Here is a 101679-nt window from a genome sequence, read left to right as displayed (position 1 = left end):
GGCAATGATAAAAACTATGGTGACATTAGTAATACCTATTGTTTTGTTGATTATTTTGAAAGTGTCATAGAAATGACAATAATGGGTTTTAAAGTTTTAGAGGATAATGAGTCAAGGCAAGTTTCTAATAAAATATATATTTTTTTCATTAAATAAACACCTAAAGGAATAGACTAATTTTATTGACATGCTCATAAATTGTAAGTCTTTTGTTGTCAAACCTTTATTTTATTTGTTGCATATTTTAACTAATAACAAACTTGCACCTCATTAACTTAAGATTAAATAGTCAAGGTGTACTTTCAATTGTGCTTGCTTAGTCTTAATGTCTTGTACTTTAATATGTTAAAATAATTTTAGATTATATTTGTTTATAACACATAATATTATAACATTTCTCAGTTTTAGGGTAACATGATTTTCCTAACGGGGTTCAAAGCTATGTGATTAATAGATGTAATTTCATAACCAAATGTCAAGGTTAAATGTCCATAAAGCTCAAATCATCTAATATTTCGAATCGAACACACTGAAGTACCATTCTTAGCAGAACAGAGAGTGAGCCAGTGAATTTCTTGCATTTTACTTCTTATTTTTTGAATATTGAAGAAGATTCAGGTCTTATAAGATAAAGAGTTCAAAAAGTTTAGAGGTTGTGCATTTGCCAGGCATGTTCTGATCCTCTCGCATCTTCCGCAACTGCGTATATAAGGACCGCAATTCGATTCAAAAACCTTCGATCACGGCGATTCAAACTCGTCGATACATTCGGTGGTTGCGTCGATCGTTGCCTGGCTGAAAATCGCGGGAGCACGGATCTTTGCAGTTTTTCAAACGATGCCTCGCCTCGGATTCAATGAGAAGGAGAAATGAGCTTCAGAGGGCTTTGCAACATAGGGTGTCGATCTTCTAGGGTTTTTACGCCGCTCGAGGTTTTTCTGTTTGGAAGCGATAAGACTCTCGTTTGACTTGATTGTGAAGTTTGCGGGAAATAAGAGTCTGGTGGTTTGCAATTCAGATTAGGTCTGCAGGTAGTTTCGATTGGGAGATGGTTTTGAGGCGAATCGTTTGATTGCGACCGAATTACGTAGGTGTCCTTTTTTTTCTTTTTTTTCTTTTTTTTTCTTTTTTTATATATATATATGGTGCCGATCGCCTGCTTTCATGGACGCTCGTGTTAGCTCGACACAGTCGCAGGTAGAGGCCTCGACGCCCGGGCTTGCGTGGAAATGGATTTTGCAGAAGCTTGCGGACGTTCCGGAGTTTGGAGTGGCGTTTCTCAACGGTTCGTGTTTCTGGAGTTGAACGGATCTTGTTGAATCCGGGGGTTTTCTTTCTGTTGCGGAGTAGTTTTGGATTGATTTTTTTATCACTGTTGTTCAATTGAGGTTTTGAATTTCAACTGATAGTACTGATTAGGTATGAGGAGAGTCGGAAATCACCTACAAGCGAGTCGCAAAATTGTTGTTGCGAGTCGCAAAATTGTCTTCATCTAAGTCGGCTATCTGTTTCTTCGTATGGATTATTTTAGCGGGACCACTGTGTTTGACGATGTTTTCATTTGCGATCGTAGTCAAAGCACGTGGACAATATTTTCTACTTCTTTCACAGAGCAGTAGTGATTCAATCGAATTGTGGACTCGTAGGTGTTTCATTTTTTTTCTCGTTGTTGTGGTCATTTACTTGAATTCTTGTGAATTCAGAGCTGATTACCACTCATGTGAAAGACACAGAGGAGGCGCATTGTTGGCCTTTTCTGGAGAGAGTAGCTTTACGGAACCTTGAGGAGCTGGTTGTTTCGAATCAAATCGACTCCGATGTTATTCCTCTCCTCAAGGCACTCATTGGGCAAGACATCAGTTCAGTTACAAAAGGTTCCTCTGTCAAGCAACGGTTCAACAAAGAATTGGTTCTTCGTGTTCAAACCGAGGTGAACAACTTCTCTTGTACCTAGATGTTTAAAGGATCTTCTAGACTGTGGCCTTGTGAGAAAAGTGTGGTAGCGGGGGTATTGTGAGAGAAACTGTCACATGTTTCAAATAATCATGTGAAGCGTACATGCTGGCTATGTTACTTTAGTTACAAGACTGACGATTAGCGTATTACCGTGGTTGATGCGTTAAATATTGTCCAGGTAGTTCTTTCTGTATTAAGAGAAGATGTGAACAAGGGGGAGAGAGATTGGTCATCTTTCGCATCGGAACTGGAAAGAGTTTTTACAGAAGAAGCAGACAATGGTGTCTTAGATCGTAAAAGAGAGCTTAGTGCACTACTTAAGGTGGGTGGTAAGATTTCTGTACACGAACTGTTCCTCTTGTTTCTTCTAAATATTATGGTTTCAGTATGGTCAAAGATCTCTTTCTTTGCTTTAAAGTTTGGCTGGAGTGCTTGTATGAGTATCCTATCTTGTGATGTTCACGTTATCTAACTCTCTGGGATGGGTTTCAGCCAAAGAACCAAACGGAAGCTGTTGTTGCAGCTTATTTCAACAAGTATTGTCTCAAAAAATTAAAGGATGACTTGTACACGTTCATTGATGAGAAGAAAAAATCATTCAAGCCAATGTTCTTAGACCAGGTAGGATATCTTACTGCTTTTATGTGGAAGATCCTCTGATTTGATGCTGATTTGTTTTAATTCTTTGGGTTGAATCTTTTCTCAGTCTCTCTTTTGATCTCTCCTTTATGATTTATTTATTTATTTATTTATTTATTGATCATTTTCCTGATGGAAATCTCATGTACTGACGTGTTTCATTTTTTGTGCCTCTTGTGCTAATCGTCTTTTGAGTGTATTATAGATCGTTTGTTTCCTTGAGTGTTTCGTCAAAAATACCCGTATCGTGTGTTCCCATTTTGACCTTACAGAGTATCACTTCGTTATTAGTTTACAAAGGAACTAAAAGTCTTGATGCTACATTGTTTGTGTATTCGCAGTTGTTGCGTGACTTTCTTAGTTCCAACGGGACTCCATTTCCTGAGGAGCTCGGTGACGTGAAGAAGTTTAGAAAGGTGGACACACATGCTAATCAAGCGCATGTGGACACCGTCAACCTCGAGAGCTTACCAATATTGACGGGCGCACTCACAAATGCGAATATGAACCCTCAAAATGTGGAACATGAAGCTGGAAATGGGCTTGAATTTGATAAAACTGGAGATGAAAATATTGTGCATGGTCGCCGTGGTAGGAAAAGGCTGAGGCGGAAGGTGCTATCTGCTAATCATGATATTGGTGACGATGAACCCGAAGAAATGCAAGAGCACAATCCACGGATTAAAAAACCAAGAAGAATGATATCAACGTCCCCTGTTCATTCCGAGACTGTTCTCCATCAGGATGTTTCTGAATTGGCGTTATCAAAATCTATTTCTCTGAAAGATAACTCCCCTGCAAAGCATAGAGCCGAATCGTTAGAGCAGCGTTCATCATTGAAAAGAGGCAAGGAGGGTATGAGTGCATCTGGGAATTTTGGATTAAAATCAATGAGATGCTGCACACCACATGTAAGTGCTAGCATGGAAAAGTCAGAAGCGTATGTAGGGGAGCCAGGCCGTACAAATAAATGTCTTTCAGTCGCAGATGTCGAATCTGATGCTGAGACACAGGTACCTTCTACCTCTCTGGTTGGTATATTGTCGTACTCCCCACTGTGATCATGTAATTCATCCTCATTTTATTTCAGTTAATTTGCCAACCTGTATACACGGATAGGTCGTTTCGCAGCATTATAAACGCAAAGGGAAAATGTGAAGTTAGGATACTGCGTCTTAGCTGTTCTTGCTTTCAATGCCTGGAGTTGTCAAGACCTAAAAGAGCTACCTTTGTTTCCACACTGCCAGGTAATGAAGGGGTTAAGCACCGATGGTGAGGAAGGAAACCTCATTAAAAGAAGTAACGGTGACGATCACCTCAAGGAAATGGCTGAGTCTTCATCTCATTCAGAGGTGCTTTACTAATCCTATGATAACCTTGAGAATGTCACCATCTTGCTATTTTTCTTTTAATCTGTACATCTCTTTTCGCTTGAATTGTGATGTAACGAGCTGTGTAAACTTTCAGAGTGGATCAGACCAGGGAGATTCTCAAAAGATTGTGGCAACTGGGGTCGTAAAGAAGAAAACCTTAGGTTCACCAAGTCAAAGGAGTATATCGGTGGATAGAAGAAAAAAAGCCCCGGTTTTACCATCTGAAGATAAAATAGCTCAACAGAGGGATATTGAAAAGTTCTTGATAAAGAATGAATTCATACCTTTGGATGCTCAAGACATCTACAAGTTCGAATTTCTCGACGTTGGTGATGATGGTCATGAAGACGTATGCCACATGTGTGGCTTGCATGGGAAACTAGTTTGTTGTGATAGATGCCCCATCTCTATGCACTTTACGTGTACTGAGGTTCTTGATCTAAGATTGCCCAAGGACGAGGAGGAGTGGTATTGTCCTATTTGCGTTTTCACTAAGGCAGCTCAAGTGGCAGCAGAGGCCAATAAGGTGAGTATGCTCTCCTGCTATAACCATCTTTTTGAACAATGTATTCTGCTCTTATCAGATTTTACCTTGCTAGTATACTGCACACGTGGTTATGTGATGACCATAGTCTGATTTCATCGTCATATGTTTGATTATGTGGGAAAGGACACGTATTTGTGAATCTATTTTGCGTATGGTACCTTTTTTTTACTTTTTTTTCTTTCATTTCTTTACTTGGTTTTAAATGACCAGTGTTGAATATATTTTCTCTGAGATTAGATAACTGGGAAATTGGGGTTTGTGTAATTAATGTTGGGTGCTGCCTAGATTTGTGTTAATAAGTAATGTTTATAAGGAGACTGATGCATTAAAACTGTACAGGTAGCAGCTGCAGCCAAGGAGAAGCTGAAAACCTTCATGAAAGAAAGCATAAAGAAACAAAGTTCTTCTGAAGGCGATGCATTGCATCAGCTTAGGCAGAAGAAGACACAAAGTGAAAATATCGAGCAGGAGAGGACAGGAAATGAAAATATCAGGCAGAAGAAGTCAAAATCGTTGAGGAAGAACGGAGCTGGAAGTGTCTGGGAGTCGTCTGTAAAATGTCTGCTTTTTAACGAAGACGCGAAGAAAACTGAGAGGGCACCGAATACCCCTGATCAAAATATTTCAAGGAGACGGCTGCTTGCGGAGAGCACAAGTGGACAGAAAACGAAGGAGAAGGAAATTTCCGCACGCCCCTCGAAGAGTAGCGGACCTAAAGATGACAGTGGCGAGGAGCGTGTGGTACAGGAAGCTGGAGTCCAGGAATTAGGAAGTGGAGCTGGTGACTCCAGAAAGGTTGGAGGTGATAAACATGATGGAGACCTGGATGAAGACGGGGGTGAGAAGTTACAAAATTTGGATTGGGACAGATTCCTCAGGTACAGATGCGAAGTTGTCTCTGATATTTAGTTGTTCTAACGATAATATGAAGCAAGGTTCTGCAGCTTGATGGATCCGAGGTGTGGCAAATTTGCCGCATTTTTTATAGTTCTCTGCTCAAATGCCTTATTACGTTTCTCTCACCATTTTTCCATTACGCCAGTTTAAGAGTGTAAGAGCAATGATGTCCGTGAGAGTACCTTCATGAACATGGTGAAATCATGTTGGGTATGCAAAGCTTGTAGGATCCAACTAATTGCAAACGCGTCTTTGCAGTGGTCGTCGGAAATTACCAGGTTTCCGCAGGAGGCCCTTACCTTGGACGAGAGAGGAAGAGGACGCCCTCATGGTAGGTAATTGTTTCCTGTTCTTAATGGTGAGCCAAGATGTATTTAGGTAGATGCACTTGCAACTGTCAAGTATCCAATTTTGACAGGATCAGCTTTGTGTGCCTTTTGCTATGGTCTAGAAGGTTTTACGTGAACACTACTTTTCTAATTAGAATTGTTGTGATACCAAACTAACTGTGGAACTGGATTCTGTAGGAGGGTGTACGACGAATTTCAAATAATGGAGAGTGGGGTTTCCATTGGAAACGAATTCTGCAGTTTGGGAAGGGTAGGTTTGATCCTAGCCGTACTTATGGTGACCTGAAGGACAAATGGCGAAATCTTAGTAAAGGTGTTTCATAACTGTAATCTTCTGTATCATACTCAGCCAGTTTCTATTCCTGTTACATTTCCAGACATTCAACATTTGTATGTAGAGTATTGTGAGAACTTATACTCAGCACAATGCAATATCAGAATACATCCTTCTATAAGGATGGATGCTGTAACTGGTTTCTGTTTACTTTAGTTCGAGTACTTGTACTATAGTTTTTTTCTAACTCGCTGTTGTAAAACATTTTCAATTCTTTCTTTAGTTGCGTTCATTCAGGCTACTGTTGTGCATATAATGGTGTGTCTGTGGTGCGATCTGCTAGTGAAATTACTCAAGATCTTGCAATTCATTGTGATTTAGACATTGTTTGGACATGTAAAGATTAGGAAATTGACTGTTAGAGTGATCATAAGTGCACTATAAGTACTAAAGTAGACAGACGCGGAAGATGTCACAAATTTGCGAGGTAGAAATAATTGACAATAAAGTATTTATATTCAATATTCAAATATTTAACATGTGAACATTGTTTTGTCAACTCAGCAACAAAGACTTAGAGGTCGTGTATTCCTGTTAATTATCTACACTTTTGACATAGATATAAACAAATCCGTTTCCCTTTCTAGAGATTTTTGCAATCCCAACTTTCCCTCATCTCACCTTTAATACGTCGAGGGCTCTAAAGATGAGAGCCAAGGTACACCTTTCCTAACCTGTAGAAGTTAAACAAAGGAATAACATAAATTCACATGTTACATCATGGATGAAAGAGCAAGACGTAGTGAAGGTTCCACTACAGTAGAAGGGCAGGGTAAACTGAAGCTTGGACGCAGTGACCTGTTGGGCATTGTGAGATTGAACTCGATGCCCTTGGCTTTCCTTTTTCTGGTGCTCAGGGAATTGGTGCTGTCCTCAGAATTGTCACTGATGAATGGTTTCAAGGATGGAGGGACCCGATAATTAGGGGTTTCATCGAGAGTGTGCTCAAAAGATTCTTGCTCACCGTTCTCTCTGAATTGTGGGGTTTTCTCGTTTATGCCTGACATAGTAACGTAGTCCAGCTGCATTCTTCCTCCAGATTTCTCCCCCATATGCCCCTGGAAACCGTGATTACCAAGGGTTCCCCTCAACAACTCCGAATTGCGTCCTGTCTTTAGTTGGATGAGCGCTGCAGCTGGTTCTAACTCCAAATTTCGTGATAACTCTTCAAGCTTTGATGCGGAATGTGTGGGATCCTGGCCAATTGCGAGACGATCCTGCTTCTCACCACTGTTAACTAGCCATCGTCCTCCTTGCCATGATTTAAAATCTGCAAAAATAAAAATATAGTAGGAACTTCAACATCTGCGTCAAACACCACATCTAATTACCCGTGGTCTTAAATAATTCCAAATAATACAAGTGCTATCTCCACGAAAAATGATCACAATCAGATCATTAAAACTCACCAGATTTTGGCATCCCATCTGTATTGATCCTCCCACTTCGATACATCTACAATAACAAGCAGAAGGAATCAGAATCGGGATACACAGCTTTTCCTTGTGAAAAGCATACTAATACTTGAATAGATAATGCTCCATCAGCACAAACGGTTCCTTGGCATGACATTGCGCACAGACCTGAAGATGACTTTTGATGTGTGCGATGGTAATCCCTTCCTTATTCATGTGTTGTTGTATCTTCTTCGGCGTGGCTTCTGTATCACAAGTATGACACAGGCTCCAGGTAAATACCTGCCGAAGAGAGGATAATTACAATGCAAGTTCTGGTGCTAGCGAATCATTGTTGTAGACGAGTGCTCTTACAACAAGCATGCTATCAAAATGAATTGTGCCCCCGCACTTTCTCCACTCCTAACCAAGCGCAGAATTACTTACTATCTTGACCGCCCAGTTGAAAGACAGCACACATAAAACATTCGTGAAGCTCCTGCGTCCATTTCAACTTCTGTGCGCTTGACCGCACGTATGGCCTGACATTGGACCTGTCGCGTCTGAACTCGGTAGAAAAGCTCTCAATCGTAGAACTCTCATTGCCCATCCTCGATGCAAAAGGATGAGGACTTAAGGTGTGGCTCTTCCCTCTCCTGATTTCGTTCCAACCTTGACTTGAATTCAGGTGCAAAGCCATGAGTACATGTACAAGAGTATAACCTATTCCACGGAAAATGAAAGTCGATCTTGAGATCTGTTAAGAGCACTAGACTGTCACTGTATTTGAGAGAATTTTCCGTTCTCGAGTTGCCGATGAGCTTCAGCTCTCAGTCGAAAACCTCCGCAGACCTGAAATAATTCCAACAATTTTGGTTAGAATAATAACGGTCGCTATGTTCGCAACATATTGCGAAGCTTACAGATAGTGCAGGCACCGACATGCTATTGACCATGGATTAAGAGCAATCACAATGAAGCATGCTAGGCAGCTTGTTTACTTGCCAATTTAACAACCTGGCTAAACACCGACTAGTGTGTGTGTGCATACTTACTTCCAAATGTGTATCGGTGTCTGCCAACAATAGCCACAATCATGCAACATCAGGGTCCATACAAGCCCCATCAAGTAGGTTTCGAGGAGGAACAAAGAATACAAGAACAGCCTCGCTCGACACAACAATTGCTGAGACCCTGCGCAATTGAGAGTTAAGGTTCCTCGTTAAAGGTCAATAAACCGTAGCAGAAACATCGCGTGCAGAAGAGTATGATCAATGTCCTTCGTTTAGAGGAGAATCTCAGTTGTAAGAAACTTGACGACTTGCATACGTTTGCTTCTTCTCTGTCTCATGCCATGATCTCTCACAACCCTGCCATATTCAATAACTAGTCTGAACACAGTAAACTATGCATACAAGGATTGACTGATTTGATTCCAATAAAGGAAATGCTTGAAATTGGAATTCACACATGCATGATTTCAAAAAAAAAAACACCTTTAAATCTGGATTCTAGGCACAGGTACAATATTAATCTGACATTAAATTGCCTTCTTCACTTTGAAGGTGGAAGTATGAAATTTGAATTTGCTACCACGTATGATGTGGTATTACAAGAGCTATTTTGCGAAGTATTGATAGCAATTTCCGACTTGGAGGCAAGCGGCGCCGTGATGGACACGAAAATCTTAAGGCTGTGTGGCTTCCCCAGAAAGAGAGTGGAGGATGCGCAATGGACAGAAAAACACCAATCTAAAAGAGAAGGTTCCAATTTTTAGAAGATTGGAATATAAATTAGAGTCCTAATCTATATTGTAAACTTCTTCAAATTTTTCAGTTCGCCGGTTGAGGTATAGTTGGCCACAAGCATACCATTAAATAAATGCGCTAGCTGTTGTTCTAATTGAACTTTCAATTTCCGAAATGTCTGTGTCTCTAATCTGCATTTTGCTTACCGTAGAGGCTGTCGAAAGAGGATTCGATGCTCGCAGAGCAAAAGCAGCTTAGTGAAGATAGAAAATCATGCATCTTAGTGGCAGGAGATGATAGACTTGAGTTGAATGCTTATTGCAATCCAGCACCTTCCATGCAGAAAACCTCCGAAAAAGCCTTCCAAATCTCGAAGAAACCGACTACGAAGCTTCTCAGCGAATTCGAGACAAAGTCAGCCCAATTCGAATCATTACTTCAGCAGTCGTACACATGCGGCAACACGTTCAGGGGCTCAATGCTTCCAAAGCATTTGTGCTCTGAAATCAAACGCTAGTACTAGTTACGCTCGACGACGAGATCGTCATTACACAGGTCTGCTCTGTCGACATTTACTCCTTTCCAAGAACTTCTGCAACAAGATCTGTGCCTTTCTAACCGAACAGCGTCACGCTCCCGAGTATTGCTTCCCTCAAACTTGGATCAAACCTCAAGAGTGTGCAGCAAGCTCCAAGAGCTTGAACGATGGCTGATTCCAATCAAAATCATCACTGCTTATATAGGTCGCAGCACGCAAAAACTACGAAGTTGCGCAACAATATTGTAACAAACAGCAAAGTTGACAATGACCGTCTCCAGACTGAGTCCACGAGTGCACGTACTTCTCGAATCTCTTTTTCATGATCCTCCTACATCGTACGACAGTGCGTGCTCGGATTACATCCTACATCTCAGCAGTCTGTACCAACCAAAACAATTAGTAAAAAAACATCCGGGAATGTCACACAATAGATATGGCGTCAGGGCTTTCCTGCGGCAACTTACGGCACAAGGTACGGACAGCATCAAATGCTTTCGTGCCAGCTCGATGCTAGACGAGGCATTCACGGCCTCCAACGCGGCTCTTTAGGAAACAGACAGCACGAATGGTGAATGCCGCCGCAAGTGGAGTTTCAGCCAGCGATTGTGGTTAGATATTTGGAATAGTTTATCCAGCAAAGCCATTTACAAAAACCAATGCAATAATGAGGAGGACAAGTCCTCGACGAATGAAAGGTGTTATGTTGCGGCATGGCTGCTGCAAGCCTTCGCAACTAAATATATTTTGTCTGCCGTGCGAAATTCATTCCACCCTTGCAGGCCACTCCACTCCAACATCGATGGGAGGACGACGCATCTCGAGGCCATCCATGGATTAAGGATGCGATGCGTCCTCTTCTTCTTCTGTGTCCGCCAAAATGCATCGTTCCGGCAGCGCAGCCAATTTTCCCACCACAATTCAAGCCCAGCTTTCCACGTCCCGCCGAATCCCGTCGGGCTCCGTTCACACCCCCCTCCCCCCACGGCGCCGCGGAGCCTATCTCTTCACACCTGCACAGAATTCTTACACTCAACTCTTGTTCACAACAGAAAAAATAAAATAAAGTAAAGTAAAGTAAAGTAAGTTGCTATTTTCCAATCTTATTTATATATATATTTTAAAAAATCGATGGCTTGTCCAGATTTTTTTTCTTTAAAATTCGATGCTGACAAGCATGAATGTATCTACGTTAAAACAAATATTTGCTTTTTGTGTGTTTTTTATAAATTGTTGTGTCGATTGTAACTACAATCTTTGTCATCTGTGTTGATTTCTTTTCTTTTCTTTTCTTTTCTTTTTTCTCTCTCAATTTCACTTTTTTTGCCATGTAGGAGGATAGACCTTCGTGCTATTGCAATTTTTTTGGAGGATAAGTAGTTGAGATGTATTTTGGTCGTTTTCTTTTCAAGATTTCAGAATAAAATAAGAAACACTGACTTTGGAGGGAGGAATTTTATTCCACCTAATGAAATTGTAAAATTTCAACTGTGCAGAGTTTTGTATTTCTTATCTTAACTTTATGAAATGTTTTAAGGTATTTAAGAGTCTTTAAAGGTTTATCTTGAGTTTTTTTAAGATTTTTAAGCCAAATACTTTTGTCATACTCTATTAAATAATTTCATATGGTTTTTCTTAGTCTCAAATGTGGTTGTGTTTTATATTAAAAAATTAGGACTTTATATGATTTCCATTTCATCTGAAAGACTTTTTTTTTGCAATCAAAGGCCATAATATTTTTATTATTAATAATTTAGATTGTATCTTTTCATAATATCAATTGTTGAAGGCTAAGTGCTAGTCAAAAAGTATATATGAAGGAAGAGAATATGATGGATTGGGGTCCTTGCCGTTGTGTAATTCTGCATTAAAAAAAAAAAAAAAAAAAAAAAAAAAAGGGAAGAAGGGCAAAAAAAGAAGAGCAATTAAAATGGAAAGTATCTTTACTAGAAATTTCTTAGGAATTTTGTATCTTTTACTTTGTCTTCTTTTTTTATCTATAAAAATATATTTGCATGTATAGAAATAAAATAGAATACTTTGAAAAATTTGTTCCAAACCATAGTAAAGTAGATAATAGATAATGATGTAATTCTCAATAAGTATTACTTTTATAAGATTTATGCATGTAGAGTATTAATATTTCAATTTTTTTTGGATATTCATAATAAGAATTTTGTTTTTTAAGATTTTGATATCAACTCTAAAGAAAGTGAAAAGGATCTTTATAATATCTCCATAAATAACCCATTTTTAGGAGTATTTAGAGGTCTATAGAAGCTTGATGGCTTTGGCACGGCATATGATATTAAAAAGTTTCTGATTTATTTTAAATCTTCTAACACATAAAAAGCTAGAAATTGCAGCTAAATTAGTAACAATTTTGGATTTATTGCCTTCAAGGAATATAGAAAAAATTTAAAACTGTAATTAAAAATCTCTCTAATAATGAGGTAGAGGTAGGATAGTGGAGACAACCTGCTCTCACTTTCTTTTATATAGATTTTTTTATCAATGTAGAGCTATTAATATTAATTATGGCTTTTTAAAATAAGAAAAAGGTTGGTCATATGCATAAATTAGTTTCCAAAATAATAAATCTCTGCAAATAATTACATAGCATACAAACATGAGTAAATAGATATAATATTAATAATGTAAAATCAAATAGATACATGAAGATGTGTGATTTTTAACTTATTATGCTAAATGATTATTATTTTATAAATTTATGTTTATTAAATAAAAATAGAAATAAAATATTTATTAAATAAATTTAATATAATTACATAAAATAATATATGACTAAATATGTCTAAAATTATAAGTTAGTTTGTCTAAGTCTATATGTAGGACTATGTTCAATAAAATGAGATTCAGATAGTGCAATCACTTTATATGACCTAATTCAATATAGTGGAATCACCACCCAAAATGTATCTATGGTAGTTTAGTATTTTTTAATAACGATACTAATTTTATTTTAAAAAATAGCAATAGCTAAAAACAATTGTAGTTATCAATTAATATTTATTGTGCTAGAATTTACTTTTATGAAAGCATAATAATATTCTGGCTCACAAGTTTAAAGAAGTAAATTGTAGTAAGGCCTTGTTACTTACTGCATATTATAAATTTAATTGTAATGATAATAGCAACTTATAAAAATATAAGAGTATAGTATTACATCTTCAATTTTTTTTATAAATTTAATTTTTAACTCCTTATATTATTTTAATAAAGCTTTGAGATGTTCTAATTAATGCAAACTCAAAGATTTAAATTATTATTTATTTTTGTTTTTACGTCTTTTAAAATTCATATTACTATGATAAATTTTTATTACATTAATAATACAAGTAATGCCAAATTCTTTAATATGGCAATAATTTTATGAAATAATTTTTAATATAATAAAAATCTAAATTTTAATTTGATTATACTAAAATATATAAGAATTTATTTTATTCTTAACAAGTAATACTATTTACAAAGTATGCAACCTTATCTTGATTTTCTTCTAGTTATAAAATACATATATATATATATATATATATATATATATATATATATATATATATATATATATATATATATATATATGAACTAAAATAAAAATTAAAAATTCCTTATTGAAATTTTAATTCTAAAACTTATTTTCTACTAACAAAATAAAAAAATTTAAGAGTTGTTCTAAAATCTAATAGATCTTTTAATATCACATTTATATTTTTTTAAATATATACTTAGTTGAATATAACAAATAATTTCATGGTTGAATATGTTCATAAAAGAAATTAAATTTTAATATCAACAAAATCAATTGATATTACGTATTTTTGCTTAGGGCCTAATCTATATAATTAATATTAGTCCTTGGCATTAGTTTGCAAAATTTGCAACCAAAAGGTATAATTATTAATTATAAAAAATAAGGTTAAAATTTGATTTATTTTAAGCACGCTTAGCTTTAAAATATCCTAGATCTTGATTAAATTATAGTTTAAGTTACAAGTAAAAAAAACCTCTTTTTTAGTAATGATGACAAAGTTGGATTTTGATATATTATTGAATTTTTTAATTTGAGGTCCTTGGCTATTTAAATATAAAAATAAGTCTTATTTTATGATTATATGAAAATAATATTTAAATTGGAATATATTGAACTTTTTAAAGATATATATTTATAATACTAAAACATCAGTTAAATGGTAAGATAAAAAATTCAAAGCAAGTCTAATAAGTCTTTTTTTTATTTCAAAAAACCTACAACTAAGAAATTTTGAGATGTAATCTAATTAATTCATAAATCATAGTCTCTTATATATGGCCTTTGCAAGTAAATATTGCTAAGTACTAAAAATCTATAAATTTAATTCTAAGATAAATGAAATAAAGATTATTGCAATTTTTTTTTTTTTTAATGCACATAAGAGTTTCAAATCAACTTGCAGCTAAAATATGTATCATAGCATACATTTTATCAAAAATTTAACACTGTGTGTGTTCATATGTACTATAAATAGATGAAAAGGAACTTATAGTTGATAATATTTGATCTTTGAATGATTTTAAAAACTATATATATATATATATATATATATATATATGTTTTTTTCTCTTTGACAACTAAAGGGTTTAATACTTTTAAAATACTAATAATTATTGAATTGTTTTTGTTATATTGATTATAATTTTATTTTTTATTACTAAATTCTGACTTCTTATTTTTTGAAATTATATATAATATTATAATTTTTCATTTTAGTTGTATACAATTTTTAAGTTTATGCATTTACTATTTTATTTAATATTTCTAAATTTTAAGTTATTTTTTGTAGTTTTGAATTATAATAATTTTAGGTTTTAAATTTCTTTTTATAATTTTTAAGTGTGCAAGAGTTATACAAGCAATAAGATATTAATTAAAGATTTGCATTCGAATTCTAGTTTCATTGTTTTTGTTGTCAAGGTGGTAGCTGAATATATTCTAATTAAAATGTTTTATTTGTACATATTATATTTAGTTTTGATTGATATTTTCACAAAGACATTAAAAAAATGGTTCTAAGTTGTATTTATATGCCCAGTTATTAATCGACCTTTGTATAAACTTTTTAATTGAAAAATATATGTTTGAAAATATCATTGGAGGACTTAACTTAATTCAACATTATCATTTCTAATCATATATGATAATTCTACCGCTTGGTGATGAAAAATCTTCGCGGTTTTAGACCATAAATGCATTTTTTGTTGCTAACTACTGAGATCAGTCAAAAATTATCATAAATTATCATTCGTTGGCAAATTATCATCATCCTGAGCAGAGGGCGGATGTTTCGGTGCCAAAAAAAAATAACGAGAGTATCTCCTCTAATGTGATATAACAATAGAACATATATTATATTTAACTACCCTCAACATGGATTCCTGGAATTAGCCTCAGCACAAATTGTGGGTAGCTTAAAATGATCAAAAACTTGAGAAACTTGATCTGCTTCCATTGTTCAATAATACGAGGGCCAAGGTTAGTCCTTTGGTGGGTTTCCTAATGGAGCAGTATAAAATGGGGACAACAGAAAAACTGGACCTGTGGTATTCTTGACGTCAACAATTACATTTAGCTGTCAAAGACTAGCTCGACGCGTAGTGCCACAAGCTACAAGCTGTAACCACCTGACAAAACTATAAGAAGGGATTAACGAGTACCATTATTATCTGTGAGGGACAAAATCTAGCAAAACTTAAGTGTAAACACGTCACTAGTGCGGCATTCTTTATTTAATTTCCCGCATATGATGCTCTACACTTACAAAGTATTCACACTAGCTCTCACCTGCACCACGCCAATAGCCTGACCCAGTTAACCCGCTGTCGGCCAAAAATTTCTCGTACATTGGCTCAAGCTTTGTGTAAGACCTTTTTATCTCCTCGTAGTCATACTTTTGTCTCAGCTTCCTTTCTTCCTCGGTTTCTTTTCCTGGTGGAATTTGATACCTTCCATTGGTCTGCATGAGATCATTCACAATTTTCATCATGATACGAAATCTTGAACCTCGCGTTGTTAATCAGAGTCTGAACATATATGAGGTACGAAACCAGAGAGAACTAGGGACCACCACTAAGTCAGATGAGAATCTTCAAAATACAGGCTGAAATAAAAGACTGACCTCACTATCATCCCTTGAAGTAGTTGGTTGGTAGCTATTGGATGTCCAGGGATCACTCTGCAGTACAGACGGGCCATTTCAGAAAACCATATCCAAAACAAAAAGAGATATGGAGAACCGAAGAAGCATCCTAAAAACTCAAAAGCGGTACGATTTATCCTGAGATATATCGAAAGAGTAACTAGGTTGGACATGCTTTTGGGAAGATAATGAAGATAAATGTATAACATGCACGTCATTGCAGCTGTTCCATTCGCATGTGTACTTGGAAGAAAATCTTGAACTAATATAAAATTGCATATATTTATGCTCAAGAGCCACAAAGTATATCAGGAAAATATGAGGATAAGACGGGCCAACTTGCTTGATATTGATAATTTGATATTGTTGTAGTCAGAAGCTCTAACTCGTTTTCATCGCGATCTTCGTCCAGAATGGTCTGCCACCGTTTTACTCGAGGCCGTTGAAGAGCTTGCCATGACTCCATCTCTGCAAACCGTTTGCCCACCTCGTTCTCAATCTGGGTATGGATGTAGTCAACCACGCAGCGTGCAATGAATCCTATGACTGGCGCTATCAACAACAGGGGGAACGCTATGTGTGCCTGTGCAAACAAGAACCCTCCTGAAAACCCATTCGCCCTGACCTGTTCTGAAACGCCATACTTATAACAAATAGGGAATTACTTATGTCCTCTGCGTTGTAATACCAAAACTGAACATGAAATAGGATAGTCCAGCTACTCAGCCTCAAGCAAAGCACTACATTTGTAGGGTATCCCACCAGACATTAACAATAAGCAGTGAATTCCGAGAGGATTCCGTTGTGCACTGTTGCTTACTATATTTGTGAGTGTGGAAGGCACTCCTGAGCGCACATTTTCAATGGGCTTCTGTTGAGAGAGCCTTAACTTTGTACGTGCGTAGTCGTCTCCGTCATAGCTTGTCCTGGAGTATCTCAATATCCCTTCCTGGAAGAACGGTGGCATTTCAGCTTATTCTATACCATCACTGCTCTGCATTCTACTTCAGTTTCTCATTGCATTGAAGCTAAGAAGGGGATACTTCATTCAGAAATTATTCTGTAGGACATAATGTAAGCACAATAATGAAAAAAACATAAACGAAACAACACTGTCCACGTAATGAATGGAATGAATACTCAACCGAAATCTAAATATTTCACACCATACACATGCACAATCAGTGGCACCATTGACAGAACATTTACCCCTCCTGTCTGTCCGGGGGCTGTGAACCTGTCCCTCGGCTGCAAGGTTTCCTTAGATACAAAGTCGTCTTCCATTGCCAGCCTGCTAACATCCCTGCGAATAATTGTGTTTCCCCTGTGAACCAAATACGGAGAGAACTACATTAAACCACCGTTTTTGCCTCATCATGGTGTCAAACGTCCTCCCCTCCATCGTACTCATAGAACAGACCTTCTCCCCAGCTCACATGTTGTGGAATAAAGGTAACTAAGGTTTAAAGTACTTCAAGCTGGGTCAGCACCAACACATTCCCGGTGTTGCTTGCGTTGGGAAAGAGCGATGGATCATTTGACTTCAAAAGTTTCCACTTATGAAGCAAGGCCATGAACTTCAAGAATCCCGATCCGAATTCGGAACAATCGTACGCGGTCCAACTCTCAATGCTAAATCCTGCGAGATACCATCAGACCTCTCATGTGGACAATAATCGAGGAATTACTCACCTGTTTCCGCTTGAATGTGCAGTCTCCGGGGCGGAATTGTAGCCATCCTGCACGCTGTATCCTCTCGCTTCAAATATCTTTCTAGAACCTCTACTGCTACCACCTCTTCGTCGTCTGCCCACCAGCGAAACCCTGTTCGCGAATAAGTTACAACCGTTGTGGTGGTCGTGTGCAGAATAAACTGGGGGCTCGTCGCGCACAGGACGAGGATCCCTAACTAGGTGGGCTCCTCTAAGTGCTAGCAACTCCATACCCACATCTGCTTGGCCTCAACCCTCACCTCCCCACACTCAATCTTCCACTAAAGCCTAAATTTCTTAAACCCTTCCCAATTGACATCCCATGATCAACAGCAATTTCGCATTCATACCCACTTGAAGGCGTACCAGCCTACACGTTCTCTGCCCCCAGAAGGAAGAAAAATCGCATCACCGACTACTCAATTCAACCCCCAATCCGCCGCAAACCAAACAATGCACACTCAAAATCCACTCATCGCCCTCCCCAATGCCCTAACAACCCACCACACACACAGAGAGAGAGGGAGGAAGAGAGAGCTAACAAACCTAATGAGAAGGAGTAGTAGAGCAATGGAGGAAAACGTGGAGGAGGAAATGGGACGTGGAGGGAGGAGAAAGCCGAATCGTGAGGCCATGGCTGTGAAGCTCCGGCACCACAGAAGTTACTGTGTGTGTATGTAGCTCACACTGCCCCCGCAGCTCAGCACGGTCCCCTTTTGCTCCTTACCAGGCGGAGATCCCAAGACCCAAGTTTAAACCCCATTTCAAATCCCACCTCCTCCCCTCCCAAAAAAAAACATTGTTATATAGAGGAATGTTAAATAGACCCGTGCTTTTACTTTGAAGAATATGGTAATGACGATGAATGTGATTGGTTTTTATTGGTCGCAGATTCAATAGTAGAGAAATGAATCTAGACATCACTTATTTTTTTTACGATGGTTTGGATGGGTGGGTCAATTTAGTAAAAACTTGAGTCTATTTAACAGTCCCCTTTATATATACATAGAGAGAAATCCTTACATGGATATATGAATGAGTAAATGTGTGATACATATCAATACTTTGCAATGACCTTCCTCTAGAATAGAAGCAAGGAGAGGTGAGAATTAGCATGGACAGTTGAGAATTTAGTGATGTGGGTGAGAGTGTGAGAATCCCAGTTTCCTTGTTTCTCATATTTTTTTCATCAACTAAGTTATGTGTTAAAAAGTGAAAATTTTATTTCAATTATATTTCAAGAAGTATTGTTAAATAAAAACACACTAATCTTAGTCTTCATTTATGTTTTTTAAAAAATAAGCTTTAGGATAATGTATTGATTTTTAATTTTATACATTATTCTGAACTTGTTATAAATTAAATTTTAGAATAATGTATTGATTTAAGTTTAGAATAATGTATTGATTTGTAACAGCATATAATATTTGAAGTTAAAAAATCATTAAAAAAATATTTTTATTAGTTATTAGAGAAATAATATCATTATTTATTACAAAAAATTATTGCAAAAAATATATTCAACTACAGATCATGCAAGCAGTAAAGAGATTTTATAATGATAGTAATAATATTTTAAGCATGTAGTTATAATTATATTTAAATTTTAAATAATATTTAAAATATTTATTCCTTGACATAAAAAAATAAAATTAAAAACATTGTTAGTAGCTAGTTATATAAAACAAAGTCAAATAATAGATATTATAGAATCATTAAAATCTATGTTTGGATTTTTTTCATAATATCAAACTTAATACATATATGATCTTATTCTATTAACATGTATTCTGTATAGTTTATAAAAATAATAGATTAACTAAATAATCTAATCATGCCTTCATATCTTACTTTGATTTAATAAAGTAGATATTTAATTTTCTAAATATAGACGTTATAAAATTATTAAGATACAATATAAAAAAACTTCAAATATCACTAATTAAATATTGGAATTTAAAACTAAACTTGTTATAAATTAAAAACTATGTCAAATTCTTTGACACTTTTTAAACTAAAATAACACACTAAATTTTCTATAATTTTGTAATTGAGAAATTTAAGCATATATTGTTATTGATATATTCTAACTTAAATATTTTTATAAAACTAAAAAAATTTAAGTGTATTTCTGTATTTAATGTTACAAGTGACTCAAGTATGTAAATTAATAATTTCAGTTCTTTATATTTTATTCAAAGAGTCAAAACTTTTAAAATTATAACTATGTTTTATATATAGTTTATTTTAAAAAATTAAAGATTAATTTTTTTAGATTAAAAGTATTTGATAATACATATATATATATATATATATATATATATATGTTTTATTCAAAAAAATTAGTAAACTATAATAAAAAATAAATGTTAATATCATTTCAAGTAAAATTTAAGAATAATAAATCAAATAAAATAAATATATGAGATTAGAATAAATAATAAATTATATTGAACTAATGCAATTAAATATCAAAAGATCATTAGAAATAATAATTTTATTTTTAAAATTATAATAACCATATTACAAACTACAAATATAATCATTTTTTAGAACATTTCAAAACTTTCAACAATAATTCAAATATTTTCATTACTTTTGAAAATCATAAGAAATTATTGACATCTTCTAGAATCTTCAAAAAGATTAGGTAGTTTTCTATTATTGTTAAGAAGTTTTTAAGAACCTTTAATAGTCTTCTATAATCTTCTTAAATTTATTGACACTTCTAGAAGTTTCTATAAGTGATTATTTATATTCTCAAGGCATTTTATTGTTGTCAACATCTCTTCTAAAACCTTCTACAAAACCTAGATTTTAAATTAAAAATAAGAAGATAAGACAAAAAAGCACTTTAGTGTAAAAGTGTAAGTTTTAGAAAAATCTAAATATTATCTTATTCTTCTATCTTTTCTTTTGATTCTTATTTTGTATCTAATTGTTCTTGTATTAATGTTTTGTCTAAATTTTATAGTTTTTTGGTAAAATAGTTAAAAATAATTAGATTTTATTTACATATTTAAAAAATATTTAAATAATTTAATGTAAAAACAAAAATTAAAAAAATCTAAATACTTATTAAATTTATTTTTATATAAATATAATATAATAAGTATTATTTATAATTAATCAATATTAAGTATTTAAAAAAATAAAAAAAACAAAAAATATTATATATATTTTAAATCTATAAATTAAGAAGTATTTATATTATTAATAAATATTTATATTATAAGAATATTAAATATAGAAATATATTTATAAATATAAAATTTATTCTTTAATTAAGAGTTACTTTTAATTTGTGGTGTAAAGTAAAGAAAGAAAATAATGAGATAAAAAGAAGAACAAACATAAAACAATTGAACTAAATATAGTCAAGTAATAATACACTTTAGAACTTAGTCATAGTTTGTTCATTAAGTTATTTTCTAATAAAAAAATAAAAGTAAAAAAATAAATTATATTTTTTTAGAGATATATTATTTTATTATCTTTTCAATGATGTAAGAAGCATCTAAATCCAAATTACCATGAAAAAGTTATGAAGGTTCAAAGATTGCAAGTAAATATTTGAAAAGAAAAGTGAAAATATTTTATCTCAAGAATAAGTTGTTTATAGATCAAAGGTTTGAGCCTCATCAAGATTTACATCCATTATATATATATATATATATATATATATGTAGTATCTAAAAGAAGCCACGAGGCCTTAGTCTTACCCTTATAACTATAATCAAGGTGCTACAACCCATATGAGACTTGTGCACCTTCCGTCCTATAAGGACTAGACTAGCTGCTAGTCCTCCTATATTTTACTAGTATAACTACTTTTAAAATGTTTTTGACTTTGCTATTGTATTAAAAAATATCCAATTAGCTTGTAAATCTTACATGGTCTTTAAATCTTGCTCCATTTCTTTATTATAGCCCCCGAGGTAGTAAAACTCAATTTTATTAAAGTCTTAAATTTTCTCTAAATATTCCTAAATAATTTTTAAAAATTTAAATAATATTTTTACAATATTAATATCAATTTAAAACATATTAACAAAGTTAACTTTGTGATTTTTTATAATAATAAAATAAATTTAAATGAGAAGAAATATTTTTATTATAAATAATTAAAAAAATATGAAGTTCTTTTTCATGCTTCTTTTATCCATTAAATAAAATTTATGATTATTTTTATAAATAATAAATATAAATAGAAGGCAAATGTAAATATTTCTTTCAATAACTAATCATAAATACTGAGAAATAAGTAAAAATACTAAACCAACTAAGATAATTACCTCCAAGACTTACTAAAATTTTATTTTTATAATTTTTTTCTAATAATATTCTTATATCTTATAAATATTCTAATCCTAATAAATATTGAAATGATCAAAAAGACTCCCTAATTTCAATATTTTTATATTTAAATAATTTAAAAGTATATTTTTAATAGTTTTTTCAATTAAGATCTGTTATTAGGACTCACAATTTCTTACACCAATAAAATATCTCTTAAACCTAGAATCTTAAGTCCTAAATATGTCTTCTTGTATCAAAATTTGTATTTAGATTTTTTGGCCTTTAAGTCACTTTCTAAAATTGCATTAATTATAGTATTACATGAAGTTGCATCAATTATAGAATACACATTTGTCATTTTTGTAAATCATCTAATTGAAAAAAAAAAAAAAAAAAAAATGGTTGATAGAAAGTGAATACAAAAACAAGAAAGAACAACAAATTTTTCAACATTTATTGATGGTTTTTATCTAAATAATATCCACAAGCACAAAACAAAGAAATACCTTTTGAAGTTCAAACAGTACAATAATGTTCAATAGCATAAAAATAAAAATAAATAAAAATAAATATATATTTTCAACATTCTTTTTCATAGAATGTAGTAGATGTTTATTTTAAACAACATATTGATGCTAGTTGAAAGCATTGATTAACAATCTTGAAATCATTCATTAAAGTAATTGTTTAAATTATACTATTTTTCAACTAAAAAGTGATTATTGAAGATATTGTAATGAGAACATTTGTTCTTGTTTGCAAAGAGCAAATTAATATTATCCAAACCATGATTTTGTACAAGATAAGTGTTTAGAATACAATTCATCTTAACTATGTTGCTTGCCTTCTAATATGTGACTTATCATTTCATCAAAGTTCTTATGTAATTAGCGTGTATTGTGTTTATCTTGGTACTATTGCCAAAATAAGATGTTGTTACTAAAAGAAGCTTCAAATACATGTCATATTATTTATGCAATATCATTCTAACTCATCTTTGACATAATAAATGTAGGTTGGACATTTTTAATTGTCGCCAATATTTCTACCAATGATTTTAGAAATTCCTATGAAAACACTCACATTTCTTATCTACTTAAAACAAATGACAATAAAGTATTGTTGTTCCACTTATTGGCCATTCTTTTCTTTAATGGCTTATATAATGACATATCATTGTCTAATAACATGATAAATATATTTTATATAATATGCTTTAATTAGAAGGATTAAGAAATGAGTTCATCAAGCAATAGAACACCAAATATATTTGAATCTATTCAAGGATTTTTAACAAAAACGGAAGTCTTGGCAACATCTAATATGTTTTGATGAAAAAAAATATGCTATATCTACATTTGTTGATGATTTAAGCAATTGCACTTTATTTTGATGTTGTGTTGAAAATTTTCATTACACTTTAAGCTCACACTGATATTGTGAAACAATAATACCAATGCTTTTAAAAATTCATAGATAATATGAAAATTTATATCAATACTAACTAAAACCTTAAATTTAACTTTTTTTCTTGTACTATGTACATTATAAAAGACTATGTTTTATTTGTGAATTTTTTTGCCAATGGAAGTGGTTTATCCTTTATAAGTTGTGGCATCTATGGAATAATTAATAAGCTAGAAGCATCTCTTTATGATGAAGAAAAGAAAAAAAAAAAAAAAAAAAAAAAAAAAAAAACTCATGTAGCAATGTTGTTGTATATCTTGTTAGTTTAAATAATATTGTAGTGATATTATGTGGTCGTGAAAAAAACTCTTAAGATGCATCCTAAATTTTTCTATGTCTTCTCATGAGCTTTCTATAGACATCAATTACTAATTTTGTAGATTTGGTCCAATCTCATTAGATTCAATTAAAAACACCATATAATAATGTATTTATTCAACAATTCACAAACAAGCAAAAATTATTGATTAAAGCAATAACAATTGAATTTATATTATAATTTTCATTGAAAAATAATTCAAACAAGTCATTTTTATCAAACATGGATTCTGCTTAGTTCTTGTCTTTCTCATCATAGCCTATTTTTTGGCATTATTAGTTGTATTTTTTCTACCACATCTTGCATTAATGGCAACTTTTCCTTGATGAATTACTACTAAGATGAAAAATAATCAAGTCTAATATATTTCTCAATAAAAGAGATATTCCTTTACCAAAAAATATTATTTTCTTCAAAAAACTATTGCACATCTTTATTAAAGAAAAAATAAACCTTATTTTTTTCTAATTTGATTTATTAGACTTAAATTCATTTTTATCATATATTATGCTTAATATTCTTTATTAGACAAAACTTATGTCATATATTATTTAGCATATCACAACTATATCAATTTCTTACATTATTAAAAATAATATATCAACATAATTGATTATAATATTTAAATATATATATATATATATATATAAGAATACTTGAATTAAAAATAAAAATATTAACGAATTTTTTTATATATAACATATTTTATTTTCATAGTCATAATTTATTCATAATGAAAATCATTTATAATAATTTTTTTTAAAAATCCTATCTACTTCAAAATATTTTTAATATATTAGCCAATACTATTACTTAAAAGATGATAGAGTTTACATTAAAATACTGATAATTTTACTAATATTTTTTTATAAGATGTAGAATGAATATACATCTCTCTCTCTCTCTCTCTCTCTCTCTCTCTCTTTATATATATATATATATATATATTATTTAATCTTCAAAATATATTTATCCTCATTTTATTATTCTTAATATAAGTACTATTAAATAATTTATAATATTCGAAAAAAATTATAGTGTTATAAAATTAGATTATAATAAAATTATAATAGATATTAATTATTTAAGATGCTTGGTTAAATTTATTGTATTTATTTATTTGCACCAAATTCTAAATATTATATTTGATAACATTCACTAGTGTATTTTATTATTACTTTAATTCAATAGGTATTTTAAAAAATTCATTAAAAAATCATTGTTTAAATTAAAATTTAAATATAAATCTATCTAATTTTTCAATATAAAATTATCTTTAGATTTCTTCATTTATTCAATTCATCAAAATTATTTGTGTACTTAATTTTTATTATTGATTTTTTTTGAGTATGGATAGCATATGATTATTCTTATAAAATACCTATTACAGGTACTATATAGTCTTTTAATTTTTCTAATTACAACATTTAAGATCTAACATAGAAGAAATAAATTTTACATACTGTTTTATTTTGAAATCTCAATAAAGGATTACAATAGATTGTTATCGATGGATTACTGTATTTTTCCCTGCCTTGAAACAAAAATGTATAGAAGAATTAACCACTTATATATATAGAGAGAGATACGACTAGATATAAATATATAAATAAATATATATGACTGTATATGACATCTATATATATATATATATATATATATGTATATATCACAATCTATGACTTTGCCAAAAATCCTTGTTTAGCACAACCACAAACGTGTATATTGCTACTTTTCTTTTCTTTTGTCCACTCTTTCTAAAGTATATATTTAACAACCTCCATGTAAATTTCATGCATATTTGTTATAAGTCCATTGAGTTCTGGGAGCATGGCTTTTCATTTTTGTAACATTTAAAAACTATTATATATATGTCTATCTGTCATTCGTTCATGTGTCCGTTGAAATTGACACATGTCTTGTGAGTAACTCTTACAACACATTTTTTAATTAAGCTTCAACAAAAAAATCATAACAAGATTTCAAAGATGTAACAAAACGTAATGATATTAGATCAGTTTTGTATTTTGAAAATCTACAACTAAGAGGAACAATTTTTTTTACATCTTAAATGATTTAATTTTATAAGTAGCTAACATGACAACAAATCTAAATTAGTCATGTAAAATAAAAATACCAACAGTATACATTGATTTTCTTAAAGCATGCTCTGGGATCATTTTGTATCGATACAAGATATCATTTAAGCAACTTCAAAATAAGAACCAGATAATTTTGGATGATTATGTATATATATACATATAGATATATACATACATATTGAACCAATCTTGAAGCTAATTGTCTTAAAGTTGAAGCCAATTTAATGCGAACTTGCCCAATCCTTCACTCTTCATTCACAAGATGCATGAATGTCTCTCATTTGTTTGTCATTTGATAAACTACACAAGTGGCATAATATTTATGTTTGTTCACTGTGTCATTCAGTATGGACATGACAAAAAGCTCCACTCAATGCAATGAATTAGTGTTGGAATATTGCCGATTCCCAACAAAATCAAGTTCAAACCAGCTTATCCACTTGACATTAACTATAAAATTAAAATTAAATAGAAATATCACAATAGTTGCATGATACACAGTCACATCGAGAAGAAAATCAACGATATCAATAGTCATGATTGTAGTGATGTTCACTTCCTTTTACTATCACTGAAAATTTCACCAGTTAAAGAAATAATAACAACATATCATCAAACTCCTCACCATCCGGCTCAGACGACCATCGATCACGTCGCACTGCAAAAAAAAAACGTGATGAGATGAAAATTCTGTTGTAACATGCGGTGAATCTGATTCACAACGTCAATATTTCATCGTGTTTCTGTGTTTGCATCAGAAAATGTGGAACGATCAGTTTACAAGCAGTCGATATTGTGGTGAAGCCTGTCGAATGAGCTGCTTCAGGATCGCCGATCCATCTGCGGAGCTTTACAGCACCACCATCACCATCAAGCTGCGAGTGTTCAGATCCACACTAGACTGATGTTGGACGACACACAGGGTATGTATTTAACATCGATTGAGCGTGTGTCGAGCACAACTTCTTCATTAATATTCATGTGTCGTGTGCCACTCACTGATGCCTCGTTCAGCCAACTGCACGGATGGGCTCCCCCGTGTCGTCTGTTTCGTACTGACGACTTTGTGAGATAAAGGCGTCCCGTGTACAAATCTAGTAGTCTTCGCCAACGCATTAAAAGTACATTTGAACAAAACCCACGGACAGGCCCTCGTAAACACGGTTGTAGCGCCGGGTAATGATTCGTCGCCCATGAACGAAACGCCAAAAAACTGGTCCAAGTTATGCGATCTGGGATTTATATTTTAACTGAAGAATGATCTTAGCATTGCACCCTGGACGATGTGGTTGATGGGGTATCAAAACGGTGGCGGTTCGGTTGCAAAAAGTGCTAGCAAAATGCGACACTGCCATTGAGAAAGTGCTCATGCCATCAGAGGAGCCTTGAGAATAGAGACAGGTGTTAAATCTCAAAAAAGGAGGGATCTGGAACATTTATTCCTTTGGGAAAAAAAAAAAATATTGGTTGAGCTTCAGGGTACTAAAAAACCGAGAGCACTTTTGGGGTGCACCGTCCACAGGGTCTCTACAGTTTCTTCTCGGGTTTGGATCACGCTTGCGCTATGGCGTGACGAAAGTGCAACTGAATCTTCCATCGTTTCCCAGCACACTTCCATTCTTGACAGACTGAAAGAGAGTGGCCCTGCACGGTCGTACTAACACTCAATTTAACATGACACACTATTTGTCTACACAACAAATATCCCCCAACTTATAAATAAAGATGTGTCTAGTCAAAACACAACTCATCACCTGCGACATGCAGCGTCCATACGCCACCCCCTCTTTCATCAAAAATCGAGCTAGTTGCGACCTTGAGTGTGACCTCAGAATCTGCCTACATGGCAGGACGTCGAATCCACACCTGGAATTGTTGGTAGGGATGCTGTGTCAAGGATAGCCGATAAGCTCCAGAGATTCCAAGCAAGCAAGCGAGCTTTGAAACGGAAGAATTGCGAGGCAACTGCGAGAAAGAGGAAATGGGTACCCGAGAGGGAAGGGGATGGGAAGGGAGCAGCGACGATTGGAAGGAAGAGCATGCGACATAGAGCAGACAAGCCCGATCCTCAACGCAGCGACGCACGCAAGCGCCGTGAAGCCCACGTGGTGAGTTCCACTGTGCAACGTGGCCCGTCATGTAGCAGCATGTCGCAGTGGAGAGAGTAGAGGAATAGCAAAAAGAATAGCGGAGAATGGGGCATCGGAGCTGGGTCAGAATATTTCTCGGCGCATCACTCACTTACTCACTCACTCACTCAGATGCTTGCTTCCTCTCCCTACAACGCCCTCGCTCTCTCTCCCTCTCCATCCTCCCTTGCCCACCTCACCTCACTTCACTCCCTTGTCAGTCCGATCTCTCTCTCTCTCTCTCTCTCTCTCTCTCTCTTGCTGCTGCTGCTGCTGCTTCGCCGAGCATCCACGCCGGCTTCTTCCTCGCCGTCTTCGTTGCGCTCCTCGAAGGGTCGCCGCCGCATCTGCACCCGCCATTGCCCCGTGCGCTTTCTCCCACCCGGAGCTGCATTCGGAGTGCATCCATTCATCCACCATTGTGGATGAATGTTTGAATGACTATCGTTGTATAGATGATTATTTATTTAATTGAAATTTGCGTGAGAAAAATCATTCAGGAATACGCGTTAAACTTTATTTTAATATATATTTTTGGAAATTTTGGAATTTGTGTTTGCATGTGTTGTACAAATTTTCAAGTTGGTTACTTATCTATTCTTTTCAGCTGGAACTTGATTAGTTGACTATTCGAATATTGAATTGAAGGCTAAACTGGTATTTAAACAACGAATTTATTTCAGTGAGAAAATACATCGAAAAAAAATTGGGATAAAAAATACTAATACAGATCAAAAATACTGATCAAAAATAAATATACAATAACTCTTAAATTGTGTCTTAGGAGAAATCAAACATCAGTATTTTCAAATAGTAACACTTAGAATAATAATACCTCTTGATTCCTAAAGAAATTGCAACTGTTGGGTTGTGTTGAATATGTTGAATATAGTTGCTGTATTTTCAAAGAACCAAGTCATAAATATACAGTTTTTTTCTTTTTTTAGTTTTTTATTTCTAATGTTGCAAACAAAAAAAACAGCTGAAATTCCACCACATGGGAAATCAAAACAGAACAGTATTGACTAAAAAACCAAAAGAATGCTTATACAGTAATTCAAGGAATAATTCCATGACATACATTTTACAAGTTAGTCTTCAGTTTCTAAAAAGATAGTGATTCAATAATAAATATCTTAGACAACAGTTACTTGCTTAGGATTCCAATTATATCCTCAAGTTGATCAAAAGCAGCAACATTGATACAATAATTTCATAAACAGTCACCCAATTTTATTTTTTCTATTTGTATCAAAATGCTTCTTTTTATTATTGCAATGTGTGTGAAAACAGAAGCACACTAATACAGCATTCCTTCTCCTCTTCCAAGGTGCTATGAAGGAGGTCATTCCAGAGGCCAGTGAGGCTCATTGTTCTTCTGTGAGACATTGAAAGGAACTGGAAGTTTTGAAGTATTCAAAAAAGGGGGGAGGGGGTATTCTTCTTCATCTTCTGCTTCTTTGTTTCTGTCTTCATCTACTGCCTGCATCTTCTATGTCCATGTGCCTAAGTGCTGTACAGGGGGAGTATGTGTCCAGGGTGCAGGGCTTTTCTTTTGAGTGTGCCAGACACAAGCCCATTTTTAATCTTTTAATGGAGAAAAGGCATCAGGGATCTGAACACATGTCTCTGTGCAGCAGCACTGAGGGATCTGGTGCAATTGTGCAGCAACCCATCCACGTCTATGAAGAGTTCCATTTGGCATTGGTCAACAACAGCAACAACCACAAGAGGTCCATATCATCCAATTTTACCCCCTCCAAATTTGCATGTTCTCACCCATTCACATCCCCACATTCGAGTTTAAGTCTGTCAATGAATAATTCAATTGAGAAAGTCCAGAGGGTAGGGTTGTGGGTCAACCAAGTGGAAAGCTGCAAGTTTTAGGGTGGAATGAGAAACTGTGAGAGGAATTACTCAAACCCACAGCATTGAATACATTTTTATATGAATAGATAAACAAACAATGCAAGAGATTTTTTTATTTTCTTTTCTAATCTGGCTTTGTTACAAAACATCCATAACCAAATCTTTCAAATGAATGTCATCTAAAATACAGTGTGCAATGCAAGCGACCCTAAATCCTGAGGTGTAGTAGGTGAGTTCTATGGATAAACTCTATCATCTTTTTTTAAAAATCTTCTCCAGGCCCAACACCTATGCATAGCACCCCAGCCTTTGATACTGTAGCCAGTACTCTCTATTGTACTACACACAATAATTTTAAACTACATTATATTCACCTCTCCCCACCCCCTCCTTGTCCTATACCTACATGTCCATGCACTCATTCATCTATATATATATATATATGTATATATTCACACACACTCGCACTCACATATCTGTATATATTATATTCAACACACACACACACAAACATGTAAATAAATAAACAATACTGTACCCCATTCATGTATTCAGTATTAGTCAACTCCAATCCCTAATGCACTGTGCAGATTGCCCCTTCCAAGACAGAGGAGAAGGGATGCTGCACATATCCAAGTGAAGTAAAACAGTGTAAATCCTAGGGAAGAAAGCAAAGCAGTGCACATTCAAGAGGACTCATCTATTCCCTGCTGCAGAAATGCAATTGCACGGAGCATTCTACAAAAAAAAAAAAAAAAAAAAAAAAAAAACGAAAACACTGAGTCTCATCTACAAGACATGGACAGGACACACACACTACCATTCATCCATCTGTTTTTGAAGAAGAAGAATTATCGAAGAGGGCTTGACCTCAAAGGTTATTATTATTATTATTATTGTTGTTATTGTCCTTGGTACTGATGGGCATGCATGCAAGCTGCATAAAGGGAGAACCTTCTGAGCGGCTTCAACCGCAGGGGAATATTCCAAAGTCACAGAGGGAAACTAAATGTACTGCCAGTACATTAAAAAAAAGAAAGATGGGGAAAATTATGAAGAGGGCAGGGCTCATGGAAGAGAAGAGAAGAGAAGGGGGGCCCCACCGCGGTAATGGGCAGATGGGTGGCCATCCCACGGTGGAAGACCGAGGGGACCCATGCCCAGAGTCAGAGCGAGAGAGAGCTTCGTTCCGCTGCCCGGCCTTCAGCGCGAGGGGCTTCGTCAAAGCGGGGGTTGCGCTGCAGCAGCGCTTGCATCCAGCTCCGGGCTGAGCGAGGCGGGATCATATTACACCGGAAACGGAGTGAGAGAGTGAGAGCGAGCGAGAGAGAGATTATCGAGGAATCTCTTACCAGCAAAGGTTCGCTCTCTCCCATTGTGAGATCGCGGGAATTGTCTGCCGGTTTTGAGACGAGCACAGGAAGGGGACAAAAAAGATGCGCATAGAACGGTTGCGGTGTTGCGGACATCGGTGCTGGATTGAGAGGATTTTTCCCACGATTAATTTAGGGTTTTGGGGCCATTGTGCGATGCTGGTTTTCTCAGAGCGGTGTCGTGCTGGTTGTCTCGGACAGTGGTCTCGTAGAGGAACAGCTCGCAAGTGAGTTAGATGCGTAGCGTGGGACAACTATTCGGGTGTTTCTTTGTGTTATTTGATAATGTTAATATGTTTAATGTATATATATATATATATATTTATCTTGGGAGGATTGTGGGAGGTTGAGTTTGACTGCGGCAGAAGAGGATAGTGGGAGCATGGATGGTGGAGGAGTGAGGAATCCGCTAGCAATGGTGCAGTGATCTCTTTAGCGCGTTTTGGGGTTGGTCTTTGTGTGGTGTGGCCATGCTGCTGTGTTGGATAGAGTATGTCGTTTCAATGGGGATTGAGGAAGGAATCCTGGTTGTGGGTATAGAGAGTGTGCGGTTCACAATGGGAATTTGTAACATGGAGGAGTGTGTTATTGTCTCTCAAAGGGTTTTCTAATGAGTGACGTTGTCAGCGGTTGTTTGCGGCTCAATCATGCTTAGGCAATTGATTGTACGATTGAGATGGTCGTGGAACGATTTAGTTTTGCCCACTCACGGCTTCTTGATTGAAGCCATTAGTCCCTGGGATCTGCTCCTGCTGATTCATTACCCTGTTTTGATCTTGGTTGGGAGAGATCTGTTAATAGGTTTTGACGGCAGTCGTAGTAAATGCTGCGAAATCTTGAGTAGCAGGCTTAGATCATGTGAATTAGGAGGGCGTTGATTGGGAATCGTGCATTCCGAATGCTCCATAGCGGCAGCACTTCAGCTACGAGAGCAGCTAACTATTATTGAGATGCCGTATAGTGCGTTTAGATTTCAGAAGTTTAGTATTTCATTAAGCCATTTTTATATTGTTAATGAGTTGTGGTTTCTAATTAAGAACGTACTGGGTTTCCGTCTGTTCTCGTTGGCCGTTTCAGTCTACTCGATGTGATTTTTCTTCGTGATCCCTCCTTTTCATAGCAGGCAATGCAGTTGGACTTGAGAATGTGCTAGCTAATGCTAGAAAAGAAAAAAAAAGAAAAAAGAAAAAAAAGTAAGAAACAAACAAACAAACAGAGGGAAACTTAGTGTGTCCGGTTCGTTAGCGGAATCTTGTAGGAGTTGCAGGCGGAGAGGTATCAGCTGCGGCTTATTCGTGATTTTTTTCTAGGCTGCAGGAAATATTAGTTGATAAGCTACCTGATGAATCCTCGACCCACGTGGATTTTAAGTTACTTATGTTTGCCAGTCTACTATCCCTGCATTATCTAACATTATTTTTTCCATATTTGTTGTTGTTTGCAGTTCTCAGCAAAGCAAACATTGTTTTTTTTTTTTTTTTTTTTTTTTTTTTCCCCTTCTTCTTCGTTACAGGTCGTGGTTGAATGTGTAAGACAATTTGGTGTACACAGATATGACGCTACCACTGGCGCCTCCTCAGTCATTGGAGTGATGAAGTTGTACAAGCTAAGTCATGGGACTTCATATTCGTGTGAAGCAATGCATTCGTTTGTAAAGAGAGGCGCAGAGGTAGATATAGACAATCAAACTAGGATTGGAGTGAATTTTTAATAAGCATCAGAGCTAGGGGGAGGTTCAAAGCTCAAGATGATGGGTTCGTTGCCAACCATGACTTCAGATTCTGAGCCCCTTGTGCACCCAAGAAACTGGGATGAAAATGGCGCCAAAACCACTGGGCGACACTTTTATGAGGATGAAGACGAAAGGACGTATGAAAAATCAGAGCTAGTACACGTTGCTTTTGGTGAAGAACCGGATGTTGATGAAGAAGGAGCGGATCGAGATTTTCTTCCCAGATTTTCATGGAAAAAACTCTGGATGTTTGCTGGTCCTGGATTTCTGATGAGCATCGCATACCTTGATCCAGGCAACATTGAAAGTGATCTACAGTCGGGAGCAACAGCAGGATACGCCCTCTTGTGGTTACTGATGTGGGCCACAGTCATGGGACTTTTTACCCAAAAACTTGCCGCGAGGCTTGGAGTTGCAACAGGTAGTCATTTGGCAGAGCTGTGCAGGGAGGAGTATCCTGTATGGGCTCGCATGGTACTGTGGATCATGACAGAGATTGCTATTATTGGTGCCGATGTTCAACAAGTTATTGGGAGTGCCATCGCCTTCAGGATTCTTTCAAATGGTTGGATACCCCTTTGGGCTGGTGTGCTAATAACCGGGGTCGATGGGTACGCACATGCTCTTTATCTTACACCAAATTACATCAGAAGTATCTTTTGTCTTGTCTTAGGTCAAAATCGGTTAGCTTCGAGCTTGGTAACAACTCTCGTTAATACGATCAAGACTCCACTCTTCCATGTGTTGCTGGACAAAGTTGTGGATTCAAGGAAGTAACTTCTTATTCTTCTCTCCCTTTTTTTTTTTTTTTTTTTTTTGATGTTGGCAGTGAATTATTTATTTATTTACTTATCGACAGCCGATGGAAATGAATGTATTGATACAAGCACGTAGCCTGGCTTTCGTTAAAGCCTGGTAGTTAGATTGCTCGACCTCATTTATGTGTTTTGTAACTGTGGGTTGTTTATTGTTGGTTTTATCCAGGTTCTTGTTCCTCTTTTTGGAAAATTTTGGCGTTAGGAAATTGGAGCTTTTGTTTTGTATATTTATTGGAATTATGGCACTTTCGTTTGCTTGGATGTTTGGTGAGACCAATCCAGATGTCAAAGCCGTTGCTTCTGGTGCGCTGAATTTTCTCAACTATTCTAGTTTCTGAAAGACGTTGACGCACTCTTCATTGTTTACTTTTATGATTGATATTGCATGAATGCCACCTGTGCTTTGTGTGCTCAAAATCTGCTGGCCACTTTTCAGGTCTCATCTTTCCGTCAGTGCCTAGAACCGCAGTGGATAAGGCTGTGGGGATCGTGGGGGCTGTCATCATGCCACATAATATATTTCTGCATTCCGCCCTTGTCCAATCACGGGACATAGACATCTCTAAGAAGAGTCGCGTGCGTGAAGCTCTGCGTTATTATAATATCGAGTCATCAGTCGCCCTTTTTATCACTTTCTTGATCAACCTTTGTATCATGGCTATTTTCGCCAAGGCCTTTCATGGGAAGGAAGAAGCAGGAGTTATAGGGCTTGCAAATGCTGGAGAGTATCTCCAGAAGAGATACGGTGGTGGTTTCTTTCCAATTTTATACATATGGGCAATTGGGTTGCTAGCTGCTGGTCAGAGCAGCACAATGACTGGCACATATACTGGTACGTCAATGATTTGATTTGATTTCCACAATCTTAATCATAAAGGTTATGGTTATTAAAATTGACCCATGACGAAGATCTTTTAGCTATCAATACTTTCTTGACATAGGAAAGTATGAGCAGAGGTGTAAATCAAGCTTTGTATATTAGGTCAGATCTTTTAGCTCGTCTATCCTTTTTGATGTTGTAAATTAAGCTAGCAACCAGAGGGTTACGCACAGGTTTGATACGGAACAGATTTCGTTGGTCTAGATGCTTTTAACAGCTTAGCTTAGAGCTTCCCTAGCCTAGAAAGAATCTCATTATCGTGTGTTATGTGGCAGGTCAATTTGTAATGACTGGTTTTCTTAACTTGCGTGTCAAGAAGTGGATTCGAGTGCTGGTTACGCGAGCTGTTGCAATTGTTCCGACAATCATAGTGGCTCTTATATTTGACAGCTCAGCTAACGAGCTGGATAATCTGAGCGAATGGCTAAACGTTCTGCAATCTATTCAACTGCCATTTGCTCTTATCCCGCTACTCTGCTTAGTCTCCAACGCACGAGTCATGGGTGTTTTTGTTATCACCAAAGTTACGAAGGTACTGAAAGTCCTGATTCTAAGAGTTTACATCACTGTTGCAAATCACATTTGGTGCATTTCCACGTTGGGTATATTATTAAGTTAACGATGCGTTTTAATGATTTTTTTGTATTCTAAATATGTGCATCAAATAATTACGATTAGATTCCATATTATCTTCATCTTGCGCAATCTGTGGTTTTACATAATGGAAATTCAAATGAATTGAATGTAATATCTTTGCAAATTGTTTATGTGGTTGCAGGTGATAGCTTGGACCATTGCAGTGTTGGTAATTAGTATCAATATGTACCTGTTGTTAGTAACAGTATTAAGCCGCCTCGCGAACTCTACACCGATTATAGTGATCTTAACTGTAATCATTCTTTTTTATGTGTGCTTCGTAATTTACTTGGTACTAGATCCTGCACAAGAGGACGGGAACTGGGTGTACTTCAAGCGGACATTTCTTTCATCTAGGTCAGCCATTTTTCTTACGTACTACGATTCGTACATGAATTTTCACTCCTTCAATGAATATTCTCTGGATAAGTCAACTCCCCTAATTTCAATTCTAAAAAGTGTGTTTGCATTAATCTTGTACTCCTGCAATGTTGGACTCTGTTCCGACCATCTTCTTTTTGTCAACTGGTTCTTAGAACTTAGCTGGTGTCTTTTACGTTAGTTTTTAACTACAACCAAGCCAAAGATTCATAAATTTTCGTTGTTTTTCAGGTTTGAAAACAGTAGAGTAATGCAAATGGGAGAGCAAGAGCTTGTGAGCCCTGATTATGGAGACCGGTGAGAATAATATAACATTTTTTCAAGCAATTTAAATTTGTTGAGCAGAACGTCCAGCTATCTTAGGCTGTGGCAGAGCATCCCGTGGCACAGGCTTGCGTTCTTGGCAACTTTTAATAATAGTAAGAATAGGGTCCTATCTTCATTGAGTACTCTGCAGTAAGTTATCTAATGCGCTTTATCTGAACAGACTGATTAAACTTCGATTATGGGAATGCAGGGAAGTCATCACTTTGAATTCCGCGAAGGACAGCGACGTTGCAACTCTAGTGTCAAGTGCTAGGACATCGTAGACAAGGAAACTTGATTTGAAGGCTGAATGATTGTACTAACAATACTTTGTTTTCCTTTGAAGGTAAACAATCTGTGCAATAGTTATTTACATCCACGGTACAGGAGTTCTCTTAGTTGACATGAGTTGCTCAGAGTTTGTACGCTCGCTTTCTGGAGAACCCCTTTCCAAGTACGCCCTGCCATTTGGACAGCGGTGTTACTTCGAGGATTCTTTGGCAATAGTTCTGATTCTATAACCAAATCCCTTCTTTTCTTATGGAGATAGAATAGAGATCTATATCTTGATTTTTCTAGTGACTTTTTTGAGTAAAAATTGTGCACAATCACCGATGCTTGCCTTCGCATGGAAGGTTTGTGAGAATTCTAGAGTTTATCATTACAAACCATTGGGTTCCTCATGTAGTACTTATCAGTGTGTGCAAATGGCATTAAATTCAACATGGAAATTACTGTGTAGGATTCTTAAGCAGACTGTATTCTCCATGAGTAAGAATTACATTTATCCCTTGATAAGTATTACACCCGTAAGTCTTAGTTTTGGTTACGCTTTGAAAGAGCATTTGAATATCAACGATCTTAGGTGAATACTTCTCTCAAATCCGATTATTACTTGAGATTTCTTCCCCATAGTTCTCAACCAAGTTAGATGTGATTGAAGACGTAGATTAAACATTTCTTTATTTACTCTCATGCCACAAAATGAGGATTTTATAAAAATTATAGTATTAACAACTTTAAAGAAGTAAATGAAACAAATTCATGTTAAAACAAAAGAACCGACTTGATTTATAAATAATTTAATTTAATAACTTAAAAATTCTAAATACATTTAAAGGTTTTAAAAGTAAAAGTAAAAATAATAAATGATAAAACTTATAACCACTATAGGATGCAATGATTCAAAAAGACTACGAATCAAAATTGTAAAGAACTTTCTGTAAATGGTAGCCTTTAATGTTAGATAAGAAAAAACATGTAAAAACTACAACTATTAATAATTTTTCATTTTTAACCAATTTAAGAAATTTAAAAGATATATAGTTAAATAACTAGAAAATATGAAAAACGTGTCATTTAAAACTTACATGTAAGGCCATTTTTTATATATGTTCAAAGAGTGTATGTAATTGATTGTAGTACCAAAATAGTATAAATAAATTAAAATGCAAGTATTCTTCTTTAAATTTAAACTATTAATTCTAAAAGAATATAAAGATTAATTGTGCTTCAAGAAGATAAAAAATTTCTATAGAAGATAATGTATTTAAAATAGAAGTTAGGAAAATTGAAAGCCACCAATTTCTGAAATATTTTAAAAAAAGATTAAGTAGTTTAATTTCAACAAGTTTAAAACATCCTTTAACTTTTATAAGACACCTAATTTTTTTATATAATATAATATGATATTTATAATACAATATAATATTTATTACATGATACAATATAACATTTTAAATATATATAAATTAATGTATAAAATTTATTTAAACAAATTAAGTTTTTGTAAACTTTAATTAATATTTGTGGTTAATCAATATTTTCTTGCTGTTTTATAATATATTTTGAATCTATCACTTTTAGATGTCAAATAAGGCACACTATTATTTTGGAAACTTGGTACTAAATCAAAGTTATTGAAGATTTTTTTTAATAATTAAATATTGGTTTAAAATTGAAATATTTTATAAATTAATAATGCATTCTTATATTTTAATATTTTTTGTTAATTTTATATTAATAAAGCATATACACCTAAGAAATTTTTGATAGATGTAACTATTTCTTATTAATATTAGTACTTGTACACACAAATAGGACACAGATAATATAAAACTATCTTAAAGTATTATTAATATTAACTTAATTGAAGTTTTATTATTTTTAGTTGATACTTACTTTTAATCTTAGATATTGATGTAAATTATGTTCAATAAATTTGATTATAAAATAGGTTAAATTTTAAGTATTTAAAAAATTTCTATCAGTAATTAGAGAGTATAGGCAAAAAAACATTATGTTAGTTGGACTTCTTGTGGTAAATCTAACTACAAATTCTATAAAAATTTCATCCATGCTTCTTTTGTGTTGTTAATTATCTCTCTCTCTCTCTCTCTCTCTCTCTCTCTATATATATATATATATATATGTATATACATCATCAACCTCATAGGTATTATCAATTATATAAATTAATAAACTTTATATATGAATAAATTGGTGATTCTTATTATGTTAAACGTTACTCTATGGCGATTAAAATAATTGTGGTAAAACTAACTTTATCATATTTAATCTTATCCTTAATTGTATACAATTTAATCTTTGATATCAATAAACCTCAGATTGAATTTCTTTAAACTTGTTTATTTTATCTAATACTTAAAATTTTATTTATTAAATAATTACTATTTATTTTGAGTAAAATCAAAATTAAAATACTTTATAAAACTTTGATTTAAGTATATTATACATTATTATATTAATACCAACTTTTTGTAGTAAATAGGATAATTAAAAAAATGATTAATTATAAATTAATAAAACTTGATTTTAAATAATTTTTATTTTTTTAAAAAATAGTATTTAATTAATTTATTTCCAATAACTACTAATTAATTGCATCAATTAGAATAAAAAACTTTATATATCAAAATATTGTATCAAAGGTTTTTTTTTTATACAAAACATTAGCCACTCTTGCAAGACTTAAGTCTTGAGAAAAACTTAAGTCTTGTTGATTATGGTAAACTTAAAAAAAGATAAATTAACATTCATTCAATAAAAAATATAAAAAAAGAATAAAAAAATATAAATAAATAAATATATATATATATATATATATATATATATATATTCAAATTTTGTATAAAAAATATTTTTTATAATAAATAATTAAAAAGTTAACAAAAATAAGTTGTTGTGTAAACAAAGATATTACATACAACACATTGAGTGCCATAAATCAATCACAAAATATGCAATTTAAATCAAATACAGATATACAACCAATATACTTTCAAAGAAAGATGATAAATCTACACACAAATAAGTTAAGTTATCTTTCGTGCCACAAAGGGGTAATCCAAGAGTACAAGTGTGAGTAGAAAAAATTCTAAAGCTTTACTAAAATAATTAAATCACCATAGCCAAGTCAAGTGAAGGGAGTTTTTCTTCCTGAGTCTTCAAACTCAAATCGGCATTAACAAAGTCAACTAACAAAAAAAACTAAATGGATGGAAAACCACTAAATCAAACTAAATCATGTACATTTGACGGGATTTAGCATCCAATGCAACATCACGTGATAGTTGTCATTTAAACAAAGTTTGTTACATACAACATATTGAATGCCATGAATCAATTATAAAATATGTAATTTAATCCAAATATAAAGGTACAAACAACACACCTACAAGTATCTTCTCTAGCTAATTAGTAGTCTCTCTACTCAACTAAGACAACATAAAAATAATTAGAGACAAATGGTTTAGTAATGTTGTTGCAAAATTGTATACAACCAAGCTAATGTTATAATAGCCAAACCAAAAAAAACATGTAGCAAATACAAAAGAAAGAATCTTCAATCTTTGTCAATAAATGAAGCATTGCTAGAAGACTTCTAATAATGAGGAGAAATCCAATCTTCTGAAGGAGGAGTTGAAAGAGGTGATGTTAAGTATGTCATATACTATGCATGTTGGTATTAATTACAAAGTAGTATTATAACTGCCGATTTCTTTTTATCACATACAAAACATGGACAACCAATTGATATAAATGTTACTTTAAGATGTACAAAATCATCAATAGGTTGATGACAAGGATTATAATTTCTTTCAATTATTGATCAACTTATAAAAAATGAAAGGATGGCATTCAATTCTTATATATCACTAAAAAAGAACTTGTTGAAGAATCTTAAGCCAAAATTATAAGTATGGATTATAATTTCATGTAAGAAGTTGGCTAATATATATTAAAAAAAATTATAATGAATGAATAATGTGTACAAAAATGCATCTAATGATATTTCAAAATTTTATTTTTATTAATAAAGATTACTTTTACTTTCTTCAAGAAAAATATTACTTTCACATATTTAAATTTTTACAATTTTTTTATAAAAAACATAGATAAAAGATAGGAACATAATAAAAAAAAAATTAGTGCTAATGCTATATTTTATATAAAGGGCTTCTACTCTCTTTGTAGGACCATAAACAAGACAAAAAAAAGTGGATTAGAAAAAATATTATCATAAACAAATTTAGGTAGAAATTAATAGTATCTTCTAATAAAAATTACTTAAAAAAACTTGCTTTTGATACTAAAAGAGAACCAATTGTGAACTTGGATCAAAATCAGACCTTGAATCACAGAACCACATATCTATGGCAATTTCAAGGTTCTTTTGTTGATTAGAGAGCTAGATTATTGAGTAAACTTGATGAGGATTGTTTGAGCATTGATTTGAAGTGATTTAGATTGATATTTTTTTTAAAAGAGCTAGAGTTGGGATTTTAGATGATTTGGGATTTTAAAAGATAAAAAATAGTTTATAGTTTTAAGAATTTTGTAAACATTTGAACAGATTTATAAGTAAAAATTTGTGGTATTTTAAATCTACTTGTTTTAAATGTATTTTGTAAGTTTGAGTTTAATTAAAAAATTAAATCAAATTTTAATAAAATTTAATTGGATTAAGATTATAGAATTTGGATTTGAAGGATAAGTGAGGGTTTTATTTTTTATTTTTATCTTAAGCAATCTATAGGTAAAATTGATTTTTTAAAATTTTAGCCGATAATAAATTTAATTTAAAATTTTTTTAAATTTTTTTAAGAAAAATAAACAATTAAATAAAGAACTACTATTGCTAATAGATTTACATCAATATTGAAGAAAGGAGATATCTAATACCTAAGCAAATCACAATCTTTTTATTCTATGAGTAAATTTTATTTTTTAAAATTTTTTGTATCCTTGATGCTAACTTATAGATTGAAATGTGTGCATGTTTTTAAGCAAGATCAATAATTTAATTAATAGCTATTGAGGTTTTAAGATTGCTAGAAGAATTAGTTAAGGTTGGTCAAGATTTTATTATAATTTGATTAAGTTTTGTTAGAGTTCATTTTAGATTTGATTAATTATTTTAATATTTATTTAAAATTTATTTAGATCTATTTATAATCTAAAAAAATATGATTAGGATTTATTTAAGATTTATTTAAGATATTTTTTAGGATTTCATTAGGATTTTAAGATTTACTTATAGACTCTTTAGTATTAATTTTTTATGGTATTTTTTAAAAGGTTTTATTATGATATTTTTAGAAAATTTTCAAAAAAATTCTTTATAATTTCTTTATTACATCTTTAAGATTTCTATTGGATTTTTTTAGGATTTAAATAAGATTTGATTATGATTCTTAAGATTTAATTGGGATTTTTTTAGGATTTTATAAAGATTTTTAAGTTATTTGTTTGTTGCAAAATATAAGTTTACTTTCCACAACGAAGAGCTTGATAAATTCTCAAGCAAGACAATACATAATACAACATTGTGCCATCCTATTGGATGATCGTCTCAATAAGGGATTATAAGAAGAGACTAGTAAAACTTAGGTTGTAATTGCTTCTCTTTTCTATTCAAATTAGAGCAAACTTTTAATCTTAGTTGATTTTGTACCTATTTCTCCTTACAAAATGATAGCTTATTTTTGCCTTAGATTTGATTCATGGTCACCTCTTGTAAGGCATTCTAATAATTAAAAATTGCTTAAAGATACTATTTGTTGCAAGAAGTCAATTCACTTATGCTTGACTATTTTAGAATCTACTTTTATATTCTACTATAGAATTAATTTTAGATTTTTAATTTTGATCAAATTTTTATTTTTTATTTTTATGGCTTTTATTGTTTTTATAAGATACCTACTTTTTTTATTGTTTCATTTCTTTTACATATTCAATTCTTCTAATCTTGCTTATTTTAGCCTAATTTATTAAAATTATTCTATAAATTTAAATTTTATTATTATCTTTTATATTCTTAATCTTTCATCCTAACCATGTAAAGTAAATAAATAAGATTTAGATGGAAATCTTAATAGGAGCTATTACTAAAATATGGGCCTTAAATTATGCCACATTATTCTTTGATTTCATATTACAAGCAAAAACCAATACAAATAAGAATAGTTAATTATCCTTTTTGTCTTTTCTCTATCACTTATACCAAATTAAGAGATATCTCACTATTGCAACGAATAAAGACTAAATATAAAAGAAAATAATATAAAAATTCTAAAAAATTAACCTATAAGATGACAAAGAATAAGTTATTGAATTGAAAGAGAAAGAAATTACTAAGGTGAAATTAATGTAGAGGGCTTTACCACCTCTAAAATAAGTGAGGGTAAAGATCATCTTGTTGTTCAAATTATAGAGATAGTCAAAACGATCATAATTTTTTATCACAATGAATAAACTATTTAATATGACTCAGGCAACTTTGGATTAAATAGAAAAGAAATATCTAGGATTGTTATAAATAATGACTAAGGTAGCTTCTATAGTTGATATAGTTGGTTAGCTTGGAAATTTAATCTACATTTTGAAGTTAGAGGCATAGCCAACTAAATTTTTTAAGCAGAAAATTGCATTAAAGAAAGTGATTAAAGAACCAATAGAAGAACTCTAACAATCCAAAAAAGAGATACAACATGATAACTACTAAGTTAATATGTAGATTATCGTAGCCAATGATGAAGCACCTAGAGCCAAAAAATCATTAAGTTTTGTACCATGGATTCAAAGATAGTAATCAAAGGCTAATTTTATAATTAGATGTTTAGCCAATAGAAGCACATTTTAATAAGTAGGAATATTAAAATTTTTGCAAACTTTATAAGTAGAATAGCAAATGTACAAGAAATTGTACAAAAAATATTGAAAGAAGTGGTGAAAACCATCTCTTTGGCTATTTATTGCATCCATATAAAAATAAAAAAATCCACATAGCCTTTTAATAGTACTATTATCTAATAATAATGATAGTCTCAACTTAAAGGTAAGCAAAGAAATAATGGTAGAGGTAGAAGTTGAAAAGAGATTTGTATCTCTATTTAGATTTCAAATGAAAACTTGACGTTGTTAGTAATGGTGTTGGCTTAAGAAAGTTGGTTTAGTAAGATCTTGAGTATAAAGAATCTCACCCTCTATCAAAATTGTAAGTCTTAACTTGATTAAGAAAAAGACTAACTAAACCTCAAAACAAAACATTGTCAAATTAATGCATATTTTGGAAGGGAAGAATCTTCAAAACAATAAAGACACCACATAAGATATATAGATGTAGATCTGCACTTTGGATAAAATAATGTTAGGCATCTTTCTTTTCTTATTAATCAAAGTCAAATTTTATTTTATACTTGATGGAGCTTTGAAGTAATATATGTGTCTTAAAAGATAAAAGAAGTAATATAATATTCACTTCATTAAAGCAACGATGTGAAGTTTTTAAAATTTAAAATTGATCTACTTTTATATTTTTAAGGCTTTTGATCTTAATGGTAGATTTAATATTTTTAGAAAATCTGTTATTTATAAGATATAAGATTTTTAAAATTAAAAAATTATCTTTCATATAATATGTAAAAAGAATAAGAATTTAAGAGTTTAATTTTAAGTTTAAGATGTAGGGATTTAGGCATTTAAGGTTTGGGATTACATGGGTGTGCTCAATATTTTGATCCGCTTATTTTGGATTTTGACTTGACCTACCTCCTACCATTCCTCTCTTCTTCTTTTCTTCTCTTCCTCCCTCCTAACTTCCTCTTCCCTTATTTTATTTTAATCTATAATTCCAATGATATAATGACTTACTCTATAAGTTATTAGTTTGCAAGATATAATAAGTTTGACTTAGAATTTAGGATTTTGACTCTAGTTACAAAATAGTCTTTTTAGAGTTTTAAAAATACCATTGGATCTATTTGATAGTTTTCTATTGTAAATATTCCATTTAATTATTTTAAATCTATATAAATTTGTAGATATTAAGAATTTGTTCATTTTAAATTTTGAATTGACTTTGTTAATAAATAGGATTTTGGAAGTTTTGATTTGACTTACCTTCTATTTGAAGATCTACAAATCCAAGGGTTTACTTAGAATGCTTTATAAGTTTTTAAAATTTTATGTATAGAACCTTTAATTGGATCTTTTTTCTATTAAATTTATGTACTTTGTCTTTTTAATATTTTAAGTTGGTATATCTCTTTATTTGTGAAGCTTTTGATTATAATAATATGTTTAAAAACTTCAATAAGTCTATAGTTTACAAGATATGGTATTTTAAAAATTACAGAATTATCTTTCATATATTACATTAATAAAAAAAAATTAAAAATTAAAATAAATAAAATGGATTTTTTAACACTATGACAATGAAATAAGTAGCTTACATAAGCATATATATATATATATATATATATATATATATCTTGTGGTTATAAAATATTATATTTAAACTACTTTTTAAATATATTATATATATAAATGACTTAAAATCATATAATTTATATTCTAAACCTATATAATGGATTGCACATGATCACACTAAATTACACCATATTCTTTAATGAAATGACAAGCTCTTCTAATGCAATCTTCACATACTCATTTTTTCTTCTAATATCCACTACTATTAATCCTCTTCAACATTAATCCATCTACACTTCTATCTACCATCCTATTGTAAAGAAACCAATGTGTATTGTGAAGAAATTCAAAGATAAGGTGATAATTACTTATATCATCTTCCTCTTAACTATCACAGAGAAATTAGCCTTGTTGACTAGCTTTAGCACTTCTCCAATCATTTACTTATTGGTGTTGATACTCCATATGCTTGTTGCTCCACCTTATTACGTATTTAGCAAAAGTTAATGCACTTTTCATACAAATAGAAGATGCATATAAATCTCTTCTATAAATACTATTAGCCATCTTTTCTAATGTAACTTGATATGTTTTAGAAAATCTTTCTATAAATCTTTCTTGACAATCAAAAAGAAACTTTAATGCACTTTGAATGCATTAATATAAAAAATGATTAGGATTACAAAAATAATTATACACATCCACAAATTTTTTTGTATAAATAGTGATTTCTAGTCTAATGCCTAAAAACTGATCTATACATGTATCTTATAATATTCCTTCTTATATTGACAACATATATTAAATTTGATTGAAACTTATGCACATTGTGCAAGTTGTTATAGGCACATCTTATAGTAACATGATTTTAATTTAAGATTTTGATGATCTATTTTTTTGATTTATGTAATTTATGTGTTTTAAAATTTTAAATCTACCTTAGTAATGATATTAATATATACTTTAATTTTGTATGTGAGATATAAAATTATTACAATATTTTAAAATATTATTTTTTGATCCATTCTAATGTGATTATTAATATATAATGACTTGTGTAATGTCTTTAGAACTCAAAGGATACTAGGGGCAATATGTTATAACAAATCTATTTTAAACTTTTATTGATAGAATGTTACTAATAAAACATTTTCCATAAACTCTTGTATGTGAACAAAAAATAAATGCAAAAAATAAAATAAAATATCTTAATACAATTAACAATCTTGATATAATTAACAAGTTAGAGTCAAATCCTGATGACAATAGAGTCAATTTATTTATCATGTTTAAATATTATAACGGTATCCCTTCACTTGGACTATCCTCATCACCATTTCGGCCTTCGGACTATTGTCATCGTGCTTGAGCCGCCTCGATATACTAACACACCAAAAACAATCTTTACCCACCAAAGGTTTACCACAACGATTTACACATAGATTATAATGTTGGTCTTGATCATGGTGGCGGGCTCACAGAGATATAATGACAGATAGCCTATGTCTATTCAAAGTCACAGATCCTAACATTGCCTTCCTAAGGTCTGTCGGTCTTATTGATCAGTCTCTAGGGTAGAAGAAGCTTTCATGGGCAGAGTCTGTGGTTCCGATCTGCATTCAAAGAGAGTGGTTTGAGTGTACGTGTTGCTCGGAGGGCAGAGAGAAATATCCTTAATACCATGTGTAGTATGGCGGGATGCACATTCTTTGCCTGACTTGGATAAATTTCACGACTTATGAGAATATCGAGTAGCAACTGCCCTATTCGTAAGGTAACTTCTGTGACTCCGCTAGTAAGTTGGGTACATACAATTTTGTGAGATTTTTGAACATGTACAAAACAATATTTCGGGGTGTTGAACATCAGCTTAGGCTCGCATTATACTTCACACCATGACAAGACTTGAATAAGTAATACGTTTTACAAGAGGGAAAAGAGTAACATTAAAAATATACACGAATAGAATAACTACCAAATCACTCTGCATAAGTTTTCGATACAGTATAGTACAACCCTCCACCAATGCTGGTGATTGAATTCTAAATAGGCTACAAAAACGGTACTCACTCGGAGCTAGTATACAAAAGTTCCAGAGAATAGTTGCCCGAACAGCTTAGCGAGGTGCAGGGCCGGGGCTAGACGCTGCTCTTTGAAGTAGGTCGGTGAAGTTACTGATAGATCTCAGCGGAGAGTCCTTGGCTCTAATGTCGGTACGCCTCCTCCTCTCCCCTGAATATTTCATCTGTACACGAGAGAAGTGAGAGGATTCGCAGAGTGATCAAATCGTAGCGAGCACCATCAAAACTCTGCAACTGATGAAGAACATTTCGTACCAGAGTGATTTGCAGTGAAGTGCACAATACAACTCTTCACCATCAAGGGTGCATACCTTATATTTAGAGTCCGACAGCTCTCGTTCTGCGGTTCGGAGGCGATTTGCAAGCAACTGAAGGGCGTCCATGGCTGTCGACAGATTCGCTTTTTCCGCACTTGACAAGCCAGCTGCCTGTTGACCCAAAAAGATTCCCAAATCAAGAGAAAGCCATTCAAACAAACACTGGAGGTAGTGCTATGTAGAAGTCAATAATGGACCTTAATCTTGTCACTTCATAGAATCTCATTGTTAAAGTACAGAAATTTAGGATTGAAAAGCGCATCAGCACTTCCTGAACCTCCACCCAGTGCCAAATATGAGGCTAAATAAGGCCGTTTCAGAAAAATTCAACTAGCTTTTAGGTCAGAAACAACGGACATCCGTTCAGTCCGGATGGTATACCTGCAATATGGCAGAACTCAGAACTGAGAGTTTCCGTGATGCTTGAGCCCGGCTATCTTCTGCCTCCTGAACCGCTCACCCATTCCAGAGTTGTAGTTAAGTAGGGTTTTAAATCACTAAAGCTCTAAGACGTACTCTGGAAGACGCAGATGCGGGGCTCAAGACAAAAACTATTCAATTCAACAATAAACTTGAACTCAAACTGCTAAACTGTGGAAAATACAGTAGACAGTCTTACAGACCAAAGGTCCTTGAAATAAACAAGGGCGAGCGAATAATGGATACCCGAAGTAAATGGCGAAGACGTTGCTCTTCATCAAATGTAGATGATGCATTCTTGCTCTCAGCAGTCCTGTGTCTAACCACTTCCTCATTCATCCCTGCATTCAGGAGCTCAAGGCGTCGCAGATTCTTGCTCAACTCCTCATTGGCGAATTTCAGAGCCTGGTTTTCTTCCTGTAATAATGAATGATAGAGAATAAGAGCAGAAACTCAGGAAAGAATTCGGACAAACCTAGTAAAAGACACTAGAGTGAACTAAGAACATACTATTGCTGGTGACACCAAACACTTGCTTATTAGACATTGAGCAAAGGACGCTAACCGATTCAATGAATATTGATGCTGCCATACAAAGCCAATCTCTGTCAGCTACACTTCATATCACACAATTCGCTTGCTATTGTCGGGACAATTCACACACCACATATTATATTCTACAATACGTGGAAGATGGCTTTTAATAAGTACCTGAATTTTAGCGTGATGGGTGATCTGTTGATGAAAAGTCTGGTGGCCAGACGGTAGTCTTCTGATCTCCGTTTCAAGCTCCCTAATCTTTTCCTGATGATTGATGTTTGAGATCTGCGAGAAAGAAAACATTGCGAAGGTATACTAAGGAACAGTGTTATGATATGTCTTTGTAATAGGGAGAGCCAAAACATTGAATCACTAAGAACTACCGAAGTATGATCATCAAGAGGATGATCCAGTTCATCTATCTTAGCATGGGCATGTAAAATGAATTTTCGAGCTTGTTACGAGGCCAAGAGTGTGTTTCTTAAGATCACATCTACTACCAGAGACGGTCATTAGACAAACCGGGATAGGGCTTACCCTGAACTTTTCAATCTCATCTGTTAGCAATTGCTCTCTCTGTCGCAATTTCTCGGCAATCTCACGAGCGGCACTTATCTCACACTGCCTTTGATTTACTTCCTCTAGCAAACTGCGCACAAAAGAAGTCATACGGATAGCGCAACTTTTAGAAAGTCTTGCCTTGAAAAATGAACAGTTGATTATTAAGTACAGATCAAGACGAGAAAGGAGAGATAAGTCAGAATCTTCACCTTTTTCTTTCCTCGATGTGGTCATTGATTTGTGACCTCAAGCACGAAAGCTCCGCTTCCTGCACGCAGAGACTATATGAGAAGTGCCAACTAAAATTACGTAAATTAAATCAAAAACTTGACTCATTTTGAAGCGCGTGAAAACTCCACCGAGGGGAAGTGTGACTAACGATGCTTGATCTCCATAACACATGGGTACAAATCCGTTAAGAAGTGAACCATATAACAAACTGTCTCTACCACTTCAGCAAGTACGTTGGCATGCAAGAGACATCCCACAGGATGCCTCACTTATGCACTGTTAGATACGGACATGTCAGATTACACAGCTAAATTTTCATGCACAGTATCGACAGTCTTGGATTACGTAAATCGTTAAGAGACGTACCATTTCCTCAGCATCTACATTTTTGCGCCGCGCGATCTCCGCCAGCTGCTGGATTTTTTGATGCCCCAGCATTGACTGCAAAACCCACAGCTTTGTTATCAACTACAAATGCGCAATTACAATATATATAACGTCCATGTACCGTTATCAATTTCCCAAGCGCAGTAAAGAACGCACCGCAATGTTATTCATGTCCGTTCTGACACCGAGCAGATCTCGGAGCACATCATGAGTCATGCTCTCAGCCTCGGCTAGTCTTGTATTAAGCATTGACATCTACATGTAAAACACGTTTAGATAAGTATCAGCCAGGGAGCAATTCCTAGGCAAAAGCACCAAACTGTAGACGAATCAACTATGCACTGGATATTAGCAGACTGTGATGAAGACCTCGTCAACAAGGGAGGTTTTGTAGAAATCGACTTCGTAAAAATCATTACGATAACATGACTTGGCGAATATCATCAGAACTTGATCCACATCACGGTCACAATAACTCGAACACACAGATAAGCAGTCAGCCATGACGGCCTCCACGTACCTCATTCTGACGAGATGCAGCAAGCTCTTCGAGCTCCTTAATACGTGATTGGCACGTGATATGCGCTGGATCACTTCCTAAGGAAAAACTCTGAGCTGAGGATTCAAAAGAAGATGAAACATCTCCGGCCACTCCATTTGAGTTTCGGGCAGTGTAATAAGTTTGAACATCCCAGTTGGTTGATTTTGATTCCGCTAACAAATTCTCCATCTGGATCAGATATTGATGAAAATCCAAATTAAATTAAATTAAAACGTACAGCATTAACTTCTAAAGAAACGATTGTCAAAACTCATTCTAATCAACTCAATGTGTTATGACGCACTATAATGATAGAATAAGAAGAATTTACCTTTTGTTGAAAATCAGCTTTCTGTTCCTCAGCAGCATGCAGAAGGTCAGATATCTGCGCCATGGCATCATCCAACTGCATACAACCACGTACTAGGCATTGATTAGTGAAGGAATACCTGGATACAATTCATGATAAGAGTCCAGCATTCGGGTCAGCTTGTACATCACAAGCTTCGAGGCTCAGGTAGAATAATCAGCTAACGTCATAGATATGCTGATGTGAAACAGTTTGTGCTAGGATGTGCAGACTACATTCTCTTAATACTACCCCAGTTTCAGAATGAATTTCAAACCTGAAACTCTGTATCCTTAGATGAATTATCGAGATTTTTCAGCTTTCTTCGCAAGTGCATGATTTCCGAATCTTTCTCCTCCACTTTCCTGAAATAGGACATATCACGTGAGCCAAGCTGAAAAGCAGGTGCAGTGACTGATTCATAAATGATTTCTAGTTGCTATCAATATCAGGAGGAAAGAGTTTTTCGAGAACCTCTCTGTTTCTTGAAGAGCAGAAAGTGCATCCTTCAACTGCTCGTTACTGCGTGTACTAGCTTCTTCATGAGCAGATTGTGTCACAAAAACATGATTGTTCAGCTTCTGCAGCTCCATTTCTATATCTTCCCTTAGCAGCCTTTGCCGCTCAGCTTCTCTATTCAGTAGACCCAACTGTAGAGAAACATGAATGTATTTAATGTTTAGTTCAGTCCCTCTAACTTCAATAGAATATGCGGAGACATGAGAGAAAACAAAAGCAAAGGAGCAGGCCTACACTCACTTGGCCCTCCAGAGCATAGACGGTGCTCTCTAACTCTTCCACAGATCTTGAGAGGAGCACGGCTTCGTCTTCTTTCACCTTGGCATGAGCTTTACTTAATTCCGCAGTCTGCACAACATTGAAATGCATTGAAGGAAAGGTTGACGTTTGGCCCAATTCTGATGACGCCGGGATAATCTACATTTCTGAAGTCAAGAAAAGTCTTATGGAATCTAAACGTTAACTCACCGTAGGTTCAAAATGCTATACACAACATGTACAAGTTCCATATATTTACCTTGTGCAATTCAGAGGCAATAGCTTCACGCTCCAGTACAGTCGCGTGCGTCGTTTCTAGTTGCTTTGTTAGGTCAATTGTTTCTTTCTGGAGCCGATCCCTTTCGTTTTCAACCTCCTTCAAATCCATGGTGACCTCTTCTAGAGCGTTCGCCATAAGTCGTTCTGACATTCGCAACTCATCTTCTAGGTTTTCAATGATCTGCCTCTTCCTGTCTAGCTCAGTTTCCAAATTATTAGACTTCTCCTCCCAGACTGCTGCCTGGCTTTTGACCTGGACGATCTCTTCAGCAACTTGACCAATCTGTTTCTCCAGATCGGCACGCCCCTCTTTTTCGAAGTTAAGTTCTTTTTGCAAGGTACTTGTTGTGATGCGCATCGATTCGACCTCTTGATTAAGATAGAGCTCCTGGAGTGCGGACTCCTGAAGAAGATTTAGGTCAGATTCAAGGCTTTGAAGAAGGTCATCTTTCTGCTTAAGATCCCTCTCAAGTGCCTCCATTTCCAGTCTCGTCTCGACATGCATGTTTTCCACTGCTGCGACCCTCTGTTGCTTGGCAGCAACTTCAGCAATGTATTGATTAACCAGAGATTGCAATTCTCTTTTCTCATGCTCGAGCGAGTCAAATATTTCTTGCTGGATACAGTGTTGCGTGAAGTGGTGTGTCATGTCATCTTCCCTTGTTTGTATCTTCTGTTGAAGTTGGGCTACTCTGGCAGACTCTTCTTCAAGGTCGTTGATCAAGTCTCGTTTTTCACATTCCAACTCTGCTATACGAAGATGACATCCCCGTAGTTGTTCCGACGTCGAAACTACTGACTCCTTGTATTCTTCCTGATTTGAAAGAAGTTCTCCTCGGAGACTATCTAATGCAAATTCTCTCTCACTGAGTTGAGCTTCCGTCTCTTCACATCGTAGTTTCGAATTGCACAAATCTACTTGCATCACTGCCAATTGGGACTCCATCTTTTCAAATTTATCTGAGAAGACACGTACATCCTCTTCTTTCTGTTCTTTCAATTCTGCAAAGGATACCCTGATTTCATTCAAAGAGTTCTCGGAAGCTTGTCCTTGTTGTCTAAGGATAGATATTTCTTGGGATTGAGATTGGATCTCAGCATTCAGTGTCAGTTTGCTCTTCTCGAGTTCTCTATTTTTCTGGAAGCAGGCGTCAAGTTGTGATTGAAAGAGCGAAAAGTGGTTCACAACCTCCTGAGAAGATTGAAGCATCTCTGAGTTCTGGAGTTGGCTTTGACTCAGAAGGTTCTCGAGTTCATTTGCAAGAGCATCCTTCTCTTTTGAATCTTTAACTGCACACTCGAGCATTGCTGTTAGGATTTCGATCTCTATTTCTTGCTTCCAATGTTCATCCGAGGCTTCCTGCAGGTCGGTTCGCAGCTTCAAAATCACCATCTCCAAATCGCCGCATCTTCGTGCCTGCATCTCAGTTTCCTCCGCAAACAATTCTTTTCTCGTTTCTAATTGGTTTACAGTTAGAAGAAGCGAATCCTTCTCACATTTAGACCCTTCCAAGGAGGTGAGGAGTTGGAAGGATTGGACACTGCTCTGCTGTAATTCCTCTCGAAGTGCAGATATCATGTGATCTTTCTCCGACAATTGGCTTGAGATACTTTCAATGATGGTCCTCAGACTCTCAAGCTCTGACTCATGTGCAACAGATGCAGCAGTGGCTTCCTGCGATTGCTTACAAAGCTGCAGACTTAGAATCTCCAATCTCCTCAACAAGTCCTTCTTATCATCATTCAACGCTTCCCAATTAGCATACCTTTGCTCAAGCTGTTCTTGAAGTAAAGATGCAATGTGATCCTTCTCCAGCAACTCGCTAGAGGCACTTTCAATGATGGTTCTTAGTATTTCGAGCTGTAATTCGTGCCCAGTAGATATAGCATCAGCCTCCTCTGAATACTTACAGACCTGCAGACTTAAAAGCTCAAGCCTCTCCAACAGATCCTTTTTCTCATCATTCAAGGCTCGCGAGCAAGCAGAGCTTTCACTAAGTTTTCCGTGAAGCGTAGATATGATATGGTCCTTATCGAGCAGTTCGCTTGTAGTACTTTCGATGATGGTTCTTAAGATATCGACCTGTAACTCGTGTGCAGTAGATACATCACTCTCTCCTTGCGAATGCTTGCAAATCTGCAGACTTGCAATCTCCAACTTTTCCAGCAGGTGCTTGTTTTCCTCATCCAAAATGCTTGCTTTTTGGAGGAGCAACTCATTCTCTTGCCTCAGATTGGAAACAGTTGACTGTAAAGAGTCCACCATATTTAAATATTCGGTCTGGTTTCTTCCCAGCAAATTACTAAGATTAGCTATCGTAACCTCTTTATCGTACACTTCATCAGCAGTTCTTTCAAGGACGGTTGCAAATATATCCAAAGCAGCATCGGATTCAGCCTGAACCATTCCTAGCTGGTTCGAGGTACTGGACACCACATGACCCTGTATTTCAGCGTGTTCTAGAAGATGATCCTGCTTCTCGACTAGTTCGGCTGCATGTCGTGGCAGAGAATCCAGATCGATTACTGAATTGTCCACACTTATTTGAGAATCCACCGTCTCATTCCAGTAATTATCAAAATCTGCACCGAATGTTTGAAAGGATAACTCTGGTCCCGAGTCCTCAACGACTGCCGATTCCAGCGCATCATGAGAGGTACGGATCACTACGTCGGGCCAATGAATTTCATTCTTGAAAGAATCCTTGTGCTGTCGCAGACTAATGATTTCCAATTCCATCTCTTGCTTAGAGTTACCTTCATCTACTATAGACAGCTCGAGCTCCTGAATACGATTGATTAAAGCGATATTGTTCACCTGCTGCATGTCCACTCGCTCAACCAAATTAGGTTTCTCCATATCAAGCTTTTTCAGTTCTGCAACAGTGTTGACCAGCTTTCTAGAATTCGTTGCATACAAGCTCTCGAGCTCAAAAATTCTAGCAGAGAGGTCATCAGGCTGAGAAGCAAAGTTCGAAGGGCAGGTACCCTTCTCAGACAATGAAACGAGAGCTCCAGTACTCTGCGTAATATGCAGGTTCTCGTTGCAGATGGTAGTTTTATGCAATCTCGACTTTGCGTCTATCTCCGCACTAATTTTCGCGAGCTTCATGCGAGTTCCCTCTGTGGCTCTTTCAATTTCAGAAATCTGAGTCCTGGTGAACTCATCCAATTCAAGCTTGAATTCAACTGCCATCTTTGAGTGACAATTCTTCCATAGAGACTTCATTCCATGAATCTCCGAACCCAGGACTTCCATGCATTTCTCCACATGATCCATGGTCACAGATATTTCTTCTTGAATGACGCTAAGCATCTCAATGCTCTGAAGAGACGCTTCCTCTTCCCTTAACTTCCATTCGTATACATCGCGCTTAGAGATTTCATTAGCTCGAACTAAAGCATTAACAAGGATTTCTGCTTCCTGCAAAGTAGCCTGTCCTTCCTCAAATTGTCTCCTCAGCATGGTCACTTCGCTTCCCTTTTCGGTTGCACAAAGTTTTGCAGCTTCCCTCTCAGTCTTCACTTTCTCTATCTGCTTGCGCCACTCACGTGCCGATTCATCCGTTTTCTCTTCGGTCTCCACCAGTAATGCCATCACCTTGTGCAGCTCAGTGTCGAATTGATCCACTTGCAACTCTCTGCTTCGAACTTCATCTTTGGCATTTGTGAGAGCTCTGCCAATGCTCTCAAGCTCCAGTTTGAGAACATTTCTTTCATCAAAACAGGATTTCAATTCGATTTCAACCTGCCTACTATTTTCGATTGTAGCATCTAGATCCATGCGCAATGATACGATAGTGTTGTCCTTGTCGAACATTTGCGCCCGTAGATTTTCATTTTCATGTTTCATGTTATCAAACTCCCTCTTTACCACTTCGAAACAGTCTTTTAAAGACCTTGACTCTGAGGTTGGAGTAGCATTGTGGTGTGTCGTGCTTGACACAGAGGAATTAGTTTGGTGACATTTCTTTGCATCCAGCACCCATTGAGAAAGTTCTACCCGCAGTGCCTCCTGCTCTGCAAGTAGCAGTTCGTAGTTAACATTTAAAGCCTTTGTTTCGTCAAGAAGTTGTTGAATTTTGGTGTCTGCAGCAGACAATAAGGCCCGCGTGGTTGCAAGCTCCAGCTGCGATTTTTCCCAGGAGCTCTTCACTTCTGCAAGGTCGAGGGAGACTCTGGATAGGTGATTTGATGCCTCTTCTCTCTCAATGTTCCACTGGCTTTCAAGTTCGCATATTCTCACTTCGTGCACCTGCTCCTTGACCTTGATTCTCTCCTCCATCTCTTTCACAGAATTGAAATATTTTTGCTTCAGTTCTTCGCTCTCCACGAGCTCCCGGTTAACTGTTGCAAAACGATCTTTCGACTGTTCCCTCTCAGTCTTCCACTGCTTTTCCAAGACCTTTATCTCCTCTTTTAAGTCGCGAAGAGACAAATTTGTCAAGTTCTCCTTTTCTTGAGCTTCCTTGAGGCTTTTCTCAAGTCGCTCTTTGTGACTTTGCAGGGATGAAAAATCCATCTCTCGACAAGCCATGCAGCTCTTCAGCCTCTTGTTCTCAGCTGCCAGGGCTTCTTTCTGAAGCTTCCATTGCTCTTCTGACCGAGCAAGTTCTTTCATCAACATGGTTGAAGCACGCAGTTTCTCTTGGGTTTGAAGAGACTTGCTTTCTGACTGAATCCGGTTTTCCTGGACAATAGCCATCTCGTCCTCCTTCTGCTTAAGTAGAATCCTCGATCCCTCCAAAGCATCCTCTAATTCCTTGACGCGTGCAGACAAAACCATCTCTTTACACTGCAATGCGCCAACCTCCCCGAGAAGCTTATTCTCACGTTCACCTGCCAAAACCGAAGTTAGAGCTGTGTCCTCGTGGGCTTTAACAAGACCTTGTTCGATCATTGAGCAATGATGCAAGATCTTATGCTCGATGTCTTCAACCTCGGCTTCCAGCTTTTGTTTCGTGAGGGTAAGAGCGTCCAAATCCACAACTATCGCATTCATCTGGCGGTGTACATCCTCCACCATGTCAGAAGAAATTTGAAGCTTCTGTTCAAAAGAAAGCTCATGCCGGGATATTTCTTCGCTCTGTTGACTCATGATGAAAATCAACTCCTCCGTTTTCGATTGTAATGCCTTGTTCTCGTTCTGAATATTCAGCTTGGACTGTATCACCTCTTCTAGGTTTTGAGTAAGCTGGGTCTCGCGAGTACATGCATCATGTAGTTGAGACTGCAACGCAGCAAGTCTCGTTTCCCTCTCGATTAAAGTAGTTTCCTGTAGTTTGGCCAGTTCTAGTTCTGCTTCAAATTTAAGTGCCGCATTGAGAGCAAGCTCCAACTCCTGCTCCAGTAGTGTACACCTACTTTCTGCTTCTGCTACGCTTCGTACCAATCTTCCAGTTTCGAGCTCCCACTCTTCCTGTACAATGAACATGCCAGCTTGAACAGTGGCTAGTTCCACCACCTTAGTGTCGGCCTCCTCCATTTTCCTCTGCACCTTCGAAATTAATGCCTCTAGAGCTATGGAGATTTCCACGCTATCACTGAGCTGAATCTGGAGCTGTTCTTTCTCAGACACCAGATGCGCACCGCGAGCCTCGCTTGCTGATACTACATCTTGCAGTCTCAGAATACTAGTCTGCATGACACCAAACATAAAATCTTTGTCTCCAAGTTCTTTCCTTGTATCATCGCTTTCCTGCACGTGTTTTAAATTCTGCTTCACAAGGATTTCCATTTTCTCCTCTTGCTCTATCAGTAACAAAGTTTTTTTGGTGATCTCCTCTTGCAAGCTTGCAATTCTTCTGTCTTGTTCAAAACATTCAAGAGCAATATCATCATGATCAAGCTTCTGAATTCCTTTGACAGCTACCTGGTTTTGGAGCCACCATAGCATGATTGCGGCTACCATGCACGATCTCCCTAAGGCCTCTTTGTCATGGGCATACTCTCCTGCAAGCTGCATATTTCCCAAACCAAATTTCCCTTTATTCCTTTCGCAACCTATCAAATCTCCTTCAAATTTAGAACACACCTGTTTCTGCACCAACTTAAGCCCAGTTTCTTCGGTACACTTCACAAAAGTAGTGTTTTGAGGGCGGTGCTTCTCAATGCCTTGAAGTCGTTTAGGCCGCGTATCCACTACAGCCTGAGGTTCTAATGCCTGAGGGCGGGTTTGCCCTTTGAAAAGCTCATCTTGGGGCTCAGATATCAATGTGCAATTACCGAACATATTGGCTACACCGCACTCAATCTTCGCTTGCAGGCTTGAAATCAAGAGGTCTTTTTTCTGTAAATTCTCCTGACTATGCTCATTCTGCCTCTGCAGAATATCCTTAGCATTGCATTCGTTCGTCAGAGCATCTGAAAACCATCGCAACATGATAGTCAAACTGGCAAAAGTTTTCTCAATTTCAGTGGACTTCACCTTATCACCCAATCGTATGGCCTTACTCATATCTTTCCTGTCGACCACAGGGCTCTTCGCCGCATCCGAATAGTACCCTTTCATGCGTTCAAGTTCTCGATCTCTGTCAGTGGCGGTCGGTTGATTTAAGGAGTCGTCAAGTATTCCTTCCATCTCACGGACAGCCTCCGTAAGAGCAAGGTCGCCCTCGTTGATATAATCCAGGAGCCTAGAATTAGCTGCTTCCCACTCTTTGCGTGCCCGAGTTGCCAAATCTTTCTCTTTTAATAAAGCCTCGTTCTTTAAGGCCCAATTCCTCCTCTCCTCCTGGACGGCTTGAATCACAAGTGTCAAATCTTGGAGCTCCTTCCCAAACTCTGTTACGTTCCATTTAGCGAGTGCTTTCTGCTCGACAACGGCATCTGGCTTCAATTTCATGATCTCTTCACGCAAAGAACTTATGGAACGTAGTATTTCCAGCTCTGCAGGGTCCGCACTGGTTGATTCAATGTCTAGAGGGATTCGATCTCCCAGAAGCCTTGCAGTTGACATATGCGCAACCTCTTGTTCGCCCTTCGATGTTGGATGATCACCCTGAACCACATGAAAGGAGTGGAGTGGAGTGGCGAAGTTAAGTTTTAAGATGCAACTATCTCGAGGTTGATCTCCATCTTCCTGAGAACGTGGCATTTCAGTGCAAAGCTTGATGACGTTATGTAGCTCCTCTCTTGAAGATCTGTTAAGAGGAGTGCATACATTTCGAGATGAAAGATCAAGGAACTGTAATTCTTGCTCCAGTTGAATGATGCTATAAGATCTCTCATTACAAAGAATTTCTCGCGCATGCACATCATCTGCAAGAGAGACAGCAATACGACTTATCTCCTCCTTTTTGGAAGATAGCTCTTTTATTAAAGAATTTGCTTCTTCCAACTGCTTCATTATTTCAGATTCCTGCAACCAAAACCATTACTAATTTAATAATATCCTCTAAAAATGCACAGCAAGAATATTGTAGGCAAGATGCTCATCTCCCCCACATTGCAATCTATGCCAATTTTGCTTTAGAATTTAAATGTTTTTAGCGACCAGGTGGCCTTTATCTCCTCACACACCATGCTCTATATAAATGATTCGGTGACCAGTTCTTTCATGAATAGATGAACCAATTGATCACATCAAAAGGTTTTTGAAATATAACAAGGGCAAGATCACCTTCATGTGTGCTGCAACAGCTGCGTCGTCAATATGCTTCAAAAGCACCTGCTGTTCCACAGCCATTTCCTTCGTTTCTGAGCGAACTTTCGTAACTGTATCTCTTACTAGTGCAGCCATCTCCTGCGTGATGATTCGGAGTTCATAAGCTTTGATACTAAAATCGGATATCCGAATCTGGCCCACACTCTGAACCTTCAATCTGTTGTTATGTACGTTTGCAACCAATCCAACAATCACATGAGTCTCACCTGAGCAACTGAAAGACTTGACTCAGTAGACAAAAACTGACTTAGAAATGTTTCCGTCGCATCCACAGCTTCCCTGATTTCCTGTAGCAAAAATGAGATGTGTAAAGTCGACGGCTAATAAACTAGCTTCTTTAACAGTACGAAAAGATAAGTTCTAACCGAATAAAACGGCATGCACGGATAAACTTTAAATCCCTACATCTATATACCAACTAGTACCTGGAACTCTGCCTGAAGTCCATCTACATCCTGTCGAGAGGCCTTGAGCTGTTCATTCAACTCAGACCGATTGCGGGCGTCACGCTCAGACTTCTCCTCACTCTGTACAAGTTGCCAGTTAGGAATTATGATCACCTATGCAAATAACTCAAAAACCGGATAACGATACTACAACAATTGGGCTATGAGAACGTACCTGCTGCAATTTGATTTTCAGATTTGATATGAGCTCTAAATGCTGGGCATAGCCCAATTCAATAGCCTCAATATCCAAGACCTTGTCCTGCAAAAGAAATTCAAGAAAGTTCGGTAAGAGAGTTGAGTTCATGTAATACTTAGCCGCTAATACAATGGAAATATTACAATGGAAATAATACAATGGAAACTAGCAGTGTTCAGTAAGAAGGGTAAGAAAAACACAGTGCTGACCCGGAGTTCACGGATTTCGTTTTGTTGTTCTTCACTGCTCAGCCTCATTTCCTGAAGTTCAGCGTTTGATTCATCAAGTTGCCTGCCACAATAGCCCAATTAAGTGTCTGCTCTCTCAATAACGATACACTCAAGTTCACATCCCTGGCGTACCGGTATAGAACAACCATCTCAACTGTATCTCTCCTGTGGTAACTCTATTAGAACTGTCATAATGACAATAAAGTAAAATAGATCGTTTTTCTGTTCGAAAACTTCAAACCAACAGAGAGCATACTTGGTTAATCTTGAATTTGCTTCCAAACTTGAGCTCAGGTTCTTCCGGCAATCCTCGACCTCCCTTCGATAGTTGTCTGCCTGTAATACCGTTATACCGCACGAATTCAGCAAGACAAAACTGACAGAAACTATACATTGAATAAAACGAGATCGAGAATGAGATCAAACACAGTCCCGTGGAATGTTTTCAGACGATGTCTGAAAACAATGGCACGCAAACAAATCACGTTCCAAAACAAAGACGAGAAAGTTTGAAAATTTGATGGTGGTAATGATTTGACTGTACTAATTGGTTCCGAACGCCCTAAAAAGTTTTTCCAGATAGTCACTAATTCTTAAAACACGTTTTGAGTCGGCAACAAGACAGGTTGTGGGACGAATACTAATCAAATCAAGCAAGCAGTTTCTACTTAGAATGTGGTGCAAGGTTTGCAATTTTCGTTAAAGCAGAAAAACGATCATACAGTAGAAGCAGGAACATACTTCAATGCGTAGGAGCTCGATTTCTCGCTTGGCAGAAGCAAGCTCAGGAGCCAAAGCTTCCCTCTGTCATAATAATTGAACACATCGTAGACATCATTATTTAGTGTCTCTTCGACCAATACAAGATCCAGGGTATGAGTTAACTGCTTTCTCAAGACGCAACATACCTGAGGAGAAGTAAGAGCGGTTAGCGATAGTTTACTATCAAGCACTTCCAGCAGCTGCAAAACTCACACTTGCACTAGTTAGTTCCTATCTGCTGCGGTATTTCCTCCGCCGAATTGCCTGTGGACTTATAGAATTGGTTTGATAACATCTGGAATAGATGTCTGAAACTAAATTCTATCCGGGAGATGAGGGCTTTTATGAACCTGATCTCTTAAGTTAGAAATTTCGTCAGCCATGGCTTCCCTTTCTCCACCAATGTAAAAGTCTTGGAACCTGCATTGAGGCCTAAGTTAATAAAGACAGAGTTCAAAATTGAGCATATAGATTAATTCTTGAGGATTTGACTTTAAACCGATCCAGTCGACAACAAGGTGCTTCTTGGGTAATCAAATTTGCTCATATAGCCGTCAAGATATTCAAGAGATGTTGCAGAAAAAAATAGCTGTGTAACCTGCGAAGTTGCTCCATTAACCGTATGTTTTCCATGGCGAAGCGGGTTAGCTCAGGATTGCGGTCAACTTTCGCCTGGATGAGCTGCAACTCATTCGTCAGGGAGTCCTTCTCCTGCCTGAGGTACATGTCCGCAGGCACAATCCCTGCGGAGAGCGCTTCTAATCTTTTTATCTTATCTTCTCGAAACCGTAACAACATCTTGCTACATTGATTGTCATCCTCCCGCTGTTTCACCTGAACAACATAATCTCTCATCAGACACAACACGTACGCTGAATGTAGATCCTGAAAACATTTCCCCAATACTTGTTTCAGCCGCTATGTGCAGAACATGTAGTTTAAGGTTGAAGAACTCACAAGACGGGTAAGCTGATCAATCTCAACTGCTTGTCTCTTTTGGCATGATTCTGCTTCCTGCTCTCTTCTGAGAGCACCTGCCAAGACTGCCTCCAAGGCTTCCAGCTGTCCACAAAGACATCTCCCTCCAATCAGAAATATAATCAGATTTAACCCTGATTTTTATGTTATGGTGATCATGAGACGAAGACAGACTTTAGATTTTCAATAAAATACTTAATAGACAGATACTCATGGAAATGTCATTGATAGGACACAACGAGTCATTTACAAGATTGGGAATGTCAAGGAACCTTTTTGATCGAAAATCGTGGGCCAGTAAAAGATTTAGACATCTCCCATGAATCGAAGGAACAATGAGATTGCTCCTGTTCATTGAATGAAATAATTGCCGTTCCCATGTTTTGGTCCACCTTACGACCGCTATCTAGATGGACTGAAGCTGTCGTATGCATAGAAGACGTCAAAGGCAAGCTTTTCTGTCTCTTCATGCGGTTCAACTCTTCCTGCAATTGAAGGAGAATGTCGGTTAGAAACACAGCGGATAGGAGTGAAGTAATACATACTTCATATCAAATACAAAAGTCATATTAACAATTCATCACCAATTCCCCAGCGCTTAACGCAATTAAGCCCTTTCAACATGGGATAGTATTTCTGATGCTTCTAAAGCCAACCTTCAGTTCCTGGATTTCTTGACGTAGGCCATTCACATCTCCCGAGGCATCTTGATTCACAAAGGCCTGGCAAAGGATAGGCGCGTAAAATTAATCAGAACTCAGAACAATGATAGGTGATCATGACTTCAATTGTAAATGAAAGTTTTCACAAATTGAGAAATCGTCTGTAGTAGCATACATTGTTTCTGATGAATTTCGCGCGTTGAGCGAACTTCAACGTACTCAGAGTTTCCAGCGCACAGCTGCCAAACATAAACTGGTCAGTCAATCGGTAGTCGGGAGGGATCAGGTAATATTCATCAAAAAGAAGTCTCCAAGAGTTAGACAAGAGAAGCGAAGTTAAAAGTACCAGCTAGAAGGACTTATATTCGCTATCATGATGGTCTTCGAATTCCCCCCCAAAGAATCCTGCACCCAAAGGAATTAGATTTTTCTGTCAGTTCATAACTTGTCAATACAATGCTATAGCAAATACTGTAGTGAAATTAGATAGCGCATGTCTGAGCAGCGTACATGTCCAGAGAAGTTAGTCATGTAGCCAAACCTGTAATAGATATGTGAGCTTAGAGTCACGATAAGGCACATGACGCTGCTTCCCATTTGCTACATCCACGAGTATCATGATGACGAGACTGTTACCCCAAACCACGTCCAAGGTTAAGAACAATGACTGCCATCACTTAACTACGCGGACTGTTAGCAGAATTACAGATAATGTCACCGTCAGAGAGAATCAGATTCTACAACACCTTTTAAATATGTCAAATCGAGCCGAGATGAAATTACATAAAAACATACCCAAGAGTAGAAAGAGACTTGTTGATGTGGGCAGCCTCCTTCAACCGATCTCCATCAGATCCCGAGCTTTTCTGTCTGTTGCAACGATATTAATACTTCTATAAAATTTCACGGTTCCTAGAGTCTGCTTTTAAAATTGGCATAGGGAGAAACTTCAGTACCTTTCAGACCCAGCAAGATCCACCAGGTTCAATCGCCCGAATCGAATGCTCGTCATTGAGTTGAATTCCCACTGCAGTGTACCATGGCGAATTACGAAGATCAAAACGCTATTTCTGAGCATAAGTGACAAGTGCAAGAGCTCATGTACACACGACAAAATGCTTAAAGATAAAATTTACCTTGCTCTCAATGGTGCAGGTAAACACACTGTGCGAACGACTGCTCTCACGATTCATATTCGTGGCAGCCACTTTCCTGTTGGCAGCTCCCTGCGTAGCATAAAAAGAAATGCAACAAAGTGTAATTATAATCCTCTGTGATGCATGCAAGGTACTAGAGATGCTCAATTATCAATCATAATCCTTACCAGAAGCAGGAGATGCACAACATCTTGCACGCTTTCGACCTCAACTTCAGAAAGGTTTTCAACGTATACTCCTTTTTTGCCACCCTCCCGCATCTGCAAAACCAGGTGCAATAATATAAATGAAAAAGTTGAGGAGGACTTGTACAAGCTTTAAGAAAATTGTGAGTCGATTTAATACGGTCAGAAACCATAGGATGCCGCTCATATAGAAGTATACATGCCTGCAAGTTCGTAGAGGTTGGCTCCAAAAGATCAGTTATCTGCTCATTAAAAATCTCCAAAAAGGAGCACTTGCAGACATATTTCAGGTGCTCATGAATACGAGATTCTTCTTCCTGCGAATTCAACAACAAAAGAAGTCAAGTTCCTACTCATAATCTTCCATGAACGAGTGATAACAAGAAATTCATGTACTTCAAGGTCAGGGCAGATGGGTAAAAAGCAGCCTCCTCTTTTCACCTTTTGTATCCTGGAAAATAGGTACTCAAACACGCGTGGTGTTATGCCCCGGTTGTCGCTGGGACGGTGTTCAAGGTCCACAATGTCCCCAAGCATTGTATAGGTTTTGCCACTTCCAGTCTGTACACATGTCATCACTAAACTTGTAAATGCCACGAACTTGCCTTACCACTCGATTAACTTCATTGACACAATCAGTAACAACAAATAAACCACAGCGGATGTAATTGAAAACTGAGCTGAATACACAAACCAATTACGTGCAGATCCCCTATCTAGACAGATGGAGCTGCAGAGATGCATCAGACACAAAAAAGAACGCAGACTAAAAATCACCTGACCATAACAGAACATACAGCTGTTGTATCCAGCCATGCAATTCTCAACCATGGGAATGCCAGCCACTCTGAAAAGTTTCTCCTGCAATCTCGAAAGAATGTGTCTCAGTCATCCGACCAGAAGCACACTGCTGTGAACGTACAGAAGGACCTGGGCACAATTATAATAAATAAATAAATAAATAAATAAATAAGTCTCAGCAGTTAGACGACAGCAAACCTGTGTGATGTGTTCGCCAGCAACATGATCAAAGGTGAACCTTGACTCAGGTTGCCCAATCCAAGTGATACTCTGGGAATTTTCCTGTCGAACGCATCTGCCGAAGCCTTTCAACGCAGACTCAGACGAACTGATTGGCCGAGTGCGCAGTATCACCTGTACCGTGTAAGAAGCCAGCACAGTCAGCAAATCTCTGAAGTATTCCCATCAAAGACCGAGATTGACATTACGGAACTGCAATAGAGATCATATTTGTATGACCAACGTTTAATAACCTCCATGGCGCCAGCAGTTAGTCCCGAATGAGAAACTTGATATGACCTAATTCGTCTAGAATGTGCGCTATGGACACACTAAGACACGTATTTCTTGGTAAGACCATGATCTAGATGGTATGGAGAAGTGTAGGACACAAGATAGGGACATGGATGAACGAATTCCGAGGGTTATAAATGAACAATTGCTATCTGTCTTTGGTGGTGCACTAACTTCTCAACGACTTCGCAATGACCAGGCACATTGAATCACAAATCACATCAGGGCATATTCTCCGAGCCATATCAAGAGCTCAAAACCTGGTCTAACACGGTTACTAATGAGATCTCTCCTTTCAAAAATAATTGTGAGAAATCTTAACTGATCCAAAAACTCCATTGTGTACGCTTACCGGCAATCCACCAGAGAAAATGCAGCCAATTTCATCGTTCATAAGTGCACAAGTGAGCGATCGAAAAATGCAGACTCGAAGCTCACCTGCACGTTGTGGTCGTCCCAGAACATAGGATCCTCTTCAATGTCGTATTGCTGCTCCGAAATCTGCTGGTCGGCGCAGACTTGGGATAATCCCAGCGACCTAGCACTCCCAGGTGCTCGTACGCTACCTATACTGGCTGCGCTACCAGGGGTAGCGCCATATCTGAGAGATCGATTAATGATGCGGCTGGGGGTGAAGGTCGAGTTGCTCGAGCTGACCCAAGTCTTGGAATTATCGGAATCCAGGGGTCGCTTGCCAGTGATCCTGGAGGTGCGAGGTGTGGAATCAATTGAGCCTACCTTGCTAGCTGTGGAGGTCGAAACAGCAGGGGTCCGATTTCCGGCAGTGGGAGTCCCACTGGCAGAATCGCTGTCCGAGCTCCTGTTCGCTGAATCAGTCTGTTGTAGACTATCGTGCAGTGAACGAGCTATAGAAGGCAACTTGGGCGGCCAGGCTGCAGCGACCTTACTGACCCGGGTGAGAGTAGTTCGTTTCTCCCGAGGCTTCTCGGGTGTGTTCGAGGCGGAGGCAATGTTGCTGTCAACATTCTCACTACCTCTAAACACGCCAGAGCCCCGCTTCTTGCCTCTGGGAGTGGAAGGCCTTGACGGAGAATCGGGCTCCGTCTTCTCAGACGTAGATGATGTCTTCAGAGTCGCTTCTGGAATTGAACGCAGCGGTAACCTTACAGGTTGCAATGTGATGTCCGCCCCATCATCTTGACCCTTGTGCGACTTCAGAAATTGGCCAGAGCGGCGCGGCGAGGTCGCCCTTGACGTCATTCCTCTGGCTTCTCTTTACTGCCTCCTAGCTCCCTGTCTATATTTCACAAGCTCTCTTGACATAACACATACTGTGACAAACTGAAACATCAATTTTCTTGTAACTTGCTCGCGGCTCACATCGATCGAGAATGCTATCTTTCGGAGAACCGCAGGGCTGATAGTGTCCAAAATTCAATTCCAATACCACATGAACTCGTCGGTTGTAATGAGGATTCGCGAAAACAGGTGTACTCCTAAACTAGTCCCATGCGGAAGAAAACTCAAGAGCTAACTGGCTAGCCCACGACCTTACCCTGCTTTCGCCTTGCCATCGATCTTACAATTAGAACACAACGTAGAAGAACATGTCTCCTCGCACTCCTCAAAAGCTTCGAAAACATTTTGGAACCCTCTCTTCCTATGGGTATAAAACAACAGGCCGAACCCTCAAAAGACTCTGCTCTACCTATGATTCCTTCGTAGAGAAACTACAGCGAGAAAGACGGTCGCAAAACCGTCTCCAAGACAACAATGCGACACGATACTGCAGACATTCAGATTCAAAATCAAGCGGAATAGAGACAGCTGATCAGCTGATGATTAATAATTAACAACTCTCCAACTACATTCATGACCACGGCCCACAACAATACACAGTCACTCTCAGACTACCTACGACAGCTTACTCTAAAACATGACTTGACTGCATTCCGGTTCAATCAAAACATTCACATAAAGACCACAATCTCACCACCAGCGTATTTCCCACTTGAGAAATCCCAGAACTCGAACGGGACAGAAACGTCAGACCAACCTACCAATGAACTGTACCTCGAGAATCCTCTCTCCAGAGCACGACTCACATTGAAACACAAACTGCTCAATCTATCTCCCACGCTTCAACTTCAAATTTTCTCGTGCCTTCCTCCCTCACTCACACTCTACTTCTCACCTCAATAACTTGCAGTGTCCATAACTTACACTATACAGGTGAACTCTCCACATCTACAATCAACCACCGAACACCGAGACCGAACCTGACCACCAATCTCTCACTCTCACAATCGCTCCTTCTCCCTCCTCTCCGTCCCGCCCCCTCCACACCTCACCGATTCGCTCAAACACCAACGTTCACAAACAGTCAACAACTTAAACTACTCCTCAACTTCGAAATTCAAACGACAGTGACGATCGGCAGCGATTACTGCCTCTCAATAACGCCGCTTCCACTCACCGTCACTCCAACAAAGTACCCAAATCAGACACTACAGAGATATGAACCCCAAGGACCTTGTCTTCTCTCCTTGATCGTGAATGAGCGCCCTATCAACCCCGAACGAGAAAAACAACCCAAATTGAAAAATCGAGTAACTCCCGAACCCGCCGGTGGGTCCTACTATTTCAAACTCGCGCGACGGGGGAAGAAGAACAAGTCGGAGGGCTAAACGGATGATCTCCGGGGAACAAACGTATGAAAAAGGCTCGATTACGAATCCGTGTCGCTCCGAGTGAGGGGTTTCTCATCCATAAGCTGACGCCATTCCCGAGGCTGTGAGCAACTGTGTCAGCTCAGGTCAAGAGCGCCAGAATTGGGCAACGGAATAGCGGAGAAAATTAAATACAAAACTTCGTCGTGAAGAAGGGACGAAGGAAAATTTGAAACGCGAAGGAACCAAGTGGAGGCGCGGGCCGATGATTGCCGTTGGGGCGGCGGGTGTACCGAGGGCGTAGATCAGTCACTTTTTGAAGCAATACTTTGTGGCGGGCTGCGCCTATTTCCTTGAGAACCCTTTTCCCTCATAATGAATATAATGTCGCCTTATTGTGTTTGCCAACGCTCGGTTGCTCTCTCCCTTGCTTCCCCCAATTTGACTGACGTTCCGGAGCATGGAATCCGGACCCCCTTCTCTGCTAAATTTAGCGGTGCCTTTCGGAATTTAGGGGCTCCCTTCAGCCATAACTTTACGTTGGGACGGAAATCCCCTCCACTTCGCTGCTCATCGTCTGCTTGGCTCGTTCTTTAGAGCTCCTGCTTTTCGACGCCGCCCCAAAAGGAGATAAACTCGGATTTCGGGACCCGCTTTCAGAGAGTTGTGTCACTATCGGAGTTGGAAATTTGGGGTGGGTTCTTCGTGTTGTCTTCATTCTTTAAAGTCCTGGTGTTCCATGATGCATGTTGCTTTCTTTGTCTCTTCTGCGTCAGGTTCGTTAAATGTGACTTGCAGGATTATTCATTGTATTTTTGGGGGGAGAGGAGGGGAAAAGAAAGGGGACGAAACAGATAAAGAAAACTTTAGGTTGAGTATTATGGTAAATCTTGTCGTGCAACTTCCTACAAATTTTGTGAAACTTATTTTTGGCGTTTGTAAGTAAATAGATAATGTGGTATTGTGACAAATAAGAGTGGAATTTTTATTTCTAAAAGTAAGTAACAAGAATATGCAAGTGCTGATAAGAACAAATTGGTGTGTTTATTGCAAAGACAATAAAAAAAAGTTCTTAATTTGTTGTGAATTCTTACTGTACAGACATGTGAAAAATTAATTGCATTGTAATTACTAATATTATTATTACATGTCTTCAAATTGTACTCAATGTGTTGTTAGTTGTTGTTTCCTATGCAAGTTTCAGACTAATTTAGAAAATTAGTCAGTTGAAATTGAACCCAATGAAAATAAATGAAAAATCCAAACAGTTTGTGTGAGCTACAGGATATGAATGAATGTACATATTATTAACATTGTGATATCTAGAGTTATGGTTGTGTTTGTTCCTTCACTTTTACATATGTCTCTCTCTCTCTCTCTATATATATATTTATATATATATATATATATATATGTATATAAACATTCTTAAATACATTCAGATGTGTGAGAGAATGAGAATTTGTAAAAAAGAAACTGTCAGCATGGTAGATGAACATATTTATATATGATTTGTTTACTCATGTATCGAAATAACTAAGCATTAGTACCTTAAAATCATTTTGTGTTTATTTATTTATGTACGTGTGTATATATCTACACACACGTGATCAAAAGATAATTAAGTTGAATATAAGCTTTTAATCTGGTTGATTTTATTTCAGTAATTTGCCATCAAATATTCTACACAGATTTAGAACTTATAGATCCAATTATTGTTTTTATTAAATGAACATTCACATTAGTGTAAAAATATTGTTGAAGTTTAAATTATTTGCTTGGTCACAGTAATTATGTTGTTAAGTAATTTCATTCAGAAATAAAATGAGAAACTTCATGAAACTAATAAATTTGATAACACACTTCTTCTACATATGATAATTCAAATGCACAGCAAGAGGTCTACCAATGAATCATTTAGATTATGAGAGTAGAAAAAAGAATCAGCATAGCTCAAAAATTTCCTGAAACCAAAATATTAGGAAAAGCATACAACATATTCAGAACAATATTAAAATGTTGTAAATATATTAGTTAAAAAAAAATTAGACACCACAAACAAACAATATGACAACGTAGCTAATTGTCAATTAATAATTACAACAAATCTTAAGCATGATGAACAGTGTCGACATTCAAATGAAACTTGCCACACAAAATACAATCACTTATGAGCTAAGCAATTTTGGGAATACATTAAATAGTAACTTCTGCTATAAAATTATAAAGTTCTGATGAAAAAGGCAACATAGAAGAGAAAGTTATTGATTAAGCACTGCTTTATTTGGTTTTCAGTCAACTTTTGGATGTTGGGTTCTGAAGCAATTTAGTCCAAGTTCTTTGTAAAGTTCTAAGCTGGAATTAATGCTTAAAACCATTACAGTACAATCAGGTCTAAATTCCCTGGCCCTAATCATGGTTCCCAATTTGAAGCATGCCCTATGTAACACCCCATGTGCATAAACAAATTCGGTTAAGGTAAAAGTTCACTTATTACTAAGGGGGGAAAATTGACATGATCGCTTGGTGCTGCTCGTGCATACAAACGACTTAAATGCTCACAATCCATCTATTGTAACTTCGTTCATCCAAATTTGTCAATTTAAATAATAAATCAGAAAGTATACAACATTAACCACTGAAAAAGAAAGAAAAGACAAGAGTCACATTAAGATAGGCCTTATAAATTTCGACATTCTAAAAATAGAAAGCGAATTTACTGAATATAAAACAGGCTGGGGGCCGAAATTAAGCATTGTTTTTGTTCTAACCAAAAGTGCAAACTTGCACACCCTAAACCCTCCAACCAGTATTTCCATGTCAAAGCTTGATACGCCATTCCAGCCTCAGCATGCTCTTGAATTTAGAGTTGAGATTTGTTCTCGCAATGTTCAGAGGGCTGTTTCTTTGGTTCAATGTTTGTTCTGTGTGCATAGTGGTCGTGAGGACAAAGATGGGCCCGGTGTGAAGCATCAGTGCATTGTGAATGTTCAATTCTACAAGCGACCGTTTTGCAAATAAAATTATCACGGTCACAATGAACGCCAATATTATGTTGAATGAGAAGCGTACAATTTGTTGACCAACAAAGCAAAGAAATCATATTTTGTAAATAAGAAGAAGTTGAGTATGGATACATTTCTGGATAGCTCCGGCAATGAGCTCCACTTCGAGATTTTAGCTTCAATTGTTGAAAACATCGTTGTTGATACATTTTTCAATCCACAAGACAACAAGGAAGATGATTCTAAAGCCATCACAATGAGAAACACATTGAAATTGTTCTCTTTACATCCAAACAGTTTGTATTTCGTGAGGATTAAGAATTCCACCCGATTTGAACTTGCTTTGAAGCATACATTGATTAGTGTCTCCTTTCGACAAACTACTGCGGTTATCAGCCATTACAAGGAGAAGTTCAAAAATCCAAAATTGGCTAGTCTCAATGACCGCATGGTCAGCCAATTCGTTCTTGTACTAGTGGGCGTAAACTTGCAGATCATCTCCGACATTCTTAGTAATAATTCTATATGATCCTTCGCCCTGGCTGGAGACAATTCTTACCACCAAGGGATATCGTTCTTTGATATTTGAATCCGAGTTTGCATCGATGGTGTGCTCTATAACTTGCATTTGGTTGTTCCATTTTTCGACTGTCATACTACCTTGAACATTACCTTGCTGATCTACAAAATGCTGGACAACATACATTCCAGTTGGCACGGCAAATTGATTGCCTTCAATTCAGAAGGTGAAAACACTATGATAGATTGACATAATGGCGTAGCTACCCTTCTTGATAGGGAAGCCATTGAACAGATACTCCGCATTCGCAATACATTTGGTTGAAGGAATCTCATGCGTTCAGGCAAAGCAAGACGTAGACAATAATATTTCGATGGAGGAGGTCCCACCTATAATGCTTACAATGCTCATCAAAATGCGAACATGTACATTCATCAGCATTATTCTTGACCCTCGTCAAAGTCACATCAGAAATTACTAGTGAAAGATCGACGTAGAAAAATTGAAACAAATCACAAGTTGTTAATCAAAGCATATAACAACGAGGTGACAACCACAATTTGTATCAATCGGCACGATCACAAGACCATGTTCAATGATGCTTGGGATGATGTCAAGGGTCGATTCATGCACCTTCGCAACTTCTATGGAGGATTGGCTAATGTGTTCGCAAATACATCAATGGAGTTAGATTTCTCAATCTTGAAGTGGGCGAAGGACGAGTTTCGCCAATCGCTGACTAGTTTGGCCCTGGATGGAGTGTTCCAAACAAAACAACATGAAATTCTTTGCAGTATCAAATAAGGTAGGTATGATTCATTCAAAACAGTGATTCCCTTTGTCAAAAAGACGCTGAATTTTCTTATAAACCACAGTTTTCTGGCTTTTATTAGAAATGCCATATTTCATTAGAGATCGGCGCAGAAAGAAATTAAGCTAATTTTGGTAATTTCGGCATTTGCCGAAATTTATGAGGCTTGCATCAAGAACCCAACATTGATCATATTAACCCTCCCATACTCCGTACATCACGTTACCTGTCTAAGTCTACCTTAGAAACTAGATAACCGTCGCACTAAAATAAGCAATCTGTGTGTACAGAGCAAAACACCGAATACAGATGCTGTGTTGTATGAGACCTCCAGTCGATATAGTGCTCAACGCCAGGTGCAGATCATTCCCAGCTTGCATCACCTGGTACAGACCTAAGTAGCAAATGGTTGTCATTTATCAAATTATTTTTAATCTAAAAACTCAAAAAAAGAAAAAGGAATGAACCACTTTGCAGAAGAAGCTGAGAATCAATTCATGTTACAACTAGGCCAGTGAAAGAGGTCAAGGACAGTGAGTGCAGGTAAATGCAGACCTACTGGAGATGGAAAATCGCCCTCACGCTACGTTTTCTAAACATATTCGGGGCAGCTGTTGGTTTCAGTTGCAAGAGTTGAGTCGCTTCGCCACGGCATGGTCTCTGCTAAGACCCTACACAATGGTGTCAGATAGGAATTCATTTATTACGCTTCTTCTGAGATGCAAGGCACAAATCGGCTGGCTAACAGATCATACACAATACAGAAAGCAGAACATGCATATCACGCGCAGCGCTCGTCCCAAGATGAAAAGTTGAGGAGGCGAACCTAAAAAAACTGATGCTCACGACTGAGTTCAGATGGCCCAATCCTGAATCTTTCACTGCTCGCATCCTCGTTCACCAAGACCGATTGCATTGTTATGTTGGCTCATTGATCAGTTGGTGGAATTTCTTGGGCATCCATGCGGTAACGCAGAGTCTGTAATACTTGATAACTGACAGAGATCGCCCAGCAGGACAAACCTATAATCCCACTGAAACCCTATGCATGTATGTCTTTTGCCCAAACCCATTTTTATCAAACTGGGAATGAGAACCCTTGGGTTTCTTCGGTGGAGCTACAGAAAGATGCAAACGAGGCCCAAACATTTGAACACCTTTTCCGTCCCTTAACTCGTTTAGTATTTGTAGCTGAACAGCCACGAAAAGATGTGTGGGCATTAAAAGATTTGTTCTTAGTAACTCTTTCTCAAACGAGATTCTCTCGAAAACTAGTAATCGACTGCCAGAGGAGAGAGGAAAGCGACGAAAAAAGTAAAGAAATCGCCATGTTTTTTAAACAACCACAAGTCAGCAGCAACGTAACATTGGTTTTGCGCATACCCGAGACTTATTTGTACTGGCAATTGATGAAATTTCTTGATCCTTATTTTTCCATAAAAGTTGCATTCGAGGCCTGATATCCGTCGATGATTGTGATTGTGTATCTTGAATACTTGATATCTTTTCCTCTGAAGCAAGAAATTTTAAGTTGCGACAACACAAAGGACACAATAAGCTCCTCTTCCCTCCCCCTCCCAACTGGCCACTTATGCAAAACGCGTGAGCAGCATGTCCACAAGTAAGGACCTGTAGACCGTCGGAACACACTTCACTAGTTGAGGTTGACTGCGAACTGGAAGAAACTCCAATAAGCTCGTTCATATTGCTAGAGTGTACACCCACCAACTCAAGCTTGCAAATACAACACTTTGAATTACTGAGAGCATATGCGTGAGTGGAGCCTCTTAGCAACATATACAAACTATGGTGTAGAGATTCCTCGACCAGTTGCTTGGCTTTACCCTGCATTACTCACCACAAGTTGTTCAAGTTCAGGACATTTATAGCACCATGGAAGAAACAACCATGTAAAATTCAATTTATGTTCTAAAATAATTGCAATGCACTTGCTTTTTTGAGTGTGAAGTATCTATAATTACCATCAGCAAAACTTATAGGCGGAAGCCTTTGTTTCTTCTGTTTATACTGTCCACTTTCACATGAAGATAAGAAAATTGCGAAGGTATAAATGCACAATGAACGGTGATATTTTAGAAACAACGTGTTTTAACTTTAGCGACATACCAAAATTGTGAACTCATAGGTGTAAGCACTCAGCAAGTTGCAAATGGCTGCTCGAAAGTCCCCCAAAGGATGACTACCGTAGTTGGATATAATCTGCTGCAAGAGGATTTGCGGCGAAACATGATCCTGCATTGCTGTTACAGTGCTACCAACCAGATGCACCAACCACATCCTCACAAGCTTGTCTGCAAAAACAACAGGTACATCCGTCAAGCACAAAGGACCAGCTAGCTATCACATTAACCCAATGGAAATTGAAGAATCAATATAATGAAGAACCTAACTAAAGAACAGTACAGTACATTTATTGTCGTCCATCATTTTATATTGTACAGAATGCACTCGCTCTCCAATCACATCACTGGAGGCAGTAGATAACCCTACTGTCGTGCCCTCAAGAAAAGCTGGTGTAAGATTACGTAGTGCCTCCACCACACTGCGGAAACAACAATTCTAGAATCAGAACCTCAAGCAGGCAGCGAGAATCTAGCAATTTTTACCATCGGTCGAACTCAACAGGTTTGTGTGAGCATCGATAAGAAGCTTTTACAGCGTTGCTCACCTATCAAGTAACCGAAACCAAAGAGAACATGCTTCCTCAGAACTCAGTCGCTGCGTATTCCGCAGACACAAAGCTACTCCAGCATGAAGTGCTGACTCGACAGCAGACGTCTATAAAATTTACAATGACAAAAATTGATGAGATGATAAAGCAAATCACTTCTAATAATGCAGTCTGCTCAGTGTAGAAAGTATGATGTAGTCTTCCACATAAATAAATTCCATTCATTACCCTCAATAAATCTCATAGTTTCACGGGAAAGTCACTACGAGAGTTAACATCCACTGACCCCACATGTACAATCTAATGTTTTCCAATTGACTTGATGCATCAACAATGAATAACCAGCAGCATTCAGGAGTATCGAAGGTACCTCGGACATAGAGTAAAATGAGTGCATTTCCATATTAAAACGATCCGACTTCTCAGAAATGAGACTTTGCAGCATGATCTGCAAACTAGAATCTAGATCTTTGATCAAAAGTGCAAGAGCACCTGATATGTCCCCTGCACGTTCCAGCAATAGTATGGCTGCGTCGGCGATGCCGTACTTTTGAACCATTCTGAGGCAATTATCTACATTATATTGTTCACATCTTGCGAGAAATTCCACGACTGACTCAGGTTCCAATCTACACAGAAGCTGTTACCACCGAAGACATAAAAGTTTGTTAACACGGTATACTAACAATATTGTATGATAGAGACAATGGCTAACGAATATTTGAAAAGGAAATATGTTCATTAAAAGCTCCAGAGAAGCAAACTGGTATGAAGTTCTAGCGCGTGTCGTCATTTTGTAGATACTAGAATCCTTAAGAAGCACTACTCTTTCCACACAAGTGACAATTACAATATGCGGTAGAGTCACAGAATGAAAACAAAATAAAAGAAACCCACCTGAAGATATTGCTCGACCATCTTATCAGTACACTGAAAGCCTGAACGTCGAACTAGCTTGTCCAACTTGATCAAGAATTCCCAACGAGAACTAAATTTGTCTCTGTTTCCTTCGTTGTGAACCTTTGACTTGACATCTTGCAAACATGAACTGGATCGGACACCTCCTGATACTACAAAAGAAGTTGGGACACCCCAAATTGCATTCATAAGGTCTTTGAGGAATGCAAACAACAGGGTCTCATCAGATTCCAATGCCTCCATCACTTGCTCATTTGAAGTGCTGAAGTGAGTTAACACAATCCAAAGAGTACCTTTGCTGGAGAAGATAAACACAAGAGAAACCGAGTTAAAGTTCAGTGTATGCAACAGAAGTAAATCATCAATCGTTATAATGTTTTGGGAAAAATTAAATCGATGCGTGTACGGGATATCTCCAGGGAACCCTACCTACTATGCAGCATGAGTTTGCAGATTCGATCCAAAACAGCTTTCCGAAATTCTGCAAGGACACCACCTTTCAAGCCGGTCGTTGCGTCGAGTTTTTGCATCACATAAGAGAACACAGGCTCATGTACATATTTGTCCTGAAGGTAACAATCCAAAGCTGCTACGGATGAACCATATTTGACGTGCAGCCAAGCACTTGCCTACTCACAAGAACCCCACACAGAAAAAAAATTCATGACTGCAAATCCGGTGAGTAGCAATAACAAAGCTTCTACAATCTTAGAAACAGCCTCGGAAACGTTGAAAGCCGTGAAATCAAAAATCAACAGATCATCCATTGAAAAAATGACGCAACCAAAAATAATATGAACTTATCCGCTATGTCTTTAAGGCAAATCCGTTCACTTACCTGCCAGAGTCCAGCACGTTGTGCACATAAAAGAGAATGATCGAAGTCCCAATCTGATTCAGGCACGCTTTTCAACAACTTTATCAATAGATTCTGTCTAGTACTCTTCCCCATGACCTTTTCTGCAATGGGTGATGTCACGTACTCCAGAATACACTTCAGGGTGGTACGACCAACAACAACGTGCCTCGACGCCACATACTCGGCCACAAACTCAAGTATAACCCCTTGATCATCGGCCGATAGCCAATTTTGCGAATCAGAATCTAAAATCTTAGAAGAATCATATGCTCTCAGGTCTAAGTTCTGTGTCATTGCAATAACAACAGCTTGTAAATATCTCACCCCTTCATCAATAACCTGAAAATTGTTTGGTAAATCTGAGGATTCTCTGTAGTCTATAATGGATGCCTCTGCTGCATCGGCATATGCCCATCCTTGCCTGCCAATGGACAAGACCCCATGAACTGGAAAAGCAGATCTTAACACAACCAGGGTCGCTTGAGTATCCAGCTTCAGAAGATATCCCAGCCTTGGGTATGCACAACCTTTGGCATTGCAACTTGAGTCTACAATTTCTGCCAAGGTTGGTCGAACATCAAGCAAGAATTGTAACAACTCTGCCCGCAATGTCGGCAAACGATCGATTGGCAGGGTACCCCGTCCTGTGAACACCAATTCACTCGTTACAGATCAATGCTGCACAATAAACGTGGCACATGTATGATAAACGTCAAGGTTGAAAAACCGTACCCAAAGGAAATGCAAGTCCGTTGAAGCAGGCTTTCAGGTATACGAGCATCTTGTACCTGGAAACAACGAGTGAAAAGAAACGCTCATCTTACACACAAGAAAATGTACAAATAAAGTTTCTGTAGATACAGTTCAGTAAAGTTAAGCTTCAATGTCACAGACAGGAAAAAAAACATTATTACTACTCTGAGTTTTAATAAAGAGCATTTACCCAAGTGTCCTGGGCTCAATACGACTACTGGGAGATTGTGCAGCTATCAGAAGCTCTTCCAAAGGTGATGTAAAATCGTCTAAACCACTGTTGAACAGATAAATAAGCGCTGTGTACAATCCATGCTTACGGCATAACTTAATAACCTGCAAATCCACTAGGAAAGTTGCATCAATCCACAGGGAGAAGTATGAATGTACGAAAAGATGGTACGATATTAGAACTAATGTGTGCAACAATTATTGTACAGGGTGTGCAGAGGGTTCCGGTCGCTGGTATTAAGCATTGATGCATATACATCAAGAGTAGAACTAGACACTTCTGTTAACATGTATACGCACAGACTTGAAGTTCACGCAAATGTTGGAATACCTGATTGAAATCCAGAGAGCTAATGGTCATATGAAGCACGCATTCCTCGACTCTTTCTAACCAACCACAATGACTGTAATGGTCTACAAAAGCTTGCATTACCTGTATGCCAAATAATCCTGTTATACGCTTAGAGCTAGCTATTTTAAGTTGTAGATTACAGAAGAGATTGTTCAATAATCCAAATTCTTAACAATGCTGCACAACAAAGAACCATTTTTGACATGCGAAATAATTGAACTTGGTGTGGACTGGGAATTAAATACCTCCGGAGCAAGACCACTCAACATGTCTCTGAGGATATACGGCTCAAGCAACTCCAAAAAGGTGCCTACATGCACCAAAAGTAGCATCCTCAATCAGCATTTGCAGTTGAAGTGGATTCTTCATACAAGGCATACACAGGTCAAGTCTGCCTTTAAAATGACACGGTAAATACCACCTCGTTACGACATGAAAAAGGAATCTTTCAATGAGTATCAAAGCTGAGCTCACTTACTCTTTTGGCCAACGGATTCAAATCTGCTGTATATGTCCTCACATATAACTTCCGTCTTTCCGATGTGTACGCAGAATTCAATTGACATACGTCCTATTTTAGCGTAATGCTCGTGAGGCTCGGCAATCATTTTAAGCCCTAAGTTGGCTCTTCCCCAAGTCTCAATACCAGTAGGACTTTCAACAGCCTCTCCACTCTCAGTCTCAGCAGGAATCGGGTTGCTGTCAAAGACGGCCGAGGATGAACCAAGTGCTAGATAAGCAAATACTTCGTCAAGATATGAAAAAAGAAGCCCAAGCAGTGTGTCTCTGATAGCATGCCGCATCGCTTCCAATCTCCTTGGAAGACCTGTCACACTTTCTGCTTTACCATCAAATAGTTCCAAAGCAAAGCGAAAGGCTTCCATCCAATCACCGGAACCTTTCAGAAGCTTCAAGCGGTCAAACCATGGCAGAAGCCGAGCCCGCCACAATTGCGAAGGCCCAAGTAAATATAGAGCTGCACCACGAACACCTATGGTATTATGAAATGCTTTCTCTGGATTCTCAAATTCATTTACGAAATGAGTATGGTACATAAGTGCCCCCACATTTCCTTGAACATCCTTCAAGGTTGCTCGTTCAATCTCTGTGCCATCCTTTTTATACACTAGAAGCTGCCCTTTTACAGTCGCAACAACTAACACCTGCGCGATCGTTATGCACAATCATTATGTCGACGAATATCTTTAAAACACAACAATGATAATGAAAAACAACAAAAGAATGCAAATTTCTTTTAAAACGTGTTTTAAATCTTAGCTAAATTTCAGAGTCAATAGTCATAACTGTGTTAGTCAAAAATCTCTTTGATAGCTTTCAAATTAACTACACCTTGGTTCCAAGCCCTGGTAATGACATCAACCGGTAACAACATAGCCAAAACTACCAGTAGTACATGTCGATTCATCTCCAAAAAACCTGTTAGAATTCAGAGACTCCCTGAGTTTCAATACTGGCAAGAAGAGATTGGATGCGTTCAACGTACCTTGTCTTCCAGCCATGCTATTCCAGCAGCAGCATTATCAATATCCCATTCAACATCAACTATCAGTTCACTGATTTTGAGGTTAAGATGTGCAATAATAACTCTTCTATCCCAAGCAACAGCCAGAACTGGCCAGTTAGGATCATTATCTACTGTATCATATCCTACTTCTGCATATGTCTTTCTGGAATGCTGCCATGAGGTATAAGGGATCGCTCCTTCTCGAAGCCGAGCAGGCCGATGTAGTGTGGCAAAACGTGCATAAGTTGGGATTAAAGATGCCTGCGAATCCAATTCAAGACCTTCAACTTTAATATCTGTAAAGTATTGAAAAACTTCCGTCTAACTGATAAGGTTATCCTCTGCCTCGATTGCCTGTATGGATGTTATCTTACAAGGCAACAACTTCTCGAATGCGGATAACCTGCAAATGAACATCATCTTGAAATCTTCGCAAAACGTACTTACTGCCCTTACAGACCGCAGATACAGTAACAATACTCACAAATTCTAGCTGGTGAATAAGAGAGCTCTGAAAGGTTAACAATTACCGCAAAAATGGCTGAACGAGTAACAATGACAACTATTCCGCATCTAGCTGGTTCGGTCGGTTCCACTGAACCAACTTCATTGAACAAGAACTTATGACCAGCATCCGTAGATTTATTGGCTGAATTCATGTTTGCTGTACTGTGAGTGAGGTCTTCCACATTTAGAGGTGAAATTGCTAACACGGAACCCATATCCTGTTCGATATCCACAATCTGAACAAACAACTCTTGTTAGTGGAGATTTAGAAGGACTTCTACGCTTAATAATTTGGAGCCAACGCCGCAATGTTATGCAATTTCTTGGCATCATCTCGAGTCGCTAAAAGCCCTCAGAATGTTAAATCATAAATTGACGCGAAATTAGTATGCTAAACATCAAGGAAATCTTACGAAAGGTGCACTGTCAAAGTTAAGCACATCGTCTACCCTCCATACAACCACTGTGAAAACTTGATATACCCATAAAATAAAGATAACAAACTTTGAGGAGGGCAAACCTGAGAAAGAACTGAAAAACGGCGTAAAAGTGGCCGGAAAGTGAACGTGTGTAATAACACGCGTCCTTTACAATCAGCAGTAACAGCCCTCATCTGTCGCATCTCTGTGTCAGCTTGCAAAAGAAAGAACGCATGCACTATGGCTCCAGCATGTTGGTCTACTATGGACATGTTCAATTTCACCCTTGGCACATCCCAGAGGGATATGGTGCCTCCCGCATAACCGACCAGCAGATGGTCACCATGATCGCTGAAGCACATGACGGTCACAGCCATCTGCGCCTTATCTGGCGGTTCTAGAAGAGCGGCCTACAAATGCAGTTTCACACCGTAAAACTCAGAAAAAAGTGAGGTTACCGTGGTGAGCCTACAGCAGCAAGGAAAACTCATGTCAAAACTACTCATTCCGGTGAAAAAGTCAACAATCTCTAATCCACCATGAATCATTCAAACGTCATGTTGTATGTAGTTGCAGGAAAGTCGTCTTCGTCAGCTCAGGATCTCTTATTCTGCACACATTCCAAATTAACTCAATTTCTGCCTGCACATGAAGCTTCATCGTGCAGCATAGCCAAATAACTTGCAAGAAGCCTCAATCATACCTTGGCATCCGCATCATCAATTGCACGGGTAGGTGAATATTTGCTTGGAGTCACAAGGACTGCCCCTTTCGACATGCCCACAGCTATGAAATTTGCATGCACGGCTAGAGCTTGAGTGAAGCCAAAATCACGTCGCATGGCAGTTGAACCGAGGGCTTGAGAGAGAGAGCCAGTAGAATCCACGTGCAATATTCCAGTCCTCGACTGCCCTTGCTTGATAAAGTCCAAACTAGATGTCTGAGCTGCGGCATCTTCTTCCAAACAAGCTCCAGCTTTAGTGACCATTTTCTCGTATTCTTCAGCCCGATCTAATGCAGTATGCTGATTATTTTTGTCCTCCTGATCTACTCTGACATATGGACTTTCTGAAAGCTCTTTCGACTTTTCATGAATAAATTCAGACTTCTGTCCTATCATCATATGCTCTGTCTCTGATCCACCACCAACATCGTGAAATTCTCCCTGATTTTTTACAATTTGCACCGCATCTTTTGAGTGGATGTTGTCTATAATTTCCTCATGCAATTGAGATACAATGTCATCAATAGTGTGGCCCTGTTCTTGATAAGAAGAATTTTCAGTCACAAGCTCGTTCTCAGTTTCATGAACTAATGATGATGTAACATTCGACTGGAAATTCTCATCTGCATCACTACAGATCATAACTCCATGCACAGTAGTAGATGCTGTCAAAGAGGGCTCCGAAAGAGGATAATCGTTCGTCAAGTTGATACAACCATCGACACTTTGCGTGAGAGAACTGTCTCGAGTTCCTCCAAGTGAGGAAGGCACTTCCTGCAATTCCGACGGCTTAGCAGGGATATCACTTAGAAAAAGCTCTCTCGACTTAATGATTTCCCCTGATGCTAAGTTCAAATCTGGCTGCTTTCTTGACGATAAAGCTGGCATACGAATATCTACAGACTTCGTTCTTCGGCTCCTTAACATTGTGGATGGAGAACTAGCCATTTGTCTCGAAACTGCAGCCGCAGCTGCTAAGGCTGCTCCTGGTCTCGACATTATTCGAACTCCTGCAACTTGACCTTCGGACTCCAACACCAGTTTTGGTGACCTAGACATTTCGTCACTGTCTAAAAGCACATGTCCTCTTTCAACAGCGACAGACTCCAAACTTGAGTAATCCTTCGATCGGGTCTCCACGAAGTTAGCACTGCACGAATCCTCTACAAGACTAGACATCTCAAGGGAATGCAAATGCGGCGATGCATCCAGTCCAGAAATGCCTCCATTTGTAACACTTTCATGTCCAAAAGAAGCTTGACTCCCAAGCAATGAGGCATTTAAGCCCTCAAAAGACGCTAAGATTGTCGAAAATGGAACATCATTATTAAGATCCGTTGAATCGATTATTTGATCAAGAATATTGCGTTCAAGCTCGGATATATCTGAATTCCCTTCTTCATCACTACTCTGTGCAAGTAAAAGAGCATCAAGCTCATAATCCTCAGCCTGCATCTTATATGAATATCAATTGCTTGTCGAACTGCATCCTGCTCGAAAGCATTCCGCGATGCCAGGATTCATTGACACAAAATTCATGCTTCCATTCTCCAACACAGACAACTGCAGCATCTCCAAACACACACACACACACTTCAATTTCAACACCCTTGAATACATCAAACGAAGATTAGCTCCCTCCACATGCACAATCAATATACGTTAATGAACAACCCGAACATCCACTTTACAAAACCCTAAAAAGAAAACCTATCATACACAATTCACCTCTCCAAACTACTGTTCTAAAAAAAAACGCGAGATGCCTTGCGCCAAAAAATAATTCGCAGACCATCACCTTACACTCGAATTGCGGCCTGTACGCCGCACCCCCCGCAGCTCGCAAACCGCTGTCTACACCTTGCAAACCAAAGAGTCCTCGTACACCCCACGCAAATTCTTCCTACGCAAAGTAGGCCTACATGATTGCTGGAAAGCTCGAGGAGCGGGACATTGACTGGATCGTCGGATTGGAATGGGCTGACGGAGAAACCGAATACCGGCACAAGGCGAAGGGACGAGTGGGGTGACACGTCGAGAAGCAACTGGGCGGGGCCTTCCTTGGCTTACTTCACAGGGGTGGAGAGTTCCGTATTGGATAATGGAGGGAACGACCACAGTGCCGGAGACTCTTCTCGTGTGCTCCTCGCCCGATTCCCACTGGAACCCACTTCGTTCGTTCTCAGGGTCCCCGTTTCATGTGGAATATAGACTCTTTTTAGTATTTATTCCTTTCCTCTTTCTATTTTTTGAAGTGTCAATGAAAAGTGAGTTGGAATTGAATACACTCTCAAAATACTTCAAAGTTACATTCGACTATATATATGTATGAAAGCTGAAGTCAGCCCGGTTACCTCAAGGGCAACCGAGATTTGATGGAAAATCTTATCTTCAGATAGAATATATCTATTTATTTATTATTGTGAATACCATGTTTGGTAATATATCATTGTAACTTGAAGAAGGCACAATTTACAGAACAAAGGTCCTAATCAAAGAAACCAAAACACTACAAATTGTAATGTAAACTAAATAAATTAAATCAAGTAGTGAAATACTTTTAGAAGCACAGCAACTATCACAAATTTAATGATTAATAAAATACACAAATGTTACAAATAAAGGAAATACGAAAATTTGGAGGTGGAAAAAATATTCTGTCAAACAAGTCATTGTGGCACAATAGGATTGATGCATTGGTTTTCTTTTTATCTGCAATTAAGTGTATATATATATATATATACACATATATATATATATATATATATATATATAGATAGAGAGAGAGAGAGAGAGAGAGAGAGAGAGAACTTTTTTGATAGAAATAAGTATATTATTTTTCTTTTGTAGTTGCAAAGGAGAAGATTTTAATAAAAAAAATATCTTGTACAATAAGACTATGTTTTCGAAATTAAAATTCCAAAAAAATGCATAGTATTGAAATTATTGAATATGATTTAATTTGTGACATCATTGAAAGTATATTTAAGTTCATGTTTTGTCTAATTAAAACATGCCAAAATTGATCAAGAATTTGAAACAATCAAATCCATGAAGAAATCTACCGAAATATTTTGATATGACCAATTGGATAATAAAGCCACAGAAAAATAAATAAATAAATAATCAATTCTTTTGAACCAAACATTAATTGAAATTAAAATAAAAAACCAATCATTTTTTTTTTGCACTTGAGTTAACAACAATAAAAATATCGTAGTTTTGATGGTTGATTTTTTTGTTGGTGATTTTCAAAACGTAATTTAAACATTTAACCTTATGACCAGAAACAAATTTCTTGTTGTACTAATTTTCTTATCCTAAATCACAAATCCCTTTACATACTTTCTGTCATTTTTATAAATTGAAATGTTGGAATGCACATATATGAAGAAGAAATAAAATAAAATAAAATAAAAACTATGCATTTGAAATCATTCAACATTAATCTGAGTTTGTATTTGTATCTCCACGTGAGAAGTAAATATCTAGTATTAATTACAATTTTTTGAAATCAACGATGTTTGTTTGTTTGTTTGTTTGTTTGTTTGTTTGTTTTTTTTTTTTTTTATCAAAAATAAATATGAAAGTATTTTTTATTTTACTCTTATTATTATTATTATTATTATTATTATTGTTATTTTAAATGCATCTAGGTTACACACATACTGAACACATTGAAATTTATTTTCAGAGATGAGATTGTGACTTCTTATTTTTCTTCTCACAACCAACACAAATGAATTTGCCTACATGCAGAATCCGTAATTGATTAATTATTTTTCATATTCCTTCTTATGAGATTTCATATTAAACAGAGTGGTTCACTATTGACAAACTTGGTAACAAGAATTTCAAAATTATCAATCTGGCTCTTGAAACATTTAACGACAAGTACTTGTCAACAATGACTGCAAATAATAATAACGAAGTCCCTGGTTCGGTGCTTGCCAACTCAGCATTTTGAGAGATCCGAAACTTGCTGAGTTGGCATGTCACCGCCCTCGCAGACTGCCAGCCAGTCTCCCGCGCGGGCGTTCAACCCAATTCTCGACTCTTCGAAGTCCTCGATCCAATTTCGCATCAGGTTTCCAACCAGACCTGGTATTCGGCTATGTCGGAACCGCTTTCATCGATCAGTGCACTCGCTGAACCCTCGCATTTGTTATTATCGACTCGGAACTTCCATTCGATTTCGGAGGTACTACTTGACCGTCCGTGTAATGCATCATTGTGATTGGGAAGGGGCTTCGTGAGGTGGTCTTGTGGTAGTTTTGTGTGGTTTTGCACCTTATGTTTGACCGGTGTTCAGCTCCTGCGCGATGGCGATGTAGAAAGCTTGTTACGTTCCCTGTTGGTGGAGCCGAGGACCTTTCTTTCGCAAAGTTGTTTGTCTAAGGGTTGTGATGAAGTATCACTGGCTTGCATTGTTGAGATGCAGGAGAGCAAAGATTGGGATTGGTTTTAATGGAACGGTTTTTTAGTTGCGGATGATCCATTTAGGTTTTTAATTTGATTCGTAACTTATGGGAGGCATGCTAAAATTCGTGAAACTCTGAGGCATTCAGTTCTGTGCTGTACTGAATTATTGATTTGGTGTGACACTTGACAAGTGTGAGGTTTCTTCGCTGGTATTCTGTATTTGAAGAATGAATGAACAGTGACGAAGAGTGCTGTTCAATTGGTGTTTCGTAGATGAGGGAAGAACCCCCTCAGGAACGAGCATTCTTGTCTTTCTATTATCCTCTATTCCACATGTTTCTGTGTTGGCAACTATTTTGCAATACGTGTTTGAGAATCTGCTCCAAAATTCCGCCTCCTTGGCGTTGTGTGTTTTCGCGATGGTTCTCTGTAGGTCCTGCTTGAAGCGAAAACAGTGGTTGGATTAGCACAGCTGTGATCGATGGAGCGACATCCTTCTTAGTGCTAGCTAACCCCGAAGAGATAACGCTCGTCGAAAGCAGAGACATCCGAAAATAGTTTGGCACATTTTGTTAAAGCTCCTTTGGAGCTGTCAGGTAGTGCATTCAACGAGCTAATCATCACCGATTGTACCTGATATCACAAAGATGATGGATCCCGATGAGAGCTTTCCGGCTGGATGTGAAATGTTTTGTTCCGAGTTTATCAGGATGCAAGGATTTGGCATCACTGTCTTCTGAGCTAGAAGACTTGCTGACATTTTCAGCTACTAATGATGGTGTTCTAAGCAGTCAACTCATTCGGCAGCAGTTTCATGATATTACCGGTTTGTTCTATACCTTCGTACTTCAATGGAGCAGTATGAATCGTTGCGTGTTTGGAATATTATGCTCTTGTTTCAATTCGTGGGTACATTAGTTTGCAATGGAGGCTCTTGGGCTAGAAACCGACGATGCTTCTTATGTTACGGAGTTCAAAGTGGCTTTGAAATGTGTTCCGTGTTAGTATATACTGGATTCTTGTAAGAAAGGTGTTCTTTATAGTCTCCATCATACACGCGCTATGAAGTATGTGCGATAGGACCGAATTGGCTTATGAAGATTGTGAGGTTTGCTTATACAGCTCAGAGCATGAATGGCTGAATTCCAGTAAAATCCTGCCAATTTGGCACCCTTCTGATGTAGTCCCTCATGCAGGGATCAATTCGTAAACTGGCACCAGTTGAAGGAGAGGTAGAAAAGTTTCTGCAGTGACGTTGATGGAGGCTGTTCTATTTGCTTCAGAGTAACGGTTGGTCATGATTGGTAACCTGGAAAGTCGGGGTTTTTTTGTTTTTTTGTTTTTTGGGTCTTCAAGCGGCATCGTAACAATATTCATCGTGATTATTCTGATATATGAAGCCACCGCTAATTGAGCACGTGAGTCTGAGTAACATGAATACGTTTTAAAGCGGATTGGATTGGTTCCAGGAGCAAGAATCTTACCATGTCAGTGCTGACAATTGAATACAGGTTTAATTCATCTAATCTTCTCTGCCATAGTCATCATGCTTCGCCTTTCTGGTGTGAACAGTCGCAAAACTGCTTTAGGTTCAAACGGATTTCGCATACTTGAGTCGGACTGCGACTGCAACGAAGTTCTGATCAGCACTCTTTTATCAAAATGCGGGTCATTATAATCATGAGCAGCGCAGGAAAGACTAACGACTGTCTCACAAAATCGTCAATAATGAATTCTGTGTACGAGGCTTCTCAGCTGTATCCTATGTCAGTAGAAGCCCAGCGGGTTTGAAATGCTACTTTGAGTATTGGTAACCAGTAGATCACGGGAGATACATCATGGTGCATTCAGAGCGACTACTGAATAGATTGTCTCACAAATATAGAAGATGATTGCCCAGCCGTCCTCAACATGGCCCACGAATAACGGAAACTTTGGAGATTAAATCTCCCGGCGCCCTCACCCAATCTGCACACATGTGATCCAATGTTTAAAATAAGACTTCTGAGAAGATTCCTCGATATCGGCATTTCACCCTTTCACTACTCGGAATTTAGGTTTGCTAACTTATCAGCTAGAGCACCGTTTGTCCTATTGCAATCAGAGCATTATTAATTTCTCTTGCGAACTTCATTACAAAAATACTTTGCACTAGTAAAAGCTTTTGATAAGCGGCGTAAACGAGACATAGTTACATAAAGTACAAATACTAATCTCAAGGACAAATTGCGCAAAGTGCGCAATGAGTTCCATGCTGTACAAAACCAACATGGACATCGGATGGCTGCCACCAGCTCCAAGGACTGCTGATAGTTCACTACGCTAAATTGGAAAGCAGGCTGGGTCGTTCTGCGAGATCTACACAAGTCTGGCGCACTTTTACGAAATTTTTGCGTTGATTTTGATGTTACAGTTGCGCCAAACATCTTCACGGATCACAGCCCATTAATATCCTCTAACCGTGCCAGGCAAGTGGCTTGATTCTGGGCTTGTGTGATTTGACTCCGAGCGTCTGAACCCAAAGTAGGTGGAGGCGGGGAGGCGATGTAGATCAAATCTTAAGTGTATCGATTTGCTCTTGTGGGTCTCGGAGGACGCCTATTCCTCACACCCAGTTTTGAGACTGTGGTTGTAGTCGTGTGTCGCGTAGATCAAGCTCCTTCCATTCGAATCAGTTTGATTTTGGAGGATTTGAAAGCTGATCTTAGATCGGTTGAAGAGTTCACAAGTAGTGGTAAGTGGGTGCGGTTCGGCGCTGCGAAGTGGGTACTTGTCCTGTGTAAAGGTTCGATTAGGCGGGGGGGAGGCTGGGCCGAATCACAACTGAGATCCAGCTGTCGATTGCCTCGATGGATCTGTTACTGTGAAATTGCGTTGCAACGAGAATTGTGAATCCCATTCTCAATGCTGCCAACGTAATACCTTTCTGTGGCAGCATCTATGGTGGTCCAGTGGCCATAGTCCGAGGTTATGCGAGAGCTGACTGTCAAGGTGGTGCAGATCTCTTCGCGTGAGGGGGCTCCCATGGGAATTTGCGGTTACAGAGGATGTGAGAGTACACGTGGTTATTAATTGCACGTGGATATTATTGCGACTGATTTTGTTGCGTCACGTTATCCCTCTTAGCAATGCTGAGCGTGCCAAGCTGCCGGAAGTTGTCGTTGGGGAGCATCATGGATCGCGTTCATTTGACCCTCTTCGTTGTAGCTCTTTCGATTTTCTTTCGAGCTACTTCCACAGCTGGCCAAAGTGGAGGTATACTTTCTGACACACTTGAATGTTAGTTGATTACTTAGAGACTAAGATGTGGTGCTAGATTGGTCACTTGTGTCGGTTTGTGAACTGTTGCTTAAGTCATTCCCTCCGTGGGGTTCGTCTAACATTGTCAGACTGCGTAGCAATGCTGGCAGATTCTTTCCAGGAACTTGACTACCGTCTTTTTTGATCGAGTCGCGACTCGTCACATTCATCGTGCATTCTCTAAGGGTATTGTGATTTAGAGTCTATGTCGACAGTGTTGAAAATTTGTGCTTAAATTCATATATTTGTTATCCTTTGATTTTCATTGGCGAGGCGTTCACCGAGTTTCTTCCTCTCGCAGCTCCAATTGCAGTGCGAATTGCATGCGGGTCGGAAACCGAATCGCACGCTCCGGAATCCGGTTATCTATGGCTAAGAGATATGAATTACACAGGAGGAAGCTCAGGGAATTTGACTACTGTTAGTCGGATAGCCTCGCAGCTGGACACCGTTCGCTACTTTGAGCTTTCAGACGGTAATGAAAATTGCTACAACGTCTCTGTCCCAAATGGCCAGTATCTGATAAGGTACTCATTTTCACAACTGTTTAGATTGTCGTACAGACCCGACTTTTAAGTTTTAGGTCTGTTGAGTAAGAGTGGAAGGAATAGCGGCGCAGTGTTCGCTGGATTCGCATTTTTGTTGTCCTCTCTCTTACACTGCTTGGGTCCAATTTCCAACAGATTCTACTTCAGCTACGGTGTGAAGGACAATTCTGGGCGGGAGCCCGAATTTGATGTATCGCTGGAAGGGACATTAGTCTACTCGTTAACCCGTGGGTGGAGCACCGCAGTAGACTATGAGTACGCAGATTCTACTGTACGTATTCTTGATGGAGCGGCAACAATTTGTTTCCACAGCTCTGGCCATGGGAATCCAGTCGTTGCCTCAATTGAAATTTTGCAGATTCATGATAGCGCATACAATTTGGGTGCTTCATCTCCATCCAATGTGATCCTGAAGACGGTGAAGCGAGTTTCAGCAGGAGCGGAAAAGTCTGGCTATGGCGTCAGTTTGCATGCCGATCCATGGAGTGGTGACCGGTATTGGGCCACTGATCAAACCCTATTCACTGCCAGATCCGATATTAGTTTACTAAACACATCGAACAATATTACGAAGTACAGCGATCCACCTAATACATACCCTCAGGCCATATACCAGTCAGCGACCACAACAGGGCCTAGCAACAAGCTGTCCTACACTATCCCCGTTGTACCGAATCAAAACTATTCAGTCTGGCTACACTTCGCAGAAATAGATCCTAGCATTACAGGTCCCAACATGCGAGTGTTCAATGTGCTTGCAAACGGACAACCTCTGTTTGAAGTTGTAGACATCGTGAAAATCGCAGGGGCTCCATTTACAGCTCTTGTGCTGAACAAGACCGTGTTTGTGGAGAGGAAGAGTTTTGAGCTCACTTTCGAACCCTTAACAGGAGAGATTGCGGTGAATGCATTTGAAGTCTTTCAGCTGATCACACGAGAGCAGCCTACTGCTACTGATAACGGTTTGGTTCATTTCCATTGTAGATGGTCATTATTATTTTTTTCCTCTTCAATTTGTTGGGTTTAGGATTTTAGAGTTCGACAGATAGAAGAGATTGTGGACTGAATTAGTCTTAAAAAATTTCCTCTGGCAGTATGGGCACTTCAGAGTATGAAGCATAGCTTGAGCCTCCCTGCACGATTGGGATGGAATGGAGATCCATGTGTTCCTCAAGTTCACGCGTGGGATGGCGTAAACTGTGAGTTTGACGGAGCGTTTGGTACCTGGTTCATCAGTGGCGTGTAAGTTGTCAATCTTTCGCTTCGGCAAATTCTTCTCTGATGTTTCTCTCAGTGTAATTGAGATCTGGATATACTGGCTGTTAGTTTGTTAGATCGTTAGTTTATTTGTTTACTTATCGGGTACGAACGTTTTTTATTTTTTATTTTTTATTTATTTTAATTATTGGAATGGGCTTGACTTGGTGTAGGGACCTCAATGTGCAAGGCTTAGGAGGCCAACTCGGTGACGATTTACTGGGTTTGCAACGACTTCAAACACTGTGAGTAGCCTTCCTTGACTTGCACTAATTCAAAGCTTGGTTTCTATGAATAGCCGCCCGTGTTTGGATGAAAAGTACCAGTCAGATGTTTCACTCTATTAGTACATTATGAGGATCGTGATATGTGAGATTTGTCCGGTCTTTTCACTGCCCAATGTATTAGGCCTCGCCATCTCTTTTCAAGTTCTGCATGTATTCGGGCATTTCAATCCGCAAAACTTAAGACTCTTTTTGGCAATGCCATCTTTTGCTAATTTGTCATTTGATTACGCAGAAACTTTAGCAAAAATTATTTGACTGGACCTATACCTGAATCACTTGGCAAGATTTCCTCTCTTACTACGTTGTGAGTTTATCATTCCACCTTGTTCTTCAATCTGTACCTGTTGTGATCGTGTAAGGTTACAGACAGTACAAATTGCACTTTTGTGCAAATGCAACTGCTTTTCCGAACCTTTCAGCATCAAAGCCGTTGTTTTCATTCCACATCCTAGGATCCGGCACATGATGAAGGTTTAGAGTGCCATCACATCATCCTGCTCTGCATGATTTACTTTAAGGGACTGATTTCGCATGTATCTACTCGCCTTCCAAGTCATGTTCCTCTGTACCTATGTTGCAGGGATCTTTCTTACAACCAACTGAATGGATCCATACCTCCAAGTCTTGCGCAACTTTCTAAACTTCAAGAATTGTAAGTATGCTCACATATGCACACGTCTTGAAATCCCGTCTCCGTTGTTAAAATGAAAATAGAAAATGTGCTTATCAGTCTATGCCCCATGCGCGCTTGCGATGTTGGAAGAGAGGTGCTTCAAGGCGTTTTCAAATTCCATTGTACTTCTTAGGGCCCTCCTCTAAACACTGATGGGCCTTGGTAACAATAGCCCCTCACTTCTATTTTTAATTTTTAGAAACTCAAGCTCCTCATGAATAAAACAGGTTGTTGAACGACAATCAGCTGAGTGGAGAGGTACCGCCAGCCTTGGGGGCTTTACCTATTCGTGGTGCTACGTTGAAGTACGTGATCTTATCCATCGTTCATCTTCAAGCTCCTTAGCTCTGGTTACAAAAATCCTGATGGTTCAAGCAGGGGTTCATCTACTTACATTCATAAGGTAGCCGTGGATTTCCGTTCGTATCAACAACTGATGTATGCTTTGATGCAGCCTTACAAATAACGACGGTCTTTGCGGAGTGGGTCTCCAGTCTTGCGAAAGTGTGAACGGCTCGAGGTGGACGACATTCTTCTTGCTCGTACTGGGGTTTTTGATACTTGTCCTGGGTGGCTATCTGTGCTATAAAAGGCGGATGAACATGCTGCGGGGAGCTCAACGATTACGTAAGTATTGTTCATTGTGCTTAATTTTGCTGTTCCAGTCCCAAGTCAATGTGCAGTTTACTCCACTCCTGTCGTATAATTACCGGGGTCAGTACTTGCTGTTATACTAGAATTCACCTTCTTCCTTGGTTGTAACATGGGATCATAAGGGTCTTACATGCGTCAGTGATGTGGCTGCGTTATGGTTCTAGAGATGCACACAGGTTCTGTATAACCTCCGATATCTCATGTCACCTCTTGACTAACTTCTAAACTTCAAATGCAATACTAACACGATGCAAATCAATCCTTGCAAATCATCCTTGCAAGTCAATCCAAATTTTTATTGCGAGTAAAGAGTTGAGCATCAAGAAAGAGATCTAAGATTGAGCAGTCTTTTGCTGTATTTGCTGAAAATGTGTGGGTGTGGGAGGGTCAAAAGTTCGTGTCATTCTGCCTCTTAGCGGGTTACGGGGCTTTATACAGTGCATCTACCGATTTGATAGCACATCTTCGTTCTAGTAAATTCCTTGCTATTGATACCTTTCGTTTGTGTTGCAGCTCGAGATGCCCCGTATGCGAAAGCAAGGACGACATTTGTGAGAGACGTGCAAATGGCGAGGAGCGTGCTAGCCAACCATTTCAGCAGGCCTGCTCCTTCGTGTACAGAGACAGCTCCGTTAAATCCACATTGACTCTCAGAAGTTGACTGAGTCCCTTGCCAAGCGCTTCAATGGCAAGCATTCAAAAGCAGTCACGTCGTTTTTTCTCTACTTCCTTTTTCTTTGGAGAGGATGCAACGTCACTGTCGTTCGGCCTTCGAATGGGGACTCCGTCAACGCACAATTTAAAATTGCAGTCATAAGGTTTAGGCAGGATATTCATTGGCAGGACGAGGTTTTTAGAGAGACGGCACTCCGACATTGTATGTTCTCTGTGGGTGGCTGTGACCAGCCCTACAACGAAGTGGTGGATTGAGAGTGTTGCCATGCATGAACGGCAAACATTAGGGATGTAGGGTTTTATAATTTTTAAGAGGACGCTGCGATATGGTGGGTTCGGAGACGCAGATCTGTAGGCAACACCAAGTGGGTTTTAACATGGTCTGCCGTAGTAGCACCAGAATGAAATGGATAAATGGTGCACATTCAGTCTAACTAACTGGGTTGCATGTTGAATGGAAAAAAGCATATTTGCTCTACAAATATGTTTCCTGTGGGTCCTGAGTTCCTTCGGTCTCCACCACAAACATTCAGTTGTCACCATCTGATTTGAATCTCTCCAATGCCTTCTTCGATGATTTTATTTACAGACGTTTGCAATCATTCTCATCCTACCCTACAATATCTAAGAAGATTTTCATAAAGATACTATTCTTTTTTCTTTTCTTTTCTTTTCATTTTCTTTATTTTTTGGAATTCAATCCTCTAGTATTTTTGGATATTTTTATATTTGTCAAGAAATTGTTATCGTTTCCTGCAAATTCTATAAAAAAAGGTGTATTGTTACTGCAACATTTTAAACTGCCAACAAATCGTTGACCACAATTTTTTAACGTCACCTCCAGATAAGATTTATTTTACGTAAACTTTGACATTATGGTGACACAAAACACACATATGCACTTATACGCATACATCTGCACATTATATGCTTTTTACAAGGGTTCTAAAACCCATAGAACAGAATTTGTGAAGAATATCAAATGAAGGTGACAATGTTAATCTAAAGAGGAACAAGCTCCTTCCACAATCATTGGTTATGCTTCTCTCCACTAAATGTTTAAAAAAATTCAATTTCTTTAATAATTAAAAGAAATTTCTACTCTGGACAGGCTGCCAATTGTTATTTGAAGCTGTTGAGAATGTTTAGAAAGACACAAGAGTAATAGTAAGTCATACACACATAAGAGTAGTAGTAAGTCATACACACAAGAGAGTTTCTAAGAAGAGAGAACTTCACACATAAAAATCTATTGATCTGGTTGTATCTCGTATACAAGAAGAGAAAGGTGAGAGGATAAACAATACTTCTCCACTAGACTCTAAATACTGTAGCTATAGTATTTATTGTAATCTACAATAAATACTATGGAGAGCGCCAGCTACATTTAATAATTTCAACACTCCTCCTCGCTCATCATAATATTTATATAATATAAAATTTGTATAGAATCATGATCTATACTTTTTTGTGATCTTGGAAGATCAACAATTGTTGCACCATTAAAACCTTATCTAGGAAAATCTTATTGTATTTAAGGACAAAACCATAGATGAAGGAAAAAGAGTACAACATCATTTTCTTTAATTATTTAAAGAGCTCATTAACTTTGTTATTCAAGAAAAGGAAGTCGCCGCATACCAATGCCATAAGTAAGTCGACGATGGTTACACAATAGGAGAGCTTTGGTCAAGAGATCAACAAGGTTATTTGTAGATTCAATTTTCTTATTTATAAGTGCTTGATCAGTAATCAAGTCATGTGTATAACTAAAATACTTTGGATTAATATCCTTTGTCCTATCACCTTTAATGAAACCAACTTGCATCTATACAATACAAGTACTATTATCTTCATGCAAGATAGTTGGAGAATCATCATATAAAAATCTACAAGTTGTTTGAATGAATTTATTAATTGATCGCAATCAAATACATTCTTGAGATGCTTCATGTAAAGCAATAATTTTTTGATGGTTGGATGAAGTTGCAGTTATTTTTTGTTTCACTAATTTTCATGATATTGCAGCTTCATGTCTTAAAAATACATATCATGTTTGAGATTTAATTGTTGCAATATCAAATTTATATCCTACATCACAATATCCAACTAATTTTGGATCTGTAGATTGTGTGTAGTATAATCCAAAGTCTTCAATATCTTTTAAATAACGTAATAAATGTTTGATGCCATTCCAATGTTATAGTGTTGGACGTGCACTATGTCTTGCAAGAACACTAACTGCAAATGTAATATCTGGTCTTATAGATGTAGCTAAATACAAAAGTATTCCAACCGTTGCAAGGTATGGATATTGATCTCCCAATATTTCATCTTCTTCCTCGCATGGACAGTATAAATCATGACCATCACAACCACGTCCAACCATTGGTGTGGACAATGGATAAGCATCAATCATATTAAATCTTCACAAGATTCGTCTAATATACGTTAGTTGCTAGAAAAAAATGCTACCATCTATTAGATGCATAAACTAAAGTCCAATGTAGAAAGTTGTTTTTCCTAGAATTTTCATCTCAACTTCACGTATAAGAAGGCTCGTAGCTATAACACATGCAACTGTAGTGCCCACTAGATTAAAATCATCAACATATACAACGATGTTCACAAAACCAATTATATCTTATTTGATAAACAAACAAGGGATTAGTGGATTACTTACAAAATTATTTGTAATTAAATAATCTTGAAGACGTTGATATCACATATATCCGGATTGTTTTAAACCATACAAGGCCTTATATAATTTAATACCATGATATTGTCTTGGAGCGGATCCATTTGGAGTTCTTGTTTCTAAGCCAAGTAGAACTTTCATATAAATATTTGCATCAAGAAAACCACATAGATATATAGTTACTACATCCATTAGATGCATCTCAAGGGTGGCATGAACTATCATTCCAATAATATATCAAAATGTAATTTAATCCATGACTAGAGAATATGTGGATTCATAATCAATGCTGAATCGTTGAGTAAATCCTTGAGAAACAAGACGAGCTTTATAGCGGTGTCATAATACATGAAGTCTTGCTTGAGAATGCTCCGGGCACTTGGTTGTGGAAGAAAGAATAGAAATTGCAATAACAAAATCCTAATTCTAATAGAATACTAATAATGCTCTAATTGGACCACAATAATGCTAAACAAGCTTAATCAAATTCAAAGAAATCTCAAAGAAATTTCAAAGAAATAATAAGAAATATTAAAGAAATATTAGAATAATCACAAATATCTCTCAAACATATCTCAATTCAATCTTAATTTAATCTTAGTTAAAATCCTATTGGACTTCATTCAAACTTTAGGCCCAAATTAATTAAATCTTAAACCTTAAATAAATCCTAATAAAATCCTAAATCAAATCTTTATCAAATCCTAAATCCAAATCCCAAATCCTAAATCAAACCCTAACTAAATCCTAAACCCTAAATCAAACCCTAACCAAATTCTAAATCCTAAATAAAACCCTAATCAAATCCTAAATCCTAAATTAAACCCTAATCAAATCTTAAACCCTAAATTAAATCCTAATCCAAATCCTAAATCTTAAACCAAATCCTAATCAAATCCTAATCCTAAAATAAATCCTAATCCAAACCCTAAATCCTAAATCCTAAATCAAACCTTAAACCAAATCCTAAACCAAATCCTAATCAAACCCTAACTAAACCCTAAACCAAACCCTAGTAATTTCTACAACAGATTTAAACCTCAATAATTAATGAATAAACCATTGATTTTAACTCAAAATTTGCATACTTCTTAAAAACTAAGTTCAAAACAAGCACAAAAAATTGAAAAAGATCAGAGTTACCAAGTTGACGATATCCTCAAAAATGTACTTGGGTTTTGGCCGGCCTCCTTCTCCAATCTTGATGCCAATCTTTCAGAGCCAATATCTCTTTTTTACACCGTTCGATTGATCTCAAAATTCTCATACAAATAGAAAAACAAGTCTAATATCTTCTCACGTAATTTTTATTCCAATCCAAATAGTAGATTGCAAGAAAACTTAAAAACTCCTACTAGACCTAAAATTCTACTTTCTGAGACCTTGATCCACTTAAACCTCAATATTCCTCAGTTCAACCATTAGATCAAGCTCAAATTTACGACACATATTAAACACAACTATAACCATAAACCCACAAAATTTCACCCATAGATCTCTTACAAAACTCTTGAAATCATCCAAAACATAAACCCTATTTTATTTCATAAAATCCAAATTATCCGAAACAAACCTTGATTTTGCAAAGGTCTTCCTAAGTCATATCAACTCCAAATCACCCAAAATCAACATCTATAAAAACCTTATTTAATCTGCTATTAAATCCCACTCTCTGATATACTAAAGAGTCTTGGAGTCGTCGTCGAGTCTCAGTTTTGTGCCTCAGGGTCTGATTTCGACCCTAGTTCATAACCGGCCCTCTCCGGATATCAACATCTATTTTTTCTAAGTAATTTTTACTAGAATTTACTCTTAACTTCTTCCTAAAGATGTCTATATCATTTATTTTTCCAATCTATCTTATTTTGCCTTATTTTTGGCCATACAAAGTAAGTAGAAGCTATTTTTTCTAAAAAGGCAGCATTACTACTAAAAGTTTTACTACCTTCTTATCTTTTATTCATATTTTTCTACTTTTTCTTTTAACTTGGCTCTTCTATAATAAGATCCATATTATCATCTTTCACCATATAGTCATGTTACAACATGATATCCACCCTCTCTGAACCATATAGTCATGTTACAACATGACCGTGGCAACAAGGTGGGCGGCAGTGTCAGCATTAACAATGGCAGGGTGGGCGGCAATGGCAACGTCAGTAGCAGTGGGTTTAATAGCAGTTTGGCGGCAATTTGGTGACAGTTCGGCAGCAGCTCGCTAGTAGTTTGGCAACAGTTTGGCGACAATTTAGCAGTTGTTCGGCGGCACGCGCAGAGCATAGCAGGGAGCAAGCTGGGGTGAATCTAGGTTGGATCAAGTATTCTAAGCAAGCAGGATAGAGAGTGGAATAAGTACTCTAAGCAAGCAGCTAATGTGTGAGGGGCCAACAAAAAGAGCAGCAAGATCATGAGGCAGACACTGAGCAAGAGTAGCAATAGGTTTGAAGAATCAAGACTAGAGCAAAAGAAAAATTGTAATAGTGTGTAGAAGAGAGTCGTGCCAATAATGTGTTGAGAATGTTTCGAAAGACACAAGAGTAATAATAAATCATATACACACACAAGAGTAGTAGTAAGTCATACAGACAAGAGGGTTTTTAAGAAGAGAGAACTTCACATATAAAAATCTATTGATTTGGTTGTGTTTCGTAAACAAGAAGAGAAAGAGGAGAAGATAAACAGTACTTCTCCACTAGACTCTAAATATTGTAGCTATAGTATTTACTGTAGTCTACAATAAATATTATGAAGAGCGACAATTACATTTAATGATCTCAACAGAAGCACCATCATTCTGTTTTTTCTTTTCTTTTATCTGATACATAATTTGTTATCAATAAGGTTCAAGCCACAAGAATTTGCATCTGAATGAACTTGCCAGATTCAAACTGACTTTTGAGCTTCCGCATAAGTGCACTGATTTAATTAATTTTGTTTCACTATGAAGTAGTTATTCGTAGGATTTGAAGGACGATCTTTTCATGCATTGTACTCTAGAAAAGAATATAGATATTTCAAATACGCCCAACTTTGATAATCCGCAAGAAACTACGACAATGTACAAACAAAAATATCTGTACAAATGTAAATTCTCGTTAGATCCACTTTAGCTTGACTCCGACAGTTTCATTTTGACTGATGCTTTTAGTATTGCCAGTTTTGAAGGCCTACCATTCAAGGCCTCGCAGAGCTTTAAAACCGTCCATGCCATTACGATCACATGGCCAGCAGTGAACATAGTTATTTAATTCACACATACATATATAAAAAATACTATGTTTTCTCCACCTAAATTACAAAACGTTGGTAAGTCCAATTCGAAGTACCAAATAAAATCTACACCACCAAGTTCAATATGACCTTCAAACTACCCTAAAAGAAAAATAACACATTATGAAAAAATATTAAAAAGTTGTAATAGATTCGAATCCAAACCTAAAACATCTAAAAAATCTCAACACTTGTCAATACATGACCTCAAGGCCTCCCAACTCAATTCATTGGCTGGGGCAATCTGGACCACAAGATCTCCAAAATTACTTATAAACCATTGATGCATTGAAGAATAAGAAGTAGGAATGATGGAAGGGAACAAGGGAGGGGCCAAAGGCGAGGGGAAAGGGGTGATATAAGATAATAATATCTTTAAAATATATCAATTTTAAATCATGTTTAAAGATATTTAAAGTGTATCAAATTCATTCCACATGGTGTATATATTACAAATCTTTAAGATTATATAAAAAAAGTTACTATTACAACTATGCATAATTAGTATAATCCATTATCTTCTTAAATCTCCTTTTTTCATTAAATAGTGTATGTGATATATTTTAATGTTTGATTTATTTAAAAACACCTTTGGATTAATTTCAAACACCTTTGTATTCATTACTTTTTTGACACATTAAATATAAAAAAATAAAAAAATATATTCATACCTTTGAAATGTCTTCAATAAAATATTATGTTAAATATCTTTCATTATCATCAAAATCCATAAACATTATGTTTGAAATTGTTGCCATTGATGTTTTCCTCCTTGGTGCTTGTAACAATGTTGATTGTGTTTGCTTGTAATTTGTATGATAAACTTCACAATGTTGTAATAGATTTTTGTATAATTATTCATAGTATTATATTAAAAAATAGATATTTATTTATGTTATATTCTGCCAAAGATCACAAAAGCACGCCCAAAAACCTGCCCGCCCCGCTGGTTCCCTTACGCTCCCTCTCTCCGTTCCCAGACTTGAGATCAGCGGCTAAGATCGAGTTTGAGGACGACCACGATCCAACGGTCCACGATGGCGAAGCTAGTCGAGGCCACTGTTCTGCGAGGCACCTCAAAAATCTCAACTACACAGGAATAGTTTACCGCTTCAAACCAAAAATTATACAATTAAAAACCTTAATTAGAAGAAGGAATATAATAATAATAATAATAATAATAAGAAGAAACCCACACCATGGATGAGGTGTCACCGGAATGAGGAGAGATGCGTTCGAGACACTCTACCGGTGAAGCGCGTGTCCACAAGTGAAGGAAAAAATAAAATAATAAAAACCTGGCAATTTGTCATCGAGGTTGTCACCGACATGTTGCCAAGTGCTACCAAAAGATCTCCGTCGCGTCCCCCCGCCCCCTGTCGTAGATCAATACATAATCCCCTACCCACATGGGCCCTTCTACCTCATCGTTTTTTTGTTTTCTTCACTGAGTTGTCTTTAAAAGTGAGTGTCTTTTCTCAGGAGTCGTAATTTGGGATTTGGGTTCAGTTGCGAGATTGTTGCAGTTGTTGTTGTTGTTGTTGTTGTTGTTTTTTTTTTTTTTTTTTTTTTTTTTGGGTTTAACAAGAGTTGGGAGAGTTTTGTGTTGAGTGAAGATGGACTGGTTGCGCAGAAATGATCCCTTTGAATATGACAAGGATAGAATAGCTGCTGGGTCTGGTTACTATCCTGCTGCGGAGCATGTTGCGACGAGCCGATCCGTGTCCATGGATCCTGGTAGGTCTGTGGGGTATGGGACTGAGACTCCGGAGATTTTTCGAGCTTACTCGATGCGATCTCGTAGAGTGGCGGATCCCCCGTCGTACGACCGTTACTCAAGCTATCCTGAGGTTCCAGTGTATGAGCTTGCACGGAACCGGAGCGCCGGAGAGTTGCACCATGAGCCGATGAATTATGTCCGCGCGACGTCGAATACCTCTGATTTTAGTGCGTTGAGAGCGTCCAGCCGGACGGAGCCTGCTTACTCGCCGAATGCAGAGGTGACGGAGACGTCTGAGGAGGTTCTAGTGAGAGTTCGTGGCGCTGTTGTTCATTTGGTTGACGATGAGGAAAGCCCCCTGTTGGCGGAAGGGTCATTCTCGGTTGTCCTAATCGAGCAAGAAGGGAATGGAATTGTTGCGTTTGTGAAAGTTGGAGATAACCTTCGGTGGCCCTTGACGAAAGACGCGCTTGCCGTGAAATTGGATTCCACTCACTACTTCTTCACCATCCACGTACCCCGCCCCGTCGATGAAATGGACAAGGAGACAGCTGATGGAGCTGGCGGGGAAGCATTGAGCTATGGGGTCACATTTTCAGTGACAGGGCAAGAGCGCGAACTCCTTCATCTCGACTCACTTCTGGAGAAATACAGCAACTTTTCCAACCCTCAGCTAGTCCATGACGACAGACAGAAAAGCAATTTTGATCGTGCTCTTCAGTCTGGAGCTGGTAGTGGTACCGCTGGCGTGACCATTCCAGAAGCAGTCGTCTCCAGCAAGGGGAAGCGGGTAAAATACTGAATTTCCTTGACATTCTTTCAAATTATTGAAGTGTCGGAATGGGGTGTTTCGTATGTCGGTGCCGATTACATCCCTGATCAATCACGATTGGAACGTGTGCAGGTGACGGAGGGCAACCAGGCCGAGTTCTGGAAAACAATGGCGCCGAATGTGAACGATTACAACAGTAGGCTCGCGAAGGGCATGGCTAAGGGCACCGGCAACGTCATAAAAGGCATTTTCTGGGTGAGAGACGTTACTGTGGCGCGCCTTGAGAATGGTAGCATCTACATGAAGGGAAAAGTCAAACCCTGTTCCAAGCCAAGCAAAATCAGTCCTCGGACTCTACGCAACTTGAAGAGGTGAGACATTGGAATTACTTACTTGGCTTGAATCTCTTGTTGGTGATGGAGATCAGCTTAAGGCCCAAGCATTTCCGATTTAAACACTTTACCATCGAGTACTGATTATGTGAGGAACGTCGTTGTGCAGGGTGGAGAACATGTCCAAAGCCACTGAGGAAGTAGCGAAGAATGTTTTGGATGGAGTTGTGAAAACGGTGGGCTTCTTCTCCCAATCCCTGCTAAAATCCAAGCCTGGCAAGAAGTTCTTTTCATTGCTACCCGGCGAAGTGGCTCTT

General features: G+C 37.3%; 9 protein-coding genes and 1 long non-coding RNA gene across 26 annotated transcripts in view; 5 read left to right on the top strand and 5 right to left on the bottom strand.

Annotated features, from left to right (window-relative positions):
* The first annotated feature begins 747 nt into the window (after positions 1 to 747).
* On the top strand, positions 748 to 6349 carry LOC112284704 (uncharacterized). Of its 2 annotated transcripts, none has more exons than XM_024524804.3 (10): positions 748 to 1285; positions 1704 to 1930; positions 2135 to 2278; positions 2449 to 2577; positions 2937 to 3608; positions 3843 to 3947; positions 4063 to 4494; positions 4855 to 5393; positions 5671 to 5743; positions 5940 to 6349. In XM_024524804.3, the coding sequence occupies exons 1-10, from the start codon at positions 1165 to 1167 to the stop codon at positions 6084 to 6086; spliced, it is 2589 nt and encodes an 862-aa protein (XP_024380572.1). In that variant the 5' UTR covers positions 748 to 1164; the 3' UTR covers positions 6087 to 6349. The 2 variants fall into 2 exon arrangements, with proteins under 2 accessions (XP_024380572.1, XP_024380573.1); XM_024524805.3 differs by having other exon boundaries at positions 1035 to 1285; positions 5671 to 5747.
* Positions 6350 to 6530: 181 nt separating this feature from the next.
* On the bottom strand, positions 6531 to 9937 carry LOC112284705 (uncharacterized). Of its 2 annotated transcripts, none has more exons than XM_090252113.1 (6): positions 9445 to 9937; positions 8546 to 8860; positions 7938 to 8342; positions 7680 to 7756; positions 7506 to 7551; positions 6531 to 7366 (listed from the first exon to the last, which is right to left on the bottom strand). In XM_090252113.1, exons 3-6 carry the CDS (start codon positions 8188 to 8190, stop codon positions 6810 to 6812), a joined length of 933 nt encoding a protein of 310 aa, XP_090108239.1. In that variant the 5' UTR covers positions 8191 to 8342; positions 8546 to 8860; positions 9445 to 9937; the 3' UTR covers positions 6531 to 6809. The 2 variants fall into 2 exon arrangements, with proteins under 2 accessions (XP_090108239.1, XP_024380574.1); XM_024524806.3 differs by having other exon boundaries at positions 8546 to 8684.
* Positions 9938 to 15346: 5409 nt separating this feature from the next.
* On the bottom strand, positions 15347 to 18460 carry LOC112285237 (uncharacterized). Its single transcript, XM_024525935.3, has 6 exons — positions 17663 to 18460; positions 17180 to 17294; positions 16791 to 16919; positions 16314 to 16553; positions 15950 to 16006; positions 15347 to 15787 (listed from the first exon to the last, which is right to left on the bottom strand). Exons 1-6 carry the CDS (start codon positions 17911 to 17913, stop codon positions 15605 to 15607), a joined length of 975 nt encoding a protein of 324 aa, XP_024381703.1. The 5' UTR covers positions 17914 to 18460; the 3' UTR covers positions 15347 to 15604.
* An 8813-nt stretch (positions 18461 to 27273) lies between these two features.
* Positions 27274 to 28541, bottom strand: LOC112284383 (uncharacterized). 2 transcript variants are annotated; one of them, XM_090252111.1, is made up of 3 exons: positions 27859 to 27990; positions 27624 to 27735; positions 27274 to 27513 (listed from the first exon to the last, which is right to left on the bottom strand). In XM_090252111.1, the coding sequence occupies exons 1-3, from the start codon at positions 27915 to 27917 to the stop codon at positions 27421 to 27423; spliced, it is 264 nt and encodes an 87-aa protein (XP_090108237.1). In that variant the 5' UTR covers positions 27918 to 27990; the 3' UTR covers positions 27274 to 27420. The 2 variants fall into 2 exon arrangements, with proteins under 2 accessions (XP_090108237.1, XP_073391228.1); XM_073535127.2 differs by lacking the exon at positions 27624 to 27735 and having other exon boundaries at positions 27736 to 28541.
* Positions 28542 to 31067: 2526 nt separating this feature from the next.
* On the top strand, positions 31068 to 36683 carry LOC112285108 (metal transporter Nramp4). Of its 3 annotated transcripts, none has more exons than XM_024525642.3 (8): positions 31068 to 31227; positions 32792 to 33583; positions 33957 to 34093; positions 34227 to 34622; positions 34946 to 35202; positions 35449 to 35663; positions 35919 to 35984; positions 36205 to 36683. In XM_024525642.3, the coding sequence occupies exons 2-8, from the start codon at positions 32988 to 32990 to the stop codon at positions 36275 to 36277; spliced, it is 1740 nt and encodes a 579-aa protein (XP_024381410.1). In that variant the 5' UTR covers positions 31068 to 31227; positions 32792 to 32987; the 3' UTR covers positions 36278 to 36683. The 3 variants fall into 3 exon arrangements, with proteins under 3 accessions (XP_024381410.1, XP_090108235.1, XP_090108236.1); XM_090252109.1 differs by having other exon boundaries at positions 31070 to 31227; positions 32685 to 33583; XM_090252110.1 differs by lacking the exon at positions 31068 to 31227 and adding an exon at positions 31239 to 31467.
* A 9948-nt stretch (positions 36684 to 46631) lies between these two features.
* LOC112284573 (uncharacterized) lies at positions 46632 to 67401 on the bottom strand. Its single transcript, XM_024524473.3, has 40 exons — positions 65247 to 67401; positions 64494 to 64649; positions 64272 to 64355; positions 63936 to 64055; positions 63698 to 63811; positions 63477 to 63569; positions 63289 to 63378; positions 63109 to 63179; positions 62948 to 63022; positions 62694 to 62781; positions 62499 to 62557; positions 62328 to 62391; positions 62147 to 62212; positions 61763 to 61975; positions 61470 to 61574; positions 61111 to 61346; positions 60863 to 60932; positions 60659 to 60712; positions 60492 to 60554; positions 60007 to 60086; positions 59730 to 59811; positions 59497 to 59583; positions 59301 to 59402; positions 59082 to 59162; positions 58831 to 58953; positions 51190 to 58569; positions 50913 to 51020; positions 50628 to 50803; positions 50431 to 50518; positions 50136 to 50210; positions 49784 to 49993; positions 49420 to 49518; positions 49243 to 49317; positions 48855 to 48913; positions 48622 to 48733; positions 48256 to 48369; positions 47791 to 47961; positions 47506 to 47571; positions 47119 to 47235; positions 46632 to 46971 (listed from the first exon to the last, which is right to left on the bottom strand). Exons 1-40 carry the CDS (start codon positions 66027 to 66029, stop codon positions 46843 to 46845), a joined length of 12138 nt encoding a protein of 4045 aa, XP_024380241.1. The 5' UTR covers positions 66030 to 67401; the 3' UTR covers positions 46632 to 46842.
* Positions 67402 to 71820: 4419 nt separating this feature from the next.
* On the bottom strand, positions 71821 to 82785 carry LOC112284606 (uncharacterized). 11 transcript variants are annotated; one of them, XM_024524543.3, is made up of 21 exons: positions 82553 to 82785; positions 80734 to 82317; positions 80132 to 80440; positions 79635 to 79847; positions 79084 to 79365; positions 78058 to 78742; positions 77825 to 77889; positions 77559 to 77660; positions 77187 to 77332; positions 76976 to 77031; positions 76223 to 76887; positions 75814 to 76013; positions 75364 to 75682; positions 74837 to 75106; positions 74464 to 74573; positions 74204 to 74337; positions 73902 to 74086; positions 73158 to 73619; positions 72601 to 72965; positions 72330 to 72445; positions 71821 to 72168 (listed from the first exon to the last, which is right to left on the bottom strand). In XM_024524543.3, the coding sequence occupies exons 2-19, from the start codon at positions 82207 to 82209 to the stop codon at positions 72798 to 72800; spliced, it is 5847 nt and encodes a 1948-aa protein (XP_024380311.1). In that variant the 5' UTR covers positions 82210 to 82317; positions 82553 to 82785; the 3' UTR covers positions 71821 to 72168; positions 72330 to 72445; positions 72601 to 72797. The 11 variants fall into 11 exon arrangements, with proteins under 11 accessions (XP_024380311.1, XP_090108228.1, XP_090108226.1 ...); XM_090252102.1 differs by having other exon boundaries at positions 71821 to 72157; XM_090252100.1 differs by having other exon boundaries at positions 72334 to 72445.
* A 1893-nt stretch (positions 82786 to 84678) lies between these two features.
* LOC149988580 (uncharacterized) lies at positions 84679 to 86593 on the top strand. Its single transcript, XR_016504242.1, has 3 exons — positions 84679 to 84955; positions 85610 to 86002; positions 86373 to 86593. It is a non-coding gene; the product is annotated as an uncharacterized LOC149988580 (long non-coding RNA).
* Positions 86594 to 87663: 1070 nt separating this feature from the next.
* Positions 87664 to 93052, top strand: LOC112285206 (receptor-like protein 4). Its single transcript, XM_024525865.3, has 10 exons — positions 87664 to 88431; positions 88778 to 89003; positions 89160 to 89986; positions 90119 to 90266; positions 90455 to 90526; positions 90801 to 90872; positions 91149 to 91220; positions 91469 to 91546; positions 91696 to 91868; positions 92409 to 93052. The coding sequence occupies exons 1-10, from the start codon at positions 88305 to 88307 to the stop codon at positions 92540 to 92542; spliced, it is 1929 nt and encodes a 642-aa protein (XP_024381633.1). The 5' UTR covers positions 87664 to 88304; the 3' UTR covers positions 92543 to 93052.
* A 6856-nt stretch (positions 93053 to 99908) lies between these two features.
* LOC112284353 (protein EARLY-RESPONSIVE TO DEHYDRATION 7, chloroplastic) overlaps positions 99909 to 101679 on the top strand; it is a 2705-nt gene continuing 934 nt past the window's right edge. Inside the window, exons 1-4 of one of the 2 annotated variants that reach the window (XM_024524080.3) lie at positions 99909 to 100002; positions 100172 to 101048; positions 101163 to 101401; positions 101532 to 101679. The exon at positions 101532 to 101679 is cut by the window's right edge and continues 19 nt beyond it. In XM_024524080.3, coding sequence (XP_024379848.1) covers positions 100266 to 101048; positions 101163 to 101401; positions 101532 to 101679 — 1170 coding nt within the window. In that variant the 5' untranslated portion in view covers positions 99909 to 100002; positions 100172 to 100265. Of the gene's footprint in view, positions 100003 to 100030; positions 101049 to 101162; positions 101402 to 101531 lie in introns of those variants that run through there. The other variant, XM_024524079.3, reaches the window with a different exon arrangement.

The sequence above is a fragment of the Physcomitrium patens genome, chromosome 7 (genome assembly GCF_059467195.1).
Source record: "Physcomitrium patens ecotype Gransden chromosome 7, ASM5946719v1, whole genome shotgun sequence".
In the NCBI taxonomy this organism is placed as follows: domain Eukaryota; kingdom Viridiplantae; phylum Streptophyta; class Bryopsida; order Funariales; family Funariaceae; genus Physcomitrium; species Physcomitrium patens.
The sequence above is the reverse complement of the archived record's forward strand: the minus strand, read 5'-3'. Positions and strand labels throughout refer to the sequence as shown.

Excerpts from the sequence above, each read along its gene's own strand:
- LOC112284704 (XM_024524804.3), top strand. The coding sequence starts at position 1,165 with ATGGACGCTCGTGTTAGCTCGACACAGTCGCAGGTAGAGGCCTCGACG. Across the intron at positions 2,578-2,936 it reads AGCCAATGTTCTTAGACCAG|TTGTTGCGTGACTTTCTTAG; the intron begins GTAGGATATCTT and ends GTGTATTCGCAG. Across the intron at positions 3,609-3,842 it reads AATCTGATGCTGAGACACAG|GTAATGAAGGGGTTAAGCAC; the intron begins GTACCTTCTACC and ends CCACACTGCCAG.
- LOC112284705 (XM_090252113.1), bottom strand. The coding sequence starts at position 8,190 with ATGGCTTTGCACCTGAATTCAAGTCAAGGTTGGAACGAAATCAGGAGA. Across the intron at positions 7,757-7,937 it reads TCAACTGGGCGGTCAAGATA|AAGCCACGCCGAAGAAGATA; the intron begins GTAAGTAATTCT and ends CTTGTGATACAG. Across the intron at positions 7,367-7,505 it reads AGATGGGATGCCAAAATCTG|ATTTTAAATCATGGCAAGGA; the intron begins GTGAGTTTTAAT and ends TTATTTTTGCAG.
- LOC112285237 (XM_024525935.3), bottom strand. The coding sequence starts at position 17,913 with ATGGAGTTGCTAGCACTTAGAGGAGCCCACCTAGTTAGGGATCCTCGT. Across the intron at positions 16,920-17,179 it reads CCCCCGGACAGACAGGAGGG|GAAGGGATATTGAGATACTC; the intron begins GTAAATGTTCTG and ends CCGTTCTTCCAG. Across the intron at positions 16,554-16,790 it reads CTTCCACACTCACAAATATA|GCACACATAGCGTTCCCCCT; the intron begins GTAAGCAACAGT and ends TTGTTTGCACAG.
- LOC112284383 (XM_073535127.2), bottom strand. The coding sequence starts at position 28,008 with ATGACGGGCCACGTTGCACAGTGGAACTCACCACGTGGGCTTCACGGC. Across the intron at positions 27,514-27,735 it reads ATCCCTACCAACAATTCCAG|GGCCACTCTCTTTCAGTCTG; the intron begins GTGTGGATTCGA and ends ACGACCGTGCAG.
- LOC112285108 (XM_024525642.3), top strand. The coding sequence starts at position 32,988 with ATGATGGGTTCGTTGCCAACCATGACTTCAGATTCTGAGCCCCTTGTG. Across the intron at positions 33,584-33,956 it reads CTAATAACCGGGGTCGATGG|GTTCTTGTTCCTCTTTTTGG; the intron begins GTACGCACATGC and ends GGTTTTATCCAG. Across the intron at positions 34,623-34,945 it reads AATGACTGGCACATATACTG|GTCAATTTGTAATGACTGGT; the intron begins GTACGTCAATGA and ends GTTATGTGGCAG.
- LOC112284573 (XM_024524473.3), bottom strand. The coding sequence starts at position 66,029 with ATGACGTCAAGGGCGACCTCGCCGCGCCGCTCTGGCCAATTTCTGAAG. Across the intron at positions 63,023-63,108 it reads GATCTTGCTGGGTCTGAAAG|ACAGAAAAGCTCGGGATCTG; the intron begins GTACTGAAGTTT and ends TCGTTGCAACAG. Across the intron at positions 62,213-62,327 it reads CGAAATTCATCAGAAACAAT|GCCTTTGTGAATCAAGATGC; the intron begins GTATGCTACTAC and ends ATCCTTTGCCAG.
- LOC112284606 (XM_024524543.3), bottom strand. The coding sequence starts at position 82,209 with ATGCAGGCTGAGGATTATGAGCTTGATGCTCTTTTACTTGCACAGAGT. Across the intron at positions 77,890-78,057 it reads TGAATCCGTTGGCCAAAAGA|GCACCTTTTTGGAGTTGCTT; the intron begins GTAAGTGAGCTC and ends TGGTGCATGTAG. Across the intron at positions 74,338-74,463 it reads TGGTTTCGGTTACTTGATAG|TGTGGTGGAGGCACTACGTA; the intron begins GTGAGCAACGCT and ends TTGTTTCCGCAG.
- LOC112285206 (XM_024525865.3), top strand. The coding sequence starts at position 88,305 with ATGCTGAGCGTGCCAAGCTGCCGGAAGTTGTCGTTGGGGAGCATCATG. Across the intron at positions 90,267-90,454 it reads ACCTGGTTCATCAGTGGCGT|GGACCTCAATGTGCAAGGCT; the intron begins GTAAGTTGTCAA and ends GACTTGGTGTAG. Across the intron at positions 90,873-91,148 it reads ATTTCCTCTCTTACTACGTT|GGATCTTTCTTACAACCAAC; the intron begins GTGAGTTTATCA and ends CCTATGTTGCAG.